The following is a 144,179-nucleotide window of genomic DNA, read 5'->3' as shown; positions in this document are numbered from 1 at the left end:
TATGGGAGGCAATCTGCACAGCAATCTGATTATGCTGTTGGAATACAGACTTACAGTCAACTCTTGTCTCACACTTTGGGCAAGAAAAAAAAAGGAAGAAAATCTGTCTTAGCAACGCCTTCATCCAGGGTGACTTTAAGCAGTTGTGGCCATGTTTGGAAAGAAGACCTTGGTTGCTGCACAAGCAGGACATGGCAACTTTTCTGCAAAGCTAGGTAGGTTCAAAGACTGGTGGGAAGGTAGTGTCACTAAGCCCTATTGAATTCAGTGAAATTGGTCTAGGTTAATTCCTGGTCTAGGACTCTCCAGCAATATAATTGACTGCCGGCAGATAATAAATTTATATACTTGCTTGCTTATTCTTTCTTCACACGATATCTCTCATGAAGAATATATTTATCTGGAATTTTTTCTTTTTCTTTTTCTAGTAATGACAGAGGTGCATGTCAATGGCAAGGAAGTATAATGAAAATAATGTGAAGGTAAGGGGAAAAAAAACTTTTTGGGAAGAAAGGAGAACAGAGCAGAGCAGAGCAAAAAAGCACTTGATGAGCATCCAAGAGTCAGGAGATTTGACTAGATATCAATCAAACAAATGATCTGCTTTTGGTAGCTATTGCCTAGTTTTTTCTCCTTTATTTCTCCTTGTTTGTTGCTTTATGATTCAGTAGTGGGCACAACACACAAGACCATCTGAATATCTGCACATCTGCTTCATACATTGACCTAGAGATAGCAGCAGTCATTTTTCCTATAGATGGGAAGAATCCAAAGAAATGAACTAGGGGTGACAAGGCAGGTTAATTTATGTAACCGATTTCTTGTGCACACGGTTCCAACAGATATACCAGCAGATGCTCCAAGAATGCAACTAGCATTGTATAAAATATATGTGTTGCCCTGCTGGGGCCATTGTACATAGTGTGGGGCAATGTGGCCAAACTGTGGGTTACCTAAAGCAATCAAATCACTTTGAGGATACAACCTAAACTGATTAAAAAGGCATCAATACAGTGTACACTGAGCTCACAGCAAAGCACTCGCAGCTTGCTGAACAGCTCTGAGCAAAAGCAGGATCACAGTTTAAAAACCTTTGCCCTACTACATTTCAAGGACAAGACAAAAGGAAAGGTCAACACAATATAAGTTACAGCATGACATCGGAGTGTTTTTGATAAACCCACCCAGGTGACTTTCTCATAATTTACACTTTCCTATTAGGTCAGCGTATCAGTTATGCAATATCTGAGATACAATCATTAAAAGAAACAACTTGGTTTACTGGGTCACAGTGTCATGACTGAGTTATCCCCCTGTCACCACTCAGGATGACTTGAACTTGCTATAAATGTTAATACTGAGGGAGTATGGTAGAGCCCTAGATTGGGTTGCAGGTCCCTTTCCACAAAAACAGAAGCCAGCACCATTATGATGATATTCCTCTAACAGAATTTAGAGGAATGTCAACATGAATTAGCCATTTTATTAAGTAAGTCAGACATTGGGTGCCGACATTTCTTTTTTGCAATCAACAGCAATACTGATGCATGTCCCATTACTTATTTTCTTCATAAGGCAAAGGCCACCATTATTGTGAAAAGCTAATATGGTCTTTCTATTTGCTTAATTATAGCAGATTAGGATCAGTACGGGGTATTTTTTAATGTTAATGTTCATGGTAAAAAAGAAAACACATCCAAAAATCAATCAAACACCTACACCTTCCTGAGCATTGAATACCCCAGTGGTATTGCCTAACCACTATTCTTACAGCGTTTTTGTAATATAGGGGATAGTAAGAAAGACAAGGTTGAATGAATTCCCTTTCTCTGCATGAACTTACAGGGTCTGCTTTCACTCAAACATTTTTTACAAGTAGGTTCCATTTTTATTGGCATTTTTATTACCTGTTAGCACACCAGGCAGCGGGGAGCTACAGTTCAGAAAAAGAAGATTAAGAAATGATTCTGGATCCTAATTCAGTTCCAAGCTTTTGGAATTTCAAGGGTGGGGAAAATTCATATCTGAAACCTTGGAAAGTGGCTGTCAGTCCATCTGGAAAAAATACTGATCAATGGACTCACTTGGTATGACCAGGTCCAAGTATGGTTTTTGCCAATATCTGAGTTCGAAATGTCAAACTGTTATTTTTTCAATACAGGGAAACGTTCCCATTAATAGCAGCAGCCAACTATTAGCAAATTAGCAATATTCATTTAAATATTTATTAGTCGATCAAAGGAATACTCTTAAGCATCACCAGAGGAAAGGTTGGAGAGCATAAAATCAATTGCTGGGGAACGTAATTGCAGTAGGAAGATTGCATGCATTTTCTTCAGATCTTTGGGTGTGTGTGTGTGTGTGTGTGTGTGTGTGTGTGTGTGTGTAAATGCATGTCGCTTTGCTTCATGGCAGCAGTGGTCAGTCTACAGCCCAGGACATTTTTGCAAACTATTGCACTGTCCTATATAGAAAACAAGGTACAATGTAAGAGCAGAAAAGTGATTTGAGCAACAGTAACTAAGCCCAATTAATAGCAAAACAAATTCCTGTCTCTGATATTAATTACCAGAATGAGAAAACTTCTTAAAGACTAAAATAAAAATCATTTATATAAGTTAATAATAGCCAGGAGAAGAAATGAAGTAAGATAGAAAATATTAATGTAGAAGTTTACAAATATAATGATGCCCACATCCCCCTTCAGGGTTTTGAGTTTAAAATTAATCCTTGTTTGTTTTTGCTCTTTAATTCATTTTGGATTAAATAAACCAGCTTGAGGTATGCCCCCTCGCTGCAATGTAATCAAGCTAGAACTTTTTGTAATATGGCTTCCTACCGTGCAATGAAAGAAAAGAAATACATTATAAATATTGCAGCCTATAGCTAGTTGGATACAAACGAGGGAGGGGGGAGGGAGAGAGAGAGAGAGAGAGAGAGAGAGAGAGAGAGAGAGAGAGAGAGAGAGAGAGAGAGAGAGAGAGAGAGAGAGTTATTTCTGCACTTTAAGAAAAATAATATTTAGAAATAAATAGTAAGGGGAAATTTGTTCTTTGGTAAGTCAAATCACTGGATCTCTGTTATTTAAATCTTTAGTGAAATTTCTCCTCTCTGCTTCTCCTTATTACCTGGGGGAAAAGACATTCTCAGTGACAGTTTGACATCAGGAGGAGTTTCGTAAAATTGACACAGAGAGAAAACAGCAATGTTTCAGGTGTGAATTTTGTTTTTAATTCTGATGATAACCTGGCCATGTGTGATTTGGCACAATGTAGCTGATTTTGTACAAAAGGATCCGTCTTAGAAGGCTCAGATTCAGTGTATGAAATCCATATGGCACTGAGAGAAAAAACCGACATTGCAGAATATAGGTTTTTCTGCTTTGGGGCTCCCTCCCTCCAAATGCCCTCCTTCCTTTAAATATTCTTACTTTTAATTTCTTTCTAAATCAGCATTGCATTTGCGATAATGCAGCATCTTTCATTTTTGTCACAGAAAATAAATTACAAACCACATCCCATGCGACCAAATCTGGCCATTGTCAGAATTTCCTGCCGCCAGGAAAAATACAAGTTAAATTGTATCAGACATAAGTGCTAAGTAGGTATAATTGCTTTAGTTTAATGCCAAACACGATTCATTTTAATCCTGACATATGTGCTCTAAATGATACCTACCAAAAAGAAACCAGGTGTCAGGAGGAGTTGAGCTCCCTAAAACATTTTTAAGCTTGGCGACACATATGATTCATTAGATAGTTATGAATTCAGCAATACTCAACTCAAAGTTGAAATCATAGGAGCCCTATTTGAGAAAATGGTAGTTGTAAGCCCCAACCAGCTTTCTGAGCTATAGGTTTGTCATATTGTTAGGAATATGTTGTACAATATATTATATCATCAAAACTCTGCCACACAATTACATTTGTTTGCCAGGTATCCATTAAAAATATTTTATGAAATACATAGGTTTATCTGTTGATGGTGGTGAATATCATGCTGCCAGATTTAAATGAGTGAACACTGGTATTGATTAAGCCTCATTTAATAAATTGGATTCAACAAATATTTGGGAAATGGTTTTCTCCACATGGGGTGACTGCCATTGCTGGCTTCTTTGTTCAACATTGCAGTAATGCATCAGTCTCCATTAATAAAATTCTTTCAAAGTAACATGCAGCTGGAGTAAGTGTGCTCTTCTATGCTGAACTACTATGTAGAGAAAAGCAACAACTTCCTTCAGATGAATAGAAACAATATTTGCATCCTGGAATCTATACAGGTATCATTTTTCAGATTTTAAAATTTGTACTGAATAACTTTTCCTTCCTTCCTTCCTTCCTTCCTTCCTTCCTTCCTTCCTTCCTTCCTTCCTCCCTCCCTCCCTCCCTCCCTTTCTTCCCTAGATGCAACATATGATAGTAAATGTCAGGTAGTCAGTTGTCAAAACAGAATTGCACAACCTTACTTCCTTGAGGTGCAAAGACTTCTAGGAATAGCAGAGATACAGCACCACTAAATTATGTATTTGATCACAGTTTGACACGGTTTCTTTTGTTTTTAAGCAAAATTTGCTATCCTGCATCTGTTGCCCAGACAGAACCTTACACTGCCATGAACTGTCTAACCTTCACGCAACTTTCAGTTATAGCTAGTTTATATATATGTTGACTGACAGGAAGTAGTAACTTTAAAGCTTTTTTCCCCACCCGAGGCACACAATTTTAGCTCTCTAAGAATAAACTGTCCCCCAATATGGAGAACTGGATTTTGGATGAAATCTCCTTTTCACCCATAAATGCTTTGGTCACCAGAAAGGTCAAGCAGAGGGGAAGATTAAGGGACAGTGATAAAATGTTGCATGCTATTTCTCTTTGATATGGAATTGGAATGAGGGGTGATGTTTCCAGATCTGTGGCAGTCAGAGGTCAAGACATTTATTGAATGTTACTTTGTGATGCTTTGTTTGTGGCAGTTGGAGGGATGGATTGGTTTGTGATATTTCTAACTGTTCTTAGTGTTTCAGATTGGATGAAGGGCAGACGATCATGGGCTGGTTGCCTTTAAAGCTTTTTTGTTGTTGTTGTTATTTGCTAGATAAAATAATAGTGGAGTAGACTAGCCTCCAGTTGTTGATCAAAGGCCATTTTTATTTACAATTGATTTACAATTTTATTTACGCATTTGAGAAACATGGGTGCTTTCTACTGTTTGCCGCTTTTCGTAGCAAAGTTCATAAGACTGTCATCCACCTGTCACCATCTCTGTCAAACAGCTTGAGGTTGAGATTCTTCCTCAGTAGGCCTCAAAATTCAAGCTAAATTCATATTAATTGAGTTTTGTCTTTTATGTTACCTGAGATTAAAATAAACATATTGATAACTTTCCTTTATCATGGCAGGTTCTTTTTATTATTGTGCTAGGTCATGGGTCGGCAACCTGCAGCTCTGGAGCTCCATGCGGCTTTCAGCCTTCTCCTGCAGCTCCCATCCATTTGCAGAGAGACAGAGAGAGAGGCAGAGAGAGGCACTTGCGCTTCCCTTCTCTCTCTCTCTCTCTCTCTCTCTCTCTCTCTCTCTCTCTCTCTCTCTCTCTCTCTCTGTGTGTGTGTGTGTGTGTGTGTGTGTAACTCACGCTGTTCTTCAAGAAGCTGACAAGCTTATTGGGCAGGGCTCCTGCCTTTGCTGTGTCTACACAGGAAGCAGCAAAAAGCAGGGCAGGAGAGCCAGCCCAATAAGAATGTGTGTCAGCTTGTCCAGAACAGTGTGAAGCCAGCTTGCCAGGTGAGCAGAAGATTGGGGAGAGGGAGAGAGAGAGGGGGGAGAGGGAGGGAGAGAGAGGAAGAGAGAGAGAGAGAGAGAACTCATGCACAGCAGCCTCTATTTCTTTTTAATTAAACTCTTCAATCAAGTTCCCCCCCTTGCGCGAGTTTTGCGGCTCCCAGTGTTTTTCCCCCCTCTGGGAAATGGGTCCAAGTGGCTCTTTGAGTATTTAAGGTTGCCAACCCTGTGCTAGGTGAATAATACAACTTGGGCACTAGCAGTGACATATGTTCCTAAAGTAAAGCGTAGGCAATTTGATGCTTTCCAAATGCATTGATGTTAAAAGCCTTGCTGACCACAACAAGGGATAATGGCAACTATAATCTAAAGCCTAGGAGAGTGCCAAATTATCTTCCCCTGCTTCATGGGATGTATAGTAGATATCAAATACTAAGCTAAGATGTGGAAGTGAGAAACGTGTAGCTCTTCATGTGCTGCTGAGCTGTATAACTTTGGTGAAGGATGCTGGGAACAGTAATTCAGTGATTCCACTTCTAAACTGTTACTGTTAAAATAATAAGGCCAGGGGGCTCTAACAAAAATGCTTCTTTTCCTGAGGAAGCAGGCAGAGAAAATGTAGTATAGTTACAATCTGGTTTGGGCTTTTGCGTGGGTATAGAGGGGAGTAGATAAATCATTGCCAAATATACACTGGAGCCTCTGGGAATAAGTGAACATAAGGCATAAGGCACAGCTAATGATTGTGCAATGGATAAATGCTAGTAAAAAGAATCCCTTAGCATCCATGGATCTTTGCTACCAAACTTCTTCCACCCACTCAAATTTGCATATCAAGAACCCAGTCATTAGCCAATCGTTCCAAAGTTATAGCATGGATGATCATTTAAGAAAAGAAATTCTTTAATAACTTTGCCTATTCCTATAAATGTCATATTATTTCCTTATTTATTTCTAAAGAAAACACCATTCAGCTTCAGAGAAATAAACTTATCTTTTCCAGCCTAAAGAAAATGGCTTCAATATATTTTTTTTAATTATGCCAGAAAGAGGACCACCACTGCCTATAGTTTTTAAACTGAAGTCATTACAAAACAGAAAAGGCACAATTAGATTTTATATTAGAATTGCTAGTCTTCCTTGGTTTTAAAGCCTTCTCCATTTCTTTCTTGCCACCTCCTGACGACAGGCTATAAATGTTAATAAATGTTAAAACAGTCAATAGTATTGCCATCCTTTTATTAGGGAAAGTCTATTTGATAGGAAAGAAAATGAAAAATAATTTTGTTTTCTTGGGTTAAATAAGAGATATACACGAAGATAAAAAATTTACAAATTTAGACACCATCATGAATGATAAACGTATTTCACTGGAAAATCAGCACAGTTAAAGCTTTCCAGTGGGAATGTCTGACTGAAAGCTGGACAATGAGAAAAGGCTAGAGAAAAAAAATACAGGCATCTTTAGATATGGTTGCTATGAGTACAATACACTATCAAAAAACCAATATCATCCAATCCACAATCAAAGTCTGACAATTCTGTTGAGATTATGATTAGTAAGTACAAACTCATATGGGCATCTGATTCCAGTAGATCAGGGGTGTCAAACTCAATTTCATTGAGGGCCGCAACAGCATTGCGGTTGCCCTCAGGGGGCCGGGTGGGTATGGCCAGGGTGGGCGTGGCCTACTGGGTGGGCGTGGCTAGAGTGCGTATGGCCTACTGGGTGGGCATGGCCAGCTCTACATCGTTCGCATCAAGGGTGCCTATGGGGGCCTGGGCAGGAGTGGGACAGATCTGAGGGTCTCTGGCAGAAGGAGGGTCTCTGGGCCAGGGCCAAGGCAGTGGGGGCCATTCCCTCACTGTTTCCAGGGTGGCTTCATGGGCCACATGAAACCACTTCGTGGGCCGGCTCCGGCTCCCGGGCCTTGTGTTTGACATGTCTGCAGTAGATGATCTACTATAAAAAGAATTTAAAAAAACATGAAACAAACCTGTTTGTTAGCTTAATTTTTGCTATAGTTCAGCTTTCAAAGAGCATTTAATATTGACTATACTGAGCAATGCTTATCAATCTGATAAAGAGCCAGATCATAAGTAGAAAGCAAGCATATAGCATAGGTCTAAAAACGTAAATGCAGGGTTGCACGATCTTTTCATTGTAAAAGAATAATCACTTGTTCCATATGCCAAACTCAATAAATTCATAGTTCTTCAAGCAGTAATTGTAGGGGCATGAAGCTAAGCCCATAGGATGAAAAGTTGGAGGTCTTCACCTACTCTCTCAGATGTCCTCTGAAAACTGTCTACTATTCCCCCCTGCCTTCCTGTTGTGTTGTTATCTAGTTGGTAGTTAAGGATGCCACTGTTGCTTTGTTTTTAACTGGCATCCTGCCTCGAAGCCAGCATAGGGATCCCACAGTTTAGTACCCTACTGGGATAAGACAGGGAAATAATAATGATAACAGTGGTGATAGTAAAGGTGATAATTCTAAGTTCTGGCACTTAGGAAGATAAGGCCTCTCCCTCCCTCCCTTCCTCTCTCTCTCTCTTCCCTTCCCTCTCTCTCTGTCTCCCTGTCCCCCCCTCTCTCCGTCCCTCTCTTTCTCTCTTGGGAAGAAATCAACCATACAAAGGATAAACAAACTGTTCTGAGGAATCAAAAAGAGATATAAGGCATAGAATTATAGAGGTGTTTAAGTATAATCAGCAGAGAATCTAGTCTCCACTCCAAAAAACAGATGGGGGGGTTTAAATTTAATTTAATTTTAATTTAATAATTTAATTTAAATAATTTAAATTAAAAATAAAGAGCAAAATATGAGATATTAAGGAAAGCTTTGTCAAGGATAGAAAATTCCTCTAAGCACTGGATTCGAACAGGTAACAAAAATATCGTAGGGCAATGAAAGTATCCAAGTTGATAAAGCGGACCTAGCACTCACAGCTATATCAATGCACAACACTGAGCACAGATTTCTTTAAGAGGCAAGGGAGGCAAGAAAGTGCTTAAAGCAAATGACCCATTTTTTCTCCTGTGGAACTCCCAGAGGGTTTCTAACCTTTTTCTTCAGATGCTTCTGTTCTGTGTTTTAGTCTTACAGCTTTCAGAGGCTTGGATTCTTTTGTACTCCAGAAAAAGTAGAGATTGAAGATGTCTCCATGGCACAAAACCACGCACAAAACCATCAACTCTCCAGCTTTTGGTCAAGGATGCCACTTCTGTGCTTGGAGAAAGTTGACTGACATCATGAAAAAGATTCAAAGGTACATAATTCAAAATTCACTTATGCCTTTGAACCATATAACATATCCTAAAACCATATTAATAACCCTAGAGGCATTGAAGTTTCACGGTCAAGCTCACGTCCAAGCTATGACATTCACTAGAAAAGAGACTGGATATTCCCACAAACCTTTAAACACTTATTTATTCTACCTGTATGATTAAATATTATTCTCTGTCCATTCTTGTCTAAGATAATTTAAAGGATTTCAGAGAGAAGTTAAAGAAATAACAATATACTATATTATAATTTATTCTTAGTTAGTTATGCTGTTGTCCTTGAGCCAAGTTTGAATTCGATGATTGTGAAGACAAATGCTTATCACCTTGACATTTGTTTCATAAATAACATAATTTACTTTTGTATTATTTTACTGTTGTAATATTAAAAGGGACATAGCTTACACTTTATTATTGTTTATATTCCAAATTAATAAATCGATGATTAGGGGTCTTAACAACTTTTAATTATGTTTCTTAAGATCTTAACATTTGATTAATTCAGCATTTTTTTCATGTGTATTTAAGACTTGGAGGAAGATTTTAGAAGGTAGGATGTCAACATCTGTATGCTAGAAATGAAAATGAAAGAGGGAACACAATATTGTTTCATGTCAACTTCTACCGTCTTCTCTGCTCTGGTGCTACATATAACCAGGGTAATAAAGTTGGATAAAAGAACCAATCGGGAGGAAAAGAGAGTTAGAAGCAAGGAAATAACTCGGATGTTAGGAATCTGAGACCCCAGAGTTTAGCAGGAGATAGGAAAGTAGACAAAAGTAAATAGGAGGAAATAAGGGTAAGAGATCATGGAATGCGATAAAGATATTCCTATCAAATAGAACGGATCTAACAAGGAAATCAGATTTGGGGAGAGGAAGGCCAAAGAACCGAGAGGAAGAAATGAAGTTAGGGTTTGGGAAAAAGCTACAAAACCTGTGGGAACAATGGGAGAAACATTTAAATGTCCGGTTGCCCTCCGAGTGAGATTCAAGGTGCTGGTGATGACCTATAAAGCCCTAAATGGCTTGGGTCCGGATTATCTGAGGGAACACCTGCTGCCGGCATCAACTTCCCATCGTCCTGTGCGCTCCCACAGGGAGGGCCTTCTTAGGGTACCGCCGGTGAAGGATTGCCGGTGGGTGATTCCCAGAGAGAGGGCCTTCTCTGTGGGTGCGCCTGCCCTTTGGAACCAACTTCCGATGGAACTTAGGATTGCCTCCAACCTCCGCTCATTCCGCCGGGACCTGAAAACCTGGCTCTCTGAGCTGTCGGGCCTAGACTGAGGGGTTTTAATTGGGTTTTAATGTTTTAACTTTTTAAATTTTGGGCTTTAAATTTAATTGTTTTAAATTTTTTTAAACTTTTGTATGGTATGATTTTAATTGCCCTGTAAACCGCCCTGAGTCCTACGGGAATAGGGCGGTATATAAGTCAAATAATAAAATGAGAGAGAGAATACTCATGAGTCAGGCATTTTAAGAAGACACAAAAGAAATAAGAGATTCCAATTAGGAGGGTGACAGAAAGAGAATAATTACTTTGTGGAGTAAAGAGACAACGCCCCCTGCCAGCATTGGGCCACTCCTGGATGCTTGCCCGCAACTTGGGTGCAAGGGAGTAGAATTGGTAGGACAGTTCAACCTGTGAACAGAATCATGGCTCAACCAGAGTGAGGACCAAGAGCACCTCATCAGATTCAATTGGGAATAGCTTGGGACTGGCAGAGCCAAGGAACCTACAAGAAATCAGTCTGGATTTGGACAGTGGGCAGAAGGAAGAACTGCAAAGAAACCAGGCAGAGCAAAAAGAGGAGAGTGGAAATAGCTCCATGAGATTTTTGTAAGGCAACTGTTAGTGCTAATGAAGTAGGCAGAGTCCTTGAAGCTGTAAGTTCAGCTCCTTTCTTTTAAATCCATGTTCTCCTGGTTAGCCGAGGCCTCCTGGGAGGTGGCTTGTGGTTAACACTTCTTTGCAGGAGGGATGGTTTTACTTGCTTTGAAAGAGACACTTGTTCACTGATTTGGTGATTTCAACTGAAATAGACAGGTTTTAGGCCACAGGCAGGTTTACTTCAATCTTCCCCTTTTTTATCTACAGCTTTTTCAATCATGTTCTAGAGTGGGACTCGGATGAGGGTGGTGCATCTATTCTGCCCTCCCCCCTTGATCTCTTGGTAGCTTTCAATACCTTTAATTATGATAATCTTCTCCACCAGATTAGTGGGCTAGGAGTGGGAGGCATATTTTATGGTGTTTCATGTCCTTTTTCAAGGCTGGGCGTGTGGTTGGAGATGGACAAGATTCATCCCAGGTTCAAGGACTCTGCTCCGAAGAATGCCTCAGTTCTTTACTCTATCTTCTGCCCCTACGTAATCTCTATATGAAGCCATTAGGTGAGGTATCATCAGTTCACTGGTAACATCTTTCTGTCTGTCTATCTGTCTGCCTGCCTGCCTGCCTTGGCAAGACTGAATGGCTATGGGTTTTGAGATCTCCTGGATCGGATTTCTGTCCTTAACTTTGAATCAGGTTGCATTCCCCAAGACAAAACTTGATGAGCAGTTTCGAGGTTCTCATAGACTCATGGCTCCTGCTCCAGGAACATCTGGCAGCTGTGGCTAGGAGGGATTAATCTTTTGCCCAAATTGCATCCATTTCTGGATTGAGAGAATCATAGTAGCTCTTGCTGGTAATGTATACTATCTGTGGCTGTCCTTGGAGAACATTTGGAAGGGTAACTGGTCCAGAATGTGGCAGTGTGGGCAGTTCTCTACTTTTCATAATGATTCATTATAATCTGTGAACTATACTGGCTTCTGGGTGCAATTCAAGGTGCTAATTGATAGTAATGCTGCACATGGCACAGAATCAAGTTATTTGTAGGACCACCTGCTTCCTATTGTTTCTGTTGACTCCCACCAAATGACAGGATGAACATGCCCTGCATTTTTTACATTAAGCAAAAACATTTTGTAGAATCCAGGAGATGTGCCTTTTTGGTTGTGATGCCTCTGTTGTGATATTAAAAGGGCATCTCCCTGGAGATTTGGCTGGCCCAACTGAGTTGGTCTTTCATAGGGTCCTAAAGAACTGCTTTTTCACTCAAGCATTAATGCTAGGGTCTTTGGTGTGCCCTGTTTATTTATTAAATTTACATGCTGCCCATCTCCCTGATAGGGTGTCTCTGGGCAGCTCTGTTGCTTGATTTTTTGTTATATTGATGATAAGATAGAATGATCTGTTTGGACCTGTTGGCGTATGGTATATTGACGATTTTTGTAATTTCTTTTTTTATCTGAGTTTTGTTTTCTGAGCTCTTCAGAGAGATGGGCAGCCGTATGAATGTATATATAAACAGACAAACAAATGTATAAGCAGAATGTATAAATAGACAAACAATACTGAATCTTTTAAAAAGCCTTCCTGGCTGTTGTAAGAGATAGACACAGAGAGAGAGAGAGGTGATGGGGGGGGGGGAGAGAGAGAGATAGGTAGGGGTGAGAGATTACATTCTGCAAAGCAAGTGGTGATTCACTTTCATTGGATTCAGTAGCTACTGAATTTGTTGTGTTAGTCTAAGAGTGGTGCTGTGTGTAGATCCGTTATTGGAAGCAATAAAAAAGGGAGAGAAATGAAAAAACAACCAAGCTACTTGGAAACATTTGTCAAGAAAGGTCATAAAGGCCAAGTTGATTTTCAACTGAGCAGAGGAAATCTTCCCCATCATAAAAAAGTAGAGTAAATAAAACAAATCCCCACCAACCCAGACAGGCAAGACACCAGAATATAAACCAACAGCAAACAGCACTCCTTATTAGCACTGATGATGTGATCTAGTTAGGGTAATGAAACGTCTGCAAGAAAACAAGCAAGCTCAGCGAGCACCAAGGACCCCTCATTTCAACCCTGAGCTACAAATACTCTCCTTCATTGATAAAACAAACAACCACAACTAGTTAGTAATAGCACTAGCCCTTAGAGTTATATACTGCTCCACAGTGCTTTACAACAGTGGTTTAGAAATGTCAGCATATTGCTCCAAACATTCTGGGTCCTCATTTTACTGACCTCAGAAGAATGGAAGGCTGAGTCAACCGTGAGCTGGTCAGAATCGAACTCATGGCTGTGGAATGCAGAGTTAGCCTGCAGTACTGCATTCTAACCACTGCACCACCACAGCTGCTAGTTAGGAATCTGAAATGTTAGAGGGATACACAACATATCCAGGGCTTTTACTTCATACCTCTGGAGCAGACCAACTTCTTCAATGGGCTGCAGAATATCTTTGAGTGTGTTATTTTTCCTGTCACATTGCAGATCCATCAAAAAGTCCTGAGTTTCAGCAGCCAGAAAAACAACTGCTAACACAAGTGCCTGTAGAGAATTGCTAGAGTACTGCAGTTCAAAACATGGCACTTAAAACAAAATATGTAGGAAAACAATGTAGTACTTGCTGAGATGCCATGTCAAGTTTGAACAGATACATGTACAAAAAAGGCAAAGCAAAGAAAAAAAATAAAAATAAAATAAAATTCCCCAGTCCCCACAAAAATGATAAAAAGGATATCTGGATAATCAATCACTAACCTAGAGGGCTGGCTTCTTCTGTTGACAAAGCAGTCAGCTCCAAGGACATTCTTGTTTTAACACAATTCTTCTAACAATGGGTTGGCTCCAAAGCAGTGATTAACAGAAATCCATTTGCATCAGCAAAAGAAACTGGGAAGTCATTTTGTGATTATTATTATTTTTTGCTCTTGTGCAACTTTTTAGAGAAAAGACATCTCTGCACCTGCCACTGTCACAGTTAGGGCCACTAAAAGCTAGCACTCAACATCCGTGGGACTTGAAGCAGAGCATGATTTTCTATCATAACAAAGTTTTGCTACTTTATTTAGTATACAATTTCATTAACAATCTGAATGAGAACAAGTGCGCAGGAATTGTATCTGACAAGTCAATATATCACATTTCTTAACTAGCTGCATACTGCTTCTCATTTGTTGCAGGGTTGATGGCTGCAGGCATAAAATATAGAAATTACTTTATCCAGCCTGCAAATGTACATTTTATCTGAGAAACTATTATGTCTTATGTTGTAAAAACATGTTGACTTTGCGTTGGATCTCTGGAGTTGGTATTTGAGCTGACAAAAGTCAGTATATTTCAATAATGGCACGTGTCAGTTTTGAAATTCCTGAGATATATCCCACATGCAAATACCTTGCATGTTGTTGTCCTCATCCATATTTCCCAAGAGAATCATCTCTGCACCTCAGGATATCTGTGAAATGGAAACAGATGGCTTTGAGAGCCTCATGGCATGCCGACCATCCTTTTACATGCCACTTGCAGCATAATTTTGAAAGAGTACACAACCTACACAAGAAGAGTAAATTCTATTGATACTATGTGCAAAGAATGGTAATGATGTTCTAACAACTCTGAAGAAGTTTGACGTGTTCAGTCCATGAAACACAACTCTGAATTAATATGCAGTAAATCAGCTGGGTGAGCTCATCTTTCAATATTGTGCACTGCGTTCATAATCACAGAGGAAAATGGAATGTTGTTTCTTTTTCGATACCCTTCCTGCAAGAGTTAGACGCTGGAACTCAGGAGCTATATTGTTTCATCTTTATTCTTAACAACTTTATCAGCATAAGATCATATTTTGCAAGAAGGTTGAAAATCAAGAAGAAATTTCCACAGGTTCACCTGTGCACATCCTAGACTCCCTGTGATCTCAAAAGAGCAGGTTAGAGAGAGTCAAGGCCTCCAAAAGCTTACTTGTCTCTGGACAACCTCTTCTAAATTCTTGGTCAGTGTGTTCTGTGAGCACCATTGCTCAAGAGTAGAAGGTCCTGGAGGTGGTCAACTGAAGCTTTGCTTCCTAAATGAGCTCATCTACAAGTATCGGTCACTCAGTCACTCCTTCTGTACCTGGCAATAGATGTGGTCTAAAACTGGAGGGCAGCAGAGCAATCCTTGTTGGACCTGCCAATTACTTTCTTTGTTAAGATTCTTGAAAAGCAATTGGTACCGCTGTTCTTTGGAAATGGATTTGTCGCTAGACACAGTCCACTGAAAACAATGGAACACTTTGTATAACATGCAGGAGTTCACTAAAGTGAATTTACTCTATATAGGAAATGCCTATCAGGTCAAGATAATATGAGAAACACTGTGACTTGCTCACCTGGCCCCATCAGAGAGGCAAGTGCACCCCATGGCCCAAGGGAAAGTTGCTGTCTTTTGGCACAAACTTACTTTTGCTCCTGGAGGGGGATGCTGGATCCATTTGCACAGAAGCAGATTTCCTCAACTCTTTCCATCATGAGTGAAGGCTTAAGGCTTTTCCTACTGTACTTCACCATATGGGATACTTCCACAGCTCCCCCCTGATATGCTGCTGTGTAGTGAATCAAGAATTCAGAAAGTCTCCATGTTCCCACCAAGAATATTGCTTTTCCTTGATAATGGCTTTATTTGAAGCTTGTTTAACTGATGCTTACAGTGAACCATGGGATTTCTCTCAAAGCTATTGCTAACAATGTGATACTGTACTCAGGTTATTATTTTTTTCTTCAGCGTTTCAACTACTTGTTAGTATAATTATAGCCAATACAAGTAACGTATATTAAACAACAACCCACAGTTATTCACTAAAATAGACTAATATTCATATCATTTATAGCTGGGTCTACATTTTGACTACTGTATTCGGAGAATTTTGAGAAGTTTCAAGCAAACTTGAAAAAAATAAACCTAATTAAATCCATAACGATCGTTTTAGTAGGGTTGTACAAAGCATTCAAGAAAGGCACTTTATAATGTGCATTGATAAAAATGTAGCACCTCTCTTCTCAAAGTACTGAGGCAGCCACTTCTGGAAAATTCAACAAAAAGACCTATGTTCAAATTTGTTTTTTCTTTAGCTATAAAAATTACTATGTATTCATCTTCTCAGTAAACCAACTATTCTTTGTCTGTTCTAAATAGCAATTTTTAATGCTATGCATTTCATTAACTTTAATGATTATGATTAATAATAATACATTAACACTGTACAATTTATAAAGCACATCATTATATTAATACTGCAAAAGCAGGAATCATAGAGAATGCTTGCAGCTTTACAATATTTTTGTATTTGCTTAGGGAGACTTACTGAATAATTTGAACACAATTCCATGAATATCTCCTTCAAAGTAAGATCGTCTGACTTCAATTAAATTTATAACACAAGTATATACACAACTGTAGTCTAGAAAAAAGAAACCTCTCCTTTGTTTACTCAGTTTTAATAAAGGATACTTTTAATAAAGAAGGTAACGCTTACTGGTGTTCTTATTGGAGGAAAGAATGAAAGGACTTGGGGAAAGAGTTTCTATACTGCAATACACCAGAGAAAGTGAGAATGTCTTAGATAAAATAGATGATGTCCTTAAGAAGGGTAGAGAAGGGGAGTGAATACAAAAGAACAGAAAGAATAAGAATATGGAGATTATGATGTAGAGAGGCAAGCAAGATGTTCAGGAGGTAAGCAGTCCAGATGAACTTAAAAAACAGTATCAAACATAAGATGATTCACAGCCATCTGAGCAAATCTCTCCAATCCCAGCCTTACAACTCAGAGTGGACAACACACACACCTCCCTGGTTGAAAAAGCTCATGAACCATATTGAGGTAGAACAGCCTTGATGCTAGGGGTAAGATATTCCATGCTGAGAGGAACCTAGGCCATGATATACAAATCTGATATGAAGTCAAGGGAAGTGACTTCAGATTATGGAGAGAAGCTACCAAGACTACTTCAAACATATTGATAATTCCCTTTTCCTATGGATTCTTATGGGGACAAATGATACTTCCATAGGTTGGCTTGTCTACCTATCCTCATATATCCCATTTGGGCACCTCCCAAGTTTAAGAATATAAAATAAAATTTGGGACTAACAATAGAACGCCAGAGACAAAAGACTTATGATTGGCAAGAGACCAAAAAAATTAAAATTATTCACATAAAGCAGGATTATTGAAATTGATTAGTTCCTAGACAACTACCTCAGTGGAGAAGAATGGCTGAAAGGAAACATAAATAAGCAAAAAAGCCAATTTGACATCCTTTTTTATTTTCTAGATCCAGTGAGGAAAAGTGGTATTATTTTATCTAAACGTAAATTTTAGAATGCAGTGCAAGCAAACTAAACTAGTGCAAAAAAAAAGCAGTCCATTTTCTTCCCCAGGTAGATAGTGGAGATTTCAGGGTACTATTAATTCCTCTTCTCCAACTCTTCTTCTCCACCAAGACAAAGCTTTGCTTTTTGGAAGCTTGCATTGAACTGGTGTCAACAATCAGAAACTAGGAGGTGATGGCCCTGAAAAGGCACTTGGGAAACAAAATGCCCATAGAAAGGATAAATACTGGAAGATAAATTGCTGCCTCAGAGACTAGCAAAGTGATCATTGGACAAGTTGTGCCAATCCTCAAACTCACCTCTACTCGCACTCACAACAGGTTATCTGACATCTACTCAAAGATTAGAGCACAAAAGCATTATAGATTTTTCATGCCATGAAACTTTGATGGGACAGGGTTGGCCTCAGGGAAAAAAATGTTATTTTAAAATTTGTTGCACCAAATACCCATTCTACTTGTTAGGGACAAAATGAGTTCCAAGGAGAAGGATTGGTATTGTCCTGGTTATAATTACTGATGTTGACAATTACCTATATTTTATCCTTAAAGAATAAGGTATGTAAGCCAGAAGAGTGCAAGTCCATACACCTTGACAAAATTCACATTGTCCTCAAATCTTGCTGTTAACTTTCTCATATTACTTCCTATAAAAGTTTCATGTTGAAAATTAGTTGCTGCAGATGTTGGGAATGAAAGAGAAGGTCTAGGCCAGGGGTGTCAAACTGCCGGCCCGTGGGCCAGAGCGTCATGGAGAAACCGTGCCCATCCCATTGCCGGCAATGGGAAAAAGTTCCGATACGTCACGCGATGTCACATGACGTCGCGAGTTTGACATGTCTGCTCTAGGCAGATGGACAGATCTGTCTTTCAATATTAAAGTTATAAACCACAAATAAATCTCAGGAACGGTTGATGTTAAGTTTCAACATTTTAGTATGATCTGGTAGACAAAATCTGTCTGAAAACTTCACTACCAGTTGTTTCCATAAAAATGAGCTGTTTAGAATTTTTTTAATACCTTTGCCATCTCACTTTTCAATTCCAATATCCAGAAATTCCTTCTGATCAGTTTTTTAAGTATTGCAAGCTTCAGAATCTGCACTAGCACCATTTAATAACTTGAGAAAAAGACTTTTTACCACCACAGGATCTTTCAAATTCTTGTGTTAAGTGGTGAAGGGCAATAATGCGAGCCCACTGCAAAGCAAAGCATTCAGATCAATCTGGATTTAGCAACCTTGTGTAAAAGTGCTGGCAATCCCACTGGTGCCTCCAGAACCATCTCTAAAATGTTGCTGCTACCCAGGGCTTTTTTTCTCATAGAACGCTCAGAACGGAGTTCCGGCACCTTTTTTTGGATGGAACCTTGTAGGGTAAGCAAGTCGGGTTGTATGACATGTGTGAGTTCCGGCACCTTTTTCTTTTACAAAAAAAGCACTGCTGCTACCCAATTTCTGATCCGCTGATTGGTTGATTTGCGATTTGGAGGAACTTTATGCAGCAAAAGAAATAGTTTATTTTTTACTCCCTTACTTTAAAAGACCCTGCCTTCTTCCCTCTCTTCAGTGAAGGCTTTCCAACATGAGAAACCAGGTCTTTTGTCTGTCTGGGCAATAACACCCAGGCAGCAAAAAAAAAAAGGTGGGTGGGGGTGACTTTTTCAGGCCTGATAAGGCAAAGTCAGCAGGTGTTTTCTCTGGAGGCTTTTCTTTGTCTTCCTCTAAAATCCATCATCTCCTTCAACCTGCCACACCTGCCTTTTTTCGGAGCAGCCTTTATGCTTAGCAGACACCAGAGGCAATTATCACCGTCTGGAACTATGGCTAACTCACAAAGAGGTTGGTGGTTTTCCCTTTACCCACACTCTCATTTTTGACGATACGAACTTACTTTATCAGGATGATGTGTTTCATATTTCCTACTGACACTGACTGCCAAGCAACTCATTCCTTTTCAAGCTTTTCTCCCAATAATATGGCAAATTACCTTGTCCATTCATACGTTCATAGAAAGCCCTACTCATATGATAAGGTCATAGAAATAATTCTACGGCGTCCATTAGGCAGCCAACAGAAATGTAGAATTATGATTTCAATGATACGAAAAGGCAGCTGGATGAATATTGGAAACCCCTCGGTCATTTAATCAGACCATTTTCACACTATCCTAGGAATTCTTTAGTATCCTAAAAGAAACCTTGGGAAAGATTTTGAATGCCACTGATAGATTACTAGCGGCCTACCAAGGTTGCATCTGCCATCTCTTCTCTTTCTCTATGTCCAGCCCTCTGTTAACTCTCATTTATGGTCTTGACATGATGAATATTTTCCTAACTGGAGTTCATTATGCACCCATGAATTTGCTGCTGAAGAATCAGTTTACATTTGAGGCATTCTCCTTGTGTTGAACATGTTGTAATGTTATGAAATTCTTGTTGACATAGTCAAGGCCATCTGTAGGTAGGAGGATGACTGATACACAATGGGGAGTTACAGCACTAGTCTTCAAGATGTGCATGTTTTATAACAATATGGTTTTATTGATTTTATTAGAGGCATAGGTAAAGTAGAACAACACAAGGAAAAATCTTGTAAATATAACTCAAAACATTTGTATAGGCTATGGGCTAACTAGGAGCTAGAGGTTAAACCCTTTTATCTCAGGTGTCTGGAAAATAATAACATAGTAAACCCTTGAATTTATTTTTAAAAAGAGAGAGAGGAAAAACTAGCTACTCAAGAAAATAAAGTAATTGAAAGAAACACAAAATATTTTTGCAAGGATTCAGACTGACAATCTTCTCCATGCCCTATGAAGATCTCAACCACTATGCTATTTCACCAAGGGTGATAAAGGAAAGTATAAAAACTCTTAGAATGCATCATAGGCATTGACTGAGGTGAAGAAGCCATTCTTCCTCTGCAGAGTAGCTAGTGAGTTACCTGTAACCAACGTGAAGTGCTATAACCCAAATGAGTAGGAAAACGGAGCAAACAAACACATCCTCAAATCAGGTAGATGGAGAATTAATAAAGGGAGGAGACATAATACCTTTGTGTATTTTAGAAACTGTTACTTGCTTCTGCTTGTAATGTAACAACAGGACAGTTCAGATAAGCCCTAAGGATTTTCCCCAAGATTACCTCAGCTCATTTATTTGGCTCATATTCTCCTAGTAGGTGTTATGCACCATTTTAAAAGGAGCCTTATTCCAAATAATCAACCTCCCTTGAGAATTCAAAACAATTTTTTTTAACCTAATAGTACCCATATGTGTCTAATTGCCTTAAGTGCTGGAAATATCACCAAGTTCCTACTATAGCTTGAATCAAGTGTTTGCCAGGAGTTGAAAGATACCAGATAGTATAATTGAGTATTGCATTTTAATAAATACTAAAATCAATATAATTTTCAATATTTTATAATTTTTTATAACTAGATTGCTGACATTTACAAAAACGCACAATATTTGAAATTTGGGAGATTTAAAACATCAATCCTTACTGTATTTGAGTATTCATTAGGACTTTTACTTTGGAAATCTCTCTTTCCAAGTTAAAGGTACAGCCAAATCCTTAATATGGGCTTCTGAAAGCTTTGGTAGATTTATTCTGTGTAAAAATCCATCCATCTGCTTGGTAGTGTCACTTCATTTATGGAAAGCAGACTTGAATAAAACTCCAACTAAGAATTTGCTTTATAATTTCTGTGAATTACTCTTGTGGAATCTTTTATCATAGATATTATTCTTTTGTTTTGGATGTTTCAAACATGAAGCCAACAGTTTTCCAGGTTTTTCTCCTTGTTCCCAATAGAACTGCTCAATACACTTTAATGAATATTCAATACTCAGAGCAGATAATTGGTCTAACTCCAGTTTTACAGCTCTGAAGGCACAGTATGATTCCAATGTGTGATTTGTACCATAAATATTCAAAGCCTCCTTTACATGTTTTTCTAACTTTTTAAGATACAATTAATATGACTGTGTGTGTCGGTGTATGTGTTATTGGTTAATAAAATGAGGCTTATCTGGTAATAAAGCATTACTATATTTGTACTCTATAATTTGAATTTTTCTATCTAAAATGTCTGATATTTTTACCAAGCGTTATCCAAAATTATAACTGAAAATCTCTGGTTTTGAACTAGATTAATCATTGATTGATTTATTAAAAACTCCAATCCAGCCCTGTTAAAGCAAGTTCCTCCTTCATGGTGTCAACTATAGATGATCTTCTAATTCTTTATTGTATGCAATAAGCCTTTTAGCATCATTTAAAATTCTGCGCCACCATAATTAAAAGACTATCTGAATCACATTCTAAAACTTCAGGTATCTATTAATCTCACAATATTCTAGAGTTTGATATATTAAAATGAGAATGCGTATCTTATGTAAAGCAGAATTTGTGCTAGAAATTTTATAAAGACTACTGCAATTCATTTGCATTGTATATTTTTTTTTAGAAAATATTTGGATATGCCCGTCCCACCTCATTGACCAGTTCCTTCTTTCTTATCCTTTTCCATACACTTTTCTCCAAACCAAACTAAACACAAATGCTACCTTTAGGTTTGGTTCCTTGATAAAGGTAAGGGGCATCAGAACCTGATAAACTATGAAGGCTGTACACTTATGGATAAAATTAGTGAAATGCCATTTACATTCACAGGGCAAAGGATGAAATAAATCCCAGAATATTAAATAGTCTGAAGTGTTCTGGGTTCACATAGTGTACATAGTTCACTGCTCCAGGGAGGACTTTAGATGTGGCAAAAGAGCATGGTTAAAATGCATTCAGGCAGCAGCACACAAATAAATTATGCTAGAGTTGATTGCAAAATAGGACACAAAAGAAGAGATAAGTATACAACAACCCTGGATTAGCTGGATGATGGAATGACCTCTTAGAATGGACTGCATGGAATTTCTGTAGAATTGTTTTATGCCAGATCTTGCTGAGGCATAACTCTGTAATTTCACTTTTGGTCTCCCCAAAACATATTCTAGTTGTGCTTTAGTTGAAGGACAGAATAAGTGCATGTAAAATGGCCCAGGCTTTATCCAGTAAACCATTTCAGGAACTTTTCTTCTCTGATCAAGACTGATCCTGGAAATGTATGAACTCCTACCAAATCTTTCCTAGTCTATTTTTTAAAAAAATCAACTTTACTAACTTTAGTCCCAGCAACAGGGTCAATACAAGTAATGAAAGTTCAAAACAACAATTCTAAAATTAGCCATCCCATGAAATATACACATAACTGAAAGACCAAATATAGAAGAATACAAAGAACTTAACCAAAGCTGAAAAAATGTTCTTCATGCCAGAACGATCCATTTATTTTGCAAACAGGACCAATGAAAGAAATCATGCCAGAACAAACAGGAACATAAGATATTCCATTCCATACTAATGACTGTTCATCAACAGTGGACATGGAATGGCTGGGAAAACATTAGAAATGACAGTGATCCATGGCCAAATTGATCACGGTTTTTTAAATATAAAAATGTAGCAGAAAAAGAAATAAAACATAGTGGTTGCAGAGATTTAGCAAGATTCTTGCTTTGGAAAAGCTTCTTTTCTTGGTTGAACCTTATTTAGTAAAATTTGGGTAGATTGATGTTTTCTTTTTCTTAGGAACCACTGGGATCTCACTGATTCCTGTCTAGATGTATGCAAAGTATCCTATAGTAACATGTAGGAATTGAACAGTAGCATTATTTGAGCCAGTTTTAATAACAACTTTCACATAATGAAGATTTTGTTCACATGTTCATTTAAGAATCAGTGGACAGAGAATTATTTTCCTTAAATTCTATTAAAATGAGTTTGATTAGGAATATTCACAATGCCAATCAAAATGTTTTATTCTGTGTAGTTGAGATTCCAAAAGAATAATTTAATTATTGAAAATACCGTGACTAGCATTCGTTGTTGTCTGCTAAGCTTTCATTTGATCCTCCAGGTTAGAGACTTTCTTTTAGATCCATTTAAGAGAGATATTAGTCTCTGTAGTGACTGGGTAAGGATTTCCTTCCAATTAATTGGCAAAGAATCTCTTTGTAGCTATGTAAATTACTAGTGGGATCTTTTATGGGGCTTGACCTTTTACCTATAACTGAGTTTGCTTTTTAATTATGCCAACCCTCCATTCAGCTGTCACAATTTTAAGCCATTTATCACTACCACTTGCACCTGCTGTCAAAAACTTCTCTCTCCTTGACTTCCGGGTGGCAAGGCTCCGTCGATGGCGGTCATTTCTGACCGTCAGCCCTGTTGGTTTCGTTCAAATCACGAAAACAGCGACAATCAGCTGTTTTGCAGTTTGGGAATCCTCCCTTCGGGAGAAGAGGGGAGGGTGAGCATTCAGGTAGAGGTAGAGCTCCCCTAGACCCCCAGAATTATCAATCTGGGGGTCGAAGGGTGAGAGCTCCCTCAGAGCCTGAATTAACTCCGGACTCGGGGACTCCACTGTTTTAAGGCTTTAAAACAGAGCAGGACGCTGCAACCATCCCTGCACTCAATATTCTACTCCGGATTACTTGGACGCAGGCAGAGCTGAGCAGGGGAATATTGAAACAGCAAGTATATGATATTTAACTGTGGTTTAACTTAAAAGAAGGGGAGGAAGATGGCTCCAGAATAATTTTTTGGAGAAAGCGGGAAGAACAAAAGACTAAGGAAAATAAAATAAAAGATCAAGGAGGAGGACAGAAAGTGGATTTTTAAAGCTGTAAAGGACTTTGTTAAAAACATTTGAAGTTGGCTTAAAAGTGATTTAAAAGATTTGGATATTTAACAGTGAAGCAACAAAGTTGCAATTTGGGTGGAAAAGTGAAAGTGAGAAACGAAAGTTAATTGGGTGTTAAAATGGCTTCCAAACCACCTAGATTTACCGTTTCTAAAAGTGCGGGGGTATCACCAGTTCAACAATCTGGACTTCAGACATTGATGCCACCCCCCGCAGCACCTACACCCACATTAACATTAAAAGATTTAAAAGATGCTTTAAAACTTCAATCTGAGCAAATATCTGAGCAAATGGCAGAGCTCATTAATGAGAAAAATAAGGAAATACGAGAGGATATTTTGCTGGCATTTCAGGGACTGACAGTTTGTATTGAGAGTCTGGATGAACGTGTGGAAGAAGTTAAGCAAAATAATTTGATATTGGAGGCTAAAATGTGTGAAGCTGAGAATAAAATGGATAAAATTGATGATGAGGTGGTAATGATACAATATAGAGACATGGAGTTTGCTTTGAGGATAAGAGGTTTGAAAAAAAATCCACAAGAAAATTTGGAAGAGATATTGGCAAAAGCTGTGGCGCCTATTTTGGGTTGGCGAGTTGAAGATTTTATATTGGAAATAGATAAATATTTCGTGTCAACTCCTGGATTGCTAGGCAAAGAAAATTACCAAGAGATGTGGTTGTTTATTTCACAAAGAGAATGATCAGAAATGTGATTATTCAAGCCTTTTATAATAACAGATTTAAAGTGGCTGATCAAGAGGTCTTAATTTTGAAATAAATTCCACCAAGAATTTTAAGAAAAAGGAAAGAGTTTTGTTTTCCTGACAGATGAATTAAAAAAATGACAGATCCAGTTTAGATGGGAGATACCAACTGGGATAGCGGTGAATTATGCTGGTACAAGATATCGTCTTAATACAGTTCTGAAGGCATGAGACTTTTATTGTAATATACTGAAAGCAGACCCACCGCCATCCCCAGAATTTAAAAGAGGAAAGGAAGAAGGAGCGCGACAGATACAATTTGAAGGTATACAGCGAGGTGAAGAAATCACCTCGCTGATTCCAAAAGAAGCACAGCAAACTCTGGAAATTGTGCAGCCCTTGGTTCCATTAGAAGAATCAAAGGCTCAAAGAGTGACATGGGCTGCAACCAGACGAAAGGAACAACAACAGCAGCAACAGAAACAGTATTCTACAATTACAACTCAAGAATCTAATAGTGAAGCAGTGGGAGGAGCGAGACCAAAGAGGGAGATGCTCCGAAAGCTTCAAGTCGCAAAAGATGGTGACAAAGTTTCTAACATGGAATGTTAATAGTTTAAATTCACCGCAAAAGAGGAAGAAAATATTTCAGTATTTGAAACAATTTAAAAATGATGTTATATGTTTGCGGGAAACACATATTCGTGTATCTGACCAAAAATATTTGATAAATTCTAGATTGGGTATACAGTTTATTGCATCTGCTCCAGAAAAGAAAAATGGTGTAGATATTTATGTGAAGAAGACTTTAACAGCTAATCTAATTGAAGCAGATAAATGAGGAAGATATATTATAATTGAACTTTTAATAGAAGGGAAGAAAATACTTTTAATTGGATTATATGCACCTAATCAACAACAAGGAGAATTTTACAAACTTCTACATAATAAAATAATTTCTAATTGTTAGGTGGGCAGGAGCTGGGACAAATTGATGGGAGCTCATTCCGTTATGCAGCTTGCAGTCTCAGGTTTTGAACTGCCGACTTTTGACGACCTCTCAAAGGTCTTCAGATTCAGCGTCCTAGCCACATGAGCTACTGTGGCCCACTGATCCTTAATCACTCATGGAGGTGTACCTTTCTACCACATAAGTATCTATGAAGCTGGAAGTCAAGTTTATTAGATTATTAGACCTATTGTAACCCAGGTCAGTCATGTGATTTTTTATGTATACATTCCACACATGCTGAAAATATCTCAATTTCCCACCATACTTTTCTTAGCCTACAATGCCCTTCTCATGCACTTCTGCCTCACACCCACATGTCAGTGGAGGGAAAAAATTCAGCGTTCTATTATCGATTCTTGGTGCAGGAAGGGTAGACCAAATTATTGATTCAATGGAGAGGATATGTGGATGTTGAGTAATCTTGAAAGGTGGCAAATGAGATACAAGTACTTCTACAGTTTAGGTTGTTATACTTTCCTAATTGCTGGCACAAAAGCAGTTCTGGCAGATGGAACTCACTTTTTTTCTATTTTTGTTGATAATTACATATACTTCACAGGGCAGAGGACTGAGGTAAACAGACTGAGCTTGCAAAATTTTCCCATCCCTGCTATTGGCACTGATATATCTGCAATACTTATAATGCGTATTTAATAAGCAAAAATTTCCCTCTTGCCTGCAGGTATTGTAGTAACGCTTTTAAAATATAACTCCAATATTAAACTGCTTAGCAACTGAACCATAACTTGCTTTATCATTTCTTAAGTTTCAATCCTAGTACACGTTTTACAAAGATCTGCTAAAAATTAGTAATCCTGTCATAGAAGTACAGTGCACCATTAGATTGTAGTCACTTAACAGTCCTTCCCGAGTTATTCCTTATGCTAATTTAATGCAAGGGGGCAGATCTGGGTGTTCTGAACTTGACACCCAACATTCCTATCACCATAACTTCCAATAAGTAAAAGATTTTAAAAGTATGATCAGTAAACCTGGATGATTATAGTCTGTAATCACATGGAATATCCTGTATATATGTGTGCAGTATAGCTTCTCCCTTCAAATATTCTGAATTTTGTAATGAAAAGAATGGAGCCTTTTGTGACAGGGACATTATAAGGCAAGGTGCCATGCACAGAGTCCTACACATTTTGACCACATGGAGAACTAACTTTGAAGGTTAGTAAGAAATAAGAGATGCAGCTGATGTGCATGCTCTTAAATGCCAGATTTATTTCCTTAGTGTTTTCACTACAGACGTTTGCTATGTTTTCCCTGAACATAGATCTTCATGTGTGATTTATTCTGAACAGACCACCCAGAGAAAAAAAAAACAACTCATGAAACAGCAATGAGTCTTCTACTTGAGTTTCTTTCAGGACATTTTTTAAAAATTATCCTTTGTCCTTCTTAGCTTATTTAAGTAGCAACATTGAAGACAGGCAACCTATTTGTCATAATGTGACTGATGTATAAGTCTACCATATATCAAAGTAAATGACATTCACAAGTCAAACCTTTCAATTATCTTTATTCTGTTGCCCAAAGTGTTCCAAACAGTCTTTTCCGGCTGTACCAGATCATATGCTCATTGCCACCAGGAATAAAAGCTGGAAAACCATGGGGAAAAAATACTTGGCTAAAACGAATTTACATATCCACGAGCTTAGCAAATTTGGTGGTTATTGGAAATAAGAAAACACCTATGACACTATCTAGAAAATGATGTCCAGGATGTTAAGTCTGGACCATGTATGTTGTTGGAAAAATAAGGGAGAGGCTGATTTGATGTATACTGTTTCCCATCTCTCCCTGACTGATCAGCAAGGTAGTCAGCTTGTGAGCTGTTTTTACCTATAGGAATCTCTGGCTCGGGAAGTTTAAAAAAAGTCCTAGAAGGTGATGATGGCAAACAACCTCTATAATGCGGAAACTATATGGATGTCCCTGTGAAGTTAGCTAGAATCATGTTTAATTCTCAGGCTTTACATTAATGATCTGACTGTAGATATAATAAAAGGATGGCCATGTTAATCTATGATAGCCAAAATCAGATGATGTGCAGCACCTTACTAACACATTTTATTAACAGGCATAAGCTTTTGTGAGTGGCAGCTCACATCACCAGACTAATCAAGCTTATGCCTTTTAAATAAAATGCATTTTTGAAAAGATGCTACCAGACTCCTTTGAATTCTTAACTGTGACATTACTGATACAGAGGAAATTACATGAAAACCAGAGGAAGCACAGTGTGATCAAGAAAACAAGAATTCAGAAGATGTGACAGCAGAAACAGAATTTTGTATGAGCTACACTGGAAACTAGTAACCTGACTATATTAATCAGTATTGCCATCAGGATCCATCTATCTATTACAGGGATATACACAGATAGATACTGAGAGAGAGAAATCCTGTTTAGAATGAAAGAGAACTATTCATCTACTGCTTCTTCTCTATGTAGGACAGAATGAACTGATACCCACCCACTGATCTCTAGGTTGAGTAGTATAGAGTACAGCTTAGAAGAGATCCATGCTATCTATATTCAGTTGTGTCACCTGAGACCTGGTGAAAGTATATAGAATTGCACCTTCTCTAAAACCTCTTATGAAAGCTAATTATGTGCTAAGAAAGCTTCCATAGTTTCGTACAGCAACTGTGATGAAATGAACTCCCCCATACACAAGGGTTCCCATTTGGTCCCAGTATCATATGCACATGTTGGGAAGTAAAAGAGGCTTTAGGTTGGTACACCTATAGTCTTGCACACAAAAAAAGGATCTTAAGATCCTTAAAATCCTCCCTTGATAGAGAAGGCTCTCTTAATGCAATTGGTAAACCTATAGATTCCATTCTCATAATTCTGGCCTGTTCACTAAATGTGCAATTAGGCAGTGAACGAGCTTGGCACTTGGCTGGGTTGAGTCAGAACATGATAACCAGTAAGTGGAACCCTATGTGTGAAGAGCGTTTGAACATCTGTGATATTATGTTCTTTTCTTTGGCATATCTGATGGCATCATTTCTATGAATCGGATTCAGTAGGATTCACTCGATACAATAAAAACAAGCATAAAAGATCTTTATTAGGAATCCTAAGAAATATATCTGTTAATGTAAGAAATGTGATATACTCTTCATGCATGGCTTTGTTTGAAAAGAAAAATTATTGTTCAGCTAGAAGTTGCAAGGCTCCGTAGCTTTTTCTTAATAGCTATATTGAATACGGAATACAGAATACAGATGTTCTAAGATGGCGGCGCCTGGAATGCCTGCGGCTGCATTGGCTCTTGAAGGCGAATAGTTTTGGGAGGGATAGTAAGGGCTATAGGCCACATGATCAGGAAGATTTTAATGTGTTTGAGCAACATGGTAGAACTAAGGTAACATACGACCGACAAACTTTGCTGGCATGGCAACTTGCTAGTTGTTTTGGAACTGTTGGTGACACCGTTAAAAGTTGTTGGCGCTGTTTGAATTTGTTCTACCAGCAGCAAGATCTGACTGCTGGCCTAGTGATGGATTGTATTGCAAATCAGAGCTGTTTCCAGAGGAGGCAGAGGAGGAGAGGACCTGGAGCTTATGGAGCGAAGGAACTGGATGAGGCTGTCGGCAGGCCCAGAGGAAGAGAGAGAGGCTTTTGGAGGAGTTGGTGGCGGTGGCAGCGTGCTCCAGGGGCGAAAAGAAGCAAGGCCTCTTTAAGGAAAAGGTGGAAGAGTCAGGATCAGAAAAAGGAAAGAAGGCGAGGTTGTCAGAATACAAGCGAATTTGAGGGCTAATCCACATGGAGCCCCATTTCCATCTGTCCTGTTTGCCATCGTTTACTCCCTAGAGACTAAAATGGACAATGTGAAATTTGAGCGGGCCCCGAACAAGGAGTATATATCAGAGGTGGTGACCCTTTGAGAGCTGTATGCAACGAAATTTCATTTTGATGTATGCCGATTGGTGTACATTCAAAGTGACAATAAAGTTATCATCATTATCATTATTACAGAATACGCATTGGAAGAGACCTTGGAGGTCTTCTAGTCCAAGCCCCTATTGTCGGAGCCTAAACTGCTTATCCTTGTTCTAGTTGCTTCCTGCAATAAATGGGGGAGATGTAAGATAAATTACTTTAAAAGTGACTACCATATCAAAGGCAGGTATTTGCCACCCTTTGAATGCCACAATGAAAAACCGTATCACAGAATCAGATGGTATAATTTTTGCTTCTCCATTCCGCTTTAGACTGAACATGACAATAGATGTCACAAATTTGAAAGTTCTTCAAAATAATACTTTTCTATCCTGTTCTTTGATTACAGATAGTCCTTGTTTAGCAACTGCCCTTGGACAGCAAACCTTCACAGTTAGGATGGTGATGAAAAAACAACTTTAGAACCTTTTGTAAAGCAAAGGGAAGCTGAAGTATGACTGTAAGCATGGCTGCAGTTTCACTTAATGATCACTTCACTTACTTGCGGATCCCAATTGTAGTAGCTAAACAAGGACTGCCTGTAAATAATTTCTTTTTCTCATAGAATTAAAGCTTCCCATTACTGGTTAAGAATCATTTAAAGAACTGTGTTAATTAGAACTAAGATCACATAAAGGTATCATAACTTTTTAAAAATTGTGAGATACATACAAACAAAAGTAAAGAGAGAAAATAAATTATGGTGAGATACAAGGCTGACACTGAATGTTACAAAGTGAAATCTTTTCCTTCTAGCATAAAACAATCAAAAGAATGAAAGGTAAGAAAAACAATTATCTTTGCAAAATGATGTGCTGACATATCTGAATATTTAGAATGTCTGCTATCTTTCTCAGGTTTGTTGAAGACTTCTAAGGGAGTAAACAATTGTCGAAAACACTTATTGTGATATACTTGACTGACATATACTTCTTCATTCTGCTTGCTGCAATTACTGCTTAAGTGACTTTTACGCTATGATGTAAATTTGTTTAGGAAGATTTCCCTGCCTATTTTGAACAAAATTAAAAGTGCCAAAACAAAATATTCAGGATTAGATTTAAATAATTTCACTTCTGAATAATATCATCTATACTATCATTTCTGACAGAATCCTTTGGTGGGAGATGCAAGGCAGAAAGTAATCTGAGGCTATCCAAAATATATAACAGATTGGGGGTCCTCTGTGGGGAAATATTTCTCCACACCGTGGTTGCAACAGTCCAGTTTCTTAAATTCAATATATGTCAAAAATATCTTCCATTGTTAAGTCTAGAATTTGACAGTAGGGCACTGTAGCTCCTTGGAGTGCCAAGTTACTTTCTGGGAGTTACAGTATTCACCATCATCATTATAATCATCATCATGTTGGTTTAAAAAGAAAAGAGCCAAGAGAAGAAAGGGAGGAGCTGGAATGTTTCATTTCATACAGTATCTTAGCAGCTTCTACTTTCCCACAAGTGGATATCTGAATAGAAAAAGATATACTGCAAAATTCTTGTGCAGTTTCCAGGTTTTGTTTGATTTCATCTTCTATTATTGTATTTGAAGGAATGCAAGTAAAACTGAAAAGCACATGATTTATAAACCTACAGGAAGCATCCTTTTTGTTTATTCTACTTCTCCATTATGTCTGTCGATTGAGCAGCAGACTCCTGTGTCTGCCTAATGAGCAACATTAGCTTGATAGGAAGCATGTTGTGCTGAGCTCAGAATCAAGAGTAATTTTCAAAACTAGCATGCAAAGAGAAAGCTAAATCTACCAAAGTAGCTGTTTTGTCTGGAACCGAACACAGCCTATCTTCTCTGATATACAGTAAGTGGTTTTAGAGCCTTACTGGGTAAAACATTTAATTGCTGGCAAAATGTTTAATTTGATGATTTCATCTTACTTGTTTTATCCTAGCTCAGTGAAAGAATTCGGCTAATTATTCCCTTCGGCTATAAGTATTGAAGGGTTATCAGAATATGCTACTACTTTGGTTGAGTAATTAGACTCCACTCCATTTTTGTGTTAATGATTCTCTCATTAACTGAATAAGTTTAATGATAAAAACGATTAACAATGAGCACAAAAAGAAACGTGAGCAACTGCCTAACTGAATTATTGAACTGAATATAGTAAATTCACGTTGGTAAAAAATGAAAATTAAAGCTAGAAGGATCCCTCAAATCAAGGAATTTCCTATGGCTCGCCAGATGTTTGGATGCAATTTCCATCCACACCTAAAGCTGCCACTATAAACTTTTGCGGCTGTCTAGTGGTTATCAGACCTTTGCAACCCAGGTGAAACAATTCTCCACTCACCTCTTTTCATATTGGGCATGATTGATGGGAAATATAATTCATCATAAGACACAGGTAATTTGAAATAGAACAGAAGAAATCTGAAGAGCAAAGAAGAAATGAGGTTATGACAGACAGAATAATAGATTCTGTGATGATGAAGCAAATATTGGAAATTACCCCTGATCAAAACAATGAATGGTCAAGAATCTTTAACAGTTGAGAGACCATATATAGATTCTAGAGGAAAACCTTTTTCCTGCAATAATAAAAATACCATTAACTTCATATTTTCAATGCAAATAGTTGCATTATGTTTAAAAGCTATTCACATAATTGCTTAGGGTGAGTATAGTGTTGCTTCTCTCCTGTGTTTTTTTCTCTGTTGCAGTTTAGTTATGCTCTTATAATCTTAGACAGCTACTTTTGGAAGAACAAGGCTTTCCATTCTATTTTTTTCTCATTAATCTTGATTAATTGTTGAAATGGCTAATGGCCAAAGTACACATTATGTACGTAAATTGCCTGAAAGATCTTTTTAAAAACAGCAAAATTCTCAGATATTCAGAAACTTACTATATATTGCAAAAAAATGGGTGAAGCATTGGGATTTTTCACCTAATGGTGAAATCTATGTGATATGCTTCTATTAATTACAGGGGATGTCTGGAATACTAGAGGGTTTTTATTAAGTACTTGTAAGTGGTAGATCCTTCCTAATTACGGATGTGCCAATCATTTATTTCTTGAAGAAAGAAGCGGAAACTTTTATCCTTTTGACCTTGTGTTGCGATTTCAGTTTAAAAAGCCCTTGACCTGTACATCTCTGCTAAGAGTTAATATTCTCCAGAGATCTGTTTTGAAAAGGAAGTAAATTGATAACTATGGAGAATCAGTCAGAAATTGAATCTGCATCAAAAGCCAAACTGTGGCATAATTAATTAGGGTCAATGAAGGTTGAATTCTGAGAAAATTTAAAACAAAATATTTGATAGAAAAAAATCAATTTTGAATCCACATTGATATTGCTCATTGCAAGATGTTTTAGGAAACAATTCCCTATTCAGTAATTAAAGTTGAAGAGGGGAGCCAATGTGTTTGTTCATCATTCCCCCTTCTCCATTGTAGAATAATTATTTTAGGTGACTCAATATTAATTATATTGGAATAAATTGCAATTTATATAGCTACTATATACACACACACATATTTGTATTCAAAATTATTCATAATACATACCAAAAGAAAAAAATAGTATTTTTTTCACATCTATCCATCTCTCAATAAAACTCATATAGCTATAAATACGTCTAAACTGCAACAAGGATTACACACTTGATTTATAAACAATATGATAGTCTAATTATTAAACCTTGCAGGTATCTAATAGTCACAATGAAGAATGTGATAAATTCTTCATTGTGGAAATGTATTTAGTGCTTTCCAACAGAAAATAGTTCAGAACCTTTTCCTGAAAGCTGCTGAATGAGAAAATATAATCTATAAATAACAGTTCCTAATCATGAAGACCATTCAGAGAGCTAAAATTTAATTTCACAGCTAATTTTTAGTATCAGAGCTAATCTGCTTTATTCAAAGGGAAATATTATAAATGTTGCTCAAATTTTAGCCACCCAAAAACCAAACTGGCCATCATTAAACTGCCAAACACCCAAGCAAGCAATAACTGACACCAATAAAAAAAATAAAAAATTAACACCTTTGTTTCAGAGCTTCATTCTCATTCAGTGGAGAATTTTTGGTTGCTGCTGGCCTCTTCCTTAGCAAAAGCTGGTCAATTTCTTCCTTCAATTTCTATTTCTGTTGCATTCAAAAGTGTACCCAGGCGCCATAAATAAATACAGAACAAGGGAAACTCGTCAGAGAGATGGAGGAAAGCTTGATCAATGTCCTGCAAAACCTTTTTCTTCTCTCTTACTTCATAACAAAGACTGGTTTTGTTGTTTTGCTCCCTGTGTGTTTCCAGAAGCTGTTCCAAAATGTTACACAGAAAGAAAATATTTTCATACTGCACATTATATTTGGCTTGAATCTGGAATGGGAAAAAAGATAAATAGCAGCATCAGTATGAAATAATGTATACGACAGCTTGAAAGAAGAAGATATATGATTATTTTGTACATGCATTATTTTATTTATTTAATTTATATGCTGTCTCATCTCACTGTCAAGTAATTCAATGGAGTGGGAAGCGCTCTTCTTCCTAGTCCACTAACTATCACAGTGGGGAATGCCCCCATCGGGACCCCAGGCCAATTGGCAGAGCCAGGTTTTGAGGCTCTTTCAGAGGGTGGGGAAGGATCTCACCTCAAGGGATATAATGTTCCAGAGAGTTGGAACCAAGGCAAAAAAAGGTATTCTCCTGAATCCCGTCAGCTGGAATTATATTGTGTAACACTTGATGATACATTATTAATAAGTCCTTTGGGAGAGGGGCGGTATATAAATCCAAATAATAAATAAATAAATAATAGTATGTACAGAATGCGCTGAAAAATCCTATGCGAAGTAATGGTTAGTCTATTGATGTTTTAATTTATGATGGGTCATTCATCAATCTACTACTAGTTAGTATTAATAGTGCATTGTTAGTACTGCTGCAATCAATGATAATAAGCAAATGCAGATTGAAAATAATCCCTAGAAAAATTTACGTTGTAGATACAATGCATTCATTAAACAAGAAAACAAAATCACTGCTTCACAGGAGACAAGTCACCAGATTTTCTTTGTTTCTAATAGATCAATGAAAATGACTGGACATATCAACTTAAAGTAGTAGTAATATGAGGAAACCATGAATATCTTGACGGATTATGTATACATTTTTCAGCCTTCATTTCATCATGTTTTTTATTAATGTAAATGTATTGTTTTACTGAATGGTGTCAAAGTTTGCTTCTCTTGAATAGCAATGAAGCAAATACTTCGAATACAGTTTTCACTTTCTATAAAGACAGCCTAATGGGCTGAAAATGGAGTGGAATGATATCTGACTCCAACTGACAAATGACGCCCCGCCACCCAGGGACCTCATGCCACAGTTAAATAAAAGGTGACGGTGTAGAACCTGGATGCAATCTCTTCCCTAATGCCAAAATTGAATGAATTCAACCACAAAGAAAGATAAACCAACCAAATACCAAGTTCCCCAATCATTGCAGGTAATCCCGCAGGATACCATGGTGGATGGTACGGAAATCCTCTCAAAATAACCAGAATGGTTGCAATACCCATATTTTAGCTCTACCAAAAGCCATAAACAAGTGCAACTGATGTCTGAGCGTAAAAACCTCATTGAAAAGGATGCATATAATCAGCCCAGTCCAAGGCCTCAGTAATAACAGCCCCACCATCTTCTGGATAAAAACCATCCAATATAGTTAGGGCTAGAGAAATATTCTTGAGGAGGGGGCATAACACCACTCCTTTAAAAAAGCAGGGACCATCCCCTCCTCCTATAAAACACATTTTACAGCATGGCCCAACTGCATGTCTTCCCCTGGGCTGACTTCACAAACAGGAAGGACATGGATGCAATAAACAGGTGGGTGGATTAGCAGTCTTGAGGACTCTGCTTATCTTCCTAGGAGTTAGCAGGTTTTAACTTATTTTTATTTATTCATTTGTTAAATTTAAATTTGCCACTTATGGCTCTGTAGATATTCTTAAGACTCATCTTTCTCTAGCAGAGTACCATAGGAGTCACTGAAAAAGATCTGCTGGAAAGCTACCTGAAGAAGTGATTTTAAGCAGAAAACAACTACTTTTTTGCCATTCTTATCACCACAATATAAACCCTAACATGGGGGTCTTATTTGAGACCCTTATACTCCTTATCTCTGTTATAGAAATTTTTTTATTTGAAACAGTTCATTGCCCTCTGTTGATACGAAACTGCGGTTTTTTCCTATACTCATTGCAATTTAATTCTCATAGATTAGCAGACATTTTTCCTTGAGCCTTTTGTCCTTGAAGCTGGGTGGCTCTTGGTTATTGATATAACCGTCATCTCTTCCCTGAAACTATGGCTTTCAATTTAACTTAAATCTCTGGTAGAGAAAGGCATGGCTACCCACCTTTCCATAACAAAGAAGATTGAATACTTAAGTATAAAAGATGATAGTGTGAAGTAAACTGATATGGAATTTACTCCAAATAGAATAATAGGATAACCTATTATAGGTTATATAGGATAACCAAATAGGATAACCAGAATATCTTGTAGTTCCTGAATAAAAAATCTGTTGTAAGGTTTACCAGCCTATATAACTATTGTTTCATAATAAAACATGGAAACTATAAAACAAATATAATTTAAAAACAAAATACACATTAATAAGTTCTCTTTATTTATAATTACATTGCCAGGCACTATTTATTTGTTAAAATTTGCTGGTTTAAATAAAACATTGGAAACCATTTTAAAATGAAACAAAGTTCATACAATTTTACATGTATTATCCATTTGTGGAGAACAATTAACCTACTTTTTGACACGAGTTTGAATTACACAGCAATAATATTACAGGAAAGGCATATATAGCAAACCCATATATTTGTAGTTGAACGTTTGGAGTGTATTCAAGAATGCTGAAAGGAAGGTATGATTAATCAGCCCATTGAACAGATAGAAATGAAAACAGTCCTGTGAAAATTAATATTTAAGCTTCCTGTCCTCCTGATATTTTTTTATTAAAAGATTCCAGGTGGTTGAAAGTAGATTAAAGTTCTAATTCCAATTGTTAGTGAACAAAAAGCCTGACACAAAGTTTCTGCTAATCATGCAAAATCTCTGCTTACTTGAAAAACTACTTATGCATATATTAAGGTAAACTGGTAATTTCTAACTGGGTTCATCCCAAGGTAGCTATTTCAGGAATAGGTAAGGCTTCTTGGCCTTTTGGCTAAGATCAAGTGTAGGAATAGGTAAGGCTTTTCAAAAGCCATTTTGTGACTGCATCCATAACTTAATTCTCAAAATTCCAAATATGTGTATCAGTCTAAAAAGGTTGGCAACTCCTTTTATTAAATTTTATTGGCTGCTGTGAAAGATTACATTAACTATGTGCCCTTTATTTTGAACTATTATAGCATTTCAAATATTTTGTTATTTGTTATGTCTGTCAAGAATAATTGATTTTTCCACCCTAAGAAGACTCTTATTTATAGCAAAACAAAATTTGCAAATTCCATCTTTCTCAATCAAATTCTTATGTAATCCTCCCCACCCCAAAAGAGGAACTTACTGTATATGCATCTCTCAGTAAGAATTGCATTAAATAATGCAATTTAGTAAGAATGGTAGTTCAAGGTTGGATGGTGATGACATGCCAGGTCCTTATCATAGGTGGACAAAAAGACCAAATCCAGTCTAAATGTCTGGCTGTGTGGCCAACCATAATAATAATACTCCAAGAATCATATGATCTAACCACCCAAGCCTATTTTTTGATTATCTGGGATTTCTTTAACTATCAGTTTTTTCTCCAGCACTTTGTGCTTCACATTGTTTATCTAAAACATTTAAAGCTTAACTTCATTTTTAGCACTTCCACCATTATTAAATATTAATCTAATATCAAGTAACTTGTTTTTCTTGTGATTGAAGGTATTGAACCACCATATTCCTTACCACCATTGTTCAAAAGCATCGGTATTTCTTCAGCCTTACTGATGGTTCAGCTTTCACAGCATATACTGGAAAAACCATAGTCTTGACAATATAAACTTTTGAAGAAAGGGATGATACTCTTTTCTTCCATTTACAGAGCATGCTGCCAATTCTCCAGGATTTTCTCAAAGAAAATGCATTAAAATTTGATCAGAGCTTGCTTGTTCCTTCAGTACTCTATCTTGCATTTTATGTGGCCATGAAGATTTCAACTCATTCACTGAAACGGGTATATTGCATACATGCCAAATTTTCATTCTGGAACATTGTTGCTATTTATAGTTGTCTGATAGACCGTAAATTATAATGTTGAAGAAGACTGAGGCAAAGTAGAGGTTAGGTAGATTTGCCTTTTCTTTGTTAGTATTTTTCTCTCTTAGCTGAGGAGCTAATATTTATTTTATTTATTTATTTTAATCCCATTTATATCCCACCCTTCTCCGAAGACTCAGGGCGGCTTACAATCTAAGCACAAATCAAATGTGCTTAGCAATAGCCTTCATTCTAATGTATATGCCTGCTTATTAGGGCTTTCGCCCCCCCCCAAGCGGCATTATTACAAAGTCAGCTTAATTGCCCCCAACAATCTGGGTCCTCATTTTACCTACCTCGGAAGGATGGAAGGCTGAGTCAACCTTGAGCCTGGTGGGATGCGAACCTGCACTAATTGCAGGCAGCTGGTGTTACTTAAGGAGGCATTAGTCCACTGCTCCACCAAGCCTATATTTTCTTCTTGCGCCATTTATTTTGAACTTACCTAAAGAAGTTTTACCTTTCCTTCATTACCCTCATATCATTTGGAACATTAACTTTCTAGACCTGCTCTCTACAGTTTCAGGCTACTTCTTTGGTGACTTGACTTTCTTTTCATGTTCTGTGTATGTCTACTTTTGTTTTCAGATCTTTAAGAAACATTTTGTGCATGTACACTGGCTTCTTCTGCTGTCCTCCATTTTTTCTCATTTAGATACCTGCAATTATGCTTTTATTGTATCTTTTTAAAGGAAAATTAGTCTTAAGCTTTTTTTCTCATTAGTTTCTTCCCAAATTCCATTTATTATTTCTCTTAGTTTATTAAAATCTACTTTTCTGAAGTCCAAGATCTGCATTTAACTAGATTCAGCTTTAGTTTCCTTTAAAATTTCTAATTCAAACTGTTGAACATCACATTTACAGTACAGCACTGGGATACATCAGCTAACAACTTGTTAAAATTAAACCTGCCCATTTAGTTCCAATACACTTGAGATTGCCTGCCTATGGTTCTCTCCTGCTGGTAGCTTCCATTTTATGCAACATTTCCCCCTTGGAAGTAAAGAGAATCCCCTACTGTACAAATACAGGATTCTAAAAACAAAGCAGCACGATCCCAGTGGCCATTTGATCCTGAAGGACACATTGGGTATAGTCATTTTTATTATTCTTTATTATCCATACTTTTAAAACTTATTTTAAATTTGTTGTACTTGGAGTCCTTATGGATTTGGGCAGGCTATACATACTGCAAAAGATATATTAGAGGTAGTCGTTGACTTATGTCCAATTGCTTAACAACCTTTCAAAATTATGACAGACTCCTCAAAGCTACTTATGACCCATTTTCAGAGTTATAATGGCTGCACACATATCCCATGGTCATGTGATTGCATTTTGGTTTCTTGGTAATTGGTTCACCTTTACGGCCATTTTCAGTGTCCCATGGTTAGAATGACTACAATTTGGAACATTTTTGCAGGTTACTGGCATTTACAGTACTTCTAGTTTCTTTTTTAAAAAAAAAGCATTTTATTAATTTTCTAATTTTACAATCATAAATACTTAATAAACAACGTGTTGTCTGGGTCCATTGGTAATTCAGTGTGCATATTAACTATCTCAGTTAGAGGACCTGCTTCTTTGGTTCTCTCTTCTTCTGGTGGTATACATTTTTCCACACTGGGCAAATACAATTCTTGTTACTGTTAATACATATACAATCAAATATACAGTAGACATCTTCATCACATTTTTCTGGTATTATACATAATATCAATAATGTCAGTTTATAATATCTTTTCTAGCCTAAACATATCTCAATTGCATTTACACTTAAAATCTGTTTGTTCCTGTGTTTCCTGCTTTTCTTTTTAAATTTTAATTTCACATCAATGTTTAAAATATTTCTATTGCTTATAATTTTCTTATAATATATTATATTTGGGTAACCAAAAGCTTCCCTTATTCAAACCCTTTTAGAATTTTCATATTTCCCATCTCATAACAAAATATAATATTCTAGTTAGAAATCCTATCCTTCTAGTTATAATAATACTTTTATTTCTAACAGTTATCTATTTTCTTAACCATATTCAAACATCTATTTAACAATATAATATCCCGTCTCTATTGCTTATAGTTTTCTCATAGTAAATTATATTTGGGTGACCAAAAGTTTCCCTTATTCAGACCCTCTTGGCATTTTCATATTTCCCTTCTCATACTAAAATATAGTATTCTAGCTGTATTTCCTATCTTTCTAGATATAGTAATACTTTTTATTTCTAACAATTATCTATTCTCTTAGCCATGTTCACATTTATTTAATAATATAATGTCCTATCTAATGGGTCAAAACCTCTATTTTCTTCAGTCTTACTCTGGCTTTCTTCCTTTGCCAACTAACTTTCCAAATCAATGCATTTCAGTCCTCAAGTAGTTCTTCCCCTATTTTTGTGTATATTGTTTGAAGTAAGAAAGACAATTTGATTAAAGTATTTTGGAAGAACACTTAACCCATTTATATTCATTAAACAGCCTCCCTCCTTCTCCAATTTTCCACAATTCTCCTGACTGGTTTATCTTCCGTTCAATCAGCTCTTCTTCCTTATCCTCAAATGTGTTCTGAGATCTTGACAAGTAAGATATCTTTTCCATTTCTGGTATTATCACTGCATCTTCTAATTCTTCCTTTGTTTGAGTCTGTCTGTTAATTCCTTCCTTTGGGTCCTCCATCTTTGGATCTGCTTCCTCTAATTTTCCTTCTATTTTGTCCATTACTGGTTCCTTCTTTGTAATCATTTTCTGAATTTGTAAGTTTAGATGAGAAAGTTGTTCTTTTATCTCCTTTGTGTTATTTTTAGTCTCATCATGAGCTAAGACAATTGTCTCTTGTATTGATTTCAACATAGAAAGAATTTCTTCCTGAGATTCATCAATGTTTTCTTGTTTATTTATTTATTTATTTATTTATTTATTTATTAGTTTTTATAAACCGCCCTTCTCCCGAGGGACTCGGGGCGGTGTACAGAGGAAGGAAGGTATACAGATGAACAATAAAAAGTAATAAAAACAATAGTGAAAACAAACTGGGACCCCAATTAACGCTATCATGCCAGGCCGGACTGCTGGAACAGGAAAGTTTTTAAGTCGCGACGGAAGGTACGGAGGTCGGGGGCCATCCGGATTTTGGTTGGTAAGCTGTTCCAGAGGGCCGGCGCACCCACTGAGAATGCCCTCCCCCTGGGGGCCACCAGCCGACATTCCTTGAGCGGTGGCACCCTGAGGAGGCCCTCTCTGTGGGAACGCACAGGACGGTGGGGTGCTGACATCGGCAGAAGGTGCTCCCGTAGGTAGTCCGGACCCATGCCATGTAGGGCTTTGTATGTCATTGTTAGCACCTTGAACTTCACTCGGAAGGCAACCGGAAGCCAGTGCAGCGCACGGAGGAGAGGTGTGATATGGGAGTATCGGGAGGCTCCCAAGAGTGTCCGTGCCGCCGCACTTTGCACCAGCTGAAGCTTCCGAGTGGATCTCAAGGGCAGCCCCATGTAGAGAGCGTTACAATAGTCTAGGCGAGAGGTCACAAGGGCATGGGTGACTGTACGTAAGGAATCCAGGTCTAGATAAGGCCGTAGTTGGCGAACTAGTCGAACCCGGGAGAAGGCCCCCTTGGTCACAGCTCCTATGTGGTCTTCTAGGGAGAGCTGCGAGTCTAGGAGGACACCCAGGTTGCGGGCCCTATCAACAGGGGGTAGTAACATGTCCCCGATGTTAAGCAATGGGACATTCTGAATATCCTGGTTTGCCGGAACGTACAGCCATTCAGTCTTGTCCGGGTTCAGTTGAAGCCTGTTCCTCCCCATCCATTCCCGGACCGCTTTCAGGCAGCGGGACATCACGTCTAGGGCATCACTGATATTGTTTGGAGTTGAGATAAAAAGCTGGGTGTCATCAGCATACTGATGGAACCCTACTCCAAAACTGCGAATGATCTCACCCAGCGGTTTCATGTAGATGTTGAACAGGAGAGGCGAGAGGACCGACCCCTGAGGGACTCCGCAAGCGAGAGGCCTCGGGGTCGACCTCTGTCCCCCTGTCAGCACCGACTGCGAGCGACCCTGGAGAAAGGAGGAGAACCAACGCAGAACCGTGCCTCCCACTCCCAGTCCCCTGAGGCGTCGCAGCAAGATACCAGTTTTGGAGACAAATGTTAGAGATGGTTTTTTTACAATTTAAAACTAAGTGTGGAACATCCATTTTGTTTTTGCATGTGGTCTTTATAGTCCAATCTATTTTGAGATTTAAAAAGTTTCAGTCAATTGTCATTTGAACTCCAAATTATCCAGCCAGCCTATCAGTCTATCCTTAGGCTTCCCTTAAACAAATATAAGCAAAGTCCAGGTTTTTCTGTACAATGAAAAACATATCCTTTCTGTCCAGTGAGAAAAGAAACAATTAAAAGTTATTCATCAATCAAAAGTTTATAATCCAAAGTGTCCCATCATCTCGATCAGTCATGCTTGTTTCGTCTACAGGGAATAGTTCCACGACACAGCTATAAAATAGTATTTATATTGATAATCCAAGCAGGCCAATTTCAAAATTGTTTATTGTCTCTGCCATGCAGATAAGCAGCCCAAGAGGTTTTTTTTCCTTCTCCAGCTGCAGTCTTCAAAAATGAAAGTTTCCAAGGACACCCAGTCTTATCCAAGTCTGGGCTTCAGGCCAAATTTCCTTTAAGCATGATAAATTCTAGTGGCGTCTTTTGCCACTAGATGTCATTAACGCCTTCTTCCAGCTTTAAACTTATATTGCAAGCTTTTCAAGTCTCTTTTCTAAAAAAAGTCTCAAAAGGACTTTTAGTCCCCAAATTTCAAGGGTATATATATCTATATTGATTCCAAATCAATCTTATAATTTTCTATTTCCCCCAAGCAGTTAGTTCGCCGCTTTTTTTCCTGAGGGAATGGGGTGGAAATTCCCTTTCCTTCTCTCATTGAGGAGGATTTTTTGCTTTTTCCAGGAAAAATTCTTAAAGTTATAAAGAGAGGATAGAGTCTCACCCAGTTTCATCCACGTTGCTCAAAAGTTGCTTGTTAGTGCTTATTTCCTTTGGTTGTCAGCAGCTTCTGACTGGATACACGAATGAAGCCAGTCTTTTCCCCGCCGGTTTGGAGGGCTTCCTCAGATCAAACGGAAGGGCCACCACCCTTCCGTGATCAATGAGGGTCCCCTCCTTCTTTATCACCTCTTTTTCACCAGTGGGGCGAAATTGAACGTGAAAGATGGAGCCCCGTCTTCTTGTGTCCATTACGCCACGATGTCAAACCGGAAGTCTCAGTATTTCTGGTTTCTTACTTATCCACCTTTTCTTCATTGACTTTTCAAAGTTTAACTAGAATTATTTGATACTCTTAAAATAGAGATATAACAGCTATGTTTGCCTGATGAACTTACATGAACTTATAATTTGTAAAGCCAAACACCAAAGCTTTAGACTGTGGTCTATAACCAATCCTAAGCCATTTTTAGATCTATACAGACTATAAAGGACCATTTATGTCCATTCTTGCATCCTCTTGTTTCTCTGGGACTTGTTCATAAGGTGTTTTTAATGAACAGTGTCTACCTAATTTTGAATGAAGCAAAAGAGTATTTAAAAATAATTTTATACTTTCATTTAAGTCTAGATTTAGAATTTATAATAGATTTATAGTTTAAAATTACCAATACAAGCAAATTTAAAAAATATAAAAAGAATATATATATTCTATATAAAAGAATATATACAAAGTTAAGATTATTTGCTTGCTAAAACTCATAGATATGAAAGAGTTTATTTTAACATAATTATTTCTTCTATCAAGAGCTTAATATTTGAGCTGCATTTTTTCATTGAAATGGTGAAGTATAAATGTCAAACCAAGTCAAATTTAATTTAGTTGTCCAACCATAAGCCATAACATTCAGAGTGGAAGAATAGAGGATCAATAGTTTATCATACATACAGCATTCCACTTAAACTTTAAAATACCATTTATACTGACCACACATTGGATTCTAATGTAAACATACACATTTCCCAAAGTTGCTTAAACCATAATTATATAAAATTTAAACATTATGCATATTAATTCTGATTTCCATAAAATAACTAATTATTTATTTAGATATATTGTACATTCAGAATCTTTTATTAAATGTATATTCATAAGTTCTGTTCAGGGAAAATGTAATTACATATATTAATTTGACTTGGACTTTGAGACAAAGTTTAATATTTTGGGAGCCCATTTTCTTTTGAATTGCACACTTATTCCATGAAAAATGACAGGGGAGGACTAAAGAAATGGATTATCTTTGTTGTTCTTATTGCTGAGAGATAGTCTTTCAACACTGGAAATACAATTTTACTCAGTGCTTTGAAGATCTAATGCTACTTGTAATTCAGGAACAGTTTGCTTATAGACATAGATCTTTGTATGGACAAAACATGCATACATACAATAATCCTTCAAAAGCTACATGGGTTTAGATGGGGAAGGGTACCATGTCCAACTCAAAATGGCTGTGTATATTAGACCACCAAAATCTGGGAATATTCCATCTTTAACCTTGTTCAGGGAATGAAAAAAAGTGCTTTAGATTATTGTGTCATACCTGTGTTCATCATTGTGAAACAGTAGAGCAACAGTATCCCCAATATTACTGCAATAAAAAATCCACCTCCCACTAATACTAAATTTTGTCTTTATGTGGCATTTTAAAGAGGAAAAAAATCTGGAAAAATAAAAAATTTGCCAGAAAAAGCCTATCTGATCTGATGCATGTAAAAATATCAAATTATCATTTTCTTTAGCGAGTACTCACAAATAAGAATTTGGTGAAATACAAGTCATTAAAATCCAAAACCAATGTTAACAACCAAATATAGTAAGGTACTCATAACTCAAGCTCACATTACAGAGTGAATTAGATTTATTGCATAATCCTACCATGTGTACTTAGCAGTATTTCACAGAATATTGTTCGAAGTTCAAAGATACACTGACAGTCTATATCTGATTTTTGTTAGAACAGTAAGGAATTCACTTATTGATTCTATCAATTTTTCAGCATGTTATACTTAAAGGTAATTTGCATTATCATACCCAATTTTCTAATAAACTTTTCTACTTAGTTATTCCTAATATGAGCTATGTTTAATATATTATGTTCCCTGTATGAATAGTTTCTCTCTAAATGTTGCGTTATTTGAATTGTTAAATAAATGACTATGCTAGAGAACTCATTGCATGAGAACTGCATTACTTCCATCTTCACTGTGACAGTCAGTAGTGACTGTTCACACCATTTCAATCTAGTGAATTGTGCAATAGATTTTTTTTAATATTTCCCAGTTAAATGTGTGCACAATTTCACTTACTAGATTCAGATTCATATAAAATATATTTATATATTGCCTTTAAACACATGACTTTCAAAGAAATTCACAATTACATACATACAAAACACAATCTCTAGCAATATATTATCAAAGCAATTGCCTAACAGATGCACATTAAAAAAAATCACTGCAAAAATAATTCCTTATGGACAGAACAAGCTTTGATCTAGGAGGCATTCCAAGAAGAATAACTTTTTAAACAGCTGCTGATCAAAGCAGGTCTTCAGTTCCAAGTTCTTGTACAAATTATGAGAGTACAGGAAGTTCTTATTATTAGTTTAGCAACCGTTCAAAGACAATGACAAAGACCATGACAAAAGTCAAAGACAAAGCTACTGCTAAGCTTGTAAGCCGCCCTGAGTCTTCGGAGAAGGGCGGGATATAAATGGAATTAAAATAAAAAAATAAAATAAAATGCTGAAAAAAATAACTTTATGGCCAATTTATACTCATTTACAACCTTCAGAGTTCCCTTGGTCACCTGATTGCCGTTACAGACAGTACATACCGTGTTTCCCTGAAAATAAGATCCACCTAGAAAATAAGCCCTAGCCGGATTTTTGGGGTGCACCTAATATAAGCCCTAGCCCCAAAATAAGCCTGGGCAGGTGGGTGTGGCCAGCACAAGAGGAGGTGAGTGCACGGAAGCCAACGGTGTCTGGCAGCAGCCGCAACCCGCTGACCCCTTGCCACAGTGCATGTAAGTCCAAGTGCAAAGGCAGAGGTGGGGGGGAGGCAGGCAATCCAGATGCTTCATTCACTTTTTGCCCGGGGGGAGACTAGAAACTTCGTCTTACTTGCAAATGGGGCACTTGGAAACGGAGTGTTTCACTCCGTTTCCAAGCACCCCATTTGCAAGCAGACAAAGCTTCCAGTCTCCGTTATCTCTCCGTCCAGGCAAAAAGTGTTTGGGCACCTATGAGGTGCTTGAAAATGGAATAAATCACTCATTTTCTAAGAGCCCCATAGTCGCCCAAATACTTTTTCCCCAGAGAGAGACTGGAAGCTTTGTCTTTTTGCAAATGGGGTGCCGCTGCCTCCCAAGCTCCACCCTTGTCCACTGCCCAGGATTTTCATGCGTGTCAGCTGGCTTAGGAAGCAGTGGTAGGATGCAGCCCAGGCTGGCCCAGCAGCAGCAGCAGCAACAACAGCAGAATCACCCCAGGACAGCCTCACTGGCACCAGGTGTAGGCTATTTAACCCTAAGTGCTCAGACCAGAGCCTCGGGCTGGTAAGGAGGCGGAGGCTCCAGACATGGATGGCGGCTGCTAAAGCAGGCCAAGAGACGAGTGGCACACTCCACCATACCACTGCTTCCGCAGTGCCTGTCTCTGATTCTCCAGTCTGGGCATTTAGGATTATATAGCACACATCTGGCACTGGCCAGGCTGTCCCAGGGGGATTCTGCTTTTGCTCGTAACAGCGGTACCGGCGCACCTCGTGGCCTCTTGCCCAGTTGCAGCCATGAGCAGCCAGACATTGGGACAGAGTTGGCGGGTGGCTGCAAAATAAGACATCCCCAAAAATAAGCCTTAATGGTTTTTTGATCCAATATATACAGTATATATATTGGATCAAATACTTTAGCCACCTAATGAGAAGGAAGGACTCACTGGAGAAGAGCCTAATGCTGGGAAAGGTTGAGGGCAAGAGAAGAAAGGGACGACAGAGAATGAGATGGCTGGATGGAGTCACTGAAGCAGTAGGCGTGAGCTTAAATGGACTCCAGAAGATGGTAGAGGACAGGAAGGCCTGGAGGAACGTTGTCCACAGGGTCACGATGGGTCGGACACGACTTCGCAGCTAACAACAACAATACAGTATATAAAACTGGGCCTTATTTGTGGGGAAACACGGTATTGTCTTGTACCTGACCTGTTTTTTATCTCCTCTTTTTCTCCCCCCTAACAAGGAGATTGGAGAAGAGATTTCAAAAGAGTAAGCTATTTGCTCTTCCCCACACTGAAAATAAAACCACAGTTGGGCTGGCTGTGAAAAACATCAGGCATATGAAATTACGCACAAGAATCACTTTTTTTCCTCTCCCACCTTGCAGAATAGAGAGATTGAAGAAAAAGATTTTAAGAGAGTAAACTGTTCTGTAGTATGCCTATGGCTCCCAGTCCTAGGCTGCTGATGCAATCACATTGTTTTCAATGTGTACAATGTGTACAAAATAGTAAGCAAGTATTTGAGCCTTGCAAAGGGAGGGGGAATGGTTAGGTTCCAACAAAAGCTGAAAAGTATGAAATTCAATAGTCTTGTCTCTTTCCAACTGGAAAGTACTATCATGTGATTTCCCACTTAGCAACCACTCTTCTTTGTGATGGAGTTGCCTGGTCCAATTGAGGTCATCAAGCATTGCTATACCTGTAGCCTATTTCAGAATAAAATAAAAAATGACAACTTTGTCACAAATCAGAGTCAGTGACCAATTCATATAAGGTTGCAGTGTTTCTGCAAAGAAACTGTTGAAAATTTGTTATAGCTCACAGGCTCCATTAAGAGAGAAACTACATAGTCTATAAGTAAGCCTTTCTCAATTTCTCTGAACCTCTATATTTTTTTAAAAAATATGAAAATTTCACAATATAATTCATTTCTAAGTTACACAATCCATGTTTTACAATGTTTTCAATGGCAAAGCAGAAGGCGGCAGCCAAGACTGAGTATGTAAAAATTCACACTTCCACCAAACATACTACTCTGAAGATTACTGTATCAGTTTTACTTCAAAGCTGAAAAGTTAACAGCAGTATAGCATGTATTTACTCCAGAAGATGGTAGAGGACAGGAAGGCCTGGAGCAGGGGTGTCAAACTCAATTTCATTGAGGGCCGCATCAGCATTGCGGTTGCCCTCAGGGGGCCAGGTGGGTGTGGCCTGGGTGGGCATGGCCTACTGGGCAGGCGTGGCTAAAGTGTGTATGGCCTACTGGGTGGGCATGGCCAGCTCTACATCGTTCGCATCAAGGGTGCATATGGGGGCCTGGGCAGGAGTGGGACAGATCTGAGGGTCTCTGGCAGGAGGAGGGTCTCTGGGCCAGGGCCAAGGCAGTGGGGGCCGTTCCCTCACTGTTTCCAGGATGGCTTTGCGGGCCGCATGAAACCACTTCACGGGCCGGATCTGGCCCCCGGGCCTTGTGTTTGACATGTCTGGCCTGGAGGAACGTTGTCCATGGGGTCGCGATGGGTCGGACACAACTTCACAACTAACAACAACAAATAGTATGTAAACAGTATGTAAATAGAGCAGAAGCTTGCTCACAGAGTTTTCTTTGAAATAGAGCAAACACAAGAATCGTCCAATGCCAATCCAGGGTTGTTAGCCAGTCAAGAGATCAGAAGTTCAAGGTTTCTTTCACAAATAGGAACATCACACAAAAGCCAGCAAAAACATGGTCATAACTGCTTTGGCAGCTAAGACTGCAGCCAGCTGTGATTAATCAAGATATTTACTTCCTTGACAAGAGTCCCACTCCTCTACTCCCTACTCATCAGGGAACAGGATGGGAGGCCTTACATCAGGGGTGTCAAACTAGAGCCCCTTGGGCTGGATGCATCACGTGCAGGCCATGCCCACCCCGGCTCCGCAATGGCAAAAAAACGTCATGATATGTCACAATGTCACATGATGCAATCAAGTTTGACACCTGTGCCTTACATCATTCTCATCTGATTTCTCCAGCTGCTAAAGTGGTTCCTATGGTTAATTAGCCTCATGGGATTCCTGGCCTTGTCTCTTCTGAAGCTGGCATTCCACAGGCTCAGCTATTGCAGCTTCTTCAGGCTCATATTCTGAATCTGAGTCCTGCGCCTGGGCCACGACACCCACTACTGCAAGAGTTAGTAGTGAATGGTACATGAAGTCCAAAAATAATTGTTTTTTAATCACAATCTCTCATGGAACTCTAGATTCTGTGGAGCCCCAGTTAAGAAAGAATGATGTACAGAATTGTGATAGAAACATATTTCATTGAGGATACCAAATACTTAGCACATATCAAAATCAGAACTATGGTTGAAGATGATAAAAGTTTTATTTCTCTCTGTAACCTGATATAGGACAATGGCCTGTGCTCTCTGATAATTACTTGCAACCTTTCCAACTCATGTGACTAGGCTAGGCAGACAGCTATTTAATTCAATTTTATTGCAGAAAAAAGGACGGTAATTAAATCAGTTTTCCAAAAATAACACATGGATAGATTAGACCAGCATGCTATTCTAGAGAGGGCTGTTAAATATATATATTTTCCTTTCATAATTTGATACTTAAAACATTACTGGTCCTTTTTCAGGCTCACACCTGTGCCCAAGATGTTTTGTTGGGAAGAAGGAAACAGAAGCACTATAATTATTTAGCTGACCCAAATTAATGCTTTCTTATTGACAATTAGATCCAAATATGGAAACCTCAACAGTTTCTTTTATACCCTCACACCTGGGAATGTGTCAGTGCATTGTAGCTTGTTAACTAAATTGTGCTACATCCATGCTGGCACTTTAACTCTTGAATGGTTCCCTTCAGACCCATGAGCTGGTCAGCAAATTTGAACTTGTTGAATGCACGTTTTTGTTTTTAAATCATCTCTTGTATTTGAGAAACCTATAATGTTGGAACCCATCTTTGCTATGAGACTCTTACTATCTTTTTTAAAACACATTTGTCCATTCCATGTGGCTGACTAATAAATGCACAATAAATGTTTCTCAGATGCTCCAAACATCCTATTTCTAGCAATGTTGTGTTATTTATGCCTACCTCTTCATAACTGGTTCTTTATTGTAGTCTTGATTTAGTTTTGGTTACATTATTCAGGATCTTCCTTGTGATACTTCCAGCATTCGATATAGTGAAACACCTGCTTATACTTCAATGCTATGTCAACCTTTATATGCATAAACTGGCCTAAGTTTCTAAAATTCTTAAATTCATAATACTTTAAAGCAAGGGTCCCCAACCTGTGGGCCTCAACCCGGTAGTAGGCCATGGGCTGCTGGCCACCAGGCCATGGGACAGGCTGGCCAATGTGCACACGAGCGCACACACACTAGCACTTGTGCTAGTGCCATGGCCATGGGGCACAAAAATGGGACACCTCCCAGTGTGGTGCAAAATGGGCCACTGCTGCGCTTTGGGGCACAAAAACTGGATGCCGCTGTGCCTTAGGATGCAAAAACGGGCTGATGCCATGCCTTGGGGCACAAAACTAGGACATCGCCGTGTCGCAGGGTGCAAAAACGGACCAACACTGTGCCGTCACACTGTGCAAAAACAAGCTAACACCACGCCTAAGGGTGCAAAAATGGGATGCTGCCGCACCTTGGTGCGCAAGAACAGGCTGATGCTGTGCCCTGGGGTGCAGAAACAGGGTGCTGTGCACAAGAATGGGACAGAGCTAACAAGTATCATGCAAGCACTAGCCCCGTCCCATTTGTATCACGTGCATGCTTATGAGTCTATGCGCGCACATGCGTGCATGCATTAAATGCTTCCCCCTCCCTTTCCCTCCGGTCCGCCAACCAAGAAAGGTTGGTGACCTCTGCTTTAAAGAGTATGTGGACAGATATGTCAACACCTTGCAAGACTAAGAAAAACCTGATCCCTTCATACAAAATATATGTTAAAAATAACACCCCCTTCCATATTACAAAATCTCATTTCATATCACTGAGCCTTCCAATCATTTTCCCAAGTTGATATTAAACTTTTGAATCTTTTGCTCACTATGCTATCCACACATATTATGCGGTATAATGGAATAATTCAAGAATGAAAGACAAACATCCCAAGCCCGAAGCTACACCTTTTTTTATTCTTCAGTTGATTAGAATATTGCCAAAGACTACAAAGGAAACTTGCCTTAACGTAAAAAATATATATCATATAGTTTAGCACATCTCTTTTGCTTCCCAAGTAGGTGAACCAGTTGATAATACCATGTGACCTTTATTTCCAGTAAATCAAACACATGTGAAATACAATCCATTTATCCAAAGCAAAGGAAACGTTCTGTTGAATTTCTGAGATGTGATTTAGTTAGAAATTATTTTCTGTACCATTTCTGGCAATTACCTTTACAATGTAAAGTAAAAACCAAGGATGAAAAAGAAATGGATTTTTGTGGTACTATAACTCTAGATCTCCAGGGACAAAACGAAAATGACATCAACAAAACCTTACTCTTCAGCAACTGATTTATTAATCATCACTTTGCTACTTGTTTCTTTGTAGAAGTTAACATCGTATTCCAGAATAATTCGTAAATTCTGCATCTCTAGAAGAATAATTCAATGATAAATATATTGTTAAATTGTGGATATTCAACTGTGGTATAATTTTTCTTGACTGATTTGAATTGGAAAAAATCTAGAGACATTTACTGTTTCTAGTCAACTCACCCCTCTCAAACTCTTACCATGTTGATGTGATGATGAATTGAAAATACTGATTTCTGAACAAGATCTTTTTAAAATTGTTTCAACTGCAAAACATGTTGCGCAAATTATAAAATAGTTTTAATCCATATACTTACAAAGATTGATTTTGCTAAGAATATGACAGATTTGTCTTAGCTCCAGAAAATTAGTGTTTGCTCTAATTCTTATGAATGTAATAAACTACACTGTTTTCTGTAGAATTTCATGTAGGAACTCACTTTATTACTTAAAGTATTTACAATTTACTTTATTTCTGTGGATTTCTGGGCAAGGAACAAGAATAAGCCAAAATAAACCTGCATCAATAACAAATGCTGTGAATTCTACAGTATAATGCAATATAAAAAAGTAAGAATTAACTATGGTTCCTAATGACAGAAAAATTTGGATAAATAGCTAAATCTTCATTTGGCTCTGGAATGAAACTGGCAACTAGCCTTAGCATAGAGCATTATATTACTATTATGAACAGTATGTGTAGACATATTCCAAAAGGTAGCACTCCAAGGGGAAATACAGAAATATATACTGGAAGTCCTTGTTTAGTAACAATTGGAATTGGCACCTCAGTGATTAAGTGAGGCAATTGTTAAGTGAAAACCACATGACTTGCAATTTTATTTCAGCCTTCCTTTGCTTTATAGCAGACATGTCAAGCTCACGACGTCATGTGACATCGCGCAACGTATCGGGACGCTTTTGCCATTGCCAGCAATGGGGTGGGCGCAGCTTCCGCATGATGCACCTGACCCGTGGGCCAAAAGTTTGACACCCCTGCTTTATAGTGTTAGAACTATGCTGACTCAGGAATTCTGGGAGTTGAAGTCCATGAGTCATAAAAGAGCCGAGGTTGCCTACCCGTCCTAGATCTATCTGGCATCAGGGGGAGCTATCAACTGGATGGTCAGCCACCTGCACTAGAAGAAGCAAGAGAGGATCAGCTGTTGATGGTTAGCATTGATGAGCAGCAACAGACCACCTCTGAAAAGGAACAGTTGCTACTCCCACCCAATCCGTGGACACAAAGAGTGGAGTGTAGAGAAGCACAGAGAAGGTTGGTGAGACTACTTGCAAGGAAGCAGCCTCACCCCTCCTAACGGAAAAACACTGGGCTTGAGAGATTTAGCCAGATATAGGAAAAGGTGAGTTTGTTGGAGACAACACTCTCTTTTACTTCATGAACTGTGGACCTTGTTTGTAGATGCTGGACCTTGTTCTTGCCTTTTGGACTGCAGACCCTGCTGTGGACTTTGGGCTCTGCTGTCGCCTTGTGGAATTGCAGACCCTGCTCTTGTGGCTATCGGATCTTGTCCTTGGGATTGTGCTCTCGTGGATTGTGGGAGGTTGTCCTCGGAGAAATTGGGCCCAAACTTTACCAGCCTGACTACAGAAAGGTTAGGGGCTGTCAGGTTGCTTTGAGAAACAGCTTGACACAATACAGTTGTGCAATAAACATACCATACTAGCACCTGCTCCTATTTGTGTGACTCAGGTCAGAACACCGTGTAAGGGAATCCTGTCTAACTCATGGGTGTCAAACTTGCCACGTCATGTGACGTGTTGTGATGTATTGTGACATTTTTTGCATTGCCAGAGCTGGGGTGGGTGCGGCCTCCATGATGCAACTGGCCCACAGGCTGGCGGTTTGGCACCCTTACTAACTCATCCCTGACTGATAAAGCTCTAACAGCTATTTTCCCCCAGTTGTGTTTGCAAATCTCATTCTAAAACTTCAAATTTCTTAGAAATAAGAGGGAGTTTTGTTTTATTTAGAACCTTTTCATGTAAAAAGTTATCCTATATTTGGTTGTTTAGCTGACTTCCATGGGGAGAAAGATCCAGGGCCAGTACTGTGCTGTTTCTTTTTTACATATCATATAAGCCCACAGAAAATCTTGCTCTTTGCCTTTGTCTCACTCAGAATAGCATAACTTATGTTTAAAAAGAGTCCTAAAATATGTTAATATAATTAGTGATGGGAGGGTTGCGAAATGTGTATTACTAGGCTGATGTCTCAAGCTCCTCCTACACATTGAAAGGAATATGCTAGCAGCACTCTCTGTTTGCCTAGCTGGCAATGATTAGGGACTTCCCAATATTAAGGCAGCAGATAGCAGCAGGCTAATTAAGGTCACAGAGCTGAGGTTATTAATTTGAGGTTAGCATTTTTTAGAGAGGAGCTCTACTGCCAGAAGAAGCTCAGGAAGATATAGTTTAAGTCAGGGGTAGGCAACCTCGGCTCTTTTATGACTCATGGACTTCAACTCTCAGAATTCCTGAGTCAACTATGCTGACTGAGGAATTCTGGGAGTTGAAGTCCATGAATCATAAAAGAGCCGAGGTTGCCTACCCCTGGTTTAAGTAATCACTCCACTCTGGAAAAATGGGTCAAGCACAGGACAATGCATATTAACTGACTGTAATGCTGAACATGTAATTCAGAGATGCTGCAAAGATCATAAATTACATGCATTGGTCACCAAGTTAATTTTTCACCATCATAACTACGAATTGAGGCAGTCCCTAAGCAAGGATGGCCTGCAGATGAATTTGTAATATAAAGGATATGGATTTATCATATATAAATAGGGCTTAGATGAACTAATGACTGCCATTCTATTGAATACAAAACACCTAGGACCGTATTTTAATACTTTAGGTTGCTTTTTGGATGATAGAGGAGTGATCAGCTGTGTCTGAAATGTATATTGCCATTTCTAAAACACATTCTTATCCATTCCATAGGTGCCAGTTTCTCACAATCTGGAACAATAATACCTTCTTGTTTTCATTCCATTTAGTTACCTCCATCTAAATAAAATTCTTTTCCAGAGAATTTTGTATGATTTCTGCATATCAAAGAGATCCCATATTTCAACTAAAAAGACTGACAGCCTGATTGGCCTTCAGCATTTCCACTTTGTATAAAAGTAGTCCTTGACCTACAATCTTTGCTTAGTGACTGTTCAAAATAAAAATGGCATTTTCCGGTGGCGGCGCAGCGCCGAAGACAGCCTCTCCGGGCTGCCCGCGGCTCAGCTGAGTTATTTTCGCCCAAAACAGCGCCGATCAGCTGTTCGGGCGAATTTGAAGCCCCCTCCTCGGGAGAAGAGGAGGGGGTGAGCTCCCAGGTAGGGGTAGAGTTCTCCAGGGCCGCCTGAGCTTATGGCTTGGGCGGCTGAAGGATTGAACTCCCCCGTAGCCTGGGCTGCTCCCAGCTGGCCAGCGCCTCTGCTCCTGATTTCTTGGAGCAGAGCCAGGCGTCTGCGACCACCCCTGCCTGAAGGAATGACTATGGATTAAAGGAGCAGGCAGAGCGATACAAGAGGAAAAGGTGAAGAGGATTATTATATTTTACTCTCCAGCTTGATGGGCTTTTTTGGATTTTAAATCTGAAGTGAAAGTGCGTCACAATTGGTAAAAGATGGCGGCTAAACCACCCCCTAAAACTCTTCGGAGTGCTGGAACTTCTCCGGTGCAACAATCATTACTGCAGGCGCTGCATCCTCCTGATGTATTGACATCAAAGGACTTACAAGATGCTCTTGAAAAACACACCCAGGTAATTTTGGAATCAATTAATGATAGATTTGCACAGATGGAGGAGAAATTGGAGAAATTGGAGGAGAGAATGGAGGAGAGGATGGAACAGAAGTTCAGAGTGATGAAGGTAGACATCTTGTCTTCAGTGTGTAAAGTGGCTCGTTGTGTGGAAGAATTGGAGGAAAAGCTAGAAGATTTGACTCAAAAGAATGCTATATTAGAAGCAAAAGTATTGGAGAATGAAGATAAAATGGAAAAGGAACTGAGTCTTGCTCAATATTACCAGATGCAGTTTGCCATTAGAATTAGAGGCTTAAAGGAGAATATTAAGGAAGATCTAAAGCAGCTGGTTTCTGAGGCTTTCGAAGTAGTATTGAAACAGCCAGCATCTGAAATAAAAGGAGGCATGGATAAAGTGTTTCGTGTGAATTCATGGATTGCTGGACAGAGAAAGTTGCCTAGAGATGTGGTGGTATATTTTGCAAAAAGGGAAACTAGAGATGAAGTTATACGAGCTGCTTATGATACTAAAGTTGTGATTGCTAATCAAGAAGTTTTGGTCTTAAAAGAAATTCCTCCAAAGATTTTAAGGAGAAGGAAGGATTTTACATTTCTTGTGCAAGAGCTCAAGCAACGAGATATAAGGTTCAGATGGGAGATCCCAGTTGGGTTGATGGTGATGCACGAAGGTAAAAGGTACCGTCTGGTTACTGTGATGCAAGCGCGTGATTTCTACAATAATGTTTTAAATGCAACGCCATTAACACTTCTGGAAGCTGAAAAGGGATCTGGAGAAGGAGTGCATCAAGAGGCCGAAGATGGTCAGATAGAAGACAACGGTGTTGGAGGAGATCAAGATATAACCTCGTCGGATGATCCTATAGAACAGAGGGTGACGCGTGCTGCTGCAAAACGATCTAAGAAGAGAAAATAGCAGGATTTGCAGAAGTCTATGGAATTTCTACGACGTATTTATAGTCAAGTATGGGAGGTGGGAAAAGGTTTGGGTGTAGACGCAATATATTTTTATATGTGGTGGTTTTGTGGAAAGGGTGAGGTTTTTTGGATTAAAGTTTGGTGGAATATACAGAAGATTCTCAAATGGAGGTTAAAGTTTTGTTCGCAATCTTTTTTTTTGTTTGGAATAATTATAGATGTGGCACTGGAAGAGGAACGGCCGATTATAGAAGAGTTGACTTTAAAGTTTTCTGATTTGGTTGAGGTGGCGAAGATTTTGGTTAATTTGAAAGATTATCTGTAAGAACGTTATATCATGGAATGGACAAAATGGATGGAGTCTATTTAGGATAAGTATAGGGTTGAGAAGTATTATGTAGTATTTGAATAACTCTTTTTTCCTTTTTTTTCTTTTTCTTTTTCTCTTTCTATCTTGGGGTTTTTTTCCTTTTTTTGTTTTTAATATATATTTAATACTATTAAGGTTTGTTTTATCCTATATAAGCTAGAGAGTGTTTCTTTTTTTATTTTAGTTTTTTATATATATTTAATATTGCTAAGGTTTGTTTTATCCTATATAAGCTAGAGAGTGATGGATTTTAGAATTTATAGTTGTTAGTATATGGTTGTTTATGTTTGCTTTTTTTTATATATATACCTTGTATTTAGCTCTGGGAAGTCGGGGGGGGAGGGGGGGAGGGGGGGGAGGGAGGGGGGGGAGGAGGGAGGGGGGGAGGGGGGGAGGTAGGGGGGAGGAGGGAGGGGGAAGGGGGTTTTTTTAAAGGAAAATTGTATCTTAAAACTTTTCAATAAAAAAAATAATAATGGCATTGAAAAATATATTTATGACTGGTTTTCACACAACTGTTGCAGCATCCCCATGGTCACATGATCAAAATTCAGATACTTGACAACTGGCACAGATTTATGGACAGTTGCACTGTCCCGAGGTCGTGTGATCACCAACTGTAATCTTCCCAGCCAGCTACCCACAAGCAAAGTCAAGGTTCACTTAATTAATCTGGATTCACTTAATGATCCACTTAACAACTGCAGTGTTTCAGTTAACTGTGGCATGAAAGGTCACAGAATGGGGTAAAATTCACTTAACAACTGTCTTGCTTAGCAATTGAAATTTTGGACTTAAATTGTGGTCGTAAATCAAGGATTACCTGCTATGTATTTCGTAGAGAAGCTTCCCGGTGTTTTGCTATTTCATGCCAAAAATCATATAAAATTAAGTTGCATCTTCCACATAAGAATGGGATTATCAAAACTGTAAAGCAACTAGAGAACTTCCGTTTGTTAAAAACATGTTTTACTCAGAGCAGGAGTGGAATAGTAAATGCAACTGCTTTAACAGCTGTTATAGACAGGATATAATTACCTGATTTTATCTGATAGAAGTGGTGACTCATAGTGACCACACATTATAAATGAAGTGTACTTTAATTTGGTTTTTTGTTGTGTTTTGTTCTGTTTTGTAGCATGAGAGGTACATAGCTACACAGTGGAACAACTCTAAAACAAATGAGTCCTACAATCAATACTATGGTGAGGATATGTTTGAGTGTTTTTAGCACAGCTTCAGGGAATTCTCAGAACTCACTCAAACCTTCTGCAGCCACCTGTTATTTGACAGCCCAGAGGAAAATGTGAAGCAAGGGCTACCACCAGTCTTTCTGCTGACAAGTATGTTTCCCCACAGGTTAAATCATCTTCGGCAGAGCATATCAGATCTGATTTACTCTATTAATGTTTTTCTGTTTGTTTTCCAGTTCTGTGCTGATTTTTAATATGATAATCCATATCTGCTGTCAATAATATATTGGACAGAATTCTTTATCAAAGTTCCTAACTTTCCATAAGCATTCCTAAAACTGATCCCAGTAGCTCATCATCTTCCGCGTCACCACAGAAGGTCTCTAGGTCAGGTGTGTCCAATCTTTTGGCTTGCCTGAACTGCACTGAGTGAAGAGGAATTGTTTTGGGCCACATATAAAATATATAATATAGTTAATGTATATAAACAGCAAACTTCATTTTGGGGGGCCTTGTGTGCCCACAGGACTAGCTGTTGAGGGCTGCATGGGGGCCACGGGTTGGGCATGCTTGCTCTAAGCTGTAAAATTCTTCCCAGAACCCTGCTAGTACAATATTTTTGGTGCAGAATCGATAGATTTGTGCTGGCTAAGTAACAATTACAATCGCACAGCATTAATTTTCTTAAAAGCACCAAATTGTTAACTAATGGCGTCACTTCCCAAAATGTTTGGAGGCTCCTTTTTCTCTTCCAGAATGCATAGTTTAAGGAGATTCAAAAAATAATCCACGGTATCTCTCACCTTCTTTCATCAGACAATGGAGTGTCATGCAATTGTTACTACAGGGACTTGCCAATTATTTTTACAGAAAGACAAATGGGGCCTCTCTCAACATGCAGATAAAGATGCTCTAAATGTATTTTATCTTAAAGCTTCTTATAATAAATCATTTCATGTTCATGAAATCAATGTCATTGCTTATTCAGCTGAAGAAAAAATAAACTTTTGTTTTCTGATTGTCACACTCAGTTTTGTTGTGCAATAAAAGAAAACAGCAAGCACCTACTCCTAATCTGCAGAGCGCTGGTTCTTTTTTAAATCATTCTCCAGGTTGACTGGCAGGTCACATTTTTTAATATTTTCTTGCCATTTCTAGAGTTGACTCACAGCCAATGTAGGCCCTGGTTAGCAAGGAACTACTCTGCCTCAGTTGAGACAAAATACAAGGAATGTCATAGAATTCAGCTGAAAGCCCAGATTCCAGTGCATCAGAACATCTCCAGTACCCCTAGTATATTTCTGCAGGTGACAATTCATGCTTTCTTCTGCATTATTTATATGTCATCTATGTGCAGAACATTTTACAAAGAGCATGTTATGACAGCACTCTATTCCCACAAGCTACAGCAGCACAACGAAGGAATGGGAGATGGAGGTATGCTTACAAGAATGGATAAAAACTAAGTATATTTTGACTTATTTACAATAAGATAAAGGAACTATCTTTTCATCTCTTATACCACTGCTAACTGTAGTAAAAGACTCTAAGAAACTCTAAGAAACAGTTTAGTGAACTTGCTCCATTTTCTGGGAATCAATCATTCTTAACAATACCTAATCATTTCATTTCATTTCGTTCATTTCTAGGTATATTTTACTTTCTTCATCTTAAAAGCACTGAGCTACATGATCTGATTATCTAAACGCTATAGTAAACCTGTATAAAGCATTCAAATCAGCCACTTTACAAAGCAGGTTGAGGTTAAGTAAACCAGCCTGTCTTGAAACATTAAAGTAGCCACTGCACTCAATGAAGCTTTCCCCAGTTGTTTCTGGATGCATGTGTGTACATGGCTGTTTCCCCAAGGTTCATTAGTGAGAATGGTTTATTTAGATGAACTTCACCACTGGCTGTATTAATCATCTCTAAAGGTAAAGGTAAAGGCTCCCCCGCACATGCATGCTAGTCATTTCCGACTCTAGGGGCCGGTGCTCATCTCCGTTTCAAAGCCGAAGAAAGCCAGCGCTTGTCCAAGGACGTCTCCGTGGTTATGTGGCTGGCATGACTAGATGCCAAAGGCGCACGGAACGCTGTTACCTTCCCACCGTAGTGGTCCCTATTTTTCTACTTGCATTTTTACATGCTTTTGAACTGCTAGGATGGCAGAAGCTGGGATGAGTAACAGGCGCTCACTCTGTTATGCGGCACTTGGGATTCGACCCGCCAAACTGCTGACCTTCTGATCGACAATCTCAGTGTCCTAACCCACTGAGCCACCGGGTCCCTTCTGATCATCTCTACATATATTGAAATCTGGTTAATAAAGTACAAATGAAAGTCAGAATACTTATTAAGAAAAAGAAACCTTCCGGAATAATAGTATTAAGGAAAAATCTATAAAATTTATAACAGCATAAAATCACAGAATTTGTACCTTATTTGCATGCTGCAATTTATTAGCAAATTGACTGATTTCTCTGAAAAGCAGGGATATTGTAGAGCGCCTCAATATGCTACATTGCCCAAACAGAACAAGGGTATGGGATATGGAATCTTGAATCTGAAACTGAATAAAAATATCAATAAGTTTCATCTCATTTTAAAAAAATATTTTAATTAAATTAAAATGTGCAGATATATTTAGAACATTTTTAGGGCATCCAAAGGACTAGTAGAGACTAAACAAGCAAGTCAAACACATTTTATTGAAATGTAGCATTCATCAATATAAAACTATTTTGTATACGTCACAATCATTAAAAATATGACTCGATATAGACAGATGTTTATTTGATCATAAACAGCATCCTAAATTACTGCCTTTCAGGCCAATGAACCAATTTTAGAACATTCTCTGGCAAAAACACCCATTAGATATGCTGGATTTGATTAATGACCACCTGGTTTGCTTTATGACTATTATAAAAATGGTTGTAAAATTCTATCTGGGCACACAGTGACCCGTTAAACAACCATAATAACTTTTGACCAAAGTTCCAGACTCAACTGTGATTACTGTAGTTGGGGACTACCTGTGAGCACCTGCAAAACCCAGGACCAATGCACACAGAAGTGCAATCTTTTTCTCTCCCCACCCAAGATAAAAAAACAAATCAAACTGATACTTTCAAATTTTGTTGTGTCTACGTATAAGTGCTCCTAACAAAATAAGCCCAAAGGATATTGTGAGAGTCGCAAGCTCAGTACGTTCTGAGTAATCACAGACCACTTATACGTATAATGAGGAGAACTGAAATTTTCTTCACTGAAGTAGAATTACCAAATTATAGGATATTCATTTTCAGGGGTCATCATAACCCTTTCACAGCTCAGTCCAACAAATTGCTGAACAATCAAGCCACAAGGATTGCAGAGCTATACAAATAAGAAAATTCCTGCCTTTTTCCTAGCACAGGATTGTATGGCATTTCTGTTCATTTCTGGAATTCCCAAAACAATGTTATATAAAACTGGAGGCATAAGCCTACACAAATTTGAGGTAATGAATTGCCAATATCTGATGGTTTGTCAACCTCAGAATATTTTTCCTTGTTTAATTTCAGTTTATATATGAACAGTTACTATTATACTATATATTATATGGTATATTATTATACTGAAATGAACCTTTATTGTCAAAGTACAACTATGTATACATTGAGATTAGCTGAGCCTCCCTTTGTGCTCCCACCCCCAACACACAGTGACAACAAACCCTCCATCTTACTATACCATGTGAACCAACTACACCACACACCGGCCTCCCAAGTCAATTCTGCATAAAATTCACAAAAGTTCACAAAAGTTATTTCTCATTCAAAAGCCTAACAGCCCACGGATAGAAGCTGTTTTTCAGCCTGTTGGTGCGGCTGGCTATACTCCTGTATCTTCTACCCGATGGTAGGAGAGTAAAGAGATACCGTCCAGGGTGTGAGTCAACCCTGAGAATTTTCCTCACTCTTCCAAGGCAGCGAGCCCTGGCGATGTCATCCAGTGGTGTCAGGGAACAGCCCACAATGTCTTGTGCTGTGCTCACCACCCTATGTAATACTTTCCTATCCGCGGCTGTCAGACCAGCATAACAAACTACAATACCATACGAGAGGACGCTCTCTATAGTAGACTGGTAAAAGAGGGTCATTAGCCGTTGTTCTACCCTGTTCTTCCGCAAGACTATTACTATTACTAATTTAAATGATGTGAATTACCAATATTTGTAGTAGTAACAGATTCTCAATACATGTTATTTGTACCATATATGCTTATTGATTTAAGAAAGTACCAATTTTTAAAGCCATCTTCATATTCTCTGCTAAACCTCTGTTGATGACAACAACCTTGTGCTTTACTCTTAAGAAATATACTATGACTATGCATTAATTTTGAATAAATAGCAAAAATGGAACACAGTGTGAGAGTCCTGTTGCTTTGTTCATCTCCAAGTTGATTTTCAGAATTTCAAAATCTCACTCATCTTGCTATCATTCATTTATTTTTAATGGCTATATATTAAAATATTATGAGGGATTCTAAGCTTCCATTGTTTAAACTGGCCAGGTTTTAAATTTTTCTATGCATATAGAGAGAAGATATATAAAATTGATAAACTCAGAATAGAAATCTCAATAATTCAAATGCCTCATTTCATCGAATATATTGACAGAATGGAAACTTTGATCAAATTTAATCTGCTTTTTAATTCAGCAGTATAATTACTGTGCACTTCCATTTTTATTATTGTCTAAAGCTGTTATGGTTTAGTACCTCCAAACCATTTCCCCCAAATTAGTTTCATTTTAAAACCACATAAGTAGCACAGCTATCTAAATCAATGGTATTGTTCTAGATTTCTTCCTGTGCAGCAACTGACCTATATAATTAGATTATTCTTAAGTTGCTGAGAATCAGGCTGTGTACTAATATTTTTATCTGTATTATTCATATCTGCTTATTTCAGTGGGATTTACTCCCACCTATAAATAGAATTATGAGCATCATTTAGACATAACAACTGCAACAGCATTCAGACACTTGTTGGGTTGGGGTGCCCTGCTTCCGGTGAGGTTTTCTCTCCCTGTTCCATCCACCAGTATAGTTAAAACCAGAGAGTGTAGAAAGAGACAGTAACATTAGTATTTGTTTCCTATTCCATTTTTTCCTTTAAATGTTTTGCCTTAATGAGTCTAGATTATCTGAAACTCTGCCATTTATGCATCTTAATAATTTATTAATGCTGTGAATTTTGAGTTGGACTATTAATCCTATATATCTTTGTGGACTAAACAAAGAAAGAGTTATATACAAAAAAAAAATTCTCTTGGAAATCCTTCCCTGGGCTTATTTACCTATAAACAACAGCAGAACATTAAAGAAAAGTCTCATCCCAAAGCATATTAGATACAGAAGCAATTTAACATTCCAGCATAGCTGAGCACTTACTCGGGGATATGGAGGAAGAATAAAGCAATGCAGTGTTAGAAATGGTTAGATCTTTGATTGTACAGGTAACCAATTTACGACTATAATTATCTCTGGAATCTTCTTTTGTCGAGTGAAATGGTCATTAAGCAAGGGATCATATGATTGCTTTGTTCAATGAATGCATTTACCCCCTTGTGATCATTATCTGATAGCATGGATTGTTAGGCAGAATGCAGGGATGCCTCAGGGTGGTGAAGACAGCAATAGCTATAGGGCCCACTGGTATGCGGAAAGCAGCTGTGAGCTGGGAGGCCCTGTGTGGCTATTACACAGGGTCTGCCATTGTGCAGAACACTGCTGAGGGTGCCCAGGCCTTTTTCTGTGCCAACAGACCTGGGAGGCTGCTCCCCACCGTACTGTACGCGGGAGGCCTGCATAAATTGCACCAGTACGCATAAAAGTCTCAACTTACTTTGCATTTTTCTGCAACTGCTGGCAGGTATACTCAGCTGTTGTGTCCTGCATTCTTTCTAAGGAGACCTACATGCCCAGCTGATGTGCGGTGCATCCTTCCTTATGCCTTTCTGCAATGGACACCATTCTCACGATTGGAAAGCTCGTATTCCAAACTGTGTGATTCGGAGAATGAACCTTCCAAATGATTGACAGAATGGCACCAGCTTTTGTCATCATTCGGAAGGTTAGAAAGTTTATATGGGTGGCTGTAGAGCAAGCTAGATCAGTTAAATATACCTTTCCCTCCATTTGTATTAACAAATAAGTAGGTTACTCATTGAAAACTCTTATTTGTTGATTCAGGAGACTTTGTAAATTTAATAAGGCTTACTCCTGATTAAGCTTGTAACCATGTAAATAATACAGCAGCAGTTACTTTTTTTCCTTTTCTGAACAATACAAAATCATACACGGAAAACGTTTATCCTTTTTTTCGCCAGGGATAGGTAATATACTGCTAATCCAAAATATCCATAAACAAGAGTGGACCAAAAACTTCACAAATGGTATTTAGACTTTTACAAACGATAATGTTTAATAAAATGCCACTTACCAGAAGCTAAACACTCTAATGATAAATCATGGCTAAATTTTTACCAATAAATCCTTTCAGTGATGCTTATAATTAATAAATGGAAAAGATCAAAGAAATGAAGAAGGGACAGATTAGTTGGGGGTACAAAATATAAAAGTTAATACCCAAATAATGAAATGAGGCATGAAGAGGATTTGAGTGATTAATTCAATAAATCCCGAGACCATGATATATTGCCTTTTTTATATCAGTAAGCTAACTAGCAAAGGACTACTTACAACAGCATACATTCTTTCATCTGGATTAATGTTCACTCACTTATCTGGACTGATTATGTTACTATATTTACATTAAATCCCTTGGGCATTTAAAAAATATATGCTTACAAGCATTACTGTTTCCAGGACAGAGGTTTTCTATTATATGAAATATGTATCTAAATAATATCCTGAGTAAATTTTTTTATGTTGAATTTGTTCTATTTTTAAAAACAACTTTAGGTCTTTCCATATAATCACACTGTGTTGGATCAAGATATCTGACTGTTTGAGGCAACAGATAAAGTGGCATTACAATCTCAATGTCACATTTCTGATAGCTGAAATTTCAACACTGATGAAGGCAAACTTTCTTTCAGTTGAGGGCAACAAATTGATAACTTAAGCACATGGAACATTATCAAAAGTTATCTGACCCTCCCAATATTGATGGGAAAATATTCCTTGTCCTAGGCAACAAGAAAGAACCAACGTTAGAGGACAGACTGACTGTTCACAATCATGAATTATAATCTGTCAAGTGCTTGCAAATGAATTTGGTTGGCCACACTGTATAAGATAAATCATGGTTTAATTTTCTAATTTCCAGACACACAGTATTTCCTTTTAGTGGACACATGATCTACAAAATGGATAGGATTCCAACTTGAATAAGAGAGCCACAGACACAGAGACTGTAAAAAAATGTTTAGTTTTATATTACTTTCCTTCTTGTTTGATAATAATAATAATAATAATAATAATAATAATAATAATAATAATAATAATAATAATAATAATAATAATAAAAAATTGGAAGGGACCTTGGAGGTCATCTAGTCCAACCCCCTGCTCAGGCAGGAAACCCTATACCATTTCAGGCAAATGGCTGTCCAGTCTCTTCTTAAAAATCTCCAGTTTCATGATTTTCAGGAGAGTAAAACAGAATGGTTGTGCAAATGCTGACAACAGAGTCCAGGGTAGATTCTATTTGCATGCCACTGCAACCTGTTTAAAACCTCACATCTGGCATATGCAATTTGGCTTTCATACAAACAACACAGCATGTAGCAACTGCACCTGGACATCAGCACAAATTGAAATCCAGAGAAAATGTTACAAGGATTGCAAGAAATCCTTTTAGAGTGGGGCAGTTTACTTCTCAGATGTTTTTGTTTTACAGCTAAGACAAACAATGCCGCCAGGTGCATTTAAATCATAGAAATACCTTCCTAGCATTCCTTTTTGTAACTACAACATGTATGGAAACAAATATTTTAGATTTATGTACGCCAGAAATGCTACCCCTTTGAGATACCAAATTGTTTTCCAAGTTTGTCTGAAATCAACAAAAGATGATAGAGTATGATTCTACTGGCTATAACAAGGAACTCTCCCTGGTTTAACCAAGCAACCCGGAAGGCACTCAGTGATACAACCTGTAGATTCCAAAATGTCTCTGGTACTAGAGCGAGGAGAAAATCTCTGATCTCTCCTAATTTGGAACTCGAAGGAAAGACAAAACTAGCTTAGCATTGTAGACACATAATTTTTTTATGGTAAATTAGATGAAACTCAAAATGAGGGCTTAACTCAAGAACTATAATAAATCTTGGAGATATATTTAGCATCTTGCCATATGTAAGGCTACTTTTTCTTCTGATTTAGCCAATCAAAATTTATGGTACAAATGAGTTTTAAGATGGAATAGATATTCTGTTCTATCAAGGTATGTCATGAGGAGCTGATATTTGCTATTTAAAAAAACAAGTATTACAAACATTGCTCCAAAAAGTGGTGCTCCTAACATTTAAAAACAGAATTATCTCCTGGAACAACCTCTCTTTACTTTTTCAATAACATGAGGTCGAGAAATAAGTCAGCATCTAAAGGTCACTAGACCTTGGCCAACAAAGGGTCTGAACCATGATTTCAACATATATATTTTTCTTACATTATATATAATCTAAAAAGGGGTTAATCACATATTCATATTTCTGTGCTGTTGGCTTACAATTTCTATGATTCCAGATATTGGTCATATAGATAGGGTGGTGATAACTGAAGTAGAACTTCCACCCACTTCTCCTAAAAATATGATAAAGTTATTCTTTGTTTCTGCAACACAAAGATGTAAAAGACTGTATAATGTTAATTAGAATGAATATGATTAATAATTATATGGAGAGAAACTGCCTGTTAACACAAGTAAGATGAATTTGATTAAATTAACATATTTTCCAGATTAAATCAGCAATGCCTAAAAGCACAACTAGAAATATTCCCCTGGCTTGCATTTTTATACAGAGTCAACAGTCAAAGACTGCTCCTTGTTAACTATGTTGAGCATTAGGTTTTCTTTGCAGAAATATTGTTCTCAAGGTTGTCACTCTTCAGTACAAGGAGCAATGTTCTTTAAATAGATACTGAAACAAGATCTTCAAAATTAATAAAGTTAAATCATATTTAACTTGTAATGTTCTATAAATCACTGAAATTGAATCAAAGAAGAATAACTTTAACTACTTTCCAATTTCATGAAATACAGGAAGAAAGAATCACCATGCCCTTTTTAAAAAACTGGGAAGAAAACGAACTGTATCTTTTAAAGGTTAAGCACTAGACTAGATCATGACAGATGAAAAATATAGTGAAAAAACATGGAGCATTTCAAAGTTTACTGGTGTAAATAAGTTATTTTTATTTACTATATTTATTTAGTGAATGTACTCCTAAATAAATAATCCTAAACCTATTGTACATTTAAATTCCAAGAATCATGACCTTAATCAAACAAGATTTCTCTGGTTTCTTTTCTCTAGCTCACATGAAGTAAGAAAGAATAAAAGGTTAATGCAACTTTCGGCAACCTCAGTGCCCCCCATCAAATTCTGATGTTTTACTGCTTTTATCCCCAGCCAACAGATTAAAGGAAATCTAGTCTGTGGTAGTAGCTGCAAAGAAGTTAAAGAACTTTATTGGCTTTCAAAAATACTCAAGAGGTATGTTTACTATGACTTTCCATATACAATTCAGCCATATTTTGTTTTTCAATCTTGCAAGTTATTGTTAGCATATGATTCCAAGGGAATATGTAACACCTGGGGCTTTCAATTTCAGAGCTTTACCAAAGAGGCAAATTCCTTCATACTCAGGTTAGTATTAAACAATTTGCTTTACTAACCACTACAACATATGCATGTCATTTATAAACATAATGCATAAACTGATTGCAAACCAGATTATAAAGATATATACTTGAAGTATAAACAACCTCTTAGTTGAACCAGTTCTATTATATTCAAATTTCATTGGGAAACTATTGATCTGCAACTTCAGACTGAAAGACCGAAGATCCAATGGCACTATTAGAATCATCCAACTTATTGGTGATTATCGTTATTTTCATAAACTGAAACATATATGGGTGTCTCTAGCAACATATTTACAAGAAAAAAAAGACCTTAACACATACTCATCAATATTTTCATTTACTGTAGTTTTGTATAATATTTCATAGGTCTCAGCCTGGTGCTCGGGATATAAATGACTCTAAACATCAATGGCAATCAGGTGCTTTCCTTGGCATTAAATATCCAACTCACCAGGCATAAACATACACTCACACCCAGAGGAGTATGGAAAGATGGGAAAGCTTTAGGAAGCCTTTTTACTCTAGGCCCCAAAATGGCTTCTATAAGCTTTCTTAGGGGGAAAAAAAGGATGGAGTGGTTACAATCCTATTTGTTTGGAACTGTACTCACTGGCCCAGAAAAGGGGCAAAAGTAAACAGACCTAGGAGTGTTCTAAAGCAGGAAGAACTAAGATGATGATGATGATGATGATGATGATGATTATAGGCACCCTGGGTACAATCCTAAAACAACTGGAGCACCACTTGAACACCACTGACATTGACAAATTCACCACCGGTCAATTGCAAAAGGTGGTAAGGACTCCATAGGTAGACAAAAATGCCAAACCCAGTCTGAACATCTGGCTGACTGTGCAATGAACAACAATAACAATAATAATTTTATAGTTGCATATCAAAATCAAATAGCTGTCTGGACCATTGGTCCTTTGTACCTGGTTATATTCTCTGGGGCCGCTTGCTCCTGGGGAGGAAAGCTATGGCAAATCTAGACAGCATACTAAAAAGCAGAGACATCACCCTGCCAACAAAACTGCGTATAGTCAAGGTCATGGTTTTCCCAGTTGCAATGTATGGCTGTGAAAGTTGGACCATAAGAAAGGCTGAGCGCCAAAGAATTGAGGCCTTTGAACTATGGTGCTGGAGAAGACTCCTGCGCGTCCCTTGGACTGCAAGGCAATCAAACCGGTCAGTACTAGAGGAGATCAACCCTGACTGCTCTTTAGAAGGCCAGATCCTGAAGTTGAAACTCAAATACTTTGGCTACCTAATGAGAAGGGAGGACTCACTGGAGAAGAACCTAATGCTAGGAAAGATTGAGGGCAATAAAAGAATGGGATGACAGAGAATGAGGTGGCTGCATGGAGTCACTGAAGCAGTAGGCGTGAGCTTAAATGGACTCCAGAAGATGGAAGAGGACAAGACTGGAGGAACGTTGTCCATGGGGTCACGATGGGTCGGACACGACTTCGCAACTAACAACAAATATTCTCTGTGGCAGTCATTTTATGAATAAATCTCTTCAGAAGTCATTTTGCAAGTTTACCCATAATATTTGAAACATTTGATAACAAATATTGTTGCAACCCAACTGCTTAAAAATAATTATTTTAAATACACATAGGAAGCAGATTCCAAGCTATATAAAATCTAACTTCTTCAAAAAATAAACTCTAAGAAGGTATATAAAATATAATTTTAAATTATATTCCTAGGATAAATTGCATATTCCTGGCCATATTTTTTTAATCCCATTTATATCCCGCCCTTCTCTGAAGACTCAGGGCGGCTTACAATCTAAGCACAAATCAATGTGCTTAGCAATAGCCTTCATTCTATGTATATGCCTGCTTATTAGGGCTTTCAGGCCCCCCACCCCAAGCAGCATTATTACAAAGTCAGCTTATTGCCCCCAACAATCTGGGTCCTCATTTTACCTACCTCGGAAGGATGGAAGGCTGAGTCAACCTTGAGCCTGGTGGGATGTGAACCTGCACTAATTGCAGGCAGTTGGTGTTACTTAAGGAGGCATTAGCCCACTGCTCCACCAAGGCTCTAAAAACAAGTGCTATTTATAAATAATTGATTTTACAATTTGTTATTCTGAATATATTAAGAGGTATCTCTTGATAGAAGTGATCTTTAATTGATAGAAGTGATCTTTAATTGAAAATATGAATCAAACAACGACTTTTGAAGAAGGCAATTTAAGAGTACTACTATGTCCATATTTTTACTATTCAGCAGTCCAGAAAAATGTTCTGTATAGTTTATGCAACTTATTTCTCCATTTCCTTTATTTAAGATGCCACAAGAGGAATGACAGGTATCTAATCTATAATTTTTTGAATCAAGAATACTTTTCTATCATTTCACAATCAAGGACACAAGTGGCTCTTTAAAGTCTCATTATCTAAAATTAGCTGGTATGTCCTGCTATTGTGATTTGAAGTTTAGATATTATATTTTGATCACCGACTTTTAGTACTCCAAACCAAGCAAAGCTAAGATCTAATTAAAATCTTGTAAAACTTTTATGTTCAGGCAATTTTACATTCAAGATTAATAAGTATTATATAAATGTTCTATAAAATACTTTTTAAAAGTTTCTTAAACCCTATTAGTATCATCCCACTTAATAGGGTTTTCAACTATTATAACTGAAAATCATAATATTAACTATTATGACTGCAATCTGTAAATATTTTAACACCAAAAAGAGCTATCACTTAAATATGAGCCAGCAGTGTGCTGCAGCTGCCAAAAAGCCAACACAGATCTAGGCTTCATTAACAGAGGGATAGAGTCATGGTCCTATGGAGTGTTGATACCACTTTATAATGCCTGGTAAGGTCACACTTGGAATACTGCATCCAATTTTGGTCACCACGATGTCAGAAAAATGTTGAGACTCTAGAAAGAGTGCAGAGAAGAGCAACAAAGATGATCAGGGGAGTGACTGGAGGCTAAAACATATAAAGAATGGTTGCCAGAATTGGGTATGTCTAGTTTAATGAAAAGAAGGACTAGGGGTGACATGATGGCAGTGTTCCTATATCTCAGAGATTGCCACAAAGAAGAAGTCAAGCTATTCCCCAAAGCACCTGAAGGCAGGACAAGAAGCAATGGATGGAAACTAATCATGGAGAGAAGCAGTCTAGAACTAAGAAGAAATTTCCTGATGGTTAGAACAATTAACTATTGGAACAGCTTGCCTTCAGAAATCATGGGCGCTCCATCACTGGAGGTTTTAAAGAAGAAACTAGACAGTCACTTGTCTGCAATGGTATATGTTCTCCTGCTTGAGCAGGTGGCTGGAATAGAAGACCTCCAAGGTCCCTTCTAGATTCTAATTCTAATTCTAATTCTATTCTATTCTTTATATTTTAGGTTTCCAACTATGTTCCAACACATCCCTTAAATTATAAAGTATTTTCAAATGCTGACATTTTTTTTGTAAATCCTGTCCTTATTAGAAAGCCAAACCACCTGGATATATTATCACCCCTTGAGCTCATTTAGTAGGAAAGAGCTGGATTCTCTTGCATTATGAAATATTTGAATTTAGATGACACAGGCTAATCTTCAAAATGCATGCATAATATTTATGGAGTACTTCTTGAGCACTGATTGCCCGATTCAGACATATATGGGTTGTACACTATTCACAAACTCATTGCCTTGCATGCTCTCATTCATGCAAAAGGTTAGCTCAGAATTTCCAGCAATGTAAAATGCTTAACATTGCATAAAGAAGTATCATACAACTGAATGGTCATTATTCTTACAAACTTAGAAATACAGTAATTCCTGGAATGTATTTTACTTACTCTGTTGAGATAGCTGCTGTTTAAAATAATTTGTACAAGTCTTTCCATAGAGTCTTCCAACTTTTTTAAACACCTTCCCAATATCCGACAAGAAAAATCAGCATCATTTAATAATTTAGCTATGATAAAAACAGCCTGAGTCATAAAATCTGGAAAGGGTTGTTCAGGAAGGTTATATGATGTAACCAGACCATCGAGTAACTGGGAAAAAGAATTGGACACCACGGAGCAATCCCTTCCAAGTTTCATCAAATCCATTTTCATACTGTTGGACTCTGCCAGATTTCTTATTTCAATGAAATGTTGTAGGAACTGCATGTGCAGCATCACAGATTGATTCTTGCTGGAAGTCAATGTGGGAAGTACATTTGACAAACTGGGAGGGGGAAAACTGTTGAAATCATGTCCCCTGAGACTTAAACTAGGCAGGTTTTCTGTACAATCACTTGAGATATCACACCCGGAGTCTTGAAAAAGGTCACTGCAGTCTGTTGTATTAGAAGCTGCCACAGACTGGCCTGTAGGTGGCAGAATCCCTGAAAGACAAGAAGAAAACTAGACATTCAGTATATTATAATGGATGGAGAACTGGACTCTAAATGAAGAGACCTGAGGCGGAGTCAAAATTTCCTAAACGTTATTATATTAGGCTTCAAAAGCTCCTAATACTTCCATTGATTGTTTTCAATCAATGCCACTGAACAATTAAAAAATCACATTAAAAGTTTTATCTAGTTTTCATAGTCATAGTGTTATTTACTTAAGAGGAAATGACTGCTTTTTCTGCAAGTCTCATCTACGTCTAACAAAGGTATGGTCATTTTGTGCATTTCTCCATTAATGGAGTAACATGCAAGCCTCTCTATTATTGAAAAAAATAGTGAAGTCAACAAATAGGCTCTTAAGGAATATGGCCCCAGTGTCTTAGACCCTGTTCTTAACCCTATCTCTCAGTCAACAGACCTTCAGAGTACAGGTTTTTCGGTGTTGCTTGTTAGGCATATGGTGATAGCCTACAATGTTGGGTTGAAAATATATTAACCACGATGCTATGTCTTTAAGATGCTAATTGGCCAAAGGGTGTGTAAGTGTTCTCATGGCCATAAGAGGGAGCTAGTAACGTAGCTTCTCTCTCTCTCTCTGAATTCACTGCTCTCTACTATTACTGTTTTTGCTCTGCTGTTGGTTTACTACTGCTGTAAATCTGACCTGTGTATTGACCTCTGGACCGGTAAGAAGACTTTGTATTTTGGATTGCTACCTGGACTGTTTATTTTTGACTGTGCATTTTTGTTTTTACACCACCTTCAAGTAAACTACTTTTTGCTTTTACAACTCAGTGTACTCTTGTGTGACTTTTACTACTCTCAGTACCCTTCCTTGTCTGTGCAACTCTTTGGTAGCACAAGGAGACCTCTGCACAACAAATTCATTAACATTGCTGTTGAAGCTATCCTTATTTGTGATTTGATCACAAATAAGAGGAGTGACCTGGTGTGTAATAACAAAAAGCTGGCTGGCTTTTAGGGCAGTTGTGTGAATTCAAAGATGCAGATAAGGGCAGGGAAAAACTTGACCAGTTTAATTTAATTGATACAATCCTATGTTTAATAGTAACCCTCTTCTATTACACAAAAAATAAAATTCTGTGGCCACTTTTTGGAAAAACTCTGGAGGCCACATTCAAGGCTTCAGGGGTCTACACACAACAAAAACAAAAATAGGTTGTGATCCCAAAACCTAGAGAAGCTTGCAGCCTGTTACTGCCCAAAGAGGCAGTGAAGTCAGCAAGATTTGGGCAACTCATCAGTCTTCCTTGCTGTCTAGCTGTGTCTATTCTGCTTTACTTCATTTTAAGCTCAAATACTAACTGTAAGGCGATTCATAATTTCCAAAATATATGAATAACACAATTACAGAGATAATTACTAGAAATACATTTGAAACTTACTGTTTTTTACACTGACTCCAGAAAAACATTTATTTAAAAGGAGCTGTTGCCTTAAATGAAGAACTTCCATTTCTAATGCTTTAACTCTCATTTTCCATTTGGAATCCTGTTCAGATACTCGACTGGCCAGGTGTACTGCATATTCTTTGCTGCTTTTATCTGGTGGCTTGGAGCGGATAATTGCTAAAGCCAGTGCCAACTGCAACGTTTTGAAATACCATGTTGCATCTTCTTTATCTTTATCTTTTATGTCTGTTAGAATGAAAGCAAAACTATATTAGGTACTTCTCTCCAATTAAAAAGTTGCTTTGTATTTTATTTATTCAACGATAAGGAAGTATTTTAGCTCCGGCAAGGCTTATATTTCCCTTCATGGATTACTGCCTTGTCGTGGCGAAGGGGCTTGCGTAATTCAATGAAGCTATGAGCTATGCCATGCAGGGCCACCCAAGACGGACATAGCAGAGAGTCATAGCAGAGAGTTCTGACAAAACGTGATCCACTGGAGAAGGAAATGGCAACCCACTCCAGTATCTTTGCCATGAAAACCCTATGGACAGTACCAAAAGGCAAAATGATATGACGCTGGAAGATGAGCCCCTCAGCTCGGAAGGCATCCAATATGCTACTGGGGAAGAGCAGAGGGCTAGTACTAGTAGCGCCAGAAAGAATGAAGTGACTGGGCCAAAGCTGAAAGGACGCTCAGCTGTGGATGTATCTGCTGGTGAAAGGAAAGTCCGATGCTGTAAAGATTTTTTCTCCATAGGAACCTGGAATGTAAGATCCATGAATCAAGGAAGGCTGGGTGTGGTCAACCAAGAGATGACAAGACTGAACATCGACACCTTAGGAATCAGCGAACTAAAATGGACAGGAATGGGTGAATTTAATTCAGATGACCATCAGGTATACTACTGCGGGCAAGAATCCCTCAGAAGAAATGGAGTAGCCTACATAGTCAATAAAAGAGTAGGAAAAGCAATACTGGGATACAATCCCCCAAATGACAGAATGATCTCAGTTCGAATCCAAGGCAAACCATTCAATATCACAGTAGTCCAAGTCTATGCCCAACCACCGGTGCTGAAGAGGATGAAATTGACTGGTTCTATGACCATGGAGACGTCCTCGGACAAATGCTGGCTCTTCGGCTTTGAAACAGAGATGAGCACTGGCCCCTAGAGTTGGAAACCACTAGCACGCATGTGCAGGGGAACTTTTACCTTTACCTTTTATGAAGCCCTACAGCACCTTATAGAACTAACACCAAAAAATGATGTCCTTATCATCATGGGGGATTGGAATGCTAAAGTAGGAAGCCAAAAGATAATCAGAATAACAGGCACGTTTGGCCTTGGAGTACAAAATGAAGCAGGGCACAGGCTAATAGAATTTTGTCAAGAGAATATGATGGTCATAGCAAACACTCTTTTCCAACAACCCAAGAGACGGCTCTACACATGGACATCACCAGACGGTCAGCACAGAAATCAGATTGACTATATGCTCTGCAGCCAAAGATGGAGAAGCTCTATACAGTCAGTAAAAACAAGACCAGGAGCTGACTGTGGCTCAGACCATGAGCTTCTCATTGCAAAGTTTAGGCTTAAACTGAATAAAGTAGGGAAAAGCATTAGGCCACTCAGGTATGAATTAAATCATATCCCTGTTCAATATACAGTAGAGGTGACAAATAGATTTAAGGAATTAGATCTGATAGACAGAGTACCTGAACAACTATGGACAGAGGTTTGCAACATTGTACAACAGGTAGCAACTAAAACCATCCCAAAGAAAAAGAAATGCAAGAAAACAAAATGGCTGTCTGAGGAAGCTTTGCAAATAGCTGAGGAAAGGAGGGAAGCTAAAGGCAAAGGAGAAAAAGATACACCCAATTGAATGTAGAATTCCAGAGAATAGCTAGAAGACATAAGAATGCCTTCTTAAATGAACAGTGCAAAAAATAGAAGAAAACAATAAAATAGGGAGGACTAGAGATCTCTTCAAGAAAATTGGAGAGATGAAGGGAATGTTTCATGCAAAAATGGGCATGATAAAGGACCAAAATGGCAGGGACCTAACAGAGGCAGAAGAGATTAAGAAGAGGTGGCAAAATTACACAGAAGAACTATACAAGAATGAGCTTAACATCCCTGATAACCACGATGAGGTGGTCACTGACCTCGAGGCCAGACATCCTAGAATGTGAAGTGAAGTGGGCCTTAGAAAAGCTGAGCAACAACAAAGCTAGTGGAGGTGACAGTATTCCAGCTGAGGTATTTAAAATCTTAAAATACGATGCAGTAAAAGTGCTACACTCAATTTGCCAGCAAATTTGGAAAACTCAACAGTGGCAACAGGATTGGAAAAGATCAATTTATATTCCAATTCCAAAGAAAGGCAGTGTCAAAGAATGTTCAAACTATCACACCATTGCACTCATTTCACATGCTAGTAAAGTTATGCTTAAAATCCTACAAGATAGACTCCAGCAGTATGTGGATCGAGAACTACCAGAAGTACAGGGAGGATTTTGAAGAGGCAGAGGAACTAGAGATCAAATTGCCAACATACGCTGGATCATGGAGAAAGCTAGGGAATTCCAGAAAAACATCTATGTCTACTTCATCAACTATGCTAAAGCCTTTGATTGTGTGGATCAGAACAAACTTTGCCAAGTTTTTAAAGAGATGGGAGTACCAGACCATCTTATTTGTCTCTTGAGAAACCTATTTGCAGGTCAAGAAGCAACAGTAGGAACTGGACACGGAACCACTGATTGGTTCAAAATTGGGAAAGGAGTCAGGCAAGGCTATATACTGTTGCCCTGCCTGTTTAACTTATACGCAGGGCTAGATGAATGAGAAAGGCAGGGCTAGATGAATCAAAAGTTGGAGTTAAATTGCCAGGACAAATATCAACAACCTAAGATATACAGATGACACCACTCTAATGGCAGAAAGTGAAGAACTAAAGAGCCTCTTGTTGCAGGTGAAGAAGAGTGCAAAACTTGGGTTGAAACTTAACATTAAAAAAGCAAGATCATGGCATCTGGCCCTCTCAATTCCTGGCAAATAGATGGGGAAGAAATGGAGGTAGTGACAGATTTTATTTTCCTGGGCTCCAAAATCACTGCAGATGGGGACTGTAGCCAAGAAATTAAAAGACGCTTGCTCCTGGGGAGGAAAGCCATGGCAAATCTAGACAGCACACTAAAAAGCAGAGACATCACCCAGTCAACAAAAGTGCGTATAGTCAAGGCTATAGTCTTCCAAGCTGCAATGTATGGCAGTGAAAGTTGGACCATAAGAAAGGCTGAGTGCCAAAGAATTGAAGCCTTTGAACTTAAGATACAGGAGGATACAGGAGGATCTGGACAGACTCGAATACTGGGCACTATCTAACAAAATGAAATTCAATTGTGAAAAAAGTAAGGTTCTGCATTTAGCAGGAAAAATCAAATGCACAGGTATAGTATAGGTGGTACCTTGCTCAATAGTAGTAACTGTGAGAGGGATCTCGGAGTCCTAGTGGACAACCACTTAAATATGAGCCAGCAGTTTGCTGCAGCTGCCAAAAAAGCCAACACAGTGCTAGGCTGCATTAACAGAGGAATAGAATCAAGATCACGTGAAGTACTAATACCACTTTACAATGCCTTGGTAAGGCCACACCTGGAATACTGCATCCAGTTTTGGTCACCACGATGTAAAAAAGATGTTGAGACTCTAGAAAGAGTACAGAGAAGAGCAACAAAGATGATTGGGGGACTGGAGGCTAAAACATATAGGGAACGGTTGCTGGAATTGGATATGTGTAGTTTAATGAAGAGAAGGGTGAGGGGTGACATGATAGCAGTGTTCCTTATCTCAGGGGCCGCCACAAAGAAGAGAGAGCCAAGCTATTCTCCAAAGCACCTGAAAGCAGGACAAGAAGCAATGGATGGAAACTAGTCAAGGAGAGAAGCAACCTAGAACTAAGGAGAAACTTCCTGACAGTTAGAACAATTAACCAGTGGAACAACCTGCCTCCAGAAGCTGTGAATGCTCCAACACTGGAAGTTTTTAAGAAGAGACTGGACAGCCATTTGTCTGAAATGGTATAGGGTTTCCTGCCTTAGCAGGGGGTTGGACTAGATGACCTCCAAGGTCCCTTCAACTACTACTACTTCTTCTTCTTCTTCTTCTTATTATTATTATTATTATTATTATTATTATTATTATTATTATTATTATTATTATTATTATTACTATGGTGCTGGAGAAGACTCTTGCAAGTCCCTTGGACTGCAAGGCGATCAAACCGGTCAGTCCTAGAGGCGATCAACCCTGACTGCTCTTTAGAAGGCCAGATCCTGAAGTTGAAACTCAAATACTTTGGCCATCTAATGAGAAGGAAGGACTCACTGGAGAAGAGGCTAATGCTGGGAAAGATTGAGGGCAATAGAAGAAGGGGACGACAGAGAATGAGGTGGCTCGATGGAGTCACTGAAGCAGTAGGCGTGAGCTTAAATGGACTCCAGAAAATGGTAGAGGACAGGAAGGCCTGGAGGAACGTTGTCCATGCGGTCGTGATGGGTCGGACACGACTTCGCAGCTAACAACAATATATAAAACTTTTACAGTCTTCGTTGTGTTCTACATAACTTCCCCCCCCGAAATAAAGCAATGACAGCATTGATATAAATGGTTCTTACTGTTTGATCCAATCACCCCTTTTCCTAGGCTCCAATAATACTGTCATCCTGCCTCCCCAGAAAAGCCATACACTGTTGTTTTACACAACCAAGCTGTCCATGGCAGTTCCAAACTGGATCTTGGATTCATAAACAAGCAATTATAAACTGCTCCATTATCTTTAGAATATGCCCACATCACCGCCAGTTTAAGAACCACTAATCCATGTTATACCGCAGCTGCATAGAAATGACAAGCTGATCGTACTATTTTATTTCAGCTAAGGTTAATTTTAAATAAAAAATTAGAATAAATGCCAGTTTTTTTATTGCTTCCAGCAATATAGTTGAAGCTACTTATGCGCATGCCAGGATCTAAGAATTTAATCTTGACACATGGCAGGTAACCTAATGCCATTTCAGCCAAGAATTGTTATATTGCGTTTACCCACATAATCGCAGGCTCAAGAGGAAAGGACTTCACAGGCTAGCTTTCAAATGGCTTTTCAAATCTTACCCTTTTGCTTATCTGGATGATTAGCCTTCATCTCCTGGAAAGATAACCTATATCCAATTTTTATGTAAAGTGGAGAAATGAGGCGCCCAATTAGTCTTATGAAAATGTAGTACATTTATAGATCTAAATGTATAAAAGATAATGAAAGGGCATAAAGTTCAAGGAACACAATAAAAGAAAAAGAAAATAAAAAATTCCTGTGATCTGTATGTCTGTGTGGAAAGGTGGAGGGGAGTGGGAGGAAAAAGAATGCCCCTTCTTTCCTAAAGGCTCAGTGAGCACACCACAATATCAGTGGTGAATTAGTATAATGATAGAAAGGCACTATAAATGTTATTAAACATATTACTAATTTACAAGTTAGTAAGCGTCACAAAAGGCAATGAGGGGAAGGGAAATTAGGTCCCTTGTCAGCATTCATGACACAAGCAATACCAAACCACGTTATGTACAATGATGTATACCAGGGGTGTCAAACTCAATTTCATTGAGGGCTGCATCAGCATTGCAGTTGCCCTCAGAGGGCCGGGTGGGTATGGCCAGGGTGGGCGTGGCCTACTGGATGGGCGTGGCTAGAGTGCGTATGGCCTACTGGGTGGGCATGGCAAACTCTACATTGTTCGCATCAAGGGTGCCTGGGCAGGAGTGGGACAGATCTGAGGGTCTCTTGCAGAAGGAGGGTCTCTGGGCCAGGGCCAAGGCAGTTTGGGACATTCCCTCACTGTTTCCAGGATGGCTTCATGGGCCACATGAAACCACTTCGCAGGCCGGATCTGGCCCCCGGGCCTTGTGTTTGACATGTCTGATGTATACAGACTATAGAGATAGCTACAAATCCACTGCAGGAACTAGGGCAGGGGTAGGCAACCTCGGCTCTTTTATGACTCATGGACTTCAACTCCAAGAATTCCTGAGCCAGCCATGCTGGCTCAGGAATTCTGGGAGTTGAAGTCCATGAGTCATAAAAGAGCCGAGGTTGCCTACCCCTGAACTAGGGAAATGTAACATTTTGCACAACTGAAACATAATCTTGACAGAAAAATAAAGTGCATTTATGACACTAATGCGTAGTCTTGAAACATAAGTGTCCTTTATTCTAGATGGGCAAATATTGGAAATGTTCATGATTAGAACTACCTGAAGAAGAAGAAAGAGTGATATGAGGAATTGTGAATAAAAACATATATTTTCCTTTCCCTTCTAGTTTTCTTTGTGGGAAAATAAGGTTTATGCTACATGCTATGATAGATGGTGACCAACTGTTATTAGCTTAAAATCAGGCTTTGTGTGGCAAAGAAGGACCATATACCAAAAGTTAAGTAGTTACAATTTTGCACAGGGAATTTAAGATCCATCAAAAGACGAAACAGGCCTATTGTTCCATAAAATGTGCAACCTCTGGGGACTGGAAAATATTAATCTTATTAAATTGTTGAGAGAGCCAGAATTTTAAGACATAAGAATATATTCTGAACACCAAACCAACTTTCAGTGATAACAGGAAGCAAAGAATATAAGCAATATTAATAGCACTTATTCTTATATACTGCTTCACAGCCCTCTCTAAGCGGTTTACAAAGTCAGCATATTGCCCCCACCAATCTGCGTCCTCATTTTACTGATCTCAGAAGGATGGAAGGCTCAACAAAGAAAAACCTGGCATCAGTGGAAAATTAAAACTGATTCATAGCTGGGCACAAAATGATTCTAGATCAGGGGTGTCAAACTGCTGGCCCGTGGCCCGGTTTCATCATACCAAAGCTGCGCCCATCTCATTGTTGGCAATGCAAAGAGTCGCAATACGTCACAGCACATCACATGACATGGCAAGTTTGAGACCCATGTTTTAGATGCTTAAAGTTAGGTCAGCAAAATTCAGGATCTCATTTGACAGGAATTATATCTGCAATGTGAAATAGATGGCATTTGTCCTTGAATACCTAATATGTTGGACGTCTATGTATTCTCCCTACAGAAGGGAGATACTGTACTGAATAGTGGATGGTATAAAATTAGTATGGTATGTGATTTCCCTATCCATGAAGAATTGTAGCCTTGCTATATTTTTCTCTCTTTCAAACAGAATGTAAGTTGCTAACATAAATATGTCAAGGGAAAAAAATCACTCCCACTCATTAGGGCTCCATGGCCAAAATAATCAGTAGCCGGAATTGTGCTTTCTTTGGCAAGAGAACAAAAACTCACATAATCCCCTAACTTATGCTGTTTATTTTTTAAAAACCACTCTTCTGGTTTCAAGAGAAATTGTAGTATTTTTAGGCATTGCAGTAGAAAAGACAGGTTAGATAAAACATGCAGAGAATTTTTTCCTCAGAAATTACAATTTAGAGCCATGTTGGCGCAGTGAGTAAGGCATCATGCTAGAAACTGGAAGATTGTGAATTCTAGTCATGCCTTAAGCCTAAAGGCAGCTGGGTGATCTTGGGTCAGTCAGTCTCTCCCAGCCCTAAAAATGAGGGAATGGCAAGCCACTTCTGAAATCTTTCCAAGAAAACTGCAGGAACTTGTCTGGGCCATCACTAGAAGTTAATATTATCCAGAAACTACCAAAAAGATTACAATTCAGCAAATAATTTTAAGCTTTAATTGATAATTTACATGACAATGTACTTAAAATGTGTAAGGTTTACTATACTATATATTTCTTCTTGAACTTTCAATCCATTAACCTCACCTTCAATCGTATTTCCTTGTTAGAAAAATAAGCCTCTTCAGTGCTATCTCATGAGAATATTTAAGAGAATCTAGATTTAGTGAACAGTAACTCTGAACTTCAATGATAAAGCAGCTGGTCTGGCCCTCTCAATTCCTGGCAAATCGATGGGGAAGAAATGGAGGTAGTGACAGATTTTATTTTCCTGGGCTCCAAGATCACTGCAGATGGGGACTGTAGCCAAGAAATTAAAAGACGCTTGCTCCTGGGGAGGAAAGCCATGGCAAATCTAGACAGCACACTAAAAAGCAGAGACATCACCCTGTCAACAAAAGTGCGTATAGTCAAGGCTATGGTCTTCCCAGTTGCAATGTATGGCAGTGAAAGCTGGACCATAAGAAAGGCTGAGCGCCAAAGAATTGAGGCCTTTGAACTATGGTGCTGGAGAAGACTCCTGCGAGTCCCTTGGACTGCAAGGCGATCAAACCGGTCAGTCCTAGAGGAGATCAATCCCGACTGCTCTTTAGAAGGCCAGATCCTCTGGCTCTTTAGAAGGCCAGATTCCTCTGGCTAAGAAAAAGGAGATTGCCTCATTTAAATGTGTGTTTATCATTTTATAAGCATGAAGTAAATATTACAGTGCATCTGAAAATGTTCCACCAATTAATGGTGAGGTTTTTCCCCAGTTAATTAATTTTATTGTGTAATCTGAGGAATCAACTGGATGTCACCATTGTTGAAATTGTGTTTTTCCGAGCCATAAGCATGCTGCACTTCCTAACATATTGCCAAATGTTAGAAAAACAAAGCTAGCAGTCTCTTCAAAAACAGCCTCGCTGTCAAATCATAGTAAAGGTAAGCCTTGATTTACAACAGTTCGTTTAGTGATTGTTTGAAAGTTATACTGGCACAGAAAAAAGTGACCTATGACCATTTTTCACACTTATGATTGTTGCAGCATCCCCATGGTCACGTGATTTACATTTGGATACCTGACAAAGTGGTTCGTATTTATGACAGTTGCCATGTCCCAGGGTCACGTGATCCCCTTTTGCGACCTTCTGACGAGCAAAGTCAATGGGGAAGCCAGATTCACTTAACAACCATATTGCTATTTTAACAACTGCAGCGATTCACTTAACAACTGTGGCAAGAAAAGTCGTAAAACGGGGCAAAACTCCCTTAAATTTCTCACTGGGCAACATACATTTTGGGCTCAGCAGGGGGTCGTAAATCGAGGACTGCCTGTAGAGAGCAAGAGTTGTGCCAACCAGGAGCATTGGGGGCTCTCACTTCCACAACTTGTAATGTGACAGGGGCCCCCAAACACTCATTTCCAAGCGTTCACCCAACATGGCATGGCTCCATGCTGAGGGAAGTGATTGATGGTTGTTTCCCTGCCAGCAGGGCAGGAGGAACAAGCCCAAGAAATTCCCTATCTTGCCCCACATTAAACAGCGTCAGTCAGTGGCCTAGTTTTACTGGCAGAATCAGAATTAGCCAAAAAAGGCAAAAAGGGGTTTAGGCCAGAATGCTTTTCTATCGCCTCAAGCCCTGCAAGGATAAGATTTAATCGGGGCCTTCTGGTTTTCTGCCTTCTAACTGATCTGAGGAACTATTTTGCCACATAAGTACACTGGAAGACAACAAATTCCACCTAGGTTCTTCTGGAACTGGGATAGTCCCGTGGCATTTCAAAGGCGCCTTGCCAAGGAGGCTGGATTTCAAAACGAGATCAAGGCATCTTTCTTGGCAGAAGCCGCAGCCGCCGGGCATAACCGCATCTACTCAGGCTTCCCACTTTTCAGCAGCCGGACCCACACTCACCTGCAGGCCGTCGTCCTGCAGCGGGCAGGCTCTCGGTAGGGCAGCTGTCTTTCACCCAGGAAAAAACGGGGGCCTCCATGCCATTCACTCCTACTTATCCCGGTGCTACACTACAGGCAAGTCCGAGACACAACGCCGCGTTCCCGCCCACACGCCTCAGCGAAGAAAAGCGCTCGCGCGATGGACGCCGGAGAAAGCAGCTTGGATGGTTCGGATTGTTCCGCGTTTTGCTAAACTCCGTGCAACTACGGCTTTCTTTTTTTTAAAAAAGCCCATTATGAGTCCCACAAAATCTGATTAAGCGCTTAGAAATGAAAAGAGTTTGGACTTAAAATACCAAACCAATCCAATCCAATCACTAGTTTGGGGTTTACTGGCGCCTTAACTTAACGAGGGAAAGGTGGAAAGAAGCTGTAATAGTAAACCTCTCTAATCTTTTGAGAAGCAATACAGTACTTCCGTGAAAGCCCTAATAAGCAGGCATATACACAGAATGAAGGCTACTGCTAAGCTTGTAAGCCGCCCTGAGTCTTCGGAGAAGGGCGGGATGTAAATGGAATTAAAATAAAAAAAAAATAAACAGAAAACGTGTGTTTTTTATTTTTTATTTCTTTTTTTGGGGGGGGGGGGTTGCGGGGGTCTCCTGGATAATAAATCAGGTGATAGCTCTGCAACCTGCCTGAAGCAAATTTAGACACTCAGCCTCTAGTCTAGTGGATATTTCGTGTTTATTCCACAAAGGTGCAATGATTTTCATAATCACTCTGGAAACTGAGTAGAATAGAGTTACTTCTGAGGTAATTTCACCGGTTTATAAAGAAAGGCAAACAGCAAAGTTGTCTACAGCGAGAAACAATTTTTTGCTCTACAAAGAGGAAGTATGCCTACTTTTATGGCCAGTGTACTTTCTATCCTATTGTATTTGTGGCACAACAAATGAATTTTTTAAGGTGATCAGCTCGTCCTTCTCTTTACTTCCAACTGACTTCATCCTCAACCATGTGAGGTGGGCTATTTGTTCATTGTTAGATTTATAACCACATTTTCTTTCTGTATCTCAGAGCCATGTGTATAGTAGACCCCTGCCCTCTCATCCTACATCAAACAAGTCTGAGGAAGATTGAGCTGGGAGAAATTGACCCAAGGCATTTAAACTTCAATGGCTAAAGATGGATTTGACCCTCGGGGTTCTTAATCACCGTTAGAGGTCATATTCTGAAGTGTTTTCCATCAGTTTTTTACTTACAATATTCTTCTGAAGTTGGTTACACTGAAGCAGCATTAATCTACTTAGAAAATCCGTATTTTCTATTAATGAAAATGGTCCTTGATCTGACATATCAGAAGGTTGACAATGGGGGAAAAGCAACCAAGCATCTGAAGAACAAAGTCAATGTGCAAAAAATACAGTGAAGATGGAGAAGATTCTGAAAAGCAGGTAGAATTAATAAAACAATTCCAAACCAATGATCCTTTGTGTTACCCTTATTATAAACATACAGTTTAATAGAGTTGTTCTAGAAAAATCTTTCATACTTAGTTGGGTGGGGGGGGGTTGATAGAAACTATTGTAGTGTGTTTGGAAGACACATTGGAGAAGGATGCTTCAAAATTACATATTTAAAATTTTGCTTCCATCTTACTCCACATATATTGTTTTGCTCATTGACACTGTTTTCTTTTTAATGAAAGAAAAACATTTTGATGTTTTCACTATGTACCGTGTAATCATAATGAATTTGTAACTTGGTGCCTTATAATCTTGATAATTATGATGACAGAAATACAGTTCAAATATATACAAGGTCTTTTGATCTCAGTTTGCAACTGTAAGTGGATCTATTGAATCAGAATGCTTAGGGAATAATGAAATGTTTCTCTAGGTACTTTTCAAAATATCACAATATGGCTTCAAGCTTTTCTATTCAGTTGAATTCCTGTTAATATGGCTCAGAATTTATGATACATGGTACTTCTGTTTCATTTCTAATCAAAGAGTAAAATATTTTTCAGGAAGCTAATTATGCTGTTCTCTTTGAATGATTGGTGAAGCAATAATGCAATTTAGTAACTGTCTAATCCAATAGCTCATAATAGCATCATGTAAATAATAAAATTTAGGCGTGAGCCTAAATGGACTCCAGAAGATGGTAGAGGACGGGAAGGCCTGGAGGAATGTTGTCCATGGGGTCGCGATGGGTCGGACACAACTTTGCAACTAACAACAACAAAATAATAAAAATATAATACAATATTCATTTTGTGACCTACACTTGCTTTATTAATGCGCTTTCTCACAACACTTTCTTCAGTGTGATATACAGCATTACCTAGTCAGAGTATAAAATAGTGCATTTGCATAGCATACCAAACCATGTTGAACTATGCTTAACTATGATTTGTTGAATACCATTATCTGGGTTCACACATACTTGCTAAAGATATAAATCACAGTAGCTAAATATAAACGACAAAAATTAAATTACATTGTGGAAAGACAGTTATATGGGGAGCAGAATATTCTGTGTAAATTATGCTATAGTTATAATTGGCAGCTGGCTGAGGAATTCTGGGAGCCAAAGTCCACAAGTCTTAAAAGTTACCACATTTGGAGACCCCTGAAGATGCTATAGAGAGACGATTGAGAGCATCCTGTCATACTGCATCACTGTCTAGTTTGGAAGCATTACTGCTTTGGACAGGAAGGTGATGCAAAGAGTGGTCAGGATGGCAGAAAAGATTACTGGTAGTTCACTTCCTTCTATCCAGGACACAGCATATAAGTGGAGCAGAGCTGGGGTGAGAATGGGGCCGGCTGAGAGATTTTGCGGGAGCCCTGCCAATCTGGCAGGGAAATGAGGAGCTCTGGCTGTGGGTCTGGCAGTGGGGCGTGCTCTGAGGAGGGAAGAAAAGGGAGGAGGAAGCCGACAGGAAGAGGGAGTGAAAGAGATGGGAGGGAAGTTTTTGGTGGGAGATCAGGCGGAGCGAGCTGAGGAAAAAGAGAGAGCTTAGCTTAATGGAGCCTGTCATCCAGAGCTAGCTGTGCAAAGAGATAGAGAGAGTAAGAAGGCCAGACGAAGAGAGGAGAGAGGGTCGGTTGGGGAGTTTTATTTCTTCTCCCTTGTTGGAGCCAGTTGGCTTAGGCAAGTTGCTGTCACCAGAGACTGACTACCATCGCCCTAGGCAAGTCGCTGTTCCCAGAGACTGACTAACATTGTCATAGGCAAGTTCCTACTATCAGAGACTGGCTAACATCGTCCTAAGCAGATTGCTGTTACTAGGGACCAACTACTACTGTTTATGCCAGCTGCTGCTACCAGGACTTGACTACCATCGTCTCTTGTAAGTCTTACTGCCTGAGATCAACTAGCATCATCCCATGTGAGTTACAATTGAAAGAGATCGACCATCACCACTCTATGTGCGTGGCTTCCAACCGTGACTGAACATCACCGTGCTACGTGCCCTGTCAGGCAGAGGTGCCAACATGAGAGACCCCTTGGGTCGGCAGCCAGCTGAAGAGGAGGCCAGGAGGGCCCGGACTTTAGCTGTCCATTTGGGGGTGGCGCTACATAAGCATTGCTTGAACAGGGTCTGCAGTATTGTCTGGGACACTACACATCCTCTTCATGACCTGTTTTCCTTGTTAGCTTCTGGGAGGAAGCTTTGTGGTATCCAAAGCAGAACATCCAGATTCAGTCACAGTTTCGTTCCATATAGCATCAACCTTGTGAACTCTCAAGTTTCCTCTTTCCGCTATGTATTCAAAATGGACAGTGATGTGTGTGTGTGTGTGTGTGTGTGTATAAGTGTAGGTATAAATATGTATGTATATAGCATGTATATATGTGTGTTATGTATGTGTATGTGTAGATAAATTCTTTTGAGAGTAGGCAACAGAATTTCATTTTTAATGTGCTCACAGTAAAAAATAATAAAGGTTATCCTATCCTATCCTATCCTATCCTATCCTATCCTATCCTATCCATGTAAATAGCTAAAAATATCCAGCAGGCCACTGTATATAAATTATTGTTGTGTATATGACAAGTCTATGTAGTTTCCTTAATAATAATGATGTCACTTCTGGGATAGCCCATAGACCTGGGACTTCCTGATGATCTCCCATCCAAGTATTAAGTTTGACTCTGCTTAACTTTTCTACCAGTCAGCAAGGATCTGCCCCTACTAGAACACAATACCTAATTAGAAATTGTTCCTCCAATAAAAAGAAAAAAAAGCTGCCCTTGCTTACATTGCAGGCATTATCCAGTAGGTAACAGTGATAACTGCACTTGTGCAATTGCATGGATAAATCAGAAATACTACTTTCTTTAACTATAGATTATATCTAAGATTTTTTTCACTAGCCTTTTATTGACTGTCAATAAACATGCAATGTGTGAATTTATTTGACTCATATTGTTGTCCATCTCAACCCAATTATTTAGAAGCAAATAACAATACATGAAAACATGGCAACAATATAAAAGTAAGAGCAGTAACGTAGCTACCTACAACAAAAACTCATAATAAACATGCATAACTAATACAATGCAACCAAGATTTCTGATAATTAAACTGAGGCAAACCCCTTATCCTTCCTTATATAATGGGCTAATCTAACATCCTGGTTGAGGGGAAAGCCAGGTCTTCAAGGTCTTATAGAAGGCTAACAGGATTGGAGCCATGTAAATTTGATGGGGTGGAGAATCCTGTTTTAAGGCAGGTGCATGGGCCCTGCTAAACTATATTATTTCAAAGAAGGGACCCAGAGCATGCCTGCCCTGTTGTATTTGGTTGGATGAATGGAAGCAATAGGAGACAGCAATCCCATAAATAACCTGGTCATATGAGGATTTAAAGATGACTACTGCATATTGAAAAAGGGACACGGTGGCTCAGTGGGTTAGGACACTGAGCTTGTCGATCAGAAGGTCGGCAGTTTGGCGGGTCGAGTCCCGAGTGCCACGTAGCAGAGTGAGCGCCTGTTACTCATCCCAGCTTCTGCCAACCTAGCAGTTCAAAAGCAACCACTACGGTGGGAAGGTAACAGCGCTCCATGCGCCTTTGGCGTCTAGTCATGCCGGCCACATGACCACGGAGACATCCTTGGACAAGCGCTGGCTCTTCGGCTTTGAAACGGAGATGAGCACCGGCCCCTAGAGTTGGAAACGACTAGCACACATGTGTGGGGGAACCTTTACCTTTACCTTTACTACATCTTGAATTGCACTCAGAAGCCCACTGGGAGTCAGTACAGATAACCCATTTCCTCTAGGGTCTTCCATGAGTTGTAAGCTTACTATTTTTGAACTATCTTCCCTAAAAAGCTGCAAAAAGATATGGATACCCCTAAAATAAAACTGAGAAAAAGAGAAGTCTTTTCCATCATATCTTTGGGACTACTGATAACAAATTACGAAGTGTAAATATCATTTTTTCCCCCAGTAGCCTATTTGAGCAGTAACATTAACCTTTACTTTGAATGGCATGAGGAATATTATCCTTAGAAATGGCTCCTGATGGAGATATTAGAAGTATAGGTAGTTATTTAAAAAATCTGGTTTTAATAAAAAGGTCAAACCTACATGTGACTGAAACTTTATTTTTGACTATTTTAGTACTCTAGTCTGAATTCCAGGAGCATTTTATTAAGGATTCACAAAGAAAAATGCAAAACTATGATTGATGTGAATGTGTAATTTTTTTGTCTTTATTGTCTTGGTAGAATATGACATTTTAGCCCTTAAAACCCACTTCAGAAAATTATTTTCTGTATACCGTCATTTCAAGTGACAGTCTTTATATTTCTCTCAAACTTTCCTAGTTTAACATTTTTCTCCTATTTGAGAAAAATGATTTTTATTTACAGGACTGATTATCCAGGTCATTTTTCCTCTCTGGGGAACACAACCTTTTCTGAAGGAAGGTACACATTGACCTACCTTCCCATAAACTATCTGTGGGAATAGAGTTTCTGGAATTCAGCTTAAGGAAAACCGACACAAATACCACAAAAGAAAGTGCTGTGTGGAGAAATTCACACTTGCACAAGCACAAGGGTAATGGGGAATCAGCAAAAGAGATCCTCATGATTAGAATAGAATATGTCTGTCACATCTCCTTACATCATGGTTAGAGTCACCATCCCTGTGGAGTTTTGACCCAGGAAGATGAAGTCAGATATTCTTTCCACAACATCTTCACCTATTTCCATCAGGTGGGCACTAGTAGCTGGTATAATTTTAATGTTTTTTTTATCATGATGAACATTAGACTGGTTTTTGCATTTCCTTCTTCAACAAGACATTGCTTAAGTGTTCCCTGCTTCCAGCCACCAAACTGGTATCCTCGGCAAAGCTGGAGTTGATAATATTTCTTATAGCAATTTCCAATTCCAGTTTCTACTCCAGCATTTCTCATGTTTTTGTGTTTTATTCTTGCCCTGTATTCTTGCCCTGAGTCCTTCGGGAGAAGGGCGGTATAGAAATATTAATAAATTAAAATTAAAAATTAAATAATATGCATATAAATTAAACAGATAGAAAATATATAGTATTGATGAAAACTTTTCCCAGTTTTGAACCATTTTCTTGCTTATATAATTTTTTTTATTGGTGAAGAGATCTAGTTGTTAAGATGGTGGCGCCTGGACCATCTGTGGCTGCATTGGCTCTCAAAGCTAAAAAGGTTTTGGATGAACATAAGGGATATAGGCCACATGATTGGGAAGGTTTTAATGTCTTTGAGCAATGTAGTGGGATTAAGCTAACAGATGACCGACAATCTTTGCTGGCATGGCGAGTTTTTAGCTGTTTTGGAACTGTTGGTGAGACCATTAAAATTTGTTCGTGCTGTTTGAAATTGTTCTGCTGGCAATTTATTAAAGAGTTTTACAAAAACAAGATTTTACAATATATCCCCAAATCCCCCCCACCCCAAACCCGCCCACTTCCCCCCCCCCACTTCCCAGAGCTAAATACAGGATTATAGTTATAATAATCATATTCTAAATAAGAATTATGCATAATATACAATTAACCAAATTCATAATGTGCTTTAACTCCCCTTTAACATAACTACATACAAAGTACCAATAACAATATCCCTGTAAAATCTACTCATAAGCTAAATGGAACTTTTTAGTCCCATATTTATTCTGAATATAATCTATCCATCTCCTCCAAACTGAAATATATCTTTCCTGTGAATGATCTTTCAAGTAAGGCTCAGAATTTCATATTGCATATGCCTATTTTTATATTTTCTGATTGAAAAGTTTGTGGATATGCATTTGTACTTTTTAGTGCAACAACTGGAGGTAGTTTGGCATTCTTCTTCTAGGAAGGCTTTTTTGGTCTTTCTAGTCTTGCCCATAACCCAGTTGTTATGTTTCAGGTTCGGACGAGCAGGAAAGACGCCAGGCAGATGAGTACAGAAGAATACTTGTTTTATTCATAACTATAACTGTACTGAGGATTAAGGGTAACCATGCAGTCTTTATATAGTCTCCTGTAGTCTAAACAACCAATCAGATTGAACCCATCATTCCTGCCAAGTTAACTGCAGCCAGGACTGGAAAGTCCTATCTGTGTTGCTGGAGAACCGTTAGCTTTCCAGCGTACACATGGTAAGGTATTCCCAAAAGCTCAATACTAACACCAGAAGTCCTGTGATATAATCTTGCTTAGCTTCTGAGACTAGACAAGACTGGCAATCGGGTGCTATGGCTAATAAAATATTCAGTAGAATATTAATATTAATCTCTTGCATATATACTAATCCAGAGTAATTGTTGTTAAATAACCATTATTATTGGCATTATTGGATGCATCATGCCCAACATTATTATTTGACATGTGTTTCATTGGTTGTTAGGGATCCACCTGGTTTCCAGCCTAATACGTTAGCTATAATTCTTTCTCTCCATAAGTTCTTGAAAACTATAACTGGACTGCTGTTAAAAATAAATATAATTAAATCTTGTTTTGCTGTATTAAACTTTGAACTCTGGGGAGAAAATATGCTTCATTATAAATACATTTCCCATTCCTTCCATTTCCTTGGCTGGAAGGCACTGGGTTCAGCCAAGAACGGAATATCCCCACCAGCACCTGCCAACGAACACAATTATTTTCAGAGAATCCTGTTCCATTTAAAGAGGCTGTCAACCTGGCTAACAGATTGATGGATTATGAACTGGAGTTCAATAATCAAAAACATCACACTTAGAGGCATTCATTACAAGGTTTCTTTATTGTTGTTCTCATTATGTTGTGTTTTTTTTTATTGTCAGGCATCTTGAATTGCCTTGTGATTGAGGTGGCACTCAGGCTGATTAAATAAAATCAATCAATCAATCACTCTTACAAAGTGTACATTTTTTACAATTGATACATTCAGATAAAAAGTTGTTTCCACACAGAGTAAAATTAAAGAGTTTCAGAAAATGTTAGAATCTCATGATAAAAGAATCCAGGCCCTCTAAAAGACTGACAAATCCCATTCCGAGGAGCTTGGCAACATAGCAAGAGGAGCTAATTCCAATCCAAGGCCATTGCATTTCTTTTATGCAGCCTCTAGTAACTGATACTATTTTTGTGAGATGCCCCTGCTTTTGAGAGATTTCCCTGTCGAAATTTAATCAGCTTTCTTGGTTTCATCAAGATGTCAATTTATCACAAATCAAATATAGTTGTAGGAATGTTACTTAGGCAAACCCCAAGTGATAATATCTTGCAGTTCTCTAAGCAAACAAGTTCAGAATATACAGAAAAGAAATAATCTCCCTTGACTTGTCTCCAAGATTGTCAACAATCATAAAGAATTTAATGAAGGTTGTGAGATAGCAAGATAAGAAGGGAATAAGTCGTTATCCTGTCTCTTCCTGGAAGTTGGAAGGAGACTATTTCAGTTGCTTCCAAGCACCTGAAAATACGATGTGAAATCATGCAAAATCCATTCAGATGCTGAATTACAACAGTAGTCCTGATAATTTTGCATATATCAAGGAAATGGTATAGATATCAGCAAAGACAATGAAATAGCATCTGTGAAAGAGAATTCCTTCCTTAGGCGGGTTGAATGGGGTTTGTATCTTTGGGTTTTGAGCTTTGTTTAGACCAGGGGTAGGCAACCTGGGCTCTTTTATGACTCATGGATTTCAACTCCCAGAATTCCTGAGTCAGCTGACTCAGGAATTCTGGGAGTTGAAGTCCATGAGTCATAAAAGAGCCAAGGTTGCCTACCCCTGGTTTAGACTGTCCAACACAGGAATTCCTCACTCCGATGAGAATGCAAAGAAGGACTTTTTTTAAAGCAGGTGACTCTTTTACCCTGTCCACTTAATAACTCTCACAATTGCTTAACAGCCACAACTGGGAAAGCTAGGATTGTGATCACGTGGGCTTCTTGCTTAACAATTGCAACAACTTACAACTGAAATTTCGTGCTCGTTTGTGGCCCTTAGTAACAAATTAAACCCCAACCTCTTAAATATTAATAAGCCAGCATATTATAAGATTTAATTAACATAAGTTCATATTGTCCTGCCTACAAATTATTTAGCACAAAATATGCTTTAAAGTTTACATTCCTTAATATGCTGAATAATTGGTAGACAGAACAATATGAAATAATATGGCTGATTAACATTTGATAAGTTTTTGGGGGGGTTGATTTGTTATTTAATATGTTCCACATTTCCTTCAGTTAAATTCCACCATTTGGAACAGCTCTTTGGTGTATATATAGTGGACTTAGTTTCTTAGCCAATTGAAAGCATTTGCTCTCATTTCATTGGAAGGAATACATAATCAATCCAAAATCAAATATTGTATATGTTTGATTGTCCTCATGACATCAATTAATTAATGACAATTAAATATAGTTATCTCTACCCACTATTTGTATTTATGCCCACTATTTGTAATTGGAACCAACCCATACCATTGAATTAAGCCTCAAATTAATCTCCATTACCAATTTCTTCCAAATACTTTAGACACAAGTTTTCAATACGTTTGTCATTTAAATCATGTAACAGTCATTATCTTTTTAATTAAATTGATAAATTATTCATGACCTCACTTTGTAGAGAGGTCAACAAATAATAGGGTGGTACATTGATCTGAGTGCTAGACAAAAAACAAAGAAACTTTTAAAGCTCAATAAATGTCCTTGTGACGATCAATATGCCTCAGCTTAACTGAGAGCAGCTGCAAGGATAAAAAGGGGGAGTCATGTATGTTATATGCTGCTTATTAATCATTATTTAGCATCTCCAGACACAGTTACATTAGTATGAATGAAAGGAGCCATTTATTCTGGACATGGGACAAATGACATTAAAAAAAATCTATTGCAAAATCAGCGTTCAAGTGTACTTATTAACATTATCATCAGCTGTGGCATCTGATTCACACAATTCTATTACAAGTCAAATTAATAAGGTTAATATGATTGATCATGGTATTTAATTGTCCTAATATAAAACTGGTTTTAGTGAGGTTCTTCATCGGGATTGCTTTTCAGCCTTAGAACTTGACTGTTTCTTTAAATGTAACCCATTTTATTTATTGCATAAAATTACCTTCTCCAAGATTTTGCTGTGAGTTCATATCTAATGTCCAGTGTTTTTGTTGAGCTCTTTGATTTAGGCATATCAGATTTTAGGCACTGTATATAAGTGTATGGCTTTATTTAAAATCATATTGTGGTAGTACTATGTTAATAGACACCATATTGTCATTTTGGTGAATTAGATTTCAAATAATTAATTCAAAATTCTGATTGTAACCCTTAAATGTTGGTAGCTTTGTAAGAGAAACTGCTTGAGTACTATTGTTTCAGCTCCAAGTTTGTTTGATGACAGATGTACAACAGGCTATGCCTAATATGAAACCAACTTGTTCAGAATTGCCCTTCTGTGCACAAAAGTGCCTCAAAGTGTAGTCTAAGCTGTAGTTCCCCTAATAAATCATTATTACACAGATAATGAGTTAGCATGGATGTATTCACAAAGACCAAGTGTATTAAATAGCAGGTTCTTTGGTGCAGGAATGAAGATGCGAAGCTGAGTACAAGGTAACTCATAAGTTTATTTCGTGCAGAAACTGTACTAGGGAAAAGGCTGCAACTAGCCGCAATATATAGTTTAGCCCCTAGGCAGCAGCCAATAAGTTTGAATCAACCATTGCCGCCTGGAGATAGCCAATTGCAGCACAGGAGACTTGTAGTCTGGGTTGCTGGAGAGCCGTTAGCTGCTCCAGCAACCCACATGGTATTCTTTAAGAGCCCAGTACATAACACCCCTCCCCTCTTAGACCAGACCATAATAACACCAATTAGCCTCAACAATTGTCAAGACTCATCATCCAAACACATTAAAATAAAAGTGATAAAAATAATAATAGTAAAAAAAATAATGTAGGTTACAATGTTATTAAACAACGTCTCAATGAATAGGCTTCAAAAATGGCACTTTTAGACAGTTACATCACAGCACTAGTTTCTGTAGTGTAGTGGCAACAGGAATTACAACAATATATAGCTCTTTATTTTACAACGTAATCTGCAAGATATGAAGGAGGCTTGTGTGCCCTAGAGGAATGTCTCAGAGTTCCCATCACTTTGTGGTCTACCAGCTTACCCAGTGGGCTTGGTAGACTTGTGTCCCCAGAGTCAGACTGTTCGGCAGAGTAGGCACAGCGGTTGCTGAAGTTCGGTTGGCTTGCTCCTTCAGGGGACCCATGTTGCACTCCAGGGCTCCCCAGTTCGCCCTCCGGTTCTGCCTCAATTAAGAAGGAAAAGTCCTGATAGTGCATGTGAGGACTGGCTTGGCCGCAAGTTTGAGGACCTTGGGAGGGACTTATGATGCAGTCCTCACTTAGTGGCCATTCTGGAAACCGTTTCCTGAGCTGATCAATGTGTCGTCTGACAACTCGCCCTCCCTCCAATTCCACTTCATAAGATAGGGGTCTGGATGCCTTGGTAATTTGACCAGGAACCTACAGATTCCCATGACCATAGTTCCTGGCCCAAACCCAATCACCCATGTGCAGCCCCCTCAGGGGTTTTGGTCGAGAGGCTTCTGCTGCCACTCCATCTGGATGCAACCTGTTCAGTTTAGTAATCAAACGCCTCCCCCAACGTAGTTCTGCAGGACTTTTGCCTGTAGCAGTGCAGGGCGTAGAATGCTGGCAGAGTAAAATATCTGCCAATCTGTGATGCCAGTCACCTGTGACAATGCGCTTGAGTGCTTCCTTTGTTGTCCTCACCATGTGTTCAGCTTGACCATTAGAAGATGGATGAAAAGGCGCAGACGTTGCATGTCTGATGAGATTAGCTCTAAGGAAGGCCTGAAATTCAGCAGCAGTGAATTGGGCCCCATTGTCTGAAACTAAGACATCTGGCAACCCATGTGTGGCAAAGAGTTTTCTCAGCACCTGGATGGTCCTAGCAGTAGTCATGTTAGGAACTGGAATTACTTCCAGCCATTTGGAGTTGCTATCCACTACTATAAGGAAGAGCTGTCCCTGAAAGGGCCCAGCGTAGTCTATGTGAACCCTAGACCAGGGAGTGTGCATTTCCTCCCACCTGTGAACTGAAGCCTGTGGCATTTCAAGCCTAGATTGCTGGCATGTCTAACAACCATGGACTTGAGCCTCAATGGCCTTATCAAGGCCAGGCCACCAGAGGTAGCTTCTAGCTAAAGCTTTCATTCTGACAATGCCTGGATGGCCTTCATGTATTGATTGTAAAACCCTGTCTCTTAGGGAAGTGGGAATTATGACTCTGTTTCCCCTTTATGGGCAGATAACTCATGCCTCCTGACAAAATAGCTCTGAAATTCTGAGCCTGGACTTTTATCCAACCAGCCCATGTATGACAACACTCTACCTGTGGCAGTTTCAGCAGCAATGTCCCCTGCATGGAGGGGAAATTCAGGTATGTCCTGTATGGACAATATTCTAGCAGCAGGAGCCAGATCTGGATCCATTAGTGGCAGTGGTAGTCTGCTGAGGCCATCAGCATGGCCCATTTCCTTGCCCAGTTTGTGAATTAATTTAAAATTGTATGCAGATAGGAAAATAGACCATCTCAGCATTCTTGGAGATAGTATGTGGGGGGTTTGTTTGTCTGTTATGAAAAGTCCCAACAAAGGTTTGTGGTCAGTGTATACTGTGAAAGCCCTGCCATATGAAATATTCATGGAATTTTTTTTATTCCAGCAATGATGGCCAGGGCCTCTTTGTCAATCTGAGCATAGTTGCGCTCAGCAGAGGACAATGTCCTTGAGTAAAATGCTATAGGAACCTGTTTCCCATTTTTTCCTATGTGACTTAAAACTGCCCCCACCCCAAAGGGAGATGCATCACATGCAAGACATACAGGTTTAGACTCTTTGTAGTGAGTTACAGTGGACTTTTCTGACAATAGTGCTTTTAAGTCCTGGAAACTTTTTTCATGTAAGTTAGTCCATTTCCATGGAGCTTTCTTATCTAGAAGCCTGTGGAGGGGCTCTGCTATTATGGCCTTATGAGGTAGAAATGTGTAATAGAAGTTTAGGAGACCCAAGAATGCTTGTAGCTCTCCTTTTGATTTTAATGGCCTTCACTTTAGAATCAGCGGGGTGAATGCCGTTAGCATCAATTCGGAAACCCAGGAATTCTGTTGAAGAAACCCAAATACTACACTTGTTCTTTTTTAATTTGAGGCCTGCTTCGTGAAGCCTCTGCAAGACAGCCCTGAGCCTACTGGCCAACACTTCAGCGGATTCCCCTGCAATAAGAACATCATCAAAATAAGGGCAGACGCCCTGAATACCCTTGAGTGTACGCTCCATGATTCCCTGAAAAACACCCGGTGCAACACTGACTCCAAACTGTAAGTGTTTAACTTTGAAAGCCCCCCGTGAGTCACAATCGTTTGAGTGTACGCTCCATGATTCCCTGAAAAACACCCGGTGCAACACTGACTCCAAACTGTAAGTGTTTAACTTTGAAAGCCCCCCGTGAGTCACAATCGTTTGAGCCGCTGTGGCCTCATCAACCAGCAATTGCTGATAGGCCTGTGCTAAATCAAGTTTAGCAAAAATAGTACCCCCTTGCAAGGAGGCTAAAATATGATTGACCACTGGGACTGGGTAAGTGTGTTGTTTGAGTGCTTTGTTTAGAGTGCATTTATAGTCAGCACAAATGTGAACTTCCCCATTGGCTTTAAGTGAGGTGATTATAGGAGTTTCCCACTCCACACCATCAACAGGCTGTAACACCCCCTGTTCTACGAGCTTATCAATTTTGGAATCAATTTTATGTTTTAAGGCAAAAGGGACCCTACGAGGCTTAACCCTGATTGGAACTATGTTGGGATCTAACTTAAGTGAGATAGGCAGGCCTGTGTATGTGCCTAGGTTGAATCAAAAACATCCGCATATTCCTTGCATACTGATGCGAGGTCTGCAGTTTGTGTCTGGTTTATGCCAGTAATCTGAATACCTAAGGCATCAAACCTATCGAGTCCAGTGAGACTCGTTCTCTGGCTCCCTACTACTATTACATCCAGGTGCCCCCAAAACCCTTTAAACTTTACCAACAAAGTGGCTTCTCCCATAACTTTAACATGAGCATTTTGAAAATACGTTAGGATTATATCTGAGGGTCTTAGTTTGGCCTAATTGTTACTGCGCCTACACACGAAGTTAAAAGTGTCTTGAGAAATAATTGAAACTGCAGAGCCAGAGTCCAATTCCATCTTACACGGAACTCTTTGTAGCTGTATCATGAGCTTAAGTTTGGGTTTGAGGGGGCGTCGAGCCCCAGTGCGGCATACGCTTCTACAGCTTCTGAAAAAACCCACACTAACTGGACCCTGGGCCCCAGTACCTCTCCTAGTCGGTTCTTCCGACTGGTGTTTGGGTGGCTGGTCTCTCTGGCGGGCTCTGCAAACCACCACGATGTGGCCTGTCCTTCCGCAAGCTCTGCACATGGCTGATCGAAATCTGCAGTTGGCGTGAAAATGGTTGCTGCCGCACCCCTTACAATTCATTAAGAGAACTGCCTTGTAACTGTCCTCTCGCAGCTGGCTATTTCGGTGTCACGCGTTGGGCTACTTTTGGAGTCGGTTGATTTAAGGTTCTTCCTCTTCGGAGAATTCTTTGGTGCATTTGGCATCCTCACGGTGGACCGTTTCTTCAAACTTTGTTGATATGGCGGGCCGCACTGTTTGAATGGTGCCCCCGGCAGCTTCGTCGGCCATCACCTCATATTGTGCTTCAGAAAACGTTAAATGTGACCTAGCAAAGAGTCTCTGCTGAAGTGTTCTATCCTGTAGGCCACAGACGAGCCGGTCTCATAGTCGCTCTTCTAAATTTGAAAATTTGCAAAGGCGTGCGGCCTGCCTCAAGCCCGCTATGAACTCAGAAGCTGATTCACCCGGTTGCTGCACTCTTTGGTCGAACTTGAACCGCCAAGCCATTTCACACATCTTGGGCTGGAAGTGCCCAGTTAGCTTCTTTTTGAGGTCTGCGTAGGAGACTGCTTCGATCGGTGTTGGCGTGAAAAGTTTCTTGGCCAAATCAAAGGTTGCTGGGCCGCACACACAGAGTAGCATTGCAGCGTTCAGTCCTTCTTCCATGATCTGATTGGCCCTGAGGTAGTTTTCTACTTGTGATAGATATGATGGCCATTCCTCCGGGTGTTTCATGTTGAATTCTCTCAGTTTCCCGACCTTCGGCATTCTTTTGCTGGTTCCTGCGTTCTTCTGGATCCTGCTTCCAGGCTCAGGGAATGAGTTCACTGAGCACAAGGTCGCTAGTGTAGCTTGCTAGCCGACCTTGAGAGGGGGGGGAATGCCTTTTCCCTCCGGCGTGCGCTGCCTTTCCCTCGTAGACTTCAACTCTTAATCAGTGAAGCAGGATCCCATCCTCGTCGCCACTGTTAAATAGTGGGTTCTTTGGCGCAGGAATGAAAACAAGGAACTGAGTACAGGGTAACTCATAGTTTATTTTGTGCAGAAACTGTACTGGGGAAAAGGCTGCAACTAGCCACTATATATATTCTAGCCCCTAGGCAGCAGCCAATAGGTTTGAATCAACCATTGCAGCCTGGAGATAGCCGATTGCAGCACAGGAGACTTGTAGTCTGGGTTGCTGGAGAGCCGTTAGCTGCTCCAGCAACCCACGTGGTATTCTTTAAGAGCCCAGTACATAACAAAGTGTATATTGCACTAAAACCATAAAGTGATTGTTTTGTTTTAGTTTAGAATATAGAACAAAACATTGCATTTTATTTAAAATCATGGTTAACCAAACTATGGCTTTGCAGAAGTTTTGAATTTAGCACCATAATTGAAAATCTACAAGTAGCAGTCTCACTCCTATTTCAAGACTAAGCTCCTACACCTTGAGTAGTAACATTCTCATAAAATCCTCTTCTCAAATTATTTAATTCATGTGTCTGTGCACAAATTTAAATAAAGAGAGATGCATTCTGAAAATACTGTTTGGAGTGAACCAGCTGGCTTACAAATCAGCAAGCAAGTTGGTTCAGTCAAGGAGAAAAAAAAGCATGATATGAATTAGAAGAAACAGGCACTGAACCTGGCAAGCCAGAGATAGATCTTGGAGTTTTAAGAGAATAATAGAATTGGTAGGGACTTGGAGGTCTTCTAGTCCAACCCCCTGCTCAAGCAGGAGACCCCATACCATTTCAGACAAACGGTTGCAGCAGAGTATCTGTCCACATTATGTCCCGTGGGTCAAAAGATAAAATGGATGTCTGAATGCAAAGGTTCTTATAAAGTTCAGCTTGGAAGCTCAATAGAAATAACTTGGTAGGGTTGCTTAGTTTTCCTTTTAGCCAAAGAAAAATTTAAGTCGTAACAGCCTTCAGATTTGCAGGAGGAAGCCACGTCTCTTAAGTATCATTAAAGCCATGTTTTCAGAAGTTAATTGGGTAAAAAGTGGCACCCAGGGGGTTCTTCAAGCTGTTTATCTATGGATATGAAAACATTTCAGTACTCAGGAATGTCTCCAGCCAAATAATTAGATTAGCTAGTTTAAAAATACCTTCATGGTGTATTGGACTGTTGACCTAGTAGCCAGCCAGTTATGATATATATATATATATATATATATATATATATATATATATATATATATATATATATATATATATATATATATACTTTACATAAAGGTACTCCTTGATTTATGTCTGATTGGTTAGCAATTGCTTAGCAATCATTGAAGTTATGATAGACAACCCCCCCCCAAAAGGTGAATTCAAAGTTACAACGGACCCTGAAAAAGAAACCCAGATTTGAAGTTATAATAACTAGCACCCTTCCAATCACATGACCACCTTTTGGACACTTGGCAACAGGCCTGCATGTACGGCCATTTGTAGCAGCTCACAGTCATGTGACTCCAATTTACTACAATATGTTTTCACCAGAAAACAACATTCACTTCTGGTTTCTGGGTAAAATACCCTTTATAGCGAACAATGGGTTTGCTCAACAGCCCAACATTAGCTTAACAACTGCCACGTTTACTTAACAACTGCTGAAAAAATAATAAAATTGGGTGCGGTTACGTAATGACGATCAGGACTTACAAATGTAATTGCAGGCTCAATTACAATAATTAAGTCAAGGGTTACCTATATTACCATCAGGATCTTGTTCCATATTTCCATATTTTGGAATCAGCTTCCAGTGAAAATGGTGTACAGGTAGTCCTCGACTTACAACAGTTCATTTAGTGACCATTCAAAATTACAATGACACTGAAAAAAGTGACTTAAGACCATTTTTCTCACTTACAATCATTGCAGAATCCCCATGGTCACATGATCAAAATTCAGATGCTTGGCAACTGACTCATATTAATGACAGTTGCACTATCCTGGGGTCATGTGATCAAATTTTGCAACCTTCTGAGAAGCAAAGTCAATGGAAAAGACAGATTCATTTAACAACCGTGTTACTAACTTAACAACTGCAGTGATTCACTTAACAACTGTAGCAAGATAGGTCATAAAATGGGGCAAAATTCACTTAATAAGCGTCTCGCTTAGCAACAAAAATTTGGGGTTCCATTGTGGTCATAAGTCAAAACCTGTAGTTTCATTTCAAACTTAAGCAATGGACTGGAAATGTTGGCCCCATTATATACTGTACGTCCTAAACTTGCCCATTCTTTCTGGAAGCACAAAACAGAATAACTGAACTTTGTCCCTAACTCCAATTCTTGCCAATGGAAAGGAAAAGCTGTTAAATATTAGAGATGTCTGCATATAACTTCCATTTGTCACAGTTTACTAAGTTTACCATTATTCTACTATGGATGAAAGAGTCATTTTAAAGTGAAGAAGGTGTTGGCTTTGAGCCAACAATCTCTTTTGTCCAGCTATTTACATTCAACCCTCCAATTTCTGATAGAACAGGTATGGCACCCTGTAGCCTGCCCATAGTCAGGGGGCTACAAGAGCCTTCCACAGAAGCACGCAGAAGCAAAATCTCTCACTGTAATCCTTGTTTGTTGTAATTTCATTACATGCTTTCAATAACGTGGCTACTACAGAAACGCATCACAATCTGTGGTAACACAAAAATGGGATAACTTTCCAATAGGCAGCACTTCTGCAAGGATGTCAACATCTGTTGTTCTCCACTTAGACCAGGAGTCCCCAACCCCCGGTCTGTGGACCAGTACCAGTCCAGATTGGGGACTGCTGACCTAGGCTTCAAAAAGAGAAAGGTATTTCAGAAAGACAAACTATATAAATGGCAGGGCAAGAATTGTTGCACACAGAAAAAGCCCAAGTCTTGTTGAGAATGTTGAGCTATGCAAAGGAAGAAAAGTCCTGAGAAGAAAAAGCAACATGTCTGAATTAGTCACAAGTGCCAATAGAAGAGAATAGATAATTAATCACAGGTAATTAGAAAGATGGCATGAATTCTACCTTCCTTCCCATTTCACAGCTTTAGATTATTAATTTAAAACTGGCAAAAGAGCTTCAAGACAGGGTTGAAGAACAGGGTTATTTAAAAAAAAATATCTTAGATGATACAACCAGATACAAGTTTGCCATAGCAGGGAATCATGCATATATAATCCATTCAGGTGTAAAGGTTCAAAAGTTGAGCACTATAGGATACATTTTTCTTCATATCTAAATGAGGTTCTTCTGTATAAAAACCGCTGTATGAATATTTTATGAGTGAATCATAAAAATAATTTTGGCAGAAAAAAGAAATACTGGGTTTGTCCACCGAACTGAATTCTGTCTTCCTTCTCATTTCACACCTTTAGATTATTCATTTAAAACTGGCAAAAGGGCTTCAAGGCAGGGTTGAAGAATAGGGTTTGTTTTTTTTAAATCTCTACGATGATACAGCCAGGTACAAGTTTGCCATAGCAAGGATACATGCACCTATAATCCATTCAGGTGCACAATTGTTCAAAACCTGAACACTTCAGATGACTTTTTCATATCTAAAGAAAGCCCTTCTGCATAAAAACCACTATGTGAATATTTTATAAGTGAATCATAAAAATAATTTTAGCAAGAAAAAAAAATTGAACTCCCTCTACCAGACTACAGAAATAAGGAGATTTTATGACATCATTCTTATCCAGAAGGGAGAAGTAATTATCTATATTAAATATGCACATATATATTATACTTTCACTTAATACAGATATACAGAAATGCAGCCATTCATATTTTGTCTCTTTAAGACAAAATTTAAAAGGAATGGTATTTTTTAAAATCTATCCAAAGTTATGGTATCTTTTTACAAATGTATAGTTTATTCCCCTCATGGACGGTTTTGAAAAAAAGAATGGATGGCATCATAAAATTCTTTGGTTTTGAATAAAGTGCCAGCATATATTTGAGTTTATTTAATTCACAGCAGTGACAAATCATTTCCCGAACAACAGCTCTTAAGTCAAAGAATGAATTAAAAACACAGACTGTAAAATGCAAGCAGACGCAATTAAAATACATTCACATTGCAATGAAAACGTGAATAAAGTAGAAGCCCAACTGCGCTTATATTAATTAGGCAAACAGAAGAGGCATTGCCAAAAAGATTTAATCAACTTCTTGCTTTTACCTGTACAAAATGTTCTTCTCTTCTACTTGTCTTTCTTTAGCTCTGTTTTCCATGGAAGTCAAAAAGCTCCTCCAACCTCAATGTATCACTTTTCCAGTTCTCAGTTCAAGAATATTTCTTTTAGTCACTTCTTCTTCTCTCGCCTGAGATCAACATGAACTTTTCTTCACATTGTCCACCAGTCTAAAGGCAATTGGAAACTGCTATCAGTAAGGCAAATTATGAAACAAATTGAAGTATTTAACTTGCATCAATAATTTACTGGAAAAATAAAAATACAAGTATTCCTCAACTTACGGCCAGTTGCTTGGCAACCATTTGAAGTTATATTGGACACCCCAAAAGAGTCTTACAACCCAGTTCCAAAGTTCCAACAGCCAAACTTCCCCCACGGTCATTTTGGAGTGCTCAGCAAGGACGCTGAGCTTGTCGATCAGAAGATCGGCAGTTTGGCGGGTCGAATCCCGAGTGCCGCGTAACAGAGTGAGCGCCTGTTACTCGTCCCAGCTTCTGCCAACCTAGAAGTTCGAAAGCATGTAAAAATGCAAGTAGAAAAATAGGGACCACTACGGTGAGAAGGTAACAGTGTTCCGTGTGCCTTTGGCGTCTAGTCATGCCGGCCACATGACCACGGAGACGTCCTCAGACAAATCCTGGCTCTTTGGCTTTGAAACGGAGATGAGCACCGGCCCCTAGAGTCGGAAACGACTAGCACGCATGTGCAGGGGAACCTTTACCTTTACCTTTATGGTCAACCTGTCTGTCAAAAGCCAGCATTTACTTCTGGGTTTTGGCAAAAACACCCTATAGCGATCAGTGGTTCATTTTAAGAACCACAGAGATTCGCTTAACTGCTGCCACAAAAAAGATTGTAAAATCAGGTTAATCATGTGGGTGACCCACTTTACAACCATCATGTCTTGCAACTGTAATGGGCAGGCTCTATTACCATCATAGGTTAAGGACTACCAGTTTGGTAATATTTAGACAAAATATTACCAAACCGTCTATTCTCCAGACAGCTGGCACTATAACATTAATACTGCATTGTAATCAGCTGAACATGTAGAAAACAGTTTGGGTGCTTAACAGAATATATGTCCTGTATTTCAATATCAGTAATTGAATTTCCCAGTTATCTAAAATTCAAGTTGGCTCCTAACTTCGGGACCCTGAACACACTTGTGCTTAAATGAAATTTAGCAAGCTGAGTCAAGCATTTGAACAGTGATTGTCATTGATTTCAGGCAGGGTAAGTCATTTAGTTTTGTAGTCTACTGGTTATGTCCTGATTTGCATACACAGGTTTTTCTTCCTCCAATGACATACCAGAAATAAATAAATAACATCTGTGAAAGATGAACAAGATTTGTCAATGTTATTATAAGTCGTTCTGTGGCAGATGCAACTACTGCGTAGAAAATAGAAACAATGGCCAGTATGTGGTATAGCCAAAGTCTTAACTGCATTTTCATACCTTCTCAGACAAATGACTACCTCATCAGAACTTTTTGGTTGTTCCAAACCAAATCACAGATCTTACATCACTAGAGCACTGCCATTATTTATAACCTCACTAGAGTGCTAGCATTATTCTAACCTTCCTAGAACAGTTTTGAACCTTTAGCCCATTCTTTCAGAAAATATATAAAATTGTACAGATCATTAATATTAGAGATAATTTTTCTACCCTTGGAAAATTAACCAGCAATTGAACAGCCCTTTTAGGGTCTAGGGCAGTATACAAGTATTGGCAACTATTGGCAAGAATGAATTTCTCTTTTTTTATTGAAAAGTTTTACAATACATTTTTAACAAAGCAAAACCCCTCCCCACCCCCTCCCCTCTCCCCAACCCTCCCCAACACCTCCCTCCCTTCCCCCTCCCCCCTCCCCGACTTCCCAGAGCTCAATACAGGGTATAAAAATACAAACAATCATAATCTACCTTATGCAAACAACAATAAACTATTAAATCTATCGCACTTTAACTCTTATAAACTAACTACAAGCAATATAAATATCACATCAATACTTATTCAAATGCTAGGTGAAACTTTTTAGTCCCATATTTATTCTGGATGTAATCAATCCATTTTTTCCACTCCACAATATATCTCTGTTGTGACTGGTCTTTCAAATACGCTGAAATCTTTGCCATTTCCGCCAGGTTGGAAACTTTTAAAGTCCATTCTTCTATAGTCGGCAGTTCTTCCTTCTTCCAATATTGTGCTACTAAAAGTCTCGCTGCCGTAATTAAATTCAACATCAACTTAGTGTCCACAACAGTAGTATCAGTAATAATGCCCAGTAAAAACAGTTGTGGACAAAACTTTATCCTTGCAAGAATGAATTTCTCATGCTAATTAGAACTTATATAAGCAAATATAAGTTCTTTCTTAACCGATCATTAAATTCTTACGATATATAAACTTGAAGAAGTTGGAACCAATATGAATGAACTGGTTTTATGAATTGTTTTAGATTTAGAAGATTCAAACACTGGCCCAGCAAAGAAAAAGATTATCTAAGGATTAGAAGGATTAAAAGGTATCTAATCCTTCTAAGTGGAATCATCATCAGTTTAACACAGGGCTTCTTCCTTCTATCTTTCCTTTGCTTCAGTCAGTTTCCTTTCTTCTGAAGTAGTCCGGTGTCTTTTTCCAGAACTGTTTCAGTAAGACAGTTCTTAAAATTGTTGTCACTCAATCATCCAGTTCTGTCTATGGGCCATTTTTTGTAATAGTGTCCTCATATAAATGCTTCCTGTAATGGCATAATACAATGTTTATGTTTTGTTTTAACATGGGAGTCAGTGCATCCCTTTGCTAGCAGTGTATATGTCTGGGGGCAACTAATATTCCCGTCTTCTATGACTGCCCCTGGGTTAACAGGTACATATATTGTGTCTTCTGATACTGACTGACAATTAGTGACCTTCATGCAAATTCCATTAATTTAGAAAGCAGCCTAATATCAAATCAGGCCATCAGTGACCCTGACTGGCAGTGGCTCCCCGGAGTTTCCAACAGAGCTTTTCCTAGCCTGACTTAGTAATGCTGAAAATGATGAGTGGCATCTTAGCATGCAAACCAGGTACTCCACTGCTGAGCTGCAGTATCTCATAAGTGGACTTGTGACAGTTTTCTTAAATCAAATCCACTTCGTTCCCCTCTTACTTCTGGAGTGAAATAACTGATTGAATAAAGAAATAATCAAAATGCAAAGGAGCTATACCTATTGGTTATGTGAGCATGAATTGTGAGTGGAAAGGTGTAGAAAACTGGAATGTTCTATTAACATCCAAAATTGGGAGTTTTAGTTCAAAGCCAGGAAGTGGAGTTTCTATTTGTGGATATGCCTGGATGCTCTAGTTTAAAACGAACGTCTGTATTTTATAAAGTCATAAATGAGCCTTGAAAGAAGATCAGGAGGTCACTTTAAAGAATTATTTTAATATGAACATTCCATCTGCAATATAGATTAGAATATGCAATCCTGGATCATTGTTTGGTTTATTCTGAATAATGGAAAAATATAGATCGGGTGCTACAAAGAACCTAGTACAATACAAACTGATATATTCTGAACTGTAGTCAGAATTATTCTAAATAGTAACATATGACATGCTGGAATAAGAGATGAAGTTCCTTGCTGAATATAAAGAACAAGTTTATGTGAGACCACCAAAGATATCAAGGATTAGACCACACATGGGTTTTTATCAGAGGGAACTTTCCTTTAGTACAACCCAGTTAAAAATATTCTGAAGAAAGTTCAACAATCACATTTTGGCTTATTCACTGCTAGTGAATATGCCGAATTAGAAGCTGGACTAGAATGTATCACTGTATAACATGGCACACGTTTATATTTGAACTAGTTTTGTATCTCCTTTCCTTCATCTCCAATATCTTTATTCATATGGAAAGGGCTTAAATACTTTAATAGAGTGCAGGGAACATTATTTTGTCAAGAAAATTACAAATTGCATTGAATGTTGGCATTTCAACTGATTCCTAAATGGTAGCCCATGTCAGGGTTACTTTTGAATGATGCTGCCTGCCATTTTATTTTGACCTCATAGCAATAGGTTAAGTACTATACAGACTGTTTCACTGGCAGTGCACTCTCTCTCTCTCTCTCTCTCTCTCTCCTCTCTCTCTCGTGTGTATTTGTGTGTGTTTCAGTATCTATTATAACTCACACAGATTCTCTAACACATTTTTTACACATTCATACATTACACAGTCACCGTTTCTTCAAATTGTCTTTTAGATCAACATACCGTAGCATTCTTAATAATAATAAGCATGGGGTTATATAAAGATATAAAGCTCTCTGGCCCAGGCTGAGAATTTTAATTTTAACTAGGGGTTTTATATTTTTCTCTCAGGGACTGATTTAATCTTTTTAATTGTTTTAACTTTTGTATTGATTTTTTCTTTTAAACACCTTGTAAACTGCCCTGAGTCCTTCGGGAAAGAGCGGTATATAAATCTAAAAAATAAATAAATAAATAAATAAATTTTAATGTGTTTTGGGCCTCTTAAAATGATTTAATTAATCCAGTGACAACATCTCTTTAATCTATGTTCAGGGAAGCAGTGGCGTAGCGTGGGTTGACAGCACCCGGGGCAAGGCAAGTAATTTGCGCCCCCTAACCCGCACCGCACGCCTGGCACCCTCCCCTCCACAGTGGGCGGCGACCCGGCGGCTCGGATCGGATTCGCACAGCCAGCACTGCAGTGAGAGAGAGTGAGCCAGGCAGGGGCAGAGAGCTGCGAGTGCGAGCGTGCCCCCCCAGATGTTGCGCCCGGTGCGGCCGGCCCCCCCCTGCACCCCCCACGCTACGCCACTGCAGGGAAGATCATTTCATCCACCACTGGAAGTTGGATGAGCTGGAATTACATGGCAGATCAGATGAGGTAGCTGGCAAGTTGGCATCACACAAAAGGGGGAGGTTGCAAAGAAAAGCAGTATTGTTAGATATTTAAGAACACAGGCAAAACTCAATCATTCATTTTATTTTGGTTCTACTAACAGGTCTGACATAACATCTTACATAAACTACAAAATAAAAAGTAATACACGTGTGGAATTAGAAGCATAAGCCTACTCTGGACTGAGTCTTTGCAACGGGCTGTCATGAACACAAGCACCTTCTCTCTTGTTCCTGCATGGTGACATTATACATACAAAGAAAAGGAATGGAGCATATGGCATTACGGCTGACACTGCTTTTGCAATTTTGAAGAAAGCAGCCATACCCTGGAACAACCTATAGTGCTGTGCTTTGTTGGAATAATTTGAGGGACTATATTCATTTGCCTTGGATAAGAACAAGATTCCCAATAATGGAGGAATACCTCTTGGTCTGTAATGAATTTCTTGTACTGTTTCCTCATATGTGAATAATTTTCTGTCTATATCGTAAGATGTTCTTCAGTTTTGATATAGTTTGCTTTGTTCAATAAATCTTTTCAGCTTTTAACTCAGGCCTGGATCTGTTGCCTTTGAACCCACAAAATTAATGCCCTCCTTTTGCTGTGTTGCAACAAAAGACTGGAAATCTAAAATGTCCTATGTGAGACAAAAGGATTTCTCCAGATATCCAAGACTTTGGTCATTGCAACTTTCAAATGAGGCCCTTCACCTGCTACTTAGGGTGTCTGGGAAAGAACACAAGAAGATAAAAGACCTGAGAAGCATAGGATGGTTATGTATCCTAACTTCCAGTTGGATTCCAGAAATGTCCTCTGTTTATAGGGACATTTCATTGCAGTCCTGTTTTAGGTCAAAAGTACTGAGAGGATGAAGTCCATATAAAGGTTTTAGTCCAAATCCAATTTCAAGATAACAAGACTTAAGAGGGAAGGGCAAAAAAAAATACACATCCAAAGTTTTCCTCTTGGACAGCTGACTGAGCAAACACACAGATCACTGACCATTATCTTCCACACCAAAGTGAGCTAATTTGGGCTTCTATTTTAGTTATGGTAACCTTTTCTAAAACTTAACCTGCAAATATAAATTTGAAGTAAATCATGCTTGTTTTGAGTAGACAGGTTAGAGATTTCTAGCAAAAAGAAACACAGGCTTGGCTTTTCGGATCCCACCTTCTACAAATTAATTTCAAAACAAGAATCTTTCTCTCAAAACTGGTAAATGGTTTTTATTTGGTTTCATTTTATAACCGGCCTCAATACTCATGGTGAGAGGCTTGTTTATGAGCAGTCTAAATTTGCATAGGCACACATGGACATGTATTTATGAATAAATGATTTACAATAGGATAGAAAAGACCTGAATGAGCCCCATAAATTTTTAAAGATATTAAGAAGCAACCATTTCTTGCATGTCTCAAATTCAAGGGCATTTTCTGTGTCCAGAATAACAAGGTGAGATTAATCTTCTAGTTTTCTGTAGCTCTCTCATGCATAGCAGAGATGTTACTTGATATGTGTAAAAGAAAAGAATTACCCTTATAGTTTCAAAGAGTACATGTTGAAATGATTGCTTATGAAGAATAGATTTAACAAGTATATGTCTTGCTGGTTTATTGTTAATGTAGATTCTAACATTTACCCTACCCATCAAAGCAGCATTTTAGCCTTCAGTTTCCCATTCAAGTCAATGAATGTCACACTGCTAAAATATACTCAGTTGATTGGAAGTGTACTAGTTGCCATGCTGGGTGCCTGGCAGTCATGAAAATGTCACAAAGGGGCAAAAATAAGCTTGAAAAATATAATTAAAATGACAGTTGACAAAAAGTCACTAAAATGGTGCTATAGCTGGTAACTATAGCGACCAATACAACACAAGAGAATGAACACTATATAATAGAATGAAAACAGTGCATTTAATAGGGAAATTAAGAATTTAACTATGTGGCAATCCTCCTCCTTCTCGTTAATTTGTACAACAGGTTTAATGAACAATGTGATTTGTTTGTATTATACCATGACAACCTTGTGAAACAATAGTGACTCTCACTTTTTCAAATGATGGCCCACATCTGTCAACAGAGTTGTCAAAATGAGCTAAACTTAATTGCAGTTTGATTATTTGAAACCAATGGAATATATTACTCACAATTAGGTCATAAAATGAAAGGCTTACTAATCATTGAAGGCCACCCACAAAGGCAATGGCAGAAGGTACATGTGAGGCCAAATATTCAATGTTATTGAATGTTCAGAGAAGCCTTAGAAATCTGAATTATTTTGTAAGGAAGCCAAATTATATGGAAGCCTTGCTAAAGATGCTGACTTTAATATTTAATCTATAATCCTTCTAGCCTACAAAACAAACAAAATTCACTGAACCATATAATGGAATCATATGAAAACATAACAAGATTGAATAAAGGATATGTCACAATGGATAACTAAAATATAGCTAGGACATAAATATCTTTGAAAAGAAGTGATGAAAGTAGAAGAAATATGTAAGAAGTAGCTTACTGAAAATATGAGAAGCTGTTTGGTATAGTGGTTAAGGCATAAGTCTAGAAACTGGGAGACTGGGAGTTCTAGTCCCGCCTTAGGCACAAAGCCAACTGTGCGACCTTGGACCAGTCACTCTTTCTTAGCCCTAGAAAGGAGGCAATAGCAAACCTGTTCTGAAAAACACCACCAAGAAAAACTGCAGGGACTTGTTCAGGTAGCCTCTTAGAATCAGACATGATTGAATGGAAGAAAATAAATTCAAAATTTGGGATTAAAAAAAAAAGAGCAAGTCCAAAAATTACCTGTTCTGGTTTTAATATCAAATATACATATATTCCATGAAGATTATGCTAAAATTACTAATGTATAGAAAACTCTTGCAATATATCAGACTTAATTGTTTACCAAACAAAAATGAAATTAATCGAAAATCTCCACAGAATGATTAGAAGTGCCTTCTTAATTCTGCTATCTGGATAGAATGGACAGCCATTTGTCCAAAATGGCCTGATGGTTCCTGCACTGCACAGGGGGTTGTACCTCCAAGGTCCCATCCTACCAGTGGTGGGATTCAGCCAGTTCGCACCAGTTCGACAGAACAGGTAACTTATTTTTTTGTTGCCCAGGCACAGAATGGACTTCTGGAAGTGGCATCCACACAGAGAACCGGTTGTTCACATATTTGAATTCCACCACTGAGTATGCACCAGAAGAAAGTACAAATTGAAAAAAATAGAAACCTGCTAGAGTTTATATATCAATTGCTGCTGAAATCTGATTTGGTTAAAGATGGCATAATCAAATGGTGCAGAATATAAACAGGAGAACTGATCTGCAGCAATGGGAGTATCAATGGAAGGGGAAAAAATCAAATCCAATTTGAATTAACAATAAAAAGTGTTATAAGATGTTCTTCCACTGATATATTACCCCAGTAATGAGTGTTAAATGGGCAGTATTTCTTGTTATTCCCATTTTTTATCTGAATGATTGTATTCGGTTTGTTTGTAATTTGTATTCTGCAGAAAATCATCCCAAGTTGGCAACTTTATAAATGTAGAAATAGCTTTTTAAAAAAAAGAAAAGAAAGAAAGCCTGAACTTCTCTTTTATGCACCCCAAATCCTCCAAATGGTCTGGATTCCAACTCCTAGTTATGGGATTTCATATCCTAGTTGGAAGAAACTGAGCCAATTTTGGTCTTCAACAATGCCTTCCTTAAAAAGAAGAGGTTTAAAATCTGCAGCCTGGAAAGAAGGCAAGAACCAAACCAAAGACAGTAATAGTGATAGAAATATGCTCATTTCTTTTCTGCAGAAGGTTATTTGAAACTACTTACTGTACATAGATAAACTCCCAAAGTGCCATTCAAGGAAACAATGCACAAGAAATTTATTAGATTGGAAATGAACATTCTGGACACATGTAGGAAATTTGAGGCAGACAAGCTCAGTGGGTTAAAAGTAATAACATTCTGGATGACAACAAATACGATGCAGCTTGTTTATTGATTGCAAAGAGATCTCTCACCCAGGTGACTCTTCCCTGGTGATCCGTTTCACAGTTGCGCTAGCACTAAATTAGCAAATGAGTGAACTTTTCATGACAACACATTATTGCAATGGAAATGAGCAGAAAGACGTGGTAGGTTCAGAACAGACCCTGAGATCATTTGTAATGAAAAATGGCCAGGATAAAGAGGGGAGTCAAAAGACCATTCAGAGATTCCTTCAATGTTCTAATACTTTGGAACTAAAGATTTAAGTGAGTACATTTCTTAGGATGGATCCCTTGAAGCTATGAGTCTTAAGTTCTAATAAGGGTTGTGACAGTGTGAAACATAACTATAAACTTGTCTCTAAATCCTAAATTTATAGATCCCTCTGAGGTATAATTACACAGGTATATGTGTATGTCAACATATACATACAAAAATGAATAAAAATAATGCCTTTACCTCCATAACTTTAGTTTAGTAAGGGCTATTTAAATCGTAATTGAAATGAGCCATTTTATTACCTGTGTTTACTTTTCCACATAATTGTCATTGTTCAGGCAACCAACCACGGACCACTTCTTAAAGTCATAATAAGAGAATTCCAAACTTCGTCTCTTCTGTCAGGGTCTGAGAGTGTTTTCCACTTCTTCATTTGAGTCAAACAGATACCCACAAAGTTGTTTGTTTGATTTTGGGAAAAGTTGGAAATCACCTGGGGTTAAACGTGGGCAGTATGGAAGATAAGACAATAAGATCCAGCTTTGCATTTGTCTCTAGGGTGTCTTGTGAGACCTAGCACTGTCATAGTGCAGCAAAATTTCCTTCTTGCACTCTGACTTCTGCTTAGTAATTGTTTCAAAGTTTGACTGTTATCCGACTTGACAGTGGTGCTAGGTTCAAGGACATCCACTTGAATAACAGCATTGCATATTTTTTTAAAAATCTCTGTGATCATGATTTTTTTAATCCTGAAGCCTGGGTTACTGATTGATGGAAAGGAAGTTTTATGATGATATTGTATGGACTGACATTTTATTTCTGGATCATAAGGTTGAGCTCCTGCTTTGTTAGCTGTCATGATGCTGTGGGGACATTCCTTCCCTTCATTCTCATTGCATGACAACAACTGCTGGCAAATTTAAACTTTTGAAGCTTTCATCTCTGTTGCCTCCATTACCCATCTTTTTCAAATCTTCCAATATCAAAGAACATAAATGGTGTGACCGACACATTCCTGTAAGACACTAAGCTTTCCAGAATTTTCCCTTTGAGTGATCTACTAATTGTCTTTCATCGGGCTATCCACCTTTCTCTTGTGAAAGTTGGTTGCTGTCACAAGTCATCTACTTTGTTCTTGTTCACACAAATCAATTCTTCCCATTTCACCTTTTTGACATCTTTTTGGCTCCGCATAAAACAGCATTCATACTCATATTATACACAAACTACATTCAGTAGTGAATACTTCATCAGTTAAAAATTCAAAACATTGCACGTTATTTAAAGTGCACTGATGAGTTCTTTCTTCAGGCTTTTATTTCACAAACAATAGTAACACAACCATTTTCCATCACCATTTCCTACCAACTGAAATGAAAGAACAGATGTTAAGGAACACCACAGAGTTTTTAGTCCGTCAGTATTGCCATTCGTAGCAACTTATAACATTGGGGGCATTATTTTTCATTCAACCCTTGTACATATACATACAAACATATACATAATATAATTAAGTAAAAGTACTAGAAGGAGTTGTTGCATCTGCAACATTCACTGTAGTTCATGTTTTTGTTGTGATTCAGGGTCAGCCTGTGGGTTCGGCAGTTGGGTCGGACGACTCAGAGGAGGAGGAGGGGGGTGTTGAAGACCTTGCTGAGGGGGTTGAAGATCTTGCTGATGAGAGCCCTCAGCCAGGCCCCTCCCACTTGGTCACCACGGAGACCCAGTTGTGTGAGCCTGACAGCGTGGATGAAGATGACCCACAGCTGGCCCTGTTCAAGGACGCCCGACGAAGGAGGCAGTCAATTAGGAGTAAACAGAGGAAGGCAATGGGGCTTCTCGGAAGGAGGCAGAGAGAAGCCACGCCCTGAACTCTATATAAGGGGAATGTCTGGGAGGGCTGGTTTGCTGAAGGCAACCGCTCGGATAGTTCATGTTTCTTAAAGCTCCTGTTTCTTGGTTTGTCTTGTTCCGTTTGTTTTTGTAGTAATAAATTTGGCAGGCGTAATTCCATCCTCTTGCCTTCTTGTAAAAGGGGTTGTCCCTGCCTTTTCTGCAGGGCCGGTAGCAGGCTGGTACAGAACAGTTTTAATTTTTTAAAGCTAGTTTTCCTTCACTTTCTCTTTTCATAGAGCAACCTTCAAAAAGATAATTATTTATTGAAATTCATCAAACACATGTAGATAAACACTTATATATCAGAGAGATGGAGATGACAAAATTATATTGGCCAGAGTCACTGGAGGGCAACGAGATGGGCAGTTTCTAAATTTGATAAAAATAAAATGAAAAATAACGATGTTTTTCTTATTCCTGAACCCATTCTGTGAACGAACAGGAAGAATTTGGATGTAATTGGCCTGCTTGAAGACTGTTTGGACAAAACCTTTTTGACTGATAGAGCTTTCTTCAAGCTCACACTTGCCAATATAGGCTGGGCCATGATGACACCATGATGAATATCAACATAGATCTGGGAAACTTAGGGTAAGCCAAAATAAGGAGGAATTCATTTAAATGTGTTATATAAAGGTTTGGGAATCAGAAAATTGAAAAACCCGATTATTAAGTGGGGCTGAGCAGTTTCTCTCAAAGCTACACCAACTGCAATGGCTCCAAATCAATGTTTGAGCTACTTTATCGTGCTTCATTTTAGATATAGAACCAGAAAGACAGAGACCAAATTATCCAGTATATTCTCTTTTGTATTGGCTAAATATCCTGAAGGTCCGTTTCCAAAAGGCAATTGGACATTCTTGAGTGTTTTTTTCCCCTCTGGAAAGCATTTTGCTTTTCATCCATGAAGTTTCTTCAGTTCATTAGTTGAGAAGTGAAATGTTTTCAAGGAAAAAAACAAGAAAGTCCAGTTACCTTTTGATAAAGCACCTATGGGACAACCACGACCTGGATGATTGAGAATTGCCATAGACATATTGGCTAAATAGTTCTATCTAAAGCTAGTTTGGTGTAATGGGTAAGGTGCCAGCCTAGAAACCAGGAGACTGTGAGTTCTAGTTCCATCTTTGGCATGAAACCAACTGAGTGGTTTGGGCCAATCACTCTCAAGCAGGCAATATACTTCTGAGAAAACTCTCCAAGAAATTTCAGGGGGCAGTGCCAGGAGTAAATATGACTAGAAGGCAAAACTTCTATTTATTTATTGCTTCTTTGGGAGGGGAAGCAAACACAAAGTTCTCTTTCATCCAGCTCTTTCATTCACTTTCTAGTTTCTCATAGTTTTAGCTTGGGTTGCAAATGGGTCTGTGACATTTAATGCTGCATTTTTGCTTGCTTTTTGTGATTATGGTACTTTGTAAATATTTAACACTTTATGTGTTTGGACGAATGGGCCATTAAACTAAGAGGACATGTAACACATTTCACAAAGCAAGTCACTCAATGTATAGACATAATTGTATTATTTGACATGGCACATTCACCTCTCTTGTCTGTAGAAGTGATATTTCTGCATATGTCTTTCCTTTCAATGCTTAACCTTTTCTAAGCCATTGAAAATTAATGGTAAACTGTGTGACAACTGAACTGAGAGACCTTACAGAAACTGAACATTTGTACCTCTGGCAGTATTAAATCATAGATAGTTCTCTGACAGCTTGACAATTATAACTTGTGCCAGTCTTACTGGGTGTTCTTTATAAGTTATGAAGAGGGACAAAGTAACACCCCCTAAGGATTAGCAATCTTACTGATGGGAAGGTAACACAGTCATTGGCAGCTAAGTCCTCCTTTGCCACTGTAGATAAGACTATAGAAGCTTCACTTCATCTAACTCAGACTGCAGTCCCTCTCATACACTACTATCTGCCTTTGACCGAAATCAATAATTTTTAAAGATAGTTGCGCTCCTAGCACCTCTGAAAATGATTGTGAAGGCCGGTCTGTGCTCTCCAATAATGACTTTCTAATTTTATCTGGGGATTCTGGACAGTGAAAATAGAATCTTCTCGTGGAAATCATGAACTCCACAATTATCTCTGCAAGCAGCAGTAAAACTCATAGTGATATGAATTGTATACAGAGATTATATGCCTCTTGGAAGGGACCTACTTCAGAATTATTTTGATTAAAAATCTTCCTCATGTATGGGTATCTTTGTAGTATTTGATGGTACTTGGGCTGCAATACTGACTAAACTGGAATCATACAAAGGTTTTCTCAGAAGCAAATTTCACTGAGTTCAATTGGGCTTTACTTCTAGGTTAACTATAAGATTGTATCGCCACTCCTACTCCACTCCTAGCTCAGTGGACATTTATTCTGAGCAAACATGCATTGGATTGGCCTTATATAATTGCTGAAAAGGTGCCATCAGAACTACAAGTGGCTCTAATGACATACAAATAATTTGGATTATATTGGAATACTAGCATTGCTTTATAAATCAGCCATATTAATCTGAAATTACTAATATGCTAACTTCTCTAAATAGATGTAGGTAGGAAAAAATGTGCAGAATCTTTTTGGATTTTCCTAATGGATCTTCTTTGCTTTTTTTCCAAATCAGTACCTCTGATTTATTACTTTTCATAGCATGTCATAATAGTAGCTTTGGAGCCCAGAGCCAGTCTCAATTCACGGTTACTTGTGTCAAAGTCAACTATTATGAAACATTTCTGTAGGGCAGCCAAAAGAGAAATCCAAAGGCAAGGGGGAAAAAACAGGTGGTAATTCTTTCCTGGGACACTGTAGTAATTCATGGCAAAGAAAACTATTTCTCCTTGGGAAAGTCAGTTTGGGGAAACTGTAAAGTTGAGAGGGAAGAGAGGTACTTTCAAACTTGGAAGATTTTGTAAATGTTCAATAAACTAGTGTCAGTCCTCATGACACTACTTTAGTAATCTTGCAAATCTGAAAGTATAGAATGGAGAATTGGTGACAGTTGTAAGTGCAAGGGTGGGTTGTAAATCACTTTTTTCAGTGCCATTGTAACTTTAAACAATAATCAAATGAATGGTTATAAATAGAGAACATGGGAATGGGAAGAATGGAAGATGACAAAACAAATGAATAAAATCTGTTTTACTGACATTTAAACTATAAGTCTAGGTACTTTGGAGGGAGAAAGCCTAGCTGACATAATAAGTACACTTTTTCTCCATGCTAAGACTTATTATGATTTGCAGTTGTTCTATTAGTTATATTTGAAATCATTATTTATTATTAAATAAACCATAGTTAAAATAAATACTCAGTGCAAGGTGTGGAGCCACACCATATAGCTAAGCAAATATATATTTAAAGTTGCATTTTTGAATTCATTCAGTCACAGATTGACATTACACTATATTAACTGATGACAATTTTCTTGATTCGTATCAATTTTAAAAATTTAAAAATTGCTTAGGTTCATGAATTTGGGAGATAATTAAAAATGCAGTTAGCCTGAAGACAGAATAGATATAGTGATTCTTGCTGGATCAGTTAATGTTGTGGATTCTGGTGACTAATGCAAAAAAAATAATAATGTATCACTTGGCCATGAATGATGGAAGTTGTTAAAAGCAGTAAGTTCACAGAACTGATTTTTCTGTGTCAGCTTCCTGATTTTGGAAGCTGCCTTTTTCTCTTAAACAGCCTGACATTAATATTTGGGCAGAAGCTTCTACCTTGTGTTTTTCAAACTAGAAATAAAATTAGAAAATATAATAAATGATACAAACTTCTTCAATACATACTAACGTGTTATGCAACTCTCTAGATTTTCAAGTACACTGCAACACCTCAAGGCAGTCATGCCTTTTTCTGCCATCCTGCAAGCACCTCTGCAGTTTTTCAATTGTTTCAAAAGGGGTGCCATATTTGCGGTCCCACATACTCCAAAGTGCTTTTTGGAGACCGAATCTGAAGAGCTACAATACGCGGAGATGTGTGTGCACTGAATGGGTATGTCCTTATATGTACCTGTGCATTAATTTAAAGAGTCTCTTTGCTTTTGAGTGAACCAAATCTAGTAAGTATTCCATACCGAGAGCTTTCAACTGAACACAACTGCTTGCCTATTTATGTCAATAATCCTAGTCCTCAATTGTGAGAAGCACTTTAAACATTTTCAGCTTAAGATTCTGAAGGAAAGGTCTGGAAGATACATCACTCCTGATTCTCCTCTGCTACTATCAACATTTTAAATATGTTACAACTATCAACTTACAAAGAAGAAATCCATTAAAACCTTACAGGAGTTGAGACAATGGTCTTCTTGGAATCAAGAATTTCCATTATATGCTTCATACAAAGCTTGCTATGCATGGATAGAGACAGTCCTCGTTTCTCCATATTTATAGTTAAAGTTTTGATAAACCACCAATAGTGGCAGAAATAGTTCTATACAAAGTGCCCCAAACTCATCAGATTTGTAAGGTCCATTTCTTAATAAATAAATGTTCTAACCAGTTTTCCTGAAGAACCACACACTCTTTTCATAAGGATAATTTATTTCCATTTCCATTTGTTAAAGATTTGTCTCATAATGAGACTCCTCTTTAGTTTTGTTCTTATTCTGATCCTGTTTGTTTATCATATATAGCTACTTCACAAGTATTTCTCAAATTATTTCTTTCTGCTAGATCAAAAGATTAGTGCAAGTGAAATCTAAATCAATTTTTTGAAGGTAATTTAAGAGAGGTGACTACTCAGCAGAAGTATTTTTTCAGCAGTAAGAAGAAAATGAATTCCTTTTAATATAACTATAAAATAAAAAAAGAAATGTATTTTCTGTGATCAGTCATGCTGTGAAAGAAGCAAAATGAGTTAAAAAAAGGATTAAACACAACTTGCTGTTTAGACTCTGGCTACAAAAATATTATTTCTTTACTTACATTTTTTCTCTCCAAAAGAGAGATATAGATTTGCTGTTAAAGTTTATACATTATAATCTGGTATCTTGCAAAAAAAAAAAAAAACCTTTTGAGTAGTACATAATATAGAGATGCTATCTTCTCCATACTTGTCTTGTCTTCCTTGTGTTTCTGTATAAGTCCTGGGGTTTCCAGGGCATTAAAGTTAAAGGATAAGAATGCAATATTATTATAGTACAGCTCCAACCATCAAAGTTGGTAAGAGATGGGAGAAGCTGCCTTTTACTGTATACTCTGCTTACTGAGTCATCCAGTATGGAAGTGGGGTATGAATTTTTCCAGTTTAAAACATGTAGTGAATTGCAAATTGAACTGAAATATCTTGCATTAAGGTTGTTAATTAATTAATTAATTAATTAGTGTATGTGTAATGTATTGGGCCTGTTTTAATTGAACTGTTCCACGTGTCTTTGAATGCTGCTTGAGATTGCTTAATCAGGGAGCCTGTGTAACGCTCGCAGGCTGCTCAGACATTCAGTCTCCAGGACGACTGTTGGTTGGCTCTAGGGCGGCAACAGGCTACTTCAAACCTAGTGGCCACCGCCTAGTGGCCAGCAGTATAAGTAGCTGCATAGAAGCCTTGGTTACCAGTTCAGTTCCTGTTATTCAATAAAGCAATGTTCCTGCCTGAACTCTCTCGTCTCCGTCTCCTGCTTGCAAGAAACCCAGTACACAACAGTATGTATGTTTGTGTGTGCTTCATATTTTTGAACTGCCCATCTCTCTCAAGATGGGAGTTTTATCCTTCCCTCCCTATGATCTCAACCATTTCTCTTTTTCTACCAATACTGATATGAACATTACTTCTAAGATTGTCATCAAGTCTTACAATAGTCTTTCTTTCTAAGGCTTCTTCTTTCCACTATGTATTCAAGATGGACGGTGATTAATATTTATATGTTGCTTATATGTAAGGATGTAGGCTTATACATATGTTGTATGTAGCATGTTTAAATTTGTATGTGTATACTTCTGACAGCAAGCAACAAAATTTCATTCTTAATGTGTGCCAATGTGCCCACCATAAAAATGACAATAAAGGTTATCTATCTATCAATATCTCTGCAACCATCATAGTCTCTGGGAAATACACTTTCTCAGTACTTTTAATAAAGTACTGGAGAATGTGTGTGGCCTGGGCCCAGAGCCTCTACCTCCTGATGCAGAAGTGATCCTGTGAATTGGATACTGAGGGTGTTCAGAAAACATTTGGGATGGGACCCTGTGACCTGAGGAGGGCTTGGTGGGGTCAGTGGGATGGTAGTAAGTGGAAACATCAGTATGCTTACGGGAAATATGATGGGAGACAGGAATGAGCCATATTCAGGGAATCAATTTCTCAGGCCTTACTTTGGTTTTACATTCCATTTCCTTAATTTCTCCCCAAATTTTGTCAATGACTCTGTCTTGATTTGCATTCCTTGCTTGCTGTTACCTTGTTACAGTTGACCTTTTGTAAACTGTTAATTACCATAGAACATAGTACCATAGAATCAGGACATAATCTGGGTTTTGGAAGTGATATAAATTGAGATCTTTGGGCAATATGAATGGCTTTGATAATCTGAAATATTCTAATGCCTTTCAGAGACATTGCCCACAGATTACTGGATGTGAAACCTTATTTGCAAAGCCATGTCTTTAAGGTGCTAAAGAAGTCTAGTAGGATTGGAAATAATCTAATTTCTGGGGTGAAAATTGTAATGGATTGGTCTTAACTGCTGCAATCATTGCACAATGGAGTGACCTTAATTACTGTACTTAAGTGTTTGATTGCTTAACAGTTCTTGTTGCTGCAACCCATACTGCCTGTCTCCAAGCTGTTAGCTATGTTTTGGGTGGGAAGGGTTACTTCAAATCTATTGGTTGCCGCCTAGAGGTGAACTGTATATAAAGCCGTTCAGCAAGCGTTAGGGCTGCTTCTGTTGTGACTAATAAATATGCTTGCTGTTTCACCGCTCTGCCTCGTCAATGCCTAACCAAACCAAGAACTTGGTTCCAAAGGGCAAGTACAAAGGTAGAAAAGGAGATAACACTGGTCGGGCTGACCAAGTGATGTTGTCAAAGTTCCTTCCTAGTACCTGGAGACTGTAACAGTCTGGATAGGGAAAAACAGGCTTCAACATAACCATAGAAAGGTAAGTACACTGGATTTTAAGGCTCCCCTGGACATAGGAATATTCTACTTTTAGTCCTTGACAAAATTTCATTCCCGCAGGCAGCCATATTATATAATTTGGAGTCCTCCTAGACTCAATGTTCCTGTTCAGGAACAGATAGTAGCTGTGGCCAGAATGGCTGTTGCACAGATTAGTTTTCATTTGCAGAAAGCTGCAGAGCTTGCGTTACGGAAGCAAAGCAAACCACTCTCATGATGGGTCACATGGTGAAATCCCAGAAGTGATTGTCATTTTCTAAGCAGTTACAATTCAGTGTGACTTTCCTGAAAAGGGCAGCTGTTTCTAGATTGCACCATGAGGCCTAGCCATGGAGTGGCCTGTCTTCCTTCCTGAACTCAAGCTCTGGAGATCTTTGAAAGGTAAATGTGCGATGGGTGATGTGAGGTGAGGAGGCTGTGGAGCCCAGTAGGGAAGCAGACCCAAGGCTTGCGGGGATCCTGAAGGGTAGGAAGTGGAGCACATGGTGATTCAGAATAGGGGGATCCTTGGAAGGCCTAGAGCAGGGCCTGCACTAGGCACCTCTCGGGCAGGAGTGTCAAACTGCCGGCTCACGGGCTGGATGCATCATCTGGAAGCTGCACCCACCCCATTGCCAGCAATGGCAAAACTGTCCCAATACATTGTGCGACGTCACGTGATGTCGCGATTTTGACATGTCTGCCCTAGGGCCTCTGAGTTATTCCATACTCCACTTAATTGCCCATCTATTTGTTTAATGACTACATCATGAAGAGCAGGGGAGGGGAATCATAAGTGAGGCGATCACATGGGTGCTCCACTTAATGGCCATCATGTTTATGTTTATGTTTTATTTAATTTATATACCGCCCTTCTCCCTGGGGACTCAGGGCGGTTCACAGGGCATATAAATAAAAATGCAATACTATACAAAAGTTAAAACAAAGATTAAATCAGTGCCCAATTAAAAAACAATAATGCAATCTAAAATGACAATTTAAAACCCAGCTCCCCCGTCAGGCCAGACCGGCCAATTCAAACAAATGGGTCTTCAGACCACGACGGAAAGTTCGGAGGTCCGATGCCGTCCGGAGCTCCACCGGCAGTTGGTTCCACAAAGCCGGGGCACCCACAGAGAAGGCTCTCCCCCTGGGGGCCGCCAGTCGGCATTCCCTGACCGGAGGCACCCTGAGGAGGCCCTCTCTGTGGGAACGCACAGGGCGGAGGGGAACCTTTCCACAGGCAAGGTTCCATTACAGGCATGAGTCAAGGATTACCTGTAATGTTGTAGTCTTAGAGTCATTGACTGGGACTAAATTCTACTAATCTCAGTAGCTCAATAGATATATTGCCCGATTGGCTTTAATGTTAAGCAATTTAATATTTTATTCAGTAATTTTGTTGATGCTTTATATTATCGGTAGTATGGAACTAGGTGGACCTTTGAAATCAGTTAAAAAGCTAGGATTCCAAGCCATTAGATCAATCAGATCCTTTTTTTGATATGTATTGTACTTATATATAGCCTGCTGCTTATCTTGACAGGTTAAATATACCACAGCTTTGAGAAACAGCTACATTCTAATGGAATGACAGGAAGGAGCTGCCAAGTCTAATTGTTAAGGGGATTTAACTGTCAGAATTAACATTTCCAAATGATTACAAAGCTCAGGGACTTTATCCTGGGGTAGCTGTGCTGCTGCCTGAGTTTTGATTAACCAATCAACAGCTCTCTTTTCCATCGTTTAATCCCCCAGTCAAACTCACTGAAGCAAAGCATTCTAAAAGCAGTGTCAATACTGTACAAGATGATATAAGACCATGTCAGTAAACAGCCAGGTAATATAGTTGTCAGTTATGAAACTAGAAAATGTTACATTGCTAGAAATGAGTTCATTTTCAACGTTCTGCTTTTTGTTTTTGGGTTAACTGCATGCTGGCTGAGGATTTGAGGTATTAAAGTCCTCAAGCTGCCAAAGCTGAAAAATACTGGTTTGGGAAGACTATGGATTTTAATGACAGAGTGATAGAATGGAAGCAGAAAAGCAAATTGGCCCTGTAATGATAGATAATGGCCAATTAGGGAACGCCGAAATGATGGTCATATTAGCAGCCCGTTCCCATCATTATGAAGACATTATGAAGAGACTGCTGCAGATATTAAATATTGAAAGAAATAGAGGAGTAAGGGCAAACATTTGTTTTGAAGCTTTCTAGACATTCTCTTCTGTTGGAAATGAATACGGTGTGTATTTTGCCTGTACCCCTAAGCTAGGTTGTTTGTCTCAAACAGAGTAAAGAATATTGTTCTGTTACAATTATTGAGGGGGTGGTACTGTTTTGTTATTTTTAAAATATGGAAGACCAGTTCTGGTGAGATCAAAAGATATTATACAGTAATGAGTTATTGCTGATATGAGAATGGAACCCACAACTGAGCCATTTGTGAACTTGTCCTATTGTCGGTTATATCTGTGCAATACTATCCTACCATATATTTTCTGTTCAATTTTGCTATATTCTGTGGCTGAGAAAAGAACATTCTCTTTAGGAAAAGTAAGCAATTCCACAGTCAGAGATCTGAACTGAAACACAATTTCAACCTTTTAAACCTCTGACTCCCATTAATTACATAAAATTTATACCATCTTGATGGCAATCCTAGCATTCATTATCATAGTCTTCTTGAAAGAAAAATTACCCTCTTCTCATTTAATCCATTTAACCTTATTCTGATGGTGAGATGTAAAGCGTATTTCAGCAAATCTGGACATAGACTATTCTTATTTACTTCTGAAAAATTAAATTAGCTTCTAGATACCCTGATATTATTATACATAAATCTGTTACATAGATTGATGGCTGTCTTGGGTGTGGCCTTATTTTTTATTAAAGAACCATAAGCTAAAGTACAAGACTTGTGGTTTTTTTAGTTGCTGATTATTGCCTCTAATTTTTGCATTCCCAAGCAAACACAAAAATAAAACATTTTTCAATCCCATGGATGTGCTTCCATTTATGGCTAGTGGTCTTTATTGTCTACTGGGACACACATTCTCTAGTTTAATCATATAACATTGTATATTCATGTCAAAAACATAGTTTGACATCTCTAGAATCTAGCTTGGTTTTCCTCTCCTTGCAGTGCTATTTTTTTCTTTAAATTACCGTTGCTCAGCAGTCCCTATCAAACATACAATATTTTCAATATTTCAGGAACAGCACAGGAAAAAATTGGCAAGATTAAGTATCAACTAAATTACATCTAGAGCAAAGGTAAAGTCAACCAGCCAAAAAGGCACAAGATTAAGCACCAACATTCAAGGCAGACAGCTGGCTCTTGGTTCATCACAAATGAAATATTTAAGGAGAATGGAGATAAGGAATCTGAGAATTTGCTTGTAACTCTGGCAGGCCCTTGTGCAAAAATCAGACAGAAATGGTTAGTATCAGATGAACATGAATGATAAAATTTCTTTTTCTTTGTGAAAACTAGGGAGGGTCAAGTCTGAACATTTGTGCCTCAGACTCAAATTTATTTTAGCTTCCCATTGCCTTGGCTGTTCCTTCTGTTCCTCAAGGTTATTCCTACTGTCCATCTACATTATCTCAGTGGGTTCAGAAGAATGTTTTGATTGCTTGACGCACAGTTATACTATGTTCTCTTCCATGGCCATTTATTATATTTCCAGACCCTTCATGATTTCTCAGCCTTTTTCCAAACAGTCATCTGATGATCTATGGCTACTCAGCATGCTCATTGGTTATTTTAAGAGTATTTCTTCCTCATTCACTTCCCCCCCCGAAAGGTTTTTGTACTTTTACAAATATTTGGGTGATGCTTTTGTTTTTTGCATAAATTATCAATTAATTATAGAGGAATAGCATTTATTTATTTGTAAACTCTTTGTTTAAAGAATAAAGAGAATTGCCTTGAGGGAGAGAGGTGAGAAGCATTGTTAAAGAGATGAGGGAAAAAAACAGATTAAATCTGGGACAAATAGAAAGTGTGCGCAAACATCTCAGACAGATGCCTCCCTAATTCCAACAGTTACAGAAAAGAGTAGGAGCGGAATCAGACTTCCAAGATTACTACAGCTAATCTAAACAAAAGGGGTCTTATTTATTTGTTGATTAGGTCTGCCTTGTGGAATTGACAACATGGCCACCACTCTTAAAACAACTCTGGGTGGTTAATGAAGAATACATAAAAGCCATGTAAATAATAAAATAATACTAAATACAGTACAATTAAAAGTAAAAAAATAATCATCATACTATGACCACAGTGCCTCAAAACAACCCACTCTTCAGCAGGTATTTGAGTTCCCTTGGAATATACATCAAACATTATCCAAAACAATAAGAGACTCAACCTGGGTAGAGAGAGATTGGGCTGTGTTTCTTGATATGTTCTATGCTCGGTCTGTTCTTTTGTCTTTTGATTTGTGTGATGAATGATGTGGTCTCAGTGGGAATTCTGCTTGCCTTCAAGTGAAGCAGACCTTTCCTTACAAGTGTAACTTCACTAGTTGTTTCTGAAGTAATGAAAACTGAGTTTCCCCACATTCTTTGGCAGGTACCGGTATGAATAAAGTTAGTGTTACAGTGGCCCAATTGGTCTTGTTTTCTCATTCTTTATGTATACTTTACTCAAACATATACTGTAAGTGTACACTTTAATTTATAATCATTAGGCAAAGAGCAATTTCTTTTCCTTGACATTGTCAAGATAAGAATTACAAAATGTAAGATTCATTGCTCCCAAGAGATAACTGTATTATTTATCAACCAAAACTCTGCGTAGAAGGAGAGTATGAAGTTCAAGCGGAAAGAAAAATCAATTAAACAGAAAGCTGTTTAGAAACAAACTTCAATAAAAGGAGGTAAGTGTGAAGAACATCATAACAAAGAGCTTATAAATAGGGTCAGTTTATATTCCAGACAAAAGGCTCTAATTAGTTAATCAAAGAAATCAAATAAATAAATTAAAGGGATGACAAGAAGGTAACAATTGCTATTAATATGTTTTAAGTGGAACAGAGTGTGTGATATGGTGGCAAACATTTGTACAATATATGCATATGTATAAAACAGTGTTGGTTGGTAGGACCCAGGAGGCATGCATTGTCTATTCTAGTCCCCATTTTTTGGAACAATCTTCTTCCAGAAATTAAGATGGTGGCCTTTTGTAGGGCCTCAAAGACTTGGTTGTGTGCCATGGTCTGGGGTCTTGAGTGTGAGAAGAATCCCATCTCCTGGGACTCTTCTAACACACCATTGATAATAATATCTATTATGTCATGGGCTCTGATGAGCAGGAACGAGAACATGCAGATGAGTACAGACAAACTCATACTTTATTTAAGCAGAAACTGTACTGAGAGATTGGAGTCACCCTGCTTCAATATATAGCCAGGCCCTATGGTATTAACCAATCGGATTGAAGCTATACTTGCCGCCCAAAGTTGACCAATGGCAGGACCGGAGACGTCCTGTCTGGGTTGCTGGAGAACCGTTAGTTCTCCAGCAATTCACGTGGTGATATTCGAAAAGCCCAGTACATAACACCCCTCCCTCCTAAGATCAGGCTATAATACCCTTGACAATTGTCAAGGCCCCAAAACTAAAATAATATTAAACAATAATAAATGTGATGTTCTGTTAAGCCAAAGTAATTAGAAGTCATTACGCGACCTTCTCAGACGTGCCTTGTAGAGTGGACTACAATGAAATTAAAGAACAATATGTCAATGCAATATACTACAAAGAGATAAAACAACGTCTCAGTGAGCATGCCTTACAGCAGTTACAATTTACCCCCAATTTCTGTAGGTAGTGGCAAAATGTCATACAATTACACATCACTTTAGTTTTCAACATGGTCTTTAAGATATGCTGGGGGTTTATGTGGTCTGGATGAACGCCTTGGGGTTCCAGTCACTTTGTGGTCTACCAGCTTACCTGGTGGGCTGGGTAGACCCATATTCCCCTGAGCTCCTGTGTCCAGGGGAGTTGAATTGCTCTGGCTGGCCTCTTCCAGTGGGCCCACCCCAGAGTCTGACTGTTTAGCAGAGTAGGCACAACGGTCACTGAGATTCGGCTGGTTTGCCTGGTCAGGGGTTCCATGTTGCACTTCTGAGCTGCCATGTTCCACTTCTGGATCAAATTCCACTGAAGAAGGAAAACCCTGGTGGTACTGGTGTGAGCTGGCCTGGATTCCAGCTTGAGGACCTCAGGAGGGACTAGTGACCGCTCTGGGAATCTTTTTCTAAGTTGGTCATTATGTCTTCTGACCAGTCACCCTCCCTCCAACCCCACTTTGTAAGATAGGGGTCCAGATTCTTTGACCACCTGACCAGGAACCCACAAGTTTCCAGGCCCATAGTTTCTGGCCCAAACCCAATCACCTGTTTGTAGCCCTCTCGGGAGTTTTGGTTTAGAGGCTTCGGATGCCACTCTGTCTGGATGCAACCTGTCCAGTTTACTAATTAAGCGCCTTCCCCAACAAAGCTCAGCAGGACTTTTTCCTGTGGCTGTGCAGGGTGTAGTGTGTTGACAGAGCAAGAAATCTGCCAGTCTATGGTGCCAGTCACCTGTGATGATGCGCTTGAGTGCCTCCTTTGTTGTCCTCACCATGTGTTCGGCTTGTCCATTCGTAGAGGGGTGAAATGGTGCAGATGTAGCATGTCTGATGAGGTTAGCTCTGAGAAAAGCCTGAAACTCAGCAGCAGTGAATTGAGCCCCATTATCAGAAACCCAAACATCAGGCAACCCATGTGTTGCAAAGAGTTTTCTCAGCACCTGGATGGTCCTAGCAGTAGTCATATTAGGGACTGGAACTACTTCCAGCCATTTTGAGTGGCTATCCACTACTATCATAAAAAGCTGTCCTTGCAAGGGCCCAGCATAGTCAATATGAACCCTAGACCAGGGGGTATGTGTTTCTTCCCATCTATGAACTGGGGCCTGAGGCATTTCAGGCCTAGACCTCTGACAGGTATAGTAACCATGCACTTGATCCTCCACAGCCTTATCCAGGCCAGGCCACCAAAGGTAGCTTCTAGCCAAAGCTTTCATCCGTACAATGCCTGGATGGCCTTCATGTAAGGAATGTAAGACTCTGTCCCTCAATGATGTGGGAATAATAACTCTGTTGCCCCATAATATGCAGCCCTTATGTGCAGACAATTCATGTCTCCTGACAAAATAACTTTGGAACTCGGGGCCTGGACTTTTTTCCAACCAGCCCGAGTGTACCCATGACAATACTCTGGTCAGAATTATATCTGTAGCAGTCTCAGCAGCAATATCCCCAGCATGGAGGGGAAACTCAGGTAAATCCTGAATAGACAATATTTTAGCAGCAAGAGCTGGATCAGTGGCAGTGGTAATCTGCTGAGGCCATCTACATGCCCCATTTCCTTTCCAGGTTTGTGAACTAACTTAAATTTGTATGCAGCCAAAAATATAGACCATCTCAGCATTCTTGGAGACAGTATGTGGGGAGTTTGCTTATCTGTGGTGAATAAGCCCAAAAGGGGTTTGTGATCAGTGTAGACAGTGAAATCCCTGCCATATAAATAATCATGAATTTTTTTGACTCCAGCCACTATGGCTAAGGCTTCTTTATCGATCTGTGCATAATTACACTCAGCAGTAGATAAGGTTCTTGAATAGAACGCAATAGGAACTTGTTTCCCATTCTTCTCTATGTGGCTTGACTGCCCCCACCCCGTAGGGAGATGCATCACATGCAAGACATACAGGTTTAGACTCAATGTAATGAGTTACAGTGGACTTTTCTGAAAGGAGGGCCTTTAGATCCTGGAAACATTTTTCATATAATTCAGTACACTTCCAAGGGGCTGTTTTATCAAGTAACCTGTGGAGGGGCTCAGCTATTGTAGCCTTATGAGGTAGCAATGTGTGTTAAAATTCAGGAGGCCCAAAAATGCTTGCAGCTCTGCTTTTGATTTTGGGCTAGGAGCCATTTTGAAGGCCTTAACCTTTGACTCAGCGGGGTGAATCCCACTAGCATCGATAGGGAAACCTAAGAATTCCGTTGAAGAAACCCCAATACTACATTTGTTTTTCTTTAACTTGAGGCCTGCATCGCGTAGCCTTTGTAACACAGCCCTGAGCCTGTTGGCCAATACTTCTGGGGATTCCCTGGCAATGAGAACATCATCAAAATAAGGACAGACACCCTGAATTCCTTTAAGTGTGCGCTCCATAATTCCTTGGAAAATGCCCGGTGCAACGCTAACCCCAAATTGCAAGCGTTTGACTTTGAATGCTCCTCTATGAGTCACTATAGTTTGAGCCGCGGCTGTGGCCTTGTCTACCGGCAGCTGCTGATACGCCTGCAGTAAATCAAGTTTAGCAAAAACGATTCCCCCTTGCAAAGAGGCTAAAATATGGCTATCGGGACCCGGTATGCATGTTGATTTAAGGCTTTATTTAACATGCATTTGTAGTCTACGCAAATGTGAACCTCCCCATTGGGCTTTAGTGGGGTGACAATAGGAGTTTCCCACTCCCCCCCATCAACAGGCTGCAATACACCTTGCTCTACTAACTTACTGATTTCAGAATCGATTTTATGTTTTAAGGCGAAAGGAACTCTGTGAGGTTTGACTCTTATCGGAACAACGTTAGAATCTAATTTAAAAGAGATGGGTGGCCCAGTATAAGTTCCTAGTTTTGACTCAAAAACATCCGCAAATTCCTCACAAACAGCCTTGAGGTCTGCTGTCTGTGTCCGGTTAATGCCTGTTATTTGAATGCCCAAAGCCTCAAACCAATCAAGTCCTATAAGACTTGTTCTAGGGCCCTCTACTACTATGACATCCAGGTGCCCCAAAACCCCTTTAAATTTCACCAATAAGGTGGCTTCACCCTTAACTTTAACCCAAGCATTCTGAAAATCTGTTAAAATAATGTCTGGCGGTCTTAATGTGGCCCACTGTCTGCTGCATCTGCATACAAGGTTGAATGTGTCGTGTGAAATAATTGAGACCGCCGAGCCGGAGTCCAATTCCATTTTGCATGGTATTCCTTGTAGCTCTACTGAGAGCTCAAGTTTAGGCTTAAGGGGACGATGAGCCCCGGTGCGACAAACGCTTCTCCGGCTCCTGAAGAACCCCACACTGACTGGACCCAGGGCCCCAGTATCTTTCCTAGTCGGTTCCTCCAACTAGTGCTTGGGTGGCCTGTCTCTCTGGTGAGCTCTGCATACCACCGTGATGTGCCTGGTCCTACTGCAAGCTCTACACGTGGCCGAACAGAATCTGCGGTTTGTGCAGGAGTGGTTGCCTCTGCACCCTTTACATCTAGGTAAGAGAACTGCCTTGTAATTGTTCTCTCTTTGTTGATTTCCATGATTTTGTGCGCTTGACTGTCTCTGGAGCTTGTTGATTTTGGGTTCCTCTTCTTCTGACGATTCTCCGCTGCAAATGGCGACCTCGTGGTGGACGGAATCTTCTGTCTTTGGGGCTTTGGTGGGCTGTACTGTTTGTACTGCACCTCCAGCTGCTTCATCAGCCATGACCTCGTCTTGTGCTTCAGCGAAGGTGAGATTTGGTCTGGCAAATAATCTCTGCTGCAAGGTTCTGTCTCTCAGTCCATAGATGAGTCGGTCTCTCAGGTGCTCCTCTAAATTCGAAAATTTCCAGAGACGTGTGGCCTGCCTTAGGCCCATGATAAACTCGGATACTGTCTCACCGGGAAGCTGCACTCGTTGGTTGAATTTAAACCACCAGGCCATCTCCAACATTTTTGGCTGGAAATGCCCGGTCAGCTTCTTCTTCAGGTCAGCAAAAGATACTGCTTTGATGGGCATTGGCAAGAAGAGGTTCTCAGCTAGATCAAAAGTCGCTGGCCCACATACACACAGCAACGTCACAGCTTTAAGGCCTTCCTCTGCTATCTGTTTAGCTTGTAGGTAATTTTCTACCTGTGAGAGGTAAGACAGCCAATCTTCTGGGTGTTTAATGTCAAATTCTCTGAGTTTGCCGACCTTTGGCATTTTTCCTCAATTCCTGCGCTGCTGTTGAATCCTGCTTCTTGTCTCAGGGAATGCTTCCTCTGACCACACGGCTGCTAGTGTAGTTTACTAGCCAGCTAGAGGGGGGGGAGATGCCTCTTCCCTTCAGCGAGTAATGCCGTCCCCTCGTGACTTCATCCCTCAGGCGGAGAAGCAGGATCCCTCCTTCATCGCCACTATTATGTCGTGGGCTCTGATAAGCAGGAACAAGAACACGCAGATGAGTACAGACAAACTCATACTTCATTTAAGCAGAAACTGTACTGAGAGATTGGAGTCACCCTGCTTCAATATATAGCCAGGCCCTATGGTATTAACCAATCGGATTGAAGCTATATTTGCTGCCCAAAGTTGACCAATGGCAGGACCAGAGACGTCCTGTCTGGGTTACTGGAGAACCGTTAGTTCTCCAGCAATTCATGTGGTGATATTCCAAAAGCCCAGTACATAACAATATCATCCTCAGTTGCTCCATATTTTAATTTTTATATTTGTGGTATACATTTATCTTAAATTGACTTTAAGATTGTTGCCACCCAGGGTCATTTGTTGAGATGGGTGGCCATACAAATTGAATAAAATCAATAAATCCAATGAATGTTATTGTCGTTCTGAAATTGTAATCTGCTCATTTTGAATGCATTGACTAACAGTAAGTGGAGGATTTCTTTCTGGTGAGGGATTTCTGATGTAGAGATTAAAGGTACTGCTATAGTTATTGCACCAAATGTCCTGTTGTGAGTTCCTTATAGTCCTTTAATTATATGGTTGCAAAGTTTGGGGCCATAAAAGTTTGTGGTTAAACCTAACAGATCTGGCTTTGTTAAAAGTAATAGTGGCAAAATTTGCTTCTCCTGTTATAGTTGTTTTGTATCACTGAATCTTCTGGAAAAAGAATCATTTTGGATTCCTGTCCCTATTTTCCTTGTTTATGTGGGGGGGGGGGAGAAACAGAACAAAATTGAAACTTGCAGCTAGGAAAAAAAAGAGTTTGAAGTTTATAAAGCATCTTTAGGAAATTTTTTCCTAGAAATGTGATTGACTTTGGGAATTAAAATTTCTATTGGAACCTTCAGCTAATATTCCACTCGTATATTTTTAAATCAATAAAACATATTTCAATTTTTTTGCTATTTTCCATTAACCTCATTCCAAATAAATTAAACTGTGGCTAAAAACTGGGATTCTTGGATCAAAGGTGCTTTTCAAAAGATAACTAGACTTTGTTTTCTTCCTTGAAGATGTTTTGCTTCTCATCCAAGAAACTTCTTCAGTTCTGACTGAATGGTGGGAGGGAATGGAAGGATTTATATTTTTTGCAGTCATCTGTTCTTCATGACCTGGATGACTGAGAATCTCCATAGACCAGCAGTCTCCAACCTTTGTGGCTTGGTGAACCAGTGGAAGTGGTGGAGAGAGGATGGTTTTGCATGTGTGCACTTGCTGCTTTCACAAATGTGGCTTTGTGTGTGCATGCGCACAATTGCCTGCCACATCTGTGGCCAGGTTCCCAATAGGCTGTGGCTCAGGCCACGGACCAGGGGTTGGGGACCCCTGCCATAGACATTGGGACACTTGGAATTTCACCCAAAGAATATTAAGGCCCCTATCTGTAGCAAAAGTTAAACTTTTGTGTATTAACAATATAATATTATATTTTAAATGCTGAAAATATTTTCACTACTCTTCTTCTGAAATCCCAGTAAATAAAATATCTGTATCCTTAAAAGCTCAGAATAGGCACAATGATGCTAGTGAGTCCTACATACAATACCCATCATGATGTAGTCTCAATTTTTATAGGATATATTTATGAACCCAGTGTCAGGCAGGATCTTTCACATTCCAATATGCAGCAAGATGAATGGACGTTAATTCACAGAGTTGTAATCAAAGAGTAAGGAAAAAATATTCAAACAAAATATTTAAGTCATTTCTTTATTAGTAGTATATATATTTGAGCTCACAAAGATATTGTTAAAAAAGTAAACTTAGAAGATTTACAAAGTAATGTAATAATTGAATATTTATTTAATTTTAATTTAATTTATTAATATTTCTATACCGCCCTTCTCCCAGAGGACTCAGGGCGGTGTACAGGGCAAGAATAAAACACAGAAATTTACAAAAACTAAAAGATAATTAAATACATGCCCGATTAAAATACAATTGATACATAGTAAAAAAAAACCCAATAAAAATAATAAAAAACCCCACCAATCCCCCCTCAGGCCAGGCCGGCTTGCTCGAACAAGTATGTTTTCAGATCGCGGCGAAAGGAGCGCAGATCGGGCGCCGTCCGGAGCTCAACCGGTAACTGGTTCCATACCTCCGGGGCGCCCACAGAGAAGGATCTCCCCCTGGGGGCCACCAGTCGGCATTCTCTGACCGGTGGCACCCTGAGGAGGCCCTCTCCGTGGGAACGCACAGGGCGCAGGGAGCTTGATGCCGGCAGCAGATGTTCCCTGAGGTACTCCGGCCCCATGCCATGGAGGGCTTTAAACACCATTACTAGCACCTTGAATCTCACCCGGAAGACAACTGGCAACCAATGCAGCTCACGGAGCAGAGGTGTAACATGGGAGTATCGGGAGACTCCCAACACAACTCTCGCGGCTGCATTCTGTACCAGCTGGAGCCTCCGGGTGGTCCTCAAGGGAAGCCCCATGTAGAGAGCGTTGCAGTAGTCTAGACGAGAGGTCACGAGCGCGTGAGTGACCGTGCATAAATCATCCCGGCTTAGATAGGGCCGCAACTGGCGCACCAGGCGAACCTGGGCGAAAGCCCCCCTAGTCACAGCCACCATGTGATCTTCCAAGGTGAGCCGTGAATCTAGAAGGACTCCCAAGTTGCGGGCCCTATCTACGGGGGGTAATAATTAACCCCTCCATAGAAAGAGATGGAATATCCGAATAGACCCGGGATGAAGGTATGCAAAGCCACTCGGTCTTGTCGGGGTTGAGTTGAAGTCTGTTCCTCCCCATCCAGACCCGAACCGCCTCCAGGCAACAGGACATCACGTTGAGGGCATCACTGGGGTGGTTTGGGGTAGAAAGAAAAAGCTGGGTATCATCAGCGTACTGATGATACCCAACTCCAAAGCCACGAATGATCTCACCCAGCGGTTTCATATAGATGTTGAACAGGAGAGGCGAGAGGACCGACCCCTGAGGAACTCCACAAACGAGAGACCTCGCGGTCGACCTCTGCCCTCCTGTCAACACCGACTGCGAGCGTCCCTGGAGATAGGAGGAGAACCACTGTAAAACCGTGCCTCCCACTCCCAGTCCCCTGAGACGCTGCAGCAGGATACCATGGTCGATGGTATCGAAAGCCGCTGAGAGGTCTAATAGGACTAGAACAGAGGAATGACCCCTGTCCCGAGCCCTCCAGAGATCATTCACCAGCGCGACCAATGCCGTCTCCGTGCTGTGCCCGGGCCTGAAACCCGATTGGTACGGGTCTAGATAATCCGCTTCATCCAGGACCAAAGGGAGCTGATGCGCCACCACACTCTCAACAACCTTCGCAAGAAAGCGAAGGTTGGAGACCGGACGAAAGTTGTTCAATACAGCTGGGTCCAAGGCAGGCTTCTTAAGGAGGGGCCTCACCACCGCCTCTTTCAAGACGGCAGGGAAGCTACCCTCACTCAAAGAAGCTGATATAACTGCCTGGAACCAGCTGCGTGTCCTCTCCCGGGCTGCATAAACCAGCCAGGAAGGGCACGGGTCCAATAAACATGTGGTGGAGCTCAGTCTCCCCATAATGCTGTCCACTTCCTCCGGAGTCACAGAATCAAATTCCTCCCAAGTGATATCGACAAGACCGCCCGCGTCCTGATCGCCAGACTCTGCCCAGACCGGGGGTCCAGACCGGTCCGAATCCGAGCGATTTTGTCCGACAGATAATTGTTAAACTCCTCGGCACGACCCTGCAAGGTTTCCTCCCTCACCTCCTGATTAAGGAGGGAGCGAGTCACCCTAAACAGAGCGGCCGAGCGATTATCTGCGGACGCGATAAGGGTAGCGAAGTGATTAGACCTCGCCACCCTTATCGCAGCGAGATAAGACCTAATATGGGTTCTTAGTCGCAATCGGTCGGATTCGGATCGGCTGGACCTCCAACCGCTCTCTAGGCCCCGTCTCCGACGCTTCATCTCCCGGAGCTCCGCGGAGAACCATGGAGCTCGACGGGATCTGCATCGGGTCAGGGGCCGCAAGGGTACAACTCGGTCAAGAGCCTCAGTGGCTGCCCTTTCCCAAGCTTCCACTAAGGCATCTGCCGAGCTGTGAGTGGGGGAGGCAGGTGGGGACCCCAGCGCTGCCTGGAACCTCGCGGAATCCATTAAGCGTCTGGGGCGGTACCATCTAACTGGTTCCACACACCCACGGCGGGGGGTGGCAAAACGGAAGACCAGCCGCAGGAGATGATGATCGGTCCATGACAGGGGCATAATAATTGGAGAGCCCCCACCAAGATCATCTAACCACCGACCAGATAAGAAAACTAGGTCAAGGATGTGGCCTCCCTCATGAGTCGGTCCTGAAATTACTTGCGTCAGGTCCATGGCCGTCATGGAAGCCATGAACTCCCGAGCCAACTCAGATGATCCTCCCAGAGATGGTAGATTGAAGTCCCCCAAAACTATAAGTTTCGGGAACTCAACCACCAACCCAGAGAGGACATCGAGAAGCTCAGGCAGGGCTGCTGCTGCGTGACTAGGCGAAAGGTACACCAGCAGCAAGCCCAACTGCGCACCAGGGCCGCATCTCAAGAAGAGAGACTCACACCCGACTATCTGCGGAACGGTGGCCTCCCGCGGAGCTAAGGTCTCCCTCATAACAACAGCCACTCCCCCACCCCTACCCTGAGCCCGAGGCCGGTGTAGCACCCGGAAACCTGGTGGGCAAAGATCAGCCAGAGGAATACCGCCCTCTGGGCCCAACCAAGTCTCCGTGATGCAAGCCAGGTCCGCCTGCTCACCCTCGACCAAGTCATGGACGAGAGGAGCTTTATTAACGACAGACCTGGCATTCAAGTACACCAGCCGGAGCTCAGGAGGCTGCACATCCTCACTCCCGGGACCTCGGGGCAGAACAAGAGGGTCGGAATGCCTCACCGCTTGCAAGTAGCGGAGAGGCCTTCCCTGAGATCGATACAGCCCTCTGTTCCTGCACCTGCTGCCATTCCCTAACGTTGTGGGAATGGGCATTCCCACGACTTGCCCTGGAGCCCCGGGGGCGACGGACCCCCGCTCCTCCCCTCCGCGATCAATCCCGGCCCTGGCCTGAACAGTAGTTGCTGGACTGCCCCCCGTATCCGAACAACCAAAAGAAGTTCCCACCCTCCTCCCTAACCTCCTAAAAAATTTAACCAAAAAACTAACCAGGGGCCTCTTATTTGGCTTATATCGGAGGCCCCTACCCATGCCCAGCCATCTCTCAGGGTCCCAACACTCGGGCCCTTCATCAAGAGGAGGTGTAAAGAGTAAGGCGGGTCGCTCCCAGGATGGGGGGGCCCCCTGAGAGCGTATAAGGTCGTGCTAGAATAAGTCAGACGCATGATCTTAAACAAGTCCGACAAAAAAAACAGCAAGGCAGACCAGATCAACATGGGAGGATCTCAAAATAAATAAGTCGAAGGCAAATGACCAGAGAGCCAGCCCAGCTCCACTGCCACTAGAGCTGGGAAATCCCGGAACAGATCGAATCCCGCCCTCTCACGGCGGTCAAAGCCGGGGGGCAACCTGGTACATAAAAACCGGGGGAGCAATACCCCCCAGAGCTCTCACCTCTGGGAGGCAGCAGATGTAAAAACTTAACCACTCTCCCACAGTGGTTATAACCCGGGCCTTCTATTATAGGGGAGGGGGGAGAAGAGGAGGGAGTTAGAGCAAAGAATCTATAAAATACATTAGGATTAATAAGCCGGTATGGTCACAAAATGGTAGGAGAGATTCCGATTATATAAGTCACTTCCATGTTGCAAAAAAGACTGGATGATAGTCAGTCAAGAAGGAAACCACAACATGGTCCAATCGTTTTCTGGCGGCGCAGAGATTAAATTTTGCCTCACAAATGTCCGAGGCAACAGCGTCCGCGTTCCGCCACCAGGCCAGGTCACCATATCAGAGAGGCTCACTCCCTTCACCGTCAGCCATCTCGAAAACCAGTTAGACGATGTCTCCACCACTCCAGTATTTTCACCCCCCCGCCACATTTATGTGTGTGTGATGCAAAATGTAACATTTCGTGACACCTTTTAAGAGAAACTGGCAGATGATAACCCCCCCCCAATAAAACCATAATGGACTTCTTAGAAAGCTAGGTGAGAAACTTCTAATGACCTCTTTCTCATGCATAAAGCCAGAATGCACTGTCCTTCCATTAGTCTGTTTGATCTTTTGTGAAAAGCCAAGAAGCATACACAAATTCATTAAAAATTAAATATATGAAGAATGGATGGAATGGAATAAATATTCTACAACTGATTTGTGTTGTTGTTGTTAAATGTTTGGTGCCTCTTCAAGTCAGGCTTGTCTTCTGGTAACTACCTGAATTCAGTCCTTGCAATTTTCTTGGAACCTCAGAAGTGATTCCATTATTTTCTTCCTAGGGCAGAGGGAAAATAACTACCATCGTCCAAGATCACCTATCCACTCTCAGATGGGACTAGAACTCATGGTTTCCCAGTTTCTAGCCTCATGCCTTAGTCCAGGGGTCCCCAACCTTGGCAACTTTAAGACCTGTGGACTTCAACTCTCAGAATTCTGGGAGTTGAAGTCCACAGGTCTTAAAGTTGCCAAGGTTGGGGACCCCTGCCTTAATCACTACACCAAACTGGCTCTCTTATACACAGAGAGAGAGAGAGAGACACACAGACACACAAAAGCTAGTTTTATTAGAATTTCCAAGCTTTCTTATTTTGGTCCTCCATCCTTTTGCAACTTTAAAACCACTCAGCCCCACTTTAATTTGTGGGAAGTTACCAGGGTTCAGTCCAGGTGACACTTTGTTATTTAAATGGCTATGATTCTAAATCAAGAAAAATCTCTCTAAAAAGATTTCAGACCTCATTAACAGTATTGCTTTAAATACAGTGACCACAGGTAGCCTTGCAATAATATCCTCATAGTCAGCAATTAGCAAAATAAGGAATGTACTAAATTATTTTTTGGATAATAGAACAGAACCATTTCTATTGACATTAAGAGTAAACCAAATCAATCGGAAAATTACAGCCTAACTTAAAATATCAAAAACTTTTCACACAGTCTAAAAACAGAATACAATCAGTCCTTGCTATTCTAGTGTGTTAATAGATAAACATAGATGATGTTTTAACATTAAAAAAACAAACATGAAATATGTGTTCCTTTGAACTTGAGAAGTAACATAAACGGACAATACACAAGCTTTAATATTTAAATTTGAATAAATGTAAAGATGAATAAAATAATAGGTGTTGGTTCAGGTAAAAGGGTTATCCTTGTTGCTAATTATCACTTTCTTTTCCATTTTGCTTCAGGTATCAGTCATGATACAAAATCATGCACCATATCTTAAATCTTTTATTTTATAGTGTCAAGCTTTCTATTATCCCAGGTATAAACAATAAACAAACGCTTCAAGAATAAAAGTACTTATATTAGAAAGCATAATATTTGTTTTCAACTCCATTCTACTATTAATGATTTTTTTTGTTCTAAAACATAATTTGAAATTAGGAAGAATGGATAAAAATTAGAAAAAAATAGTCTCTAAATTCTAACTAGGTAAAATGAGGACCCAGATTGTTGGGGGCAATAAGCTGACTTTGTAATAATGCCGCTTGGGGTGTGTGTGAAAGCCCTAACAAGCAGGCATATACATAGAATGAAGGCTACTGCTAAGCTTGTAAGCCGCCCTGAGTCTTCGGAGAAGGGCGGGATATAAATGGAATTAAAATAAAAATAAAAACTCTCTGGAACAGAAATCCCAAATACCTTCAAGTAAGACTTTAGCAAGATTTCTGATGCATAGCAAATTGTAAGACAAACTAGTATGCCTTTGTTACATTTACAGATGTAAATATCTGCCAGATGTGATCAAAAGGTTTTTTTCCATAATGAGAGTCCAGAATCTGGAAAACAAATAGTATTTTAGTTAGAGGAGGCATGCATTACACTCTGTACACTAGTGGGTTCAAAAATTGGAGGAAAAACCGCCCCATCCTTCTTTACAAATGCTTATATCTGCATTCAGAAATGGTTTGATGGAAAGATACTATAAAACAGGTGCTACAAGATGAATAACAAATAACAGGTCATTGGCCTACTTCTTTGTATATTTTCTAAAAAGCAGATCTGTTTCAATCATACAGTTATTGCATAAAAGAATTGATAATTAACAAACTGTTCATTAGCTGTTCTCCCCAAGCCCGAATATTAAAAACAACTTTGAAAAATTTTGATAGCTTGTCTGCATTCTTTAGTATCCTTAGAACATGTAATGAATATAGATGACCAAAGATAGACTGCCTGTCATTATCTGATAATGTCAAAGCCATAGCAACTTCAGAGCAGTTCAGGCTGGATAAATTATCCACGTTAGTAAATTGAGCTGCTCTTTTAAGTTGTGTGTGTGTGGGGGGGAAATGGAACTGTCCATTATAATTGTTGCAATGAAAGAAACTCAGAGAGTAAGATGGGGGAAAGAGTTTGTAGGAGAGGAATATGTGTAAAATACATTGTTCAAACTTTTCCAGACTGTGGATTACTGGAATGCCTTGATCCTTTCTAGTAGCTTAATATATTAAGGAGTTCTACATATTTAAATGTATTCTGCTCAAGTAAGGCAGGCATGTAAAAATGCAAGTAGAAAAATAGGGACCACTACGGTGGGAAGGTAACAGCATTCCGTGCACCTTTGGTGTCTAGTCATGCCGGCCACATGACCACGAAGACGTCCTCGGACAAGCGCTGGCTCTTCGGCTTTGAAACGGAGATGAGCACCGGCCCCTAGAGTCGGAAACGACTAGCGTGCATGTGCGGGGGAACCTTTACCTTTACCTTTAAGGCAGGAGCAGAACTTCTCAGTATTTTAAATTTTCTGGTGATGCCAGGTTATTCAGTTCTGCTCTGAATTGTCTATTCTGTCTATTAACTTACTGTATTACACTAAATCTGAGTAACTGGGACAATACTTCTCAAGCTCATAATTCATTTCTTTAATATTTAAAAACCTCATATTCATTCTCACATGTGCTGGTAATACTTAATGCCTTTAAATCAAAATTGGAATAGCTGATGTTGAAAGATAATAAATTGGTTGAAATGAGGAGAACTAGGGGCCAATGGGCTACAGTCATCTCTGAATCCAACTTTTGTGGACTAAGAAGGGTATCAAGGCTTAGCTAGGTTTGATGGAGTCCTACGAACCCCTATGCTGGACATGCAAATTGAGTGGTGCCGACTCTTTAGCACTTCATGATGCTTTACAAGTGGTAAGTAAAGTTCAGATAGAGAATATAGAATTTCCTCTATGTCCCCTCTTTGTCGATCATTCTACCTATCCAAGACATTGCTAATTTGACATTTCTTCCCTTTTCCATTTTTTCCTGGTACATGTGTACAGACAACACACTCTTTGACTCTCTTCTGGTAGAGCATAGTCAGCTAGGGGCTGCACTTTGCCAATCCATATAATACCTATCCAGTAAATAAATCATTCCATCATCATTATAAAGCTTGTTCCACTCAGGCTAGATTGCTTATATTCAAACAAAGAATGCTTCAACATCCATCATACTGTATGCAGCCTTGCCCCATTCTAGCTATCATTCAATTGGGTCTCAGTCTCTTTCCATTTCCCATCATTCTGGTCTCTCATCTCCCCGCTGTCTTCAGCTTCTAGGAAAAAATCTAGAATAATAATAAATGGTATTGTCTCTTTTTTTTTCTTTTAAAAATATAGTTGTGTTATATCCATCACACATGATTTTGAGCCAAGCAACAAGCATAACATCCTGAATGTAAAGGTTTCTTTCTTCCTTTTCTAAAACCTGAATTCATTAGCCAGCAAGGGGAAAGAGAACTGCAAATGGATATGAATAATAAAGGTGGGATACAAATACAGATGTTGGCAGTAGCTGAGGAAAGGAAAGATGCTGAGAAGGCTGAAGGCAGGTGGGCATTACAGGCCATATAACAGAATAACAGTCGGAAACGACCGTGAAGGGCTTCTAGTCCACCCCTCTGCTCAAGCAGGAGACACCATTGGTTGTCCAATCTCCTCTTAAAATACCTCCAGTGTTGGAGCACCCACAACTTCTGGAGGCAAGCCATTCCACTGGTTAATTGTTCTCACTTTCAGGAAATTTCTCCTTTGTTCTAGGTTGCTTCTCTCCTTGATTAGTTTCCATCCATTGCTTCTTGTCCTGCCTTCAGGTGCTTTGGAGAATAGGCTGATTTCCTCTTCTTTGTGGCAGCCCTTTAAGATATTGGAACACTGCTATCAGATAGGAAATGAGGAAAAAAAGGACATGCGCCTTAGCCTGCCTCCCCCTTAAAATCATTCTGAGTCCCTCTGGATTTTATTTTGGCTTGAAACCCAGAGCAATCAAAGTGCTCTGGGTTTTGGTTTTGTTGAACTGTAACAAAACCTGTGACTTAGGAGAACTTCTGGGAGGCAGTAGAATATTTTTTAGTTTAAAAAAAAACCCTGAAAAATCGTTTTCACGAACACTTCTATAAAGCAAAATAGATGGAAGGAGAAGCGACATGGTTTCTGGAAACCTGGTTTTGCCTCATTTACCTTCTAAGCAGATTCAAAGAGCCAAATTGCTTCACTAGAGACTCTTCAGCAAAATTGGAAGTACTACATTAAGAGAAGAGGTGTGAAACTAAGCTGAAAATGCCACAATTAAGATGAAGCAGCACATAACCAGAGGGGAAAAAAAGCCAGGAATGTTGTTCAAAGGATCCCTTTGGATAAATAGATAAAAAGGAAACAAGTTGATAAGGAAACAAAGGGAAAAATGTCACCTGAACCAGACAAAGGAACGTGGGCCTGGATATAAGCCTTCTTGAAGATTGAGACATACTGTCAAGGTAATCTTCAGTATAGATTTCATAGAATCATCTTGTTAATACCTCATCCTTTCGGTTACATAGGTGAATTTTTACAAGGAAAGAACTGCAAAGTCAACACTAAGGTGAATTACATAACTAAAACAGCTCCAACCAAGAAATGAAAATGGACCATTTTTAATTCATAAAACAAGTATTAAAATAACTTTATATAGATTGCTACAGTGGTAGGATTCAGCCGGTTCGCACCACTTGGGCAGAACTGGTAGCTAATTTTTTGTTGCCCAGGCACAGAATGGACTTCCAGAAGCGGCATCCACACACAGAACCAGTTGTTCACATATTTGAATCCTACCACTGAATTACTACCAGTTGTTTTTGCTGCTACTTTTTTATGTTAGCTCATTATGTTTGCTAGGAGCACTTCTGACACTTTGGTAAATGTGCATAATAAAATTCCAGTTAACAAAGCTGACTGTGAAGTGTCCTAAGAAAATAAATAGTGATAGTATCATTACATTTATTTAAATCAGCTTTAAAACAGTTAGCATTCTGTTGCGGTTCTTTTAGAGATTTGAGGGTAGCAACAATACTTGAAAAAACAAAAATTGTTTCAAAGCTGTTTTGCTTTTAAACTGCAATCTAATTGAAATCTACATTGATAAACTTTCTCAAGTTTATCAACTATCTCTAGTTTTCTGTTTTGCCTTTTACTTCTTAGCAAAGGAAGGGGATGCGGTGGCTCAGTGGGTTAGGACGCTGAGCTTGTCGATCAGAAGGTCGGCAGTTTGGTGGGTTGAATCCCGAGTGCCGCGTAACAGAGTGAGCGCCTGTTCCTCGTCCCAGCTTCTGCCAACCTAGCAGTTTGAAAGCACGTAAAAATGCAAGTAGAAAAATAGGGACCACTCTGGTGGGAAGGTAACAGCGCTCCGTGCGCCTTTGGCGTCTAGTCATGCAGGCCACATGACCACGGAGATGTCCTCGGACAAGCGATGGCTCTTCAGCTTTGAAACGGAGATGAGCACCGGCCCCTAGAGTTGGAAACGACTAGCACGCATGTGCGGGGGAACCTTTACCTTTAAAGGAAGGGGATTCTATGGCATACATATTCAAATGTTACTATACTTTTTGTAGATACTTCAAAAGGAGTAACCCCTTTAATCTACATACCATCAATATATAGTATGTGCATGAGTTACTCTCCTGTAGGCTGTTACACAAAACGATTTATACAAGAGGGTGGCACACTATTATTCTAAGCCACAGCAAAGGAAAATTTTCAGTCAATGCTGTGTCATACATCTTGATTTGTAAACTACTTCCCTATATAGACATCTTCAAGCTTGAAGAAAGTAAAGAAGACAGAACGTGGGGGAGGGGAGTAATTTGCAGAGACAGCACATGCCAGTCAGTCTCTGTGTCCTGTAACTGTTCATCAGTCCTTGATGAAAAGAATTTGCTTATTTCTTCCTTGAACAGAGGAATGTCCCCAGTGTTTG

The 144,179-nt window shown here is 39.2% G+C and overlaps 1 protein-coding gene across 1 annotated transcript; it reads right to left on the bottom strand.

The window, feature by feature from the left end:
* Positions 1–33,803: 33,803 nt before the first annotated feature.
* Positions 33,804–131,594, bottom strand: MEI4 (meiotic double-stranded break formation protein 4; the record flags this gene model as incomplete). The annotated part of the gene is made up of 5 exons (XM_083373020.1): positions 33,804–34,061; positions 60,330–60,461; positions 71,609–72,144; positions 73,560–73,811; positions 131,291–131,594. The coding sequence occupies 5 exons, from the start codon at positions 131,592–131,594 to the stop codon at positions 33,804–33,806; spliced, it is 1,482 nt and encodes a 493-aa protein (XP_083229146.1).
* Between the last annotated feature and the right edge of the window lie 12,585 nt (positions 131,595–144,179).

The sequence above is a fragment of the Vipera ursinii genome (assembly GCF_947247035.1).
Source record: "Vipera ursinii genome assembly, chromosome: 1".
NCBI classification, from domain to species: domain Eukaryota; kingdom Metazoa; phylum Chordata; class Lepidosauria; order Squamata; family Viperidae; genus Vipera; species Vipera ursinii.
Note: the sequence above shows the minus strand (reverse complement) of the source record. Positions and strands in the feature narration are given on the sequence as shown.